Source organism: Melanerpes formicivorus, unplaced genomic scaffold, assembly GCF_026170545.1.
Source record: "Melanerpes formicivorus ecotype bairdi unplaced genomic scaffold, bMelFor1.0.p_v2 SCAF_16, whole genome shotgun sequence".
Lineage (NCBI taxonomy): Eukaryota > Metazoa > Chordata > Aves > Piciformes > Picidae > Melanerpes > Melanerpes formicivorus.
Window position 1 is genome coordinate 5,592,855 of NW_027142368.1, and position 144,179 is coordinate 5,737,033.

The 144,179-nt window shown below is 40.0% G+C and overlaps 1 protein-coding gene and 1 long non-coding RNA gene across 2 annotated transcripts; one reads left to right on the forward strand and one right to left on the reverse strand.

Moving 5' to 3' along the window:
- The first annotated feature begins 33,726 nt into the window (after positions 1-33,726).
- RCN1 (reticulocalbin 1) lies at positions 33,727-46,288 on the forward strand. Its single transcript, XM_068147860.1, has 6 exons — positions 33,727-33,980; positions 37,678-37,871; positions 39,401-39,579; positions 40,123-40,183; positions 43,040-43,239; positions 44,261-46,288. Exons 1-6 carry the CDS (start codon positions 33,763-33,765, stop codon positions 44,366-44,368), a joined length of 960 nt encoding a protein of 319 aa, XP_068003961.1. The 5' UTR covers positions 33,727-33,762; the 3' UTR covers positions 44,369-46,288.
- A 632-nt stretch (positions 46,289-46,920) lies between these two features.
- Positions 46,921-92,838, reverse strand: LOC137445823 (uncharacterized). Its single transcript, XR_010988495.1, has 4 exons — positions 92,644-92,838; positions 92,031-92,117; positions 50,391-50,528; positions 46,921-47,331 (listed from the first exon to the last, which is right to left on the reverse strand). It is a non-coding gene; the product is annotated as an uncharacterized lncRNA (long non-coding RNA).
- Between the last annotated feature and the right edge of the window lie 51,341 nt (positions 92,839-144,179).

Genomic DNA, 144,179 nt, shown 5'->3' on the forward strand with positions numbered 1-144,179 from the left:
TCTGCAATGAAATTAAAATTCCAGAATGCAGGACAGAGAGGCTGGAGGGAAAGGTGATGGCAGAAGGTGGAGGTTAATGCAGAAGCACTGCCTCAGCTTTCCACATACATTAGAAAGCACGTGAATAGGATGGCTAAGCTGGTAAATACTAATAAATCAATCTATTGCTATTTCTGCAGCTTTGCAAGATGTACATGTCCTGACACTCTTGTTTATGGATTAAATTGAGAATGTGAATTGATACAAAGTGAAATGTTTTATTTCTCTCAAGCTCCTTCTGTGCCTAGATGGACTGATGTTCACACTCCACTTTTTTCCCTTGGTTAACCAAAGAAATAAATTCTTGATTAGATCCACATTATTCATGTTTTGCAGAGAATTTTTGCCTACACATACAAGTCCTGCTGGGGCAAGCCAGCAGAGACCTATTGACTTAGTGTCGTAGCAAATTACATGGCCCTATAGTCAGATGAAATATTAACTCAAGGGACTGATATTTTCACTGGATCAAAGACCAGCTAATGAGAAACAGAATACTGGTTTTCAAAGAGGGTTTAAAAAGTTAGAACACAGATCACTTAATATACTGCAAAAGTTGCAGTAACTTCCTGACAGTTTGCTTGCCTACAAACCTCTTAGCCCTGATTTATTAATATTAGATACTGTGCCAAGTTCATGTCATAAAGGATAGATGCTGCATGCCCACGCTCTGCTTGGAACTGCATAAACATGATCATCAACTAAATTTGACATCATAATCAAAACAATGAAAATAACTTTAAAGTGGCAGGCAATACCTGAGAAACTGTATTAAACACCTCTGTCTACATTAAAGAAAAGAAAATTTGTCTCCACTAATGGAGGAAAGGACCTTTTTTTCCAAAGGAATTCAGGTGCTTACAGAAGCAGATGGGTGCACAGTGGGATTTTTAGAAGCTCTTAGATGGCAACTCCCACTGAAATCACTGTGTATTAGGCAGCTAGGTATTTCGGAAAATTCACATTACCTGCATCTTTAAGCACCTAAATACCTTTAAATATTTGGCCCAAAGACAGCTCACTGTAACGTCATAGGAAACAGAATAGTCCCTGCTCAAGGGAAAGTAGTTTATTGTATGGTCAATTAATTTGCAAGCAAGAGAAATCCATATAAGCAATTAGCAAGAGCTATAAGGCCAGAGCTCTTGAGCTATGACTTCTGAACAGTGGTTTGTAATTGAAAGAGATATGGTGCACAAATAAATCTTGGGCACTTTTTGCGAGATTACAACTGAGATGATACAGGTCATCTGGTCATCTACAACTGGAGCACATCCAGAATGCATGGCCTTAATCCCACCAAAGAGTGAAAGACAAATGTGGTGCCTCGGTGTTTGTGAAGGGAGTCAGGGGCTGGTAAGTGCAAGGGCTACAGGAGGGACACACACCCTGCAGAGAAGGCAGGCAAACGGACATAGGCATCATTTGTCTCTTTGGTTCAGGATAAAGGCATCAGCAATTACATTTTCTATCCAGAGGAAGCTCAGGAATTCCAAAGATGGACCTGTAAGGTTTATAGGGACATTTATGTCTGCCACTATGACAGGAAGAGAAGACTGCAGAAGGCACAGAGGTGAGACACTGCATCCAAACTGGCTCATTGCCATGTAGTTTTCTAATTACACTGGTGCAAGTTGAAGAGGTCCAAGAAAGCAAATCCCATACAAATCCTTTGACTTCTGCTGCAGCAGAGGGAGCCATGAAAAGGTTTTGTACTGCCTTGCACCCAGGCTTTGCCCCACTAGCTTGATGCTCAGGAAATCAAATAAGCTTCTTGGATTATCTTTTGCAGAGGAGGAAAATAACAGTTACATTTTTTGCACTGTGCCACCTTTTAGTGGCAGAAGAGGCTTTATCCTGCATCACCAGTCTATGTATCCCATCCAAGTTACTTCATTTAATGTGGAAACAAATAAGCAGTGATGGAACAGGACCCTTAAGTCACGCTCCTAGCATAATGCGTCCACAAGAATTTAACAAGTGGGATTTACTTAACTGGTCACTAAGTGTTAGCATTGCTTTAAAGACATATGGCTGAAAGTGTTTCTCTGGCCATAAAGAAACAGAACCAAGAGAGCAGAGAAAATGCCTGGCAAGCAAACTCTCCCTTTTGTGTAATAGCTCTCTACAGACTTGTAAGCCTAGAAAAAGCTTCATTAAAGTTAATGGACAAATATTCCAAGGAAAAAAAAAATTAAGCACTTAAGTGTTACTAGTTTTGGTCTGAGCATGCAAAATTTCTCTTCCTTGCTGGGCTCGCTCCAAGATAGCAATCTTCAGGCAGAATTACATAAATATTGACAGCTTTCAGGCTGGCTTTCTATCTCAGACCCGAGGAGTGACTGGCAGAGTTCACAGGCCAGGTTCACAAGCCTTGTAAGTGGGCACAGCTTCACTGAAGTCAGTGGGAGACCTGAACACATTACAGAAACCTTCCATAAATAGAACAGAGCTGAGTCCATTTGTACTAGAAATGACTGCAAATTACTGCCAACAACATCGCAGAGAACACTTTTCACCCTGTAGACTTCAGGCAAACAGGTCCTGAAGATACCACACAAAAATATCACCACCACTCCAAATTACTTCCTTAGCTACTGCCATGGCACCCTTTCCCTTAACATTTAAACCCTCTCATACACACCAGTTCCAACAGTGATTAGCTTTGCTATACCTCCAGTGTGATACCATGCTTACACTCTGAGGTGACTTGTGGACAGACTGTTTTGCAGTAGGTCTCTGCGAGTTGATGGGGAGACATAGCAAGGTACTGAGATACAAACAAACAAACAAAATCAACAAAACAAACAAAAAATCCCAATGAAAACTGAATATAATTCCTTATATGATGGACTTAACAGTCTTTACCTATAACAGACAGTTCACAGAAGAAATACCTTAAATATCTTTGTTGATTCACAGAACAGAAAGAAGTAAACTTAACCTGATGTATACTTCTAAAGCAAAATGTAAAAAGCTCAGTTAAGAAACTCAGAAGACCCATACATGTTGCCATTTTAGGTTTCAGATTATGTTTTAAATGGTTGGCCAACAGACCACGACCACCACCACCCCAACCCACACCCTAAGATGGGCAAAACTGTAGTCGTGGCAGGGACCCTGCACAAAGACCATATTCCAGTACCAAAAACCTGAGGTGAGACATAGCAAACACAAGCTGCAGTTCCCATTTGGGTGTTGAAAAGTGTAAAACCACTGTTTGAGATGTCCTGTTCTTGCCAGACATGAATGCTGCAATCAAAGATAAAGTATCCTGCTGTGAAGTCTGTAGTTCATACAGGGAGCAGAATGTAACAGAAACCACTTACACAACATGAGGCTCCTGACTGTCCTTGGTACAAGGTTGGCAGAGACCTTTTCTGGATGAACATTAATGGACTGTTCCTAAAAATTTGACATCCTACATCATCACAAGACAGTATGATATTGCCAACTGCTCTTTGTTCAAACTAATACAGTTAAAACAACAGAATGGATGGGGTTTGATGCATGAGTGTCCTGTTTGGGCAATTTTCAACAATATATCAGTAAAGTGCATTGTCTCGTGGCTTCTTTAATCAGAGTCAAGTGCACTAGAAGAAAAATCAGCAAAATACTCCAAAAAAGATGTCAAAAATCTTGAGGGAATTTAAGATGTCAGGCTACTCAGCAAAACCCACAGGCTTTTAGTACTGACTGTCAGCCTATAAGCACAGAACAAAAAATATAGGTCTGACAACCCTTCCGTAAGCCAGAAGACTGAACACTTAAGTAGCCACTAGAAAAACTGACAAGGCTGTCTTTGGCAGAAAGGAAAATATAGATAAATAGATAAATAAATAAATAAATAACCCCCCCTCTCATTTTCCCCATCAAAATTAAGGGGAAGAAATCCAACACTGAGCAAATTTAGCAATCCAGGTTTAGGTTTAGTATTAACAGTGCAGTACAGGGGACCTGATGTATGTGCCTTTGCATTTTGGTCCCCAGCACATGGTGAAGTTTCTGCACAGCTATTCTAATTTGCACTTGAAGACACACTGACCCCAACAGGGCTCAGATTGCTGCAGATATTTACATGTTTATGTCCTGACCAACCTCCTGAAGAGAGCTGAGTGAATACCTGCTCTTTAAAGCTGACCTTCATGTTTTAGGAATAATCTAACCACAATACATAATCTAATTTATGCAGACTCTTAACTTTTTACTTTACTTCGCTTCTTAACTTTTTACTTTCAAATAAAAAAAAAATAAAGCATTAACACTGACTTCCCTAATTTTTAACAAAATGTCAGTCTTCATGACTTTGCAGTATCTGAAGGGCCAGAAGGCTTTCAAGAACTCCCAACAGCTTTAAAAGATGGAGACAAATATGTATTAGCCCATGATACACACAGGGGAAGGTTATTAGCCAGTAACAGATTTCCTTCCACAATCCAGCTCACAGCTCTACTCCCTATGTGCAGTCATGGTTACTGCAACTTTCATGTTCATTATTCCTGCAGCTGTTGAACTGCATGTCTTCACCTGAGCAGGTGCCCTAGTTCACACCTTCCACTCCCCAAAAAGGTTATTCACTTGAAATGTTTCTCCAGTCAATAGTTGCCAGTCTTCTTTGGATCAGACACCATAAAACTACTTCTCTGGATTAATCTATCATCTGGAACTTTGTACCTGGATTAAGTACTCTTTGTGGCAGTGTCAGCTTTTCGTTCTGTTTGTACAGTACTTCCCATAAGGGCTTTCATGTGATAACTGAAATAGAGAATACACAATCTCTGCGTCATTAAAGAGAGTCACTGTCAAAAGGAGGAAATGAGTAACTACTAATACCCATCACATTAATCTGAGGATTATGCTTCCTCCGTGTGACCACAGAGATCCAATGGAATAATTAAAACTGATCAGTGTGATTGTTTCAACATTAGATGCAGAACTTAAAATCAGGAACTGAGAAGCTGCAAGGGTTAATTGAAAGCCAGTGTAAGTATCACTGTGCTTGCCTGTAGGTAAAGTGGTAAGACTGAAGGTAATACTGACTCACAGCATGGTAAAAGTGCTTTCCTCCAACATTTTCCAGCAGGCTTCTCTACAAAGATATCAGAACTAAAATGAATTTGGAAAAATGTTCTTCAGGAACTCCATAGCCATGAGAGGGGATTTTACCACTTTTTCTAAAGCATGCTAGTATAACTTGACAAATTTTTGTCACATTGATTCAAATTCACTTTTTCCCCTGAGAAGTATAAGAATTCATCAGCTTTCCCTGTCTGATTTCTGCTGTCAAACACATCAGAAAGCATGTACCTCTCCATAATTCAAATTCTTTCCTGCCCACCTTAATTGTATGTCTCTTTCCTAAATGTAACATAGTAAGAATGGGCTGTCTCAAAAGGAGATTCCTCTAGATGTCCTTATATGGCAGGGATGCATGATCACTGAAGGATAAGCCCTATGCATAATTCTTCTGTCATCAATTTATTTTACATCTCTGTGCTCCACGACAGCCATTTTGACTGTCTTGTCTACAGGGAATATTGCCGTGAACTTCCTTAGACTCTGCAAGGAATGGGAGGAAATTTGTACCTCCTAGTATAAGTAATTCCAGCTGTTTCAGAAGAAAGTAAAATGATAAATTCATGCTCCTCAGAAGCAGTAAAACAAATCCTGGTTTAGATAATTCCCCAAACACAGGAGAATAGCTTCACCTTGCTGCAGAAGCCAGTTAAGAGCTCACATATTTCCATTTACCTTTAACAACTTCCAGTCAGTCGATAAGCAGATTTGTTGATAACAAGAGGTTGGTGTGACAGACAGTAATTGCTAGAAAAGAGTAGGTGTTCATCTCTGTGCTTCAAGTTTCACAGAGCTCTAACAGACTGTAGATCCCAGAATTAGGATGCATTTGGCTTTTTGGTTATTCTGACTCTGTCCCCAGTGTTATGCAGAAGGCATTTCTGCCCTTCTGTAATTGTGCTACATCTTCAGGGATTAGAGTGCTGCATCTCCACCCTTTTAACTCCAAATGTCACATATCTTTAAAAATACTTAAAATTTGATCTGCTGTCCTTCGATGCAGCAGCTTTCTGAAACATCTTCACTGTGACATGAGGATTGTACACATCAGTAGAGGTAAGAAAAAGAAAAGAAGAAATTTATTTGCACCACCTGAGTACCATATAAACATTGGGGTGTTGGGGGAGAAGAATGAAAAGAGAAGGAGGACAAGACAGCTGTAATGAGGAAAGATGTTCTTACCTTAATACACTGGGGACTTCTGAAAAGAGTTCACAACTCAGTGGTGTGAAAATATGTCGAGGTTATTGAACCTAAGGCATGTCTCTGCTAACTATCTGTTGCTTACTCTGCTTGACCTTTAGAAGCCTGCTTACTGAGCCTCCTGGGGACTTGGTAAAGTGTACAAAATGTATCCTTTACACTAGTTGACCAATACTTTGGGCTAAATGCTCATTCTTACTGGCCCCCAAATAGCCATCCCATCCAAACACCCATCATCTCCAAACGTCATTGTAAACATCTGGATGCCTCAGAATACATTTATATACAGTTACAGTTTATATACAGATGTTTTTGTGTTCTCCCAACATTCCAGAGTATCTATAGAGGACATTTCTCTTCTTTTAAAGCTGGAAACTTCCTAAGACTTCTGATTGATATTTCCAGTCTTATAATTATTCAAACAATTTCTCATTCAGTTAAACCAGTACATCATTTAGAAATTTGATATTTGGTGCTGTATGTATTCCTTGATTCTCTCAGCAAATCCAAAGCTATAGCTCTATGGGGGAAAAACAACAACCCACAAAACAAACCAAAAAAACCCAACCCCAAACCACAAAATTCTGTCTCCCCAAAATCTGGATGAAATGGCATCAGTAGCTGTGCTTGAGAGACCTTATTCTTGACCTTCTTTTCCTTGCTGTGATTAGACAGATTCAACCTTGAAAGGATCCTGCCATTGCCTACTGCTGGCTGAAGCCCCTTCCTGTTAAAGTCAGGGAGAATCAGAATAAGGTTTGCAAAAACATGAGAATAAAAATAAAACAATCACCCAGCAAACAGAGTAAAAAGAAATTGTAAGCAAGTATTTGTATCAGTAAACTTGAAAAGCATCATCTGCTGTCTTCACTTAATGTCAATAGTTACTGATGTCCACTCTCATAAATATCATCTTGTAACTGGCTTTTCATCCCTTTCCATACATGACATCCCTCCCCCTCAACACACACTCTGTTGTGATATACAGGAAAATTGAGCTCAGTGAGTAAATTCCAGGCTGGTGCATTGGCAAATCTCAACAGATTTCCACATAGTGCTGGCAATTTACACTGATGGCTAATTTGACCCATTAAAGAAGTTATTCTGGTCAATGAATTAGTTTGTTTATGAGTAAAAGGAAGTAGTAACTGTAAACTAAAGTGCTATTTGAATATTCCTTATTTACAAACTCTGGTTCAGCAAGGCTCACACTGCAGTTGCATTTCATTAGAACTGATTCTGTGGTGCAACTTGAGCCTAGGTTATTTAATGAGTATCTAATTAAAATAACACTTTTTACTAATAAATGGTAATACTCTATGCTACCTCTGCTCTTCCAACTATTTCAGGGGAAAAAATAAGTCCATAAATATGCATACATCGTTCATATGCCTGAAGGCCAAGTGAATATACTTAGTGCTAGTTGAAATAAGACAGTTGAACGCTGCTGAAATCTTACTGAAGTAGCTAGCATAGCAAAAGGCCTGAGGAACAGAACACAATAAGCGTTCAGAAACATCTCACAATGTAATAATCAATGTGTAATATGAGCTAGGGGTTAGTTAAATAAAATGTGAAAGCTGTATTAATGAACCCTTTCGCTGTCCAACACAGCATTTCATTTTCTTTCATAGGCTGCATAATGCAGGGCCCGAGAATAAATTATAGATGAAACCCCCATCATATGTTTATAAATACACTAACATTAGCATTTTACTTCCTCATAAATCTGCACCAAACATTCAGGCACAAGATAGAAAGCCCTGTAAAACAATGATATATTCTCTGCTTGCAAGACTTGCCTAGTGGCCCATTCATTTCTACCGCTGTTCTTCAAACATTACTTTCTTCGCTCATGCCCCCTCATTTAAAATCCATTTTAATTTAAAGATGTTCGATGCAGTCCTAGTGGTACATTTACTCATCCTGGTTATACATCATGGAGCAGGGAAAAGAAAATTGTTTAATCTAGAGATACGGTTCACTGTGGTCACCACTGAACAGTGGAGTAATTACCAGATCAGCTCCGCTAAAAATGCACTCAGGGTGTTCTGTGACCTATCATCTTCTAATCTGCATAGTGAAGTATAGCTTCATAACTATAAATTGCTGACTTAATTAAAACCAGGACCTTTCTGTCATTTAATTACAGGGAGAAAGGTTATTGCTTAAATGCAATTTTCCAAATGTGATTTCTTAACAGTTATTAACTGCTTCACCATCATTTATTGTTTCAGATTTTTCAATTTGAAAATAGTCCCTGTGACAGAAGTAATGACTTCATGAAAAACTCAATCTAGATGGAGCTGAGCAGACCCATTTGTTTCTCGTAAGTGGAGCAGACAGAAAACTTGAAAATGTCACAGGAGGATCCTGTGATTGCTCCACTTTACAGGAGTAATTAAAAACCAAGAGGTTGCATTAAAGGTGAAGAGAGGAGCTTTATGAGAATTTCAAGGTTTCCCCCCCATTACCAAAATATTGTGCTTGCATTTTCAACTCTATTAGGAAAGGTATGGATTAATAATAATTGTTCATTTATCTGAGTCCAGTAAATGATACTAGTGCCAGCAGCCTAAGATAAGCCAGTTAGCTCTGCTGCTTTTCTATTGATCTTCTGAGCCACCTTAATTTGAAGCAAAACAAGTTCCATATGATTTTCCTCTGTACATATACCTTTTCACTTCCAAAAACTGTTTCCACACAACTAAAATTTGAACAAGGCCATGCTGTCTAAGACAGCCCTTCTCTTCCAAGAGTGAACTTGGTTCTGCAAAGCCACTTTTATACCAATCTGAGTTCAGCGAGAGAGTAATCAGCATCAAGGCCTCTTCTGCAGAGTACTGCATGAAATTCTGCTTGAAGGACAAAACTAACCATTATAACTCAGGGAAACAGCTAAAGCCTGAAAGACCTCTTGCAGGGCACTGCAAATCCAATGCAAGGCTTAAAAAAACCTTCCAAAACAAACCACCCCAAAACAAACATACCAAACCAAAACAAAAACCCAAACAAATCCCCCAAACCACATAAAAAGCCCAGATGGTTGCTGTTACCAAGACAACAATTTCTTACTTCAAATAAGAACACCTTTTAATCTGAATTTTCCTTGGATCCTATTTTGTGTAATGAATGGCCCTTCCAAAAGGAATGCATGACTGTTACATACAAGAGCTTTTGCAGATCAGGGAAGCTTCATTGTTCAAGAACAACCATAGAGAGATAAGAAGCTTTGTACCAGGTAGTCACATACTCCTTTTGCTCCTGTGGTGAGACTCCTACATTCACATAAAATTTTAGTGACATCACTGACAGGGGATTTAAGGTATTGGAATAGTAGTATCAGATATGGCAGCTAACACTAAAAATGCATTCATTTTTAACAGCTTTATGATCCCATAAGCATATCATAGTCTTCAACTCATTAACTTTCCACCTCCTCATTAGTGAGGGGGGAGATGCTTTCTCCAGGTCATTGGTGTGGAGCTGGAGGAGAGAGACCACATCACTATGGTCTGGGACCCAGGAACAGAGCTTTCCTTTCCTCAAAAAACAAGTAACAAGGATTAATTTTATGTCCACTTTTCTGAGGTATTCAGCTGTGTGTGAACTAAATGCATGAATCTTAATGGGAACTGCTACTTAGTAGTTAAATTCTGCAGAGCAGTTTGCTGCAGATACTCACCGTATGCTTGTTGCTGGCTGGATTGCATAAGCCATGTGGCAATGTTTCCTCTCCCTGCAGCAACACAGCTGAATATTGCCCATTCAGAATTTGCTTTCAATGTACTGTTAACCCTGCACTCAAAATATTTTCAAACCATGTGTCACCTCTTTTTCAAATTGAATTACTAAGTGGAATACAAGCTTTTAACTCTTTTTTGTTTAGTTTTTTTTCTGTCCCCCTTTCTGTTGTGAGATGAAATCACGTCTTTGGTTAGTCACCGAACATATGTGGTATTGGTTTTGTTCCCTGACTGGTAGACTTGCATAACTTAGCAATGGAATCAAAACTGTAAACAGACAACATATGTGCATGTACAATGTGTAGTTTGCTTTCAGCTAATGATCAAGCACTCTGGGTTACAGTTTGCCCTTGGCAAGTATCTGTATCAGCATAGCTTGAATCCTTACATGTTTACACTCACTGCTGGCAGGGGAGTGGCAGTGTGGCACAGGACATAGCATGAGAGAACATGAATTATCTATTTTAGGACTCTCTGGACAGGGTCTCTGCAAGACTAGAAACTACAGAGAAATAAAATGCAACAGAGATTAAGGGATGGGGGAGAGGGGACAGAAAAGGAAGGGCTTAGGAGAAAACAGGAAAGAAAAAATACAGCCACCAGAGACAGAGAATAGGAACAGTGGCATACAATTACACAGACGGATAACACATGCCCTGTAATGAAAATGCAGCAGCTCTGAGCAGAAAGCACCAGGCACAGACAGCAGACAAGGACCCAAAATCTGGACTACCCTGCCAGGTACCTTAGTGATATAAACTGAGGTTTTACCAGTTTATTTAGAAAATGGTGATGTTGCTGTGTTTGTGGAATTACATGGTAGGGCTAATAAATTACATGATTTTTGTGATCTTTTCACTACACAGAGGAAAGCCTCACTTCTCGCTGAGAGATCTACTAGACTGCAGAAGAAAATCTCTTAAAGAAAACAACACATCTTCCATCCCCACTAAAAACAGTTATAGAAATGGTGCTCTGGCAGACTGGGCACTACTCCAGTGCACCAGAGGAGTTTGGTAACAATTTCCTGGTCTTAGTTCTGCGCTAAAAACACTTCTGCTTCATCCCCCAAAGCCAATAGCTACTCTACAGATGGAGGAAGGAGGTCAGAGCCTGACACTGCAGACCTCCTGCTGGATGCATCCTGTGGCGGTTGCAAAAGAGCTCCCTCCTAGCACATCCATGCTTGGTGAGAGTTTTCATAAAGTCCTTTTATTTGTACAGGATTCCTAGAGAACAGACATTCTCTAGGAGCACCCAAAGTGCACTTGTAGAATACAATTATAGGTCTGTGCTGGGTTACACCCATCTCGGGGTGAGTTGGGGGGGTGGAGGGGTTGGGGAGAGGGTTGTGAGAGCCCTGCTTCCCCCAGGGGACAAATGAAACCTGATCCAGGTGGACTTGGTTTCTCCTTCCCAGGAGGAGGGATCCCCTGGGTGTAAGTTGGTCTGTTCCACTCCCCCTTCTTGTCCAGCAAGACTATAAAGAGGAGGGCATGATGGCCAACTCATTTTCCAAAAGCGAAGGACATTTCCTCCAGGCTGCTTTTTGACTGTTTGTGTCAGTAGAAAAAGAAAACAAAACAACACTTATGAATATTTCAGAGCAGAAGATATTCCTTAGTGCCTGTATTCCCTGTTTCATCTCAACAGAATAATGAGGTTATTCCTTCCCTTTTTTCCTACACCACCACTCCCCCCCATTCTGTCCTCTTTTTCCTTTATCAGGAAGAAGGAAGGGGGAGCAGAGAGGAATGATCAGTTTGCTACCATCTGAGCTCTTAAATTCCACTTAAGACTCAAACCACAACAAGGCATCTTTTGTTTTCAACTCTCCCCAAACATTTTATCTCTTAGCAGAGGACAGATCTCTTCCACAGAAGAATTTCCAGACTGTGATCATTATTATGAAGTAGAACTGAAATGAAAAAATAAGTAAACAATAAATTCCACTTGACATTTTTCATTTCCCCTTGCAGCTGCTGGGGCTCTAAAGGCAACAGGACCCCTACAGTGGTTCAGGAACTTAGGAAAGTGCATTGAAGACAGCAACAGTTACTTTACAATTACCTGAGGACTAAATTCAAGTGAAGCCACTAATGTCAAAGCTGTTTCTTCTTTAACACCTGAGAGATTCTCTGTAAAGCAGGAACTCTTTTAGTGAACACCAAAATAGTAATGGATTCCCACACATCAGTTAAATTCATCATTTAGCCTTGGCTATGTTTGGGATCAGTTATCTCTGAAGCAGACTTCTCATGCTCACCTATTCAGAAACAACAGTTCTATTTCACAGACAGAACTGACCTGATCGAGTGAAACACAACCAGCTTTTTCAGTGAGATCTGCCCAAGCATGTGCTTACAAATACCATCATGCAAAGCTGTCTTATGAGCCTTACATGATTCTCTATGAATCACAAAGCCACATACTCTGGGAGGAGCAACACATGGATTGCAAACCACGCCATTATAAAAGGATATAATGGCCACGCAGGTTAATAGCCTGAAAACACAGAATGAGCCTTTTTTGTAATTCCCTATAGTTTGCTCATTTGATTAATTGAGCCCATTCAATTTCCATTTAAGACTATTAAGAAGTCTGTAGCTCCAGCTATTTTTGTCTGTGAGACTCAGCTTGGAGATTTCAGAAGCTTAACATTCTAGCTGCATGTCACTGCCACCATTGTCTCTTGTCACAATTCTAATTCTATGTTCTGATAATAAAATTTCATTAGTGTCTGCACATCCTTTGCCTTACCTTTGAAGCACTGTCGTGTGCTGAAACGATTAGCAGTACTTTACGTCATATCACTTGACTGTTTGACAGCCATTGTGAGTGAGCTAAACGGGGAGAAATTAAAATTTCTGACAATTTCCATTACATCTAAATTGCTGAGAAATTAAGGGATATTTACTTCTACAAATATTAAAGGTTGTTTAAAATGTAAACTGACTTCATTTTATTAGTAGATTCCACAATATGCTAATTCAAAATGACTACATGGCCTTATGTGCATAAATTACCAACTCATTTTCCAAAAGCGAAGGACATTTCCTCCAGGCTGCTTTTTGACTGTTTGTGTCAGTAGAAAAAGAAAACAAAAACACTTATGAATATTTCAGAGCAGAAGATAGTCCTTGGTGCCTGTATTCCCTGTTTCATCTCAACAGAATAATGAGGTTATTCCTGTATGATATGATTTTTTAACAACTTGACAAAAAGCACGCCATGAATCGCTGAGTTTATCATTCGATGTTAATTTGTCTTGCAAGGGGTCTCTTCCCTGATCAGTGTCTTGGTCTTTGTTAATCCAGACAATTGCACCCTACGCTGCCATCCATACAATGACTGAGCTTCATTTTAAAACTAGTTTAGATTTTTCTATACCACTTTCTCCTATGCACTCTGCCCAAGAACCTCCCAACTTTGAGAGGTATATGCACAGGTATACAGGATGTAGCTTTCTTCTTTCCAAATTAACTGTCTGCCCTTCTCTTTGAACTCACCAGCCAGACTTCCATCTCACATGCTGTGACTTCAAGTCACAAAATTTTCATGTCTGATACCACAGTTTCTTCAAAACTAACCTCCAGATTCGCTTCTGTTCTTGCTTTCTTTCCAGATGGATGAACCTCCATTCCATCATTTATTAATTTAGTTGTTTTGTTTCTTTTAAATCTCAAATTCTTTCCATGACTTTTCTTAGTGCCTAATCAGAGCTTTCTTCACAAATTCTTTTTTAAAAGGGTTTCTGTGCAAGGCCTGAAGACAAACACTGCTCCTAAAAGTCCTAATGCTTTGCCTTATAGGTACCTCCTTTATAGACTTCATTGTAGACAGCATTCACATGATCATTCTAGGATGAAACCCTGAATGGCTGTTCATAGTGTGGAGGCATGTTGAATGCAGCTTATTCCATGAAGTCTGGCACCCATAAAATGGGTATAATAGTTACCTACCACATAGGATGTTGTAAGGCTTAATTTATTACTGCTGTAAAGCATTTTAGACCCTTAGAAGAAGGGTGTTACAAAAACATAAAGCACTATTGCCATAAAACATTTGTCTGGCTGAAAGCTCTCTTATAACACTGGTCTGCCTGAAAAACAAAGAGGGATGTAGGGAATCAGAGTGTCTTACCAGGCATTTTCCATTAAGTAAAAGAGTACTGCCTTAATTTATTTGATGTCAGCACACATGTTCTAAGACTCTTGGTGATGGAGAAGGAGGAAGAGCAGTGAGTATGTCTACTGCATAAAGCATATCTGAATAAAAGATTACTAGGACACGGAAAAGCATACAAGCTACTTCTTGTCAGCTAGCAACAAGAGAAACATATGCAAATGCAGGAACTTTTGAAACTTTAAGTCTTTCAGATTAAAGCAAATCATTATGAATAATACAAACTGTGTGAGAAACACCAAGTGAGGACGTGAAAAAGGAGAAAGATTGCGGTATTTTTGTTGACTGGTGTGCGAGCAAGCGCTCTGTTTTGTTGGGATTTTTGAGAAGCAAGTAGCACAGCAGTAAATGCAGCTAAGTTCAGGGACTGTCACCAAAGCTCACTGTGCTTGAAATTCTTTTTTTACATGCTTTGCTGAATCAGGACTCTAGCACATGAAATATACTTTGGTCTTGACAGTAGTTCAAGTCTTTTCCTTAAAGTCAAAGACCATTTGGGATTATTTTTTTTGCACTATCAAGCTCATGCACATTCTTTGTCAAAATAGATCTTTATAATAGGCTTATAATAAATAGTTCTTTTAACAGTTCATTTAGGATTCCAAAATGATGAAGTTTGCAAAAATGCAAAGAAAAATCACAGATTTTTTTTCAGCAAGCAAACTCTAACAACCCCTGAATTAATACTACAACTGGAAGAAAACTCAATCTATGTGACCTAAAGGGCTTAGGACAGCACACAGCAATATGCTAAAGACAGACTCATAACCACAAGCAACATTTAGGACTCAACTCACATATGAGTGGCACATTTCAAATGTTCTTCTACTCCTTAAAATAGATATGCACTTACCAGATGCTGAGAAATGGCCACTCCATAAATGGGTAAAGAAAGATTTCTTCTTGTTTATATTTGGTGTTCCCTTGCATTCTCTTGTCATGTCCAGCTTCTGTTCACATTCTACTGAGTCAAAAATAGAGCTAATCCATGAGAAATGTTGATGCATGATATTTTCGATCTGCCCAGAAGAAAACATAGCATGTGACAGCACGTATTTCTTAGAAGATTTTTATTGAATTTGCTAGAAATCCCCACATAGGTGCTTATATTTTGATTCCATTAATCAGAGGTTGTAAGTTTCAAAACAACCTTTAAGACTCAGGGCTGCCCTCCAGCAAAACAATGACCGCAATGTTCCTCCAGCAAATTGGAAAGATTCAGAGAAGTAGCTCAACTTTCAGGAATATACTTAGATCAATCTTCCAAACCTCTCCCAACAATATGAAAACAGAAAGAAAAAACTGTCAGGTGCATCTTTGGCAATGTCATGCAACATAAAAATCATGAGGCAGTTAACCGAAGTGATTGGAAGTCAAGAAGATAATCTAAATATATACAGCCACCCTGTGAAGTCTGTTACATTGCAGCTGGACTTCCAAAAAGTTTGTGAAGAAACCAGCTATAGCATCTACTATTAAGCAGCACAAAGTAAACCTCATTTTAAATTCAGATTAAATTGATGACTAGTATTTTATCCTAGAATACAACTATAGGGGGAAATCACAGCTTATGTGAATTCATCATGCAATGATCAACTTCACAACACCTTGTCTGTCCTCTCCCTCACTGGAAGTGTCCTCCCACTGCTGCATACATAAATGTATCCTGAGTCCATACCTTACCTTGCTTCACAGCAATTTGTATAAGCATACCTGGAGAAGGGGAAACCATCATGATCATGTCAACAGACACTGATCTTCAAGGGTACTTGACTGACTGACTGACACAGAGGATACTTGTTGCTAGTAAAACCATGGCTTGCTGTAGGTTGAACATGAGCTATGCTACCAGTGAACTGGCAGCACTATGGCTCCCAGGGTGGCAACTAGATTTATAATGTTGTGGTAACATTTTGCAAGTGTCTGCCCCAGGGATATCAGATCTTTGGTATCAGACTGTGCAAAGGTGGAGAATTCTACCTTCAGACCACAGTTTTTCCCCTTACAGAAAGTATTGTTAAGCAAAACAAGCCCACAACTTGGTCAGTGTGCTGCCTACACCTAAGCACCAGTTTTACAGTGTCACTTCTGCATTTGTTTCTTGTGCGCTAACGAAGGAGCCTAACAAACTTAACTATTCCACTCTAATTGACTTCAGCCTTGGAAATTTCAATCTTAAGAGAACAGTTTCACTGATTGGGTAGTGGCAAATGGAAGATTGTCACTTGTTTTTAAAGTGCTTGCTTTTTACAGTGAAGAGCATGAAGTGTACCAGCAATGTTAACCTTCCGGAAACACACAATATTTAAATTACATTGCTCAGAGCACAGTAATTGAGCCAAACAGACATAAGTTCATATCCAGTGAGCTTTCAACGTAGCAAATGCTGCCATCAATCCCTCTGAAATGCCCTAAGGATGGTTCCTATGCCCAGAATGTTGTGTATTTTTTTCCAACTCTAGCAGTAGATTTAGTAAATGAAAAACTTCCCCTTACAAATCTTACCTCAGCCATGTAATCTAGGGCTGTTCAGACTGTTGGCTAATTCAGATATTTTTAACATGCTTCACTAAAACCCTGAGTAAATAATAAAATACCTTTATATAATGTATTTACCTCTATATAATGTATACAGAGCCATCCTGAGGGAAAGGACTTAGGGATGCTGGTTGATGAGAAGTTCAGCATGAGCTAGCAATGTGCACTTGCAGCCCAGAAAACCAACCGTGTCTTGGGCTACATCAAAAGGAGCATGGCCAGCAGGTTGAGGGAGGTGTCTCTGCCCAGTGCAGCGAAGGTGGAGGATCTTCAAGGTCCTTTACAACTCCATGATTCTGATTTGCTCCACTTTTGAGTGAGTAGACTGGTAGGAGTTCATGCATAGCCATGATCATACATTTGTTAAACTGCCATGTTTATAAAGGGTCACCACATTATTAGAATAAACCTTTATTAGAATAAACCAAACCAGGTTGGAAGAGACCTTCAAGATCATCGTGTCCAACCCATCAACCAATCCAACCCACCCAAACAGCTAACCCATGGCACCAAGCACCCCATCAAGTCTCCTTCTGAACACCTTCAATGACGGCAACTCCGCCACCTCCCCGGGCAGCCCATTCCATAGCGCAAACACTCTTTCTGTATAGAACTTCTTCCTAACATCCAACCTGAACCTCCCCTGGTGCAGCCTGAGACTGTGTCCTCTTGTTCTGGTACTGGCTGCCTGGGAGAAGAGACCATCATCCGCCTGTCTACAACCTCCCTTCAGGTAGTTGCAGAGAGTGATAAGGTCACCCCTGAGCCTCCTCTTCTCCAGGCTGAGCAACCCCAGCTCCCTCAGCCTCTCCTCATAGGGCTGTGTTCCAAACCCCACACCAACTTTGTTGGTCTTCTCTGGACTCGTTCCAGCAAGTCAACATCCTTCCTAAACTGAGGGGCCCAGAACTGGACACAGTACTTGAGGTGTGGCCTAACCAGTGCAGTGTACAGGGGCAGAATGACCTCCCTGCTCCTGCTGGCCACACTGTTCCTGATGCAGGCCAGGATGCCATTGGCCCTCTTGACTGCCTGGGCACACTGCAGGCTCATGTTCAGCCTACCATCAACCAGGTTGATTACTTACAAGCATTTTAAGAGAAGATTAACTAGTCACTCCAGAGTTCCCTACTTGTTTATGATTTGTACTTAATAATAGAAGCAATGCTTTCCATAAAGACTATCATATGCTTCTTTCTTCAGAGTCTTTACTACATTATTTCTTGCAGTCTTGCAGTGAAATGAAATACATAGCTAACAAACCTATGAACCTATGGTGATAATTCAAAAGACATCAAGAAATGCAGTTCTCTTTCCTCTGTATATCATGCACTGACTTTCTGGAATCACTGCACTTTGTGGCAGTCATGAGATTTTAAGTTCTTGCAGGGTAAGTTCTCTATGGAGAACCTGCACGTGGTATATGAAACACTACTGTGCCTCCCTAATACTCAGAGCAAAATACATTCACCCCTTCTGAGAATATCAAGAAGTGCTGTGCCTTCCCTGCTGGGTTACACAGACACAAAGTAGATCAGGCAGAGACACAAGCAAACACATTTACCCGTCTAAGAAATCCAAACATCCTCTTAAAAATTAAGGTCTAAACAATCTTTTTGAGAGAAAGTGTACTATGCTAATGAATAAAATAAATATCAGTGTGATCTGGTAAGAACTGGTGGTTAAGCACTTTTTGTTCTATTGACTTTTAAAATCTTGCTTCATAATGAATCCAACTCCCAATATGCGGGAAAAGAGCAGACGCTCCACGTTACCTATTAGCTACCCTATCAGCCTATCAAAATGACAAACAAGCTTAATAACAGAATAATATAAATTTTATAGCGTCTGTAAAACACATGCTATGTCAACAACACAAAGGGGTTTACAGTGCCAGCTGAAGCCAGTATTCCTGGATTCTTTCAGAGTAGGTATCTTGGAAGAAGCTCTCAAATAATGACAGGACTTTAGTTCCACTCACTTCACTAACAAATTAAATGATATAAACTATCTTGAATCCCCATACTCTCCCAAAATAAATAACAACTACTTTTCACTCTACTTCTACCTGTACATATCATATCTTAAAAGCAGGGATAACAGCATGTACTCTCAATTTCACATTTCCAACATGCGAGTCTACAGAATCTTCATAAGCAAAGCATCTGGAATTTCATTAAAGCACCAGAATTTGCTGTTCTGAATCCCTCACTGTAAGATATCACACTGAAAGTTAGCAAACTCTTCTAAAATAAGAGAGTAGTTGGGGAGACAGTGATTATTTTAGCTGTAGGTTTGTTCTAGGGTAAGAAAAGCTGGTGGTCTAGATCCTGCTTCTGCAACAGCCACTTTATCTGAAACAGAGTGGTTATTGAAGAGGCACCAGCTGAAGTATCTTGCAGAATTTGTCTCTAAAAGAGACATGTATAAAGAAAGTCCTCAGACATAAAAATCTTTTCCTGCTCCAAAAGCATTCTAGTCTCTAATAAACTCTGCTCTGTAAACAAGCCTTACTCCTGATCGCTGTGTTCATCTCATACAAGCAGCAGTTCATTTTTTAAGAGCTCTCTTAATGTATTAAGACTCTATCCTTTTTACACCTGTTGTTTAAGAAAAGTCTCATATTTATTTTCCTTCTTTCACTAGGCAGACTTGTTTACAGTGTTCTTGTCTCTAAACAGAAAATATAAATATATAAAGTCACCCTCCTCAGACTAGAATAAATCCATCTCAGCAACCCTTATTGTATCTTTGCCTTTGTAACTTTTCATCATTCACAGAGAATTCTTGAAATAAAATGCTGGCACAAGCAAAAGATCAGGGTTATTATCACCAACCACACTGTGTAAATTTACTTAGTGCTTTACAAGCAGAGATAAGATGTACTTCCTGCCCCTAAGACCTTAGAATCAATGTAAGATATGATAAGTCATACAGACCGCAATGAATTGGGTGTAAAAGGGAGAATTCAGGGCTGTGAGAGGGCGATAAGTGCTGGGACAATCTGCAGTGACTGCTGGCACAGTCAGAGCGCCTGGAAGGACCCAGCCGCTTCCTCCCTGGCCAACAGCAGGTGGGGCTGCTGCAGTACCGGCGCTGCCAGGGCACGGCTGGCATCCCTACCAGGGCCCGCACAACTGGCAACCTCTGGCACGTCAGACTCACCTGCAGGAAACAAAATTCTGGATCTGAGAACCACAGCATAAACAGCCTGATTTTCAGATGACTTGTTTCATCCTTTGGTACACACGGCCTTAGCAAGATTTACCAAATCTCCAGAGTGTTTGTGTGTGACACAAACACAGATTCAGTAAGACACAGGCCATAGACTTGTCCCAGATCTGGATCAGACCTGTAGTGGCAAAGCTCCACTGGCTTATGATACAAAATCAGTCTACACCGTTTGAGGAGCACACCTGAATGACCCCTAAAAAACTTCAGTGCATCAGATTTAGAACATGTATTGCAGAACAAAACAAGCTATTTACAATACAAGGGTCAACCCCATTCCCATTACTCTAGTTAGCAGCACACAGAAATGATGTACAAAGGAGAATGGAAGAAAAAGTCCCGAGGACAAATGTTGTTAGCCAAATAACTGAGATTTTCAAGCCCAAAGGTCCAGTTCTGCTGGACTGAACAGGAAGCTGTGCCCTTTTCCAGGAGAAGGAATGAGCACAGAAAGGCAGTGTTTGATTTAGCATCCAAAAACCACCTACAAGTATGATAGATCCAAGTTCTAGACTCCGCCAAGCAGGCACAGTTCAGTGAGAAGTACTGGCTGCCACTGCAGAGCCCAAATGTTCAGTTCAGCTCTCTGGACCTTCATTAGCCTGACAGCTTACATAAGCCATGCCATAGGGTAAGACATGAGAGCCCCAGGGATCACCCTGTGGCAGGTAACATCCATAGCTCCTTGTTTAGGGTTTGAGGCCCAGTTTTCATGCTCTATTTGTACCACATCTGAAGCAGTGGTAGGTTGTTCTGCAACATGAAACAGTCTCTGCCAGCACTTTGCTTCATTCAGAATTAGGCATCATGGGAGGGTTTTAACAGTCTTGGTCATAATTTTTCTGTCATGGGCTCATACTTCCAGCACTACAGCAGAAGTCTCACTTTTTCCCCATACCTCCACTGACATGATATCTATAAAGTTGTTCTGCATAGGAGTCAGCCCTCTCTTTGTCTTGTTTTCTGTCTCTAGTCTTTTAGCATTGATTCCATACACGCTGAGGATGCATCTGGGTGTACATTTACACTCTTAATCCATAACACTGCCACTGTTTCCCATTAGCTAAACCAGCTGCATTCCATCCACAGCACCGTTAGTACTCAGGACAAGCTGCAAAAACCACCAAAAAAGCAGGATAAGCATTGTGGCAATTATTTAACTCAGTCTTTGCTAAGTGACAGATCACTCATCGTGAGCTATTTCAGGGTATCCCTGCAAGCAGCAGTCACTGCAGCATCAACATACTTTGAGATACCTAGGTAAGGTCTCTGGAGACATTATAACTTGGATGCCAGCCAGAGCTGCTGCATCCTCACTGCTACTATTACCTCAGCCAGTTAAATTAAGACAGGCCAACATACTACAATCACACCTTATTTTTGCCAGGTAGACCTAAAGAGATAAAGACAGACTCAAATAAAAAGAAAGTCCCCAGTGAGAGTGAAAGACAAATGCATAAAAGACAGCCCAAACTGTAATTCTTCTGGAGAACACAATAATTCTGCTCTTTGAAGAGCAGCACACAGAACCAAAAGATGCTAAAACCAAGCGTGGGGCTGGCCACATCTCAGACACTGCTGAGGTAGATAAAGCTGCTTCCTAACAAGTGCACAACACCTCTCAGGCCCAGGTTCCCTGCCAGCTAACTATGGCAGGACAGCAAGAGTGTGTAAGGAACAGTAAGAGGCCATGATAACAAATTAAGGACTCTTTTGGTCTTTTTTTAACTGTGTGATGCTATCTTTCTTCACCTTTCTGTCACCTGTATGATGTCCTTATGTGCTGGGCCATGCACAGGTCCCTGATAATTGCAATGCCTGACCTTGGAGACACAGCAGGTTTTACCACTCACACAGGAAGAAATTGCCAGATGGAAGCATGAGGAACAGACAAGGAAGGAACAAACAGTTGTAGTCACCTTCAGAGGAAACCAGAAGATAACACTGCTCTTTATCCAGCAATTTTTGCTTTCGCGATAGAAATGCCTGGCTAGAGGAGAGGCACTCTACAGGGAGAGGATGGTAAGTACTAGAGGCACAGCTTTTCATTTCCATACACATTGTTTTGGCCAGTCCTTACTCCAACAAATGATGTGTTTTCTCACCGACTTGTATTGCACTAGGGACTGCAAGGAGCCTTTGAAATCAGAAAGTCTGATTCTTCCCCAAAACCATTTTTATACCAGACCAAGTTCACTGTCTTCAGCAGGCTTAGTCCTGGTTTGCACTTTGCTTGAGAGCAGAATCAGACCCACAAATCTTATGAGATGCTGAATTCATGTCAATGTTTTTTTCAAGAAGCATCATTCCAAATAGACACCTATCCTTCACAGAAGAAGGGCACAGTCTTAGCTGTGGTAATTAACAGGCAGCACTACAACAAATGCCGTAAGTATTAGTAATATGAAATCTTTAGAGATTTTTTTTTGCATCTGCTTGTAGTACATTTGGGCTTTTTTTTCCCATGGAGGACAAAGCAGCAACAGTGTGTAAATTACTCTAATGTCAACTGCTAAAATGCAATAATGCACCACTGTAGAACATGCAGAGAAATGGCTGCTTTGCCATGCATTTTGTAACCTAACCATCTGAGTAAAGCTGAATAATCTGTTATGCAAGCTCAGAACAGCCCAGGAGCTCTTACATGTGGTGATTTGGAATTGGCAAATCATACTTCCCATGGAAAACAAAGACCAAATGGTACAGAGAAATTTCCTTACCCACATCAGATGAATGCCTGGAAAGAAGCCAAACTATACCACCTAGAACAAAGTCCCATGCTTACTCCTTGCAGCATTAAAGGCTTCAATATCCAAACAACAGAACTAGAGGCCCATTCTCCCCATTCAACTTCAATATTGTTCTCTCTAACTGTGTTGGACTGCAAGCAGTCTCATCCATGGACAAAATTACATAGTATTCCTGCCTCAGGACACTCCTAACTCTTGTTACTTTAATACAGAAATCCAAGAAGAGGCTTTTGAAACAGGAATTTCTTCCTTCTCCTCATATGTACTTTAAAGCAGCGGATAAAAATGTCAGTAGCCAAATCTGAACTCATGAGGAAATCTGGATTTGCAAATGCAACAGCTCTCCTGCTCCAGACACTTCATCCTGTTCTTGTAACTCTGTCCTCTGGAGTTGCCAGCACAGGGCAGATTGCTGCCACTTATCTGCTGGAGAAATCCCTGCTTGGAAGGGTGAGCTGTGGTTTGAAAATTGGCACAGCCAGCACCTGACATTTCCTTGCTGCGGTTGCCCTTACAGAGGAAAGTTGACTTTGGCTGGAGGACTGTGTGTTCTGGCTAACCCAGCTGGCAGACAAATCTCCAGGGACTCCTTGCAGTTCAAACCAGAGCAGCCTGGGGCTGCCCTCTTATATTCAGGAAAGCCTGGGGGCAGAGACACTGAGTCCAGTGCAGAGTCCAGCCTTCATTGCCCCCATAAAAGCCTGAGCCAGCTTACAGTGAGGTCGGTGCCAAGGCTCCTGTATGAAAGGGAACCCAGATTGTTCAGAACAATGTTTTCTGTGTCACTGCCAAACCCCACAGGATCTTGGGTCCAGTGTTAGTTATGCCGCTGGTGGCAGTACACATTTATGGGGTCTGTTTTTTGAGGCTTTGCCATTTACTGCTTTGTTCATTCAAGAAAGTCAAGTTGGCTTAGTCTTATTTTGTTAAAAGACCTAAATATGGACATAAAGAACTTGAGCATACATAAGCACAATGAATATGAGTCTCTCATTCATTCCTGCATAGTTCACAGTAAATTGCCAGCACAGCCCTTTCAGTTTACTAACATCTTCAGGCTTGGCCTCACAAAGCTTACATTCCCTACTCAGCAATTAAACCTCCTTCTAATACTTTTAAAACAGAGGAAAGGCCAAGACCCGTAGGGAAGATGCCAAATATTGAATGGTTGGTCCTGAAAGCAGATGAACTGCAACAGGCAGTAAGGCAAACACACCATGCCAAGAGTGGTGCTCTCAAGCAAAGAAAGTACAGTTTCTGTTCTGGCATCCACATAACCCAAACACACACACAATGCAGATCTCTGTAAGGCAACAGTAAGCATCCACTTGGAAAGGGTCTTTGCTACATGGAACTTAGGCTTTCTTGATGCTGTGGTTTTCTTATGCCTCCCTCACCCTTGTGATCATTTTGGAAAAAGAAATTTACTGGAGCCCAGCCTCCCATACTTACTGGACCCCAGAAAGCTGCAACAGCTAAAGGCTGGAATATACTGGGCAATATTTTGCTTTCTTTCTAACAAGGAAGGACTTTCATTTCCCTCAGAACCACAGTGAACACACATCAGGAAACAAGCATTTGCAAGGCTGAAGTCTCAGCATCGAGCATTATTTAAATTTGTAGGGCTATTTAATGTTTGCCACACACTTGATCCTAGCAGTGCAAGTGATTTTCTATCAGAGCATTTTTTTTTTCCACTTCAACAAGGAAAACTGCCCCTCCAAATATAACCACTGCTTGTTATTTTGAGGCAGTGAGGCAAAACATGCAGCACACAGACCACATTTGGCTTGCTTAGCAGATGTCTACAGATCACTTGATGTTAATTTCAACATAAAAGCTATTATATTTCTGGCCTTGCCCTATTAGTTGTTAAATAATTATTTATGCTTGGCAGATAAATTCTAGGAACCTTGAATAAAGCCCATCAGACCTACTAAACTAACCGCATTTGACACAACATTTTTCACTCATAGAAGACCCTAGATGTAGTGTTTGTTGCCTATATGATTCTGTTTCTCAAGCTAAAAGGTAATCCCATATTTATATTTAAACAAAGTGCATGTAATATATGTTCCAACATTACTTCACAGGCAGGGAATTAGCTTGACTGGTTCACTGACATTTACAGCTCCGTACCATAGCTACTTTCAGTCCATAACTCAGGTTATCTAAATAATCTCTTATTCACTTCACAATTTTGTCACTGATTATTATGCTTTTCCACAAATGTTTTGGTTTTGCCTATCCAGTTCACTATACTTGTGATCAGTTAGGAACTGGTGTGCTGCAGCCTCAATGGCTACAAACCAAACCACTAACTGGAAATGAAGACTTCTTTTAATTAGCATATTTAAGCAGCTACCCCTTCCTACAGGAGTGCTAGTTATACACACTCAAAACTGCAGTCCTTGTGTATTCTGGTTGAATGGTTTGTAAATTTCAAATGGCCAATCTACAAACAAAGCTCAGAAAAGGTATTGAGTGCAAGGCCCTGCATGAAGGTCTTTCAACCAAGAGTTTGGACACTCATGCATTGTTGTCTGAAGACATTTAGTTGATGTGTTGTCCTTTGTGAGCATATTTTAGTGTAATTACACTTTTGTATACTTAACAGATAAGTTAGAATTCAAAGATTTGGAAAAATATGGAATTTTAATGTCTCACTAAAACTTATTCAATTTCCGTATGTCTGATTAAAAGAGCACAGCTCCTCTATTATCACATAAATATGCTATGTCTGCACTTAAGATCATGTACAGTTTATGATTTGTTTATGTGATAAACAAAAACTAATGATCAAAAAAAGAGCAAAAGGAATTTGTATTGCTTACAGCACACTGCACTTCCTGCCCTAAAATCCACACACACAGTTTGCACTTTTGGCGATTAAACCAAATTCACTAAAGTTACTAAAACACTTTCAGCTGATTTCAGTGGACATTGGACAGACCCCTTTTGCAGGATATCAATCCCTCTATTTCAAGGTAGCTTCATTTCAGGAGGTAATTTTTCTAGATATATCTTGATAAAAACTGTCTAAGCTTAGAAGCAGTTTCCCCCTTTAATTTCCAAGCCAAACCTATTCTGCTTCTCCCAGGAAGCCAGACCGCCCAGTGAGGACCAAGGTTCATGTTTCTTTCCACTTACACCTGCAAGCCTCCAGCACCTCTGCAGCAGCTTGCTTCAGGACTGCAAGCTATGCTGTCAGGCTCCAGTATCTGGCCAAACAAAGACTTTAATCAAAGCAGGGAAACTACTGTCAGGTCTGAAAGGAGAGAGACAGGAGGAATCTGGAGGCAGCCACAGTAACACATCAGACAGCCACAGCTGCCAGTAATCATATCAGTGTTTTCAGAAATCTCTGAAGGACTAACAGAGGAATCCGTGGGTGTTTCAGAAAGCGAAATGTTAAGCAGGGCTTCTCGTGCCATTTCTCCCATGGCAGAAACAAAATGGTCAATCTTAACTGGAAGAATTAACATTTAATAATACCCTACAAACAAGCTAGGAAAGAAAGCTGAGTTCCCCCACTCTCCTGGATGCCTACATTCCAGGATCCTCTGCAGCTATGGCCTTGACGTATCTCTCAGCCTTGTGATAAGTCCTGTCTACGTTTGACTTTTGCACATAGAGGTTTTAACCCTGGGTTAAATATAATCAACGGATAAGAGCTGTGGATGTTGTTTCACTTCTGCACCCAGGAAGCAGAGGTTGTGGGCAAAAGCAGGGTTTATTGTAGGGTTGGTTTTACAATTATTATTAATGACAAGCCAATTTCTCTCTGGTGATGTCTGCTGGATGTGATAACGCAACATTTCCTTGAACATCATATCATAAACTAGCCAAGGTGAGCAACTGGTGAGGTGGAAAAAGTGAGAAGAGACAGTAAATAAAATCATGCACATCAAATATTATTTATTAAACACACATGATTTTTTGACATACAAATTTGATGTTATTATTTCTTTTGCTTTCTGATAAAATAAACAGTTAAGTCCAAACTGCACAGCTGGTTAATAGAGTAGTTTTTCACATGCTGGCAGCTTTCCTTGGTTTTGTTAGCTAGAAGTAAATAAAAATGTGGAGAGTACACAGCACAGGGAGGAAGGTAACAGAGCAGGAAACAAGAATCACTAACCAAACATTAACCTCACATATGACATTAACCTAGGCAAATCTTTCCTCACATACACCTTTTCCCATGTGTTGGAATGATGCTGCAGCAATGAGGGAAGCTTTGCAATGTTAACAGTTTCTGTGATGAGCTTTTAAGATCTTCAACTGAATGCCAGTGCTACGAGCTTCACTGACAACTGACATAACTCCTCAGGCATTCCTAGGTTACATGCAGCATTTTCCTTTTTAATCCATCTCATCTTTAATCCCACTCTATAAATAAAGATAATAAATCAAAACCATATGGACGTATGATTTAGCCACAAGACCACAAGGAAGCAAAAATAATATGCCAGTAACAATAGCCATTGACCTATGAACTTATGTTAGGCAGTGGTCAGTTCACTCCTGATGAAGACCTCTTAGCCATAAAAAGCAGAAGACTGGATAATTACAGTCAAGTATTTTGTCTTGCTGTGACATTGGTCAAAGAAACTGGCCTATAAACAGGGTTTCAGGAGGTCTAGCAGAGCTGTTACTATGAGTTTTTTATCAAAGAGAGTGTATATTTAACTTGCCAGGACCTCAGTTTGGCTACCCCTGTAATTCCAAGACATCTACTATTCCCTTGTATGTGATATGGAGTCTAAGGAGAGGCCATCCACAGACAATCACATTCTGACTATAAAAATGACAAGCAAATGTCCCCTATATGCAAAACAGGCAGACGGGCAAAAACTCCATCAGAGAGTTAGACTCCATAGTTTCTCTCAGATGATAAAAAGACTGACTTTACACATATTTTTTCTTTCTGGTGCAGTTTGTTTCTCTAAGGTAGGTTTCCTAGAAGATGTTTTTTAAAAAAACCCTCCAATGCAAATCAGGTAAATCTGTAGCTCCAAGCACTGTTGCAGGGTTTAACAACAAACTGGATTACCTAGACATGGATACCTCTCAAATTCCATTGCCATCAATAGCAATTCTTGGCAGGTTGGCACAGCTGAAAAGTGCTATCACTGCTACCATTGGCTAAAGTATCAAATTGCTAATTTACAGGGAAATTAGAGGGTAAAATATTAAACCTTACAATCTGGGCTTTGTAGGCAGGCCTGCAAGACTGGCAAACACCCTGTACAGATACCAGGGGATACAGATTGGCAGTATTTTAATCTCCAATTAATTAACACTCTCTGCATCTACTACCTCTAGCACAAATAAAGTTGCTCAGTGAGTTCAGCAACGTTGTTTCCACTCCCCACCATTGCTCTGTACAAGACAGACCATGCTTTTATGATTAAGACAATTCGTTGCTGGCCTAATGAATAGCTCAATTTGCTTTGGGAACATTTTCCTTACAGGCTGAGATCTGACTACATACATACCTTCGGCTGCCTCATTTAGTGGCCTGGGCAGCGTAGCCTTCAGTAATCAGTAACTTCAGAACCCATTGCAGGACTAACACCCACATTCCCACTATTTAACCACAAAGCAAAAAGATTTAGCAACAATTTCACTCTTCACCAGAAAAGCACAAGGTTTACTTAACCAATTTTCCCCCTCTCCTTTTCAAACCTTTAACAAAATGTTCTAGTTTCTGATCAGAGGCTTATTTTCATACCTACAGGGTTCTAAGGTCAGGCAACAACTAGCACTCAAAGATTTTTTTGTATGTTTCACTCGCTTGCAACTAAACAAGGGGTAACTGTTTCCAGCCTTCTCTCCACTGATCATCTCAGTAACAATGCACCGGCCCTGATAAGTATTCAGCTACAGCGTTATCTGCTTTGAAAAACAAAGCTGCTCTCCCACATCCTCTGTAAATGATTCGAGGAGGTTTACACCTCAATCCAAACATCTGTGGCTCCAATTCCACCCCTACATGCTCACACTAGGGGGGTTACAAATGCAAGAACTCGGGTTTAAGCGAAACATGGTCCTGCAGTGTATCCAAGTCTCTAGACTTTTATGCCCTATATACACTGTGGAATTTCCACCGTGCCTACAAAATTATTCATGACAGAAACATTGAAGGACCACTCTTCCCCTCCCTCTTTGTGAATACCAATGAGAAAAATAGCAAGAGGTTTTCTTTTCCTTCCTGATCATAGTGAGGAAAGGAAATTTAAAAACAGCACGTATGGGGGAGGGGAAGGGAGAGTTGCCGCAAAATGTTGAAGACCAGGGGTGTGAGTACATACTTGTATTAACATCTTCCATCCCTGGAGCTGCAGTAATTTGCATGACATTATCTACCTGGGATGTTGCTATGGTTATCACCATACATAAGTAATTACCAGGGCAAATTGCACATACACTGCACAGATTCATGCTGTCAGAAGCAAAGGATCTTTTTATACACTTGAAAATGTAAATGTTTGAAGAAACACTAATCACAAAGATTCCTGATAAGATAAAAACTTCAGGTCTGCTTCTGAGTGAGCTCCAATTGTTGTTACCAATGCTTATTGACACTGGTATCTTAAGGGCCAACTCAGATCGTGGCAAAGTGAGCCAGACACAGCGCAGTACCGTCTGCATCAGTAGAAACAGTAACTGGTAGCACTAACCAGAAACTAATCAGTACAAACAGCAGAAAAAATCCCTGCCTGAAGAGTTTACAGTGCAATTAGATGAGAAAAGTGCAGAGTGAAAAAAGTGGTATATCACACTGAGGAAACAAGATTGTCAGCCTCATGGTATTGGCATGATTGTTTTGGGTAAGTTATGCCAAGTTACTTCTGGCAAGTTAGGCACAAGCAGATAGAAAGAGAAGGAGGGGAGAGTGATACAGACTACACCCATGCAAAAACAACAACAACAAACCAATGCAATCAAGCAGCCCAGAACAGGGGCATGGTGTGATAAGCATCTAGTCAGGACAGGTCAAAACTAAGCCTAATCAAAATGATTCTACGAAAGCTTGCCCACTTCCTTTCTGCAATGTTTCTGCTGCTACTTGCAGGCTGGGATCTGATTGTGTTCTGATCTCTTCATTTTAGTTTCTAGTTTTCAACCCACCATACCACAGAAGCTGAGACAGAAGTTACAGTCCATCTACAATCACACACCCAGAATGAAGAGAGCAATTGACATGTAACAGGATTTGGCTGAAAGTACCAATACAAGGTATCTAATAGCAGATCATCCAAAACAAGTTAGACATATAAAGCTTATTCTGAGACACCGCTACAGTTACATTTCCAATAAAATACAGCAGAGCTATATACAAACAGCTTGAGCTGCAGTCTACTGCTGTCAATGGACATTTTCCAATAACTTTGAGGAAGGTGTTCTATGCCTTAAAGAAAAGACAAAGCTGCTGCTTTGACCTGAGTAAGGCATACTAGGCTAATTAGAATGCAAAGTAAAACTGAAATAGACAAAATAGGTTTCTATAATTTAATTTGAGGTGACACACTTTAGTTTCACACACGTTCAAAACTGTTCTATGTACAGAGGAATGCTATAATTTTGTATTCTGGATTTCCATAGTATAGTAGAATTAAGGAGGGAAACTGTAATACTTTCCAATTTTAGCTTCTCTGAAAAACAAATTCTTATGCTTAGTTAGAAACCATTTGCTTCTCGCAGACACTGATCTTCACATCCTAATAATATTAAGAGTTATCATCAAAGATTGCAATTCTCCCTGACTGAGCTGCAGAATGCATTTGTCTTCAGTGCTGAAATAGGCTCTTGTTTTAGATCTAGCCTTTCACAGTCCTTCCGGAGAAACCAGACAGTATGCCACACTGACACTGAGAATGAAGGTACTTCCCTACACTCACCACTAGTAAGTTAAGCTCACTTGTGTTTCAGCATCCAGCCCCAGAAAACCATCATTCCCTGATAACAAAGTGCCACCATGAGAGCCTGGACTGATGAGTTAAATCCACTACCTCATTCCTCCAGGTTGCCTCAGGGGACTATTAATCATAGCTACATGAGACTCTGAAATGTACTCAATTTGTTGATGAGAAAACCAGTGAGCGTATCAGTGCTTTACCTATTTACATAGGGATCTCTGTGCAAATGGAGCCAAGCTCCATGAGGTATTGCATGGGAGCAGGAAATAAACAAATGAATTCTGCAAAGGACAGAAGAGAAGCTTCAATATCAGTGTGTCTTTGCCTGATGATTAGGAATGCTGCACAGTCCGTAAAGATTTAGATGAAGCAGAAGATTTCAAGCAGTTTTGCAGGCTGAGTTTTTAACAGGGGATGCATTTGCACTCTAAGAATTCTTAAGGGATACATCAGTCATACATTCACCATATCTTTTCAAACCAAAGTAAGCCTCAGTCTTTAGGCCTGAATCTCAATGTAGTTGTAATATGGACTTCAATGTAAATAAGAGCACACAAAAAGGTGCTTACTCAGAAAACTACACTATGATACCATCAAGTATTCTGACTTGACACCATCAAGTATTTTAGCAGATGGGACTCACATGCATAGAAACTATATGCTCTGAGAAGAGTTTTTGCTTCTGAGAGCATCATGAAGATGGCTATTAGCCAGCAGGCATCAGGAAACACAACTTCACTTGGGGATCAGTTACCTGGCTGCTGGAAAGGCACAAATGAACAATGTCCAAAAACACTGACAAAAGATGTAAGAATACCCTCACTGGGATAAATGCAGACTAAAGACAAAGTAGGATACAAAACAAATCATCTCATGCTTTAAGCAGGTAACTGGACCTACACAATGACTGGCATATTGTAGCTCTAGGTATATTTCATACAAAATAGTTTGTTGACTGTAAATCTATCCATGAAAGGGAAAGTAAATATGTGAAGAGCAAAATGCAAGATGGAAAAAATGAGATAAATATTGTTAGATTCAGGGGAAAAATACTATAAACAGTAAGCAAAGCTCTTTGATTTGCTCTGTTTTCCAGCCCATAAAACCCTAATATCTGCCAGTGTTTCATTAAAAGCTTATAAACTACCCAGCATGCCTGCTGTTGCATAAATGTATTGCTAAAAAACATTGTCGATGTTGCAGACCTGGTATTTTGCAATATTTCAAAGAAACCTTATGGGTATAAACCTCAGACACATTACTGAAAGAAGTGTGGATTACAAAAATAGCACCTTAAAGTCTAAACCTAATTAATATTAATCATTCAGTAGCAGTAGGTTTCTCTCAGCAGAGGTGTTCATAGCAAGGCTACTAAAACATAAACCACCAACATTTTCAGTGAAAATTCTTTGGTATTTTAAGAAACAAGTGTTGTGGATAAAGGATTTAAGAGAAAACATCTGCCTTTTTTTGGTGAATTGAGTAAAAGGAGCAAAAGGTATGACTCTTCATAGGGAACTGACAGTTCACGGGTCAGCACTGGGACCAGTACAATTCAATAGCCTGGATGAGAGAAACAAGGGCACTATCAGCAAGTTTGCTGATGGCACCAAATTGGGAGGAGCGGCTGACACACCTGAAGGCTGTGACATGCAGCAAGACCCGGACAAGCTGGAGAGTTGGGTGGGGAGAAATTGAATGAAATACAACAAGGACAAGTGCAGAGTCTTGCAACTGGAAAGGAACAACTTCATAGACCAGTGTAGGTTGGAACTGACCTGCTGGAGAGCAGCATAAAGGAAAGGGACCTGACAGTCCTGGTGGACAATAGGGTGGCCATGAGCCAGCAATGTGCCCTTCTGGACAAAAGGCCAATGGTATCCTGGGGTGTATTGGAAGGGCTGTGATTAGTAGGTTGAGAGATTCTCCTCCTCATTTACTCTGCCCTAGTGAGGCCACTTCTAGAATATTGTGTCCAGTTCCAAGCTCCTCAGTTCAAGAACAGCCTCAGGGAAATGCTTGAAAGAATCCAGTGCAGAACCACAAAGGTGCTGAAAGGAGTGGAATATCTCCCTTATGAGGAAAGGCTAAGGGAGCTGGGGGGCTTTAGCCTGGAGAAAAGCAGACTGAGGGATGACCTCATTCATGTTTATAAAGATGTGAACGGTAACTGTCAGGAGGATGGAGCCGGGCTCTTCTCAGGGATGTCCAGCAATAGGACAAGGAGCAAAGGGTGCAAGCTGGAGCAGAGAAGGTTCCATGTGAACCTAAGAAATAACTTTTTCACTGTGAGGGTAACACAACACTGAAACTTCCCAGAAAGTTTGTGAAGTGTCCTTGTCTGGAAACACTCAAAACCAGCCTGGATGTGTTCCTGCATGACCTACTCTAGGTGATCCTGCTCTGGCAGGAGGGTTGGACTAGGTGATCTTTCGAGGTCCCTTCCCACCCCAACATTCTGGGATTCTGTGACTCTGCTATAAGTAATATCCTTCTTGGGAGTGCTGCAACCTATTTTTCTACTTATTTTTATTGGGAGGGTAACACTCAAGACAGAGTCACTTCTTTTTTTGTTTTACTTGTAGTCTTATTGCCACCTACCTTGAAAACAAAAAGAATCACTATTTCATACTTCCATCCTCTCCTAAAAAATTTAGGATGACAGCAGAAGCCATCAACCCGATAGCCTGAACGAACTACCCAGAGTGACAGAAAGAGCCGCTACTTTGTGCTGACGTGTTTTCCTAAGAGTGTAAGCGCAGAACGCCACGATGACAACCCAGAGGAAGAGGACCACTTTGATTTCCTCAACGGTTCGCCTTTGCAAACGCCTCGCACACCCGCGGCGGCGGCGGGCAGACCCCACCACGCTGCAGACGTGGCGCCGGGCCGGGCCGGGCCGCTCTCCCGGCGGCCGCTGCCCAATCGCGCCCACCCCCGTGACCGGCCAGGGGAGGAGCGGGGCGGGGCGGTGGCAGCGAGCGGGGCCGTGATCGGCCTCCGTCTGCACCGGGCAGGGTAGGAAGGGCAGTAAGCCGCTGGCGCGGCGGGACTCGCGGGGTGCGGGGCATGGGGGACAGCGGGGCGAGCTGGTGCCTGGCGCTGGCACTGCTGCTGCTGCCGGCTAGCCTGGGCAAGCCGACGGCGTGGCAGGAGCGGCCGCGGCCCGGCACCGCGCAGCACGAGGACCGGTCAGGCTTCCAGTACGACCACGAGGCCTTCCTGGGCAAGGAGGAGGCGCGGAGCTTCGACCAGCTCAGCCCGGAGGAGAGCCGGCAGCGGCTGGGGTAAGAGGCGCAGGCGAGGGCCTGCGGAAACGTGGCAGGGGGCGGGCGCAGCAAAGGCGGCCCGGCGGGGGGTGCGGCGTGGGGCCGCATGTGGTGTGTCCCAGGGGGTGGTGGGTGCTCGGCCGAAGTAGGGAGAGCGGCTGGAGGCCGCTGGACACTGCTTGCACCACTCCAGCTCCCCGGCCCCGAGGGGGAAGCTGGTCCCTGCTCATGTGGCAGTGCGCTGTAGCCGAGTCTAAGCAGCGCAGCCTCTGCGGTTAACACTTCGTGCACAAACCGATTTTGCAAACCAGCAATCAACAATTCACCACGTTTGCGTTTTTCTCTCCTGCCTTTTCTGGTTCTACAGCAGTAAGCCTCGTGGAGGGAGCTACTGTCTGTGGTGCTGTTGCCCAGTGTTGGACAGACCTCACACAATGCTGGAGAGCTTTGCTGCTACAGCTCCTTGCCTCTGGGTCACTTACCCGGACCAGATTAGTGTGAACCAAGTTTAAAGCCTTCCTTCTTCACAGCCCCATTTATACAGTGCCACCTCTCACACATGACTGTCTTTAAAGTGACAGATTTAATGAAAAGTTATTTTTAAATGCATTCTGGGAGAAAACAGGAATGTACACTCTGCTGCTCTAACCAAAGTGTATGCTGCTGTGTTTCTAAGTCATTTTACCATGCTTAGGAAGGGTGACAGCACATTGGTCATCTCATTGACTAATGCTTGAAGGGGAATTACAGGGCCAGACAGCAGTGATGCAAAGCTACCCTCACATTCTTCCAGCAAAGAGAAACGAACTAGCTAGTATGCGGAAAAAGCCTTGTATGCTCAACTACCTGCAGCCTCTGTGAAGGAGCAGCTGCACAGTATGGTCATGGTTTGACACGGCACATACCAGCCTATAATTGTATTGTGACCTGAGAGTGTGCCTGCCCTTAACATAGATTCTGCTTGAGAAGAATCACACATTGCCCACCCATGCACAGTACCACAACCCACCTGGGCCTTGGAGAAGCGTGACAATGCTGGTGCAGCATCCAAGAACTCTTATTAAGAGAATGGAAGATGGGCTAATGAGGAGGGCAGTGGGGCTACCATGCTCTGAACTTTCTGCTTGCCATTTGTAATGGGCCTGTCACTTTCAGAGAACATAAAAAACAATTACAGATCCTCAAAATGTATATGTTTCTGGGTTTTATGCAGGCCAAGACCAGAGTTTATCAACATATAGTTGTACTCACACCAGGTGCAGAGTGGAAGTGGTCTTCATGCAGTCACTTGGTAGCAGTTTCCTTGCCCCAGCTGTGTTTCATCACCAGAGGTCTTCACAGAGTGGCAGCTTAAATCTGTCTAGTAGCAGTCTGTACATACCTGTTGCTTGTGCCCTCTTGCTCCTTATTATAAGGTGGGAAACTAATACTGACTGCAATCCCACCCCAGTTAAAAGGAGAAAGTAAGCTTTCAGGTATTACACACTTGCACAAGTCAAGTCCTGCATATGAGCTGGCTTTTTTCTGTGTTAACCTGCTCCCTGGATTTTTTCTGTATTTGAGAATTAACTATTTAAAATAAAGGCACTAAGGCTTTTCAGACTGGTCAATGTACATGAGCTCTACTACAAAACTTAGAATTATCCTGAGCCATTTTACAGATATTATAACTCTGAAAAGTGGGGCCCACAGTCCCTATGATAGCTTCTTGCCCATACCTCCGGGAGCTTGTGGGCAAGACTATTTCTTTGTCCCCATCTGCAGCTGGGAAGCTGAATGAAATAGTGCACGTAGATGCAATGGACCTATAAGAAGAGATAAAGAGAAAGAGGCATGAAATGTTTTCTAGCAAATAGTCTTGACTTCCATGGTACTAAAAATGCCAAATTTTTGCTAGCATAATTATTTATTGTAACTAATACATTTAACAATAGAAAGAAATACCAGCTAAACCAATTAAATCAAGCTCATTGTAGGGCTAATTTATTGACAAATACAGTCCATCATGCAATGAAAGGCACCCTTGGCAGTCAATTCCTCATGGAATTTATACAATAGGGAAAAAGCTTTCCAGTCATTTTTTATGTTACTACTTCAGAAAGCGTATCCAGCATCTCCCTTTTCTCTCCCATAGCTCAGAAATAACATATTTATAAGTTCAGTTCAATACCATCAGACTCACACAAGATTGCTAGAAATTCAGCAGATGCTGTTACTTGACTCTGGTAGCCACTTTCATAACTAAGGCTTGGGGAAAACTTGCTTCACTAGTTGAGAAGTTCCAGTTGGTCAGAGCCAGTTTCTCTCTGGAGAATTAGGATGTTGAATTGGAGAGAGCTTTTCTGTGTATTCTTTGGCTGCCTGGTGGTTTAGGGAATTCACCTGTCGAATCTCAAATCAAGATTTAGACAAGATAACTCCATCTTTTACCCCTTGTTACAAGTGATGTATAACTAGTCTATAGGCAATGTGATTGAGCCCATGAGGACTAGCTGTTCAGATGATAGGGAGTTGGTCATTGAGGGGTCAAACTACAGTTTGCAGCTGTACCCCATGAGCAGTAGTAGTACAAGGGATAAAACTGCTGATGAGCCTAAACCCAATTTGGATACACAGAAGAGATTTGATGCTGGATGACCCAGTTCCAAGAGCAGGTTCCACAGTTTCCCACAGGCCAGTGCCTAGATTATAACAACACTATCACAGGTGTACCTACAAGTTGTGGAATTAAAGCTGCATTCTTACTTTAAAGAGAGGGTTTTACTATCTAGTCTACCGTTGTAGCTGGGACAGGAGACAGTTTTATAAGCTCAAACCCAAACTAGTAGCATTTAGCAATTGCAGGCATCCCTTGAGACGTTTATCACAGAGAACCTAAATAGTAGAGGAAAGCATGGCCTCCTTTTTAAAATACAAAGCAAAACAAAACCCAAACCAACATGCATAGTTTTTCAGGTCAGTTTTATCTGCAGCTATGTGCAGAACTTTTCAGTGGTGAAAGTTTCCCTAGGAGTACACCAGTACATTTCACTCCTGATTTCAACAGGACTTAAGGTTAGCAGCTTTACAGAGGACAGTGGCATATCCCAGCTGCCAGCAATGACTGGAGACCTGCTGCAGACTAGCTGTTGTGTTAGCAAGTAACAGGCATTCCTGGCAACACAAACAATACAGCTTTTTGTTGGGAAAGATAGAAGAAACAAAAACAAATGGAGAGACAGGAGTGTACATGTTCAGTATTACACAGTCACCTCACTCTGTCCTAATGTCAGTCTGATGGAGAGCCACCGAGAAACTGAAAGTGACCATGTATCCTAGAATCTTCCTCTGGTTGCCTCCAGCAAATTCCCATGCAGATTTTCTCTGAAGGTGAATTTAGGGTGTCCTTCACTTAACAAGTGTGGCCACTGCATCCAAAAGTGAAGAGGAGGTCCTGCTAAGTTAGTGGATACAACCTATGAAGTACAGATACTTTGTTCACTAATTTTGGTCATGTGAGTTCTGTTTCAGTTATTCAGAGCAATACTGGATAGTGAATAGAGACATATCCCTCAAAATAATCTGCAAAATGCCAGAAAGCCTTAGCCAGTAGGCTAGCTTTGTATATTCTGGGCACTCCATTTATGTGGAAAATCATGACCAGATAGAGATTACTAAAATTACATGCAGTTTGTTTCTCTGTCAGCTTTTAAGGATTGCTGGTCTCTTTTTACAGGAAGATTGTGGATAGAATAGATGACAACAAAGACGGCTATCTCACAACAGAGGAATTAAAAACCTGGATTAAACGGGTACAGAAGCGCTACATCTATGAAAATGTGGCTAAAGTTTGGAAAGACTATGATCTAAACAAGGACAATAAAATTGCCTGGGAAGAATACAAACAAGCCACATATGGTTATTATCTAGGTAAGGTAATACTTTCAGATCATATGCTTCAATCTTACTGAGATTATAAAGCATGATTTCATGCCTTGCAGTCAACAGGACTTTGGTGTCACATTTAGGACTCAGGGAAATCACATTAAATTTTATAGACGTGCAGAGGTCAAAAGCACTTCTTAGTTGCTTACTGCAGACTTTTCCCACGTGGGTCTCCAGCACACAGAAGGTTTTATAGAGGGATTATTAAATGTACTGACAAAGATGAATTCATGTCTTCTTCAGTTAGAAATATATTCTGTTTTAAACATTAAAAATGGTACTGTAATTTAAAATTGCATAAATAATGAGTATTTTGTTCAGTCTCTGAAAATCTTAAGAGTATAGGCTGAACTTAAGCTATCCCAGTTACTGATTAAAAGAAGGTCTTGCAGAATAACATTCTTCAGACTGGGATCAACTGCAAATGAAAGTCCTTAACAGCTCAGGCAAAAGAAACACATATTGAAAAATATACCTGCATCTTCCTCCCCCGATACATTCCCTTTGCTTCTCATAAGTTAATTAAGGAAAAAGGAGGTAAGAGATCACTTAAGCTAAAGGGCAATGCTGACAGAACAACAAATCAATATTAATTGACCATTTAAACTTACTGAAAATGAGAAGACAGTATCTACCTACCACAGAGGCAGTTTCTGGAGCAAGCTTCCAGTAGCAGTAATAATTTCAACTTCTACCTGAGACTAAAGTGGAGTTTACTACGTTTGCAGAAGGAAATACATGACACAGTCCCTGCAACAGAATCTCGGGGAGCCTTTTGTCTTTGCTCTTTGTAATCCCGCAGATTTAGTGAACATTGCGGTCTTGTGTTAATGTACACTTAAAATTCCCATCTGTGGTTCCTGGCCTTACCTTTTTCAGCAGTGTTTGTCTCCCAACATGTGAATTTCAAAATTGGTATGAGTATTTGTCATGTTCAAAGTCAGTTTAGTGATCCTATTTTAAAAATGAGATCAAATACCGTTTGATTCATGCCACTGAACACACTGAAAAATGTAATTGTTTTAATCTGAAAATAATTGTTAGGTTGCCTGAAACAGAGTAGTAGCAGTTAGATAATTTCAGTCAGCCTTCTATCTTCTGAAACCACTTTTGTTTTGCTTGCTTTTTGAAACTGAAGCTCTGTATGCTGATGCCTGAGAAGAATAAAACTTGTGTGAGTCAAATCTACTCCAAATGCTGCCTAAGCAATGGCTGTAAAATCAGATTAAAAGAACCCCAAACGACTCTGTGAAGGTTACAACACTGCAAAATCCCTCATCCTGGTTTACAACAGAAAGCTTAGTGAGATATTTAATAAATCACCTTGAAAAAATCATACAAAACACAACCTCTGAATTCAAAGCTTAACAGCAGAGAAATTCCATTTTAACACAGCTGCTGTCCTAGCAATAAGCCTTTCTATTTCTAGAGCCTAACAGCAAACTGGGATGCTTTATTGTGGTAATGTGTTTAAAGGGGAGCATGCTTCTGAGATTGCCTTGATTAACTTGCAGAAAATCCAGAAGAGTTCCAAGATGCAACTGATCAGCACAGTTTTAAGAAAATGCTGCCTAGGGATGAAAGACGATTCAAAACTGCAGATCTGGATGGAGATTTAGCTGCCACTCGTGAAGAATTCACTGCCTTCCTTCACCCAGAGGAGTTTGAGCATATGAAAAACATCGTTGTCTTAGTAAGCAGAGCAGAAGCAATGCCATTATTTTTACTTTTCTTTTTTTTTGATGAGCTTTGAAGTGCTTCTTTAGCCTTTCTGTGCAGAGTTTTGTAGAAAGAGACACACGTGTAATAGCCAATTGGGGAACAGAAGGGGATGCCTTTCTTGAAGTTCACATAATTTAGAGCTTTCAGTATAAGACAGACTTGTTAAATGCATTTATCTCCTAAATGGAATCAAGAAACAGGGTCATGGAGTTACATCAAAAAAAAGAAAGATGTGCTGACATGTGGCAGCAAAGTGTTTAATGCAAGCTTGTATCTGCTCAAACTTAAAACTTAAGCCTGATGTCGAGTTCATTTGTACATCATTTCATGTTCATTTTGCAACATGAAAGGGTATTTGTGTGTTATATAAACAACAATCACCCTGGAGTCAGTGAGAGCATGCTTGCCTGCATGCAAGGGGCAGGCCAAAGCCTCAAAATGTTAAGTGATCAAGAGATGAGTACCCAGAATGCTTAGTTCTCTCTCAACCTTTCAATGCAAAACTATTTTTCAGGAAACCTTAGAAGATATAGACAAAAATGAGGATGGTTTTGTGGATCAAGATGAGTACATTGGTAAGTGCTGGAATGTGTTTCTTACATAATCTCCAGTCCATTTGTCTATCTTCTCTCAAACTTGCAGCAAAATTTGACGCAAAGCTGACCACTTGTGTGCTGCAGTCCAACCATCCAACCCAGAAAGTTAAATTTCTTTTCACACACCAGCAAAAGCATCCTTACACTTTACATCATCAGATTCTCCTTTTACTCTCACATAATTTGGCTAAGAGGGTGGGTAATAACATTTTTCATGACAGGAATATCCTTAGTGTACGTCACCACATTAAGAGCTTTTTGAAGGTATTGTTAGAAATGCAAGAGGATCAGAAAGTGAATTAAGTCTCTTCCCCAGTTTGAGTGGTGGTTGACCACGTGAAATAGCTGGGAAGCACACACTGCAAAAAAGAAATTTCATGTTTTATCTAATGGTAATTTTCCTACTTTAAAAAACCCCATACTTCTCCGATGGTGATGCCATTATTTTTCTTCTAGGTACAGAAGATGCTGATTTCACACAGTCCATTTTCAGAAGTGAACTGTGCAAAAGCAGCACTAAGATTTAAGATTCCCAAGTGATGGGCATGAAAGTTAGCTGTGCTTTAATTCAGTGACAGAAAGAGAACAAAAATGGGAACCACAAACAGCAGATCAGTCACAGTTGATCTGCACAAGCTGTAGTCACACTAGGTAGTTGGCTGCTGTCTTGTACTTAGACCTATGAAAACAAAACAGAAGCAGGACAGGAGATCAGCAGTACATAATATGTTTTAGCCTTCAGAATCATGCTGGTATAAAAAGTTAACTTCTTCCACTGCACTCACTTTGATGGGTTTTAAATCAAAAAAGTAACACCAGAAAAGCATTAGTGCAAACTGAGATGAGTCTTTCTGTTTCTAGTGGTGCTATAAAGATCACTTCACATATAATAGGAACAATATACACACGTTAATTAATGGCAGGGAGGTTCTATTCCTTGTAAATTATATTTAGCCTCAGAATGTGAATGCTATTCATTTATGACTGAAATAACAGAGCAGCATAATTTCCACAGTAATTTCAGTTCATTCACTGACATTACCTACATATAATTATAAGGTAATTGTCAACATTTGTTACCATGTGAATGCTGGTTTTTTCTTGTCTTCTATAGATAGGAACATAGAATGTTCTAGTCACGATCACCCCACATTGGCAAGGATGATAAAAATCAAATTGATGGGACATGTCAGTTGCTTCAAATAAACAATATAATTTGCACTTTAAAAAATGGAAAAAAGAAAGTGAATGTGTTGTCTGAAGTTTTCTTCATCAGTTCAGGAAAACTATGCTTACAGTATTCCTACTTCCCCTTTCAGATGTAGTATTTTTTGGTTTTGATGAAGGTGGGTATAAAACACAACAACCACCACCAAAACCAAATCTCTTCTTTGGTAATTTATAAGGAACAACAAAAATAAATCAAAACATTTCAATCTCTGGGTTCAGGTATTTGATGGGGAAATCTGCTGAAGATTTCCTTCAAATAGAAAAATTTGTCCCTCATCCTCCATCATCCTGTTTTGTCTTCTACAAAATTTGGTTTAGATTTTACACAGGCAGCAAGGCAAAATATTCCTAGTTGTGTTAAGCAAAAAGAATTAAATTCTTACTGTGCACAAGCAGGTAACAGAGTGTTTCAAGGCCTCTGGACAGTTCTACCAGTAGAGAACTTCTGCCTAGTGTACATGCTCACACTGCAGGGTCAAGGGAAGTTATTCCTAGAATTCATACATCCTGTACATACTAGCCAGCCTGTGGCCCTGAGACCATCCATCTGGGGTGCACATTTCCTTAGAGCATCTTGAAAACCAAACTCAAAAGGCATAGAAGTAGTATCAGAAAGAAAGTCTTAATTAGAAATAGAAATTGGAAAGCCTAAGGAATAGACAGGCTTGATAAACAGGAAACAATTGATTTGCCATGGTACCCAGAAGAATAGTGGACATACTACTCGTCATTCAGAATGGTTATATGTCATTTGCTTTTAATAGTCACTGCTACTCTCCCAACTCTGTTTATACAGATAGCTGCTGCCACTGTGGTATCTTCTTAAACACAGGACAGGACTGATGCACAGAGCCACTCATGTATATGATCCTTCATCACAAATGATGCATCCTACATCATAAATGGTACTCAATCCCAAGGTACCAATCCATGACAAGTGCACTGCCTGTGGTTTCTCACACAGAATGCACCACTGATTCATGACTTCTCCAGATCTGTGCAATACCTTCTACTGGAGTATGCTGTGGCACTACATGGTTACAAAAAGGACTCATTTACCAAGATGAATTCCTCTTACACAGACCTTTCCAAAAGTAGGACAAAAGTGTTCAAGCTCTGTTTAGGGACTTCAAAAGTAGGACAAAAGAGTTTTGTTTTCCTAAATGTTCCCTGTACTTTTTTTTTCCATACCCATTCTCTGCTGGCTGGAGCCTGATCTTATCCACAAAGACATTTCACTGGCAGGAACAGGATAGGATTGCTGAGCTCCTTTCTTCCTCTGTAACTGAGCCTAGCACTAAAGCTAATGACTGCTATTTGTCTAAAGACTCTTACAAGATTTTCATTCTGAAATTCAGTGGGTGATGTCTTTCACCTCTCACGTTAGCCTGACAGAGGTAATGTAAGGATGGACAGCATCACCAGCAGTGAAGAAACAGGCCTGAGAGAAGCAGCACACAGCTATTAACAGCCCACACTTCATTTTCTAGACAAAGAAACACTGTGAAAAGTTTAGTCTTCCTCCGATGGATAGTCTGTCTTAAGTTTGTGCATAATTTGCAAATTAAATATGACTCCAGTGAGACTTTTTTTTTTCCTCTCCAGCTGATATGTTTGCAAATGAAGAGGGTGGACCAGAGCCTGACTGGGTGATCACAGAGCGTGAGCAGTTTTCAGATTTCCGTGATCTCAACAAGGATGGAAAGATGGACAAAGAGGAAATTCAGCACTGGATTCTCCCACAAGACTATGATCATGCACTAGCTGAAGCCAGGCACTTAGTCTATGAATCTGATGTAGACAAGGTACTTAGTGCTTCTTAAGAAATTTATATAAGGTGTTGTGGTTTTTCTTAATGATATCAGCTTGCAAGAATTTATTCATTATGATTTTTCTTATTAGTACACTTCAAATGGAGTTCTGCAGACTAGAATTGCTAATGCATTAATGTATCAATGTTAGTTTCAGTTGGTAGGGTTACAATCAAAGTAAATGTAGTAAAAACAGTTTATCAGCTCTAGAATTCCCCTTGGCTTTCATTAGGTTAGGTAAGAGATTATTTATCACCATGGCTTTTGTATGCTAATTAAACTGCTAGAGAAAAATAAAAGATAAATTGCATAGAGGCTAGTCAAACCCTGCCCACACACACATTTCTGTAGATTCATAGAATAGTTTAGGTTGGAAGGGACCTTAAAGATCATGAAGTTTCAAACCCCCTGCCATGGGCAGGGACATCTTCCACTAAACCAGGTCACTCAAGGCCTCATCCAGCCTGACTTTGAATACCTCCAGGGAGGGGGCATCAGATACACTTCTTTGACTGAAAGACTGGCTCAGTACATCCAGTTCATCTAACCTGGGAGATGAATGGTTCAGTAGATCCCAGATGGTGATCTTCAGAATTGTAATGTGATTGAAGCTGGAACCTGAAAAGCCAGAACAATTTGCATAGACAGCTTGTAAATTGCTAATATAAGAACCATCTTCAACAAAGTACACCAGAGGATTTTCTATTTTGTTGCCAAGAAGGACAAACCAAACCACAGAGCAAAACTGCTTTCCAGAGAACCCAGACCCTGTTTGGCAGTAAATTAATTACAAAGAACTTTCAATTAGCAGTTTGACCTAGATGAAGCCAGTGGGAATTCCAGCTTCCACTGGGGTCCAAATTTCACTCTCCATGACAGCTACAATGATCCCTGAACCCACAGTCTGCTGCTTCAAAGAACTGTTTCCCAGGGCTCTTGTAAGTCAGTTCTGGTGTGTCTTTTACTTAACTTTTAAAATGTTCTTACTGGTTTTTTTGTATTTTCCTCTCACCAGGATCAAAAACTAACAAAAGAGGAGGTTCTGGACAACTGGAATATGTTCGTTGGAAGTCAAGCTACTAATTATGGGGAGGACCTCACAAGAAACCATGATGAACTATGATATAGTACAGCAGCCACTATGCCACAGACCTTTTCTCTGCTTTATCGAAATCACCATGTCCACCCTCTCTTTTTGGAGAAAGTGGGCAAGGGACATACTCACAAATGACTGACTTGTATTAATATATTTTTAATATACCAGTTTATTACCTCAGAAACCACATAGAGATAGGTTTTTACTCTTTACACATAGCTAAGTACACTATCTTAACTACTACAGTTTTATTTTGGGAAAAGTAAAAACTTTTTTTAATAGGTTAGAGCCTGACCTGACAAAGGCACTTCTGAAAACAGGGATCTATAATAGTGAAATATTTTCCTTGAATACCCACTTTTACCATAGTACAATGCAGCTAGGATTAAAAAGAAACCTAATATTTAAAACAGACTAAGTTATTTAGTCATCTTTTTTAACAGAAATAACAATTTAGAGTTACACTTTGACTCTTCTTCCAGAGGAAAGGTTTGACATAAGATCCACAGACTTTTCCTCCACACTATTTTTCTCTTCTGGTATGGGCCAGAGGTGCTGCAGAAGGTAACCAGCAACCCTCTGGGTCACGGCTTTCCAATTGCAACATCCACAGCTGCCCCTTCTCTCTAAACCCCCATCCCAGTGCAGAGACAGCACGCGAGGCCCAGCACCCTGTGCCGGCATTCCTCAGCGAGGATTGTAGAGTTCATAGTGACAGCTGCTCCTCCTGACAACAGAATAACGTACGATTGTTTGTGGGCTGTTGGTTATGCTCTTTCCTGGGAGGAATTATGCCACATGGAGCATAATTTGTCTCACGCTTTTCGCACTTTACCCAAGCCATCGTCTTGTTCACACAGTGTGAATGGCAGCAGTTCTGTGATGGAGAAAGAATGAGACATATCAACCCTCTGGGCCTTCTGTCTTCTCTGCCACATTATAGGACAGATTTATGTGGCTAAAGCTCTGGTTTTGTATGTATATACGTATAACTGTGTTACTGAAGCAACTATGAAGGTGGCTTTCCTTCCAAAGAAAGGGGTAAGCTTTCCACACAGGTGCTTTCTTTTTTACAGTATAATGTGAGCTATTGCTTGTATATTTTCATATACCAAACTTAGGTAAGTTTGGTTCTTTTTAAATGTACTGGTTTTAAAATAAGCACAACAAAACCAATACTTCATTTTGATACTATGAAGGTGCAATAACACTAACACAGGTTAGCATAAAGAGATGGTGTTTGAACATATGAACCAAGCCTTTAAAGCCAGTAGTTCTCAAAGCACAGGGTCAGTGGCAGCTCCTGCAGCACTGGATGGTCATCTACAAACTGTCTGGACTTATGGTATCAACTGTTTCTCTTCACCTCATTAAAAACAACAACAACAACAAAGCAATAAGCTAGAAATAAGCCCAATATACATAGCTGCTGTCACTAGAATTTGTTTTGAACACCAACGCTTGGAAATCAGAGCTCCACAGCAGGGTTGGTTCAGTTCCTCGAAGGTTTGGTGTATAGCATCACACACTGGTGATCACATAACCATTGAGAGAGGAAGCTTTGAGACTCAGATTGTGATAGACTTCAGAAAATAAACAAATTGGTGAAAAACGTGGAACAATGCAAAACTGACCTCCATGAAGAGTGTAATTTTTATAAGGGCAATAAGAACTGTGGTGAAATCTTTTAACATCTTTCAATTGAAGATAATTAAATCTAGATACCAGTGTCTGGCAGAGATTACATATTCTTGCTAGCACAATTATTAAGCATTTTGGTGTGCACTTAGGACATTGCCAACAATGTCTCTGAAAAGTCCCTACCTCTAATATGCAGTAGGACAAATGTCATAAGACATCAGTGAACTGTTTCTGCTTTTCCAGTACTCTCAAGTTAAATGCCTAAATGCAGTGTTATCTGAGAAGCAATAAAATTGTATCTTGGCACATGTGAAAGAGTATCTGTTTTGTTTGTGACCTTGATTTGGAGAGGTTTATTGCTTTCTGTGACCTTAACAATCTTGAGAACTTTTTTTTAGTAGTCCTTTCATACTCAAATTTAACATTTTAATGTTTTAATAATAGAATTGCAGTACTCTCTCTACACTCAGTGCTGTTTAAGGAGACAATGCCTTGAAAGATGGGGAAAATAAAGCTTGTTCCCTGCAAGTGAACGTGCAGCTCGGACTGGATACTAAGCCAAGGATTTGCACTGAAGCCCAAGGGAAGGTTGTTTGCTAACTCTTGTTGAAATTCAGTGGGAGCTGGGTGCTGAGACTAAACATTGTTGCCTTCAGCTAAATATGACACTTCCAAATCCACTGCATGCAGACTGTCCCAACAAAAACCAGTATCCAAGCTTTGGCAAGCAATCACATTTTCTTCCATGTTACTCAGTGAGTTTGGGGTAGAATTAGCATTGCATAGGAGATAAATCGTATTCTTGTGTTATTAATGACAAAGCCAATTAAAGTCGATTGAACGCAGTTTTAATTTGAAAAGAGCAATTTTAAGGCAATAAGAGACATGCAAAACAGTGCTGGGTGCAATAATGCACACTAAACACAAGCTAACTCCCCTTTACATATTCTACTCCTAATACACACGCATATAAAAGTGGGTTTATTTAAATTAGTCCATCCTTCTGGTGGTCTTTCAATGATGTAATGTTCTGGTCAGCACAGCTGGTGAGTTGTGTGCTGAGTCCTTGTGATTGTATCTTTTTAGCTCTGTTGTTGCAATCAACGTCCTTCCCAAGGATGGATTGCACGTAGGTTCTTGTGATTCTCACAGCTGTCTCTTGTGTTCACATCTTCTGTAACAATCTCTCTTCCTTTCTCATCCTTGAACAACTTACTGTTTCATAATTGGACATGGCACTTGGTCATTGGACATGGCACTTGGTGCCATGGTCTAGTCATGGGGTCTGTGTTGATAGGTTGGACTCGATGATCCTCAAGGTCCTTTCCAACCTAAGTGATGCTGTGATACTGTGATAATATTTCAACTGTTAGCTGTTAGTTCCTAACATTTCACTAGGGCCTTTGTATACTTCTATTAAAACAAATCAAATTAATAAACAACAGGTTATAATAAAACCTAAAATCTTCCTCTATATTAACGCAAATCAAATAAATTATAAACAATTGATTATAACAAAGTCTAGAAAGAATCTTACTCTAGTTACAAAAGTCAGTTCCCAGTATCTGATCCCTTGCTTCACCATTCATGCTCTTGCTTTAGCTTTAATCAAAATCACCTAACTGACATGAACTATCATTCCATTCATCACACTTGGGTTTGTTCTCGATTCCTATTACTGCTTGGAACATATTGGGCATTTTTCAGTGTAAAACTATACTTACATAAGTAAGAATGCTGAAATCAGAGCAGCTGCTCATGGAAACAGGAATGGGAAACTCAGACCCAAAGTATTTTACAGTAAAATCTCTTTACCTTTTTTTTTGTTCGGTTGGTTTTTTAGAAGTAGTGCTCAGGTAGACTATATCCATCCAGCTATGAAAAAGGCAGACATGCTACATAGAATTGGGTTTAAAATAATCAAATTATTTATCAATAAGGAGCAATGGGGTCATATAAAGGTTGGGAGCTGTTTTTATAGAGCAGAATATATAAATCTGTTGTAGAGAACGCAAGTATCGTGCATGTTACTTCACTCTAAAGGCTGCCCTCTTCTTTCTGCAGCACTTCATGGTGTTGCCCATGTTCAGTAATGCACAGTACATTTCATGCACTAAATTTTCCTTTCAAGCTCAATGCACTGAGGAAGAGTAGCTCCAAAAGAGACTAGAGCTTCTGGGTTTAAATTTAACACTATTTAAGGAACGCAAACCTTTGCTAGGGGACATAACTGTTAACATTGTGATTTTTCAAGCCTAAGGTTTCTAATGGAGTTTGACTGTTCCAGAGATAGCATTTTTTTTTCCTAGGTAACATATTTCAAGTCGCATTATGAGCAAATGTTACAAAATTTTAGTGTAATGTGAAATACTGTAATGTCAGATAGCATTATTTATCTGCTTAATATGACTAAAACCATTAATTGCTGGGAGCCATACTTCATCCCAGCAACATGAAAATCCATTTTGTGCCTATCTTGTCAGTTATTGCCGATTTTCTTAATGAATTGTGACGCAGTGAAATTCTGCTGGGGAACATGTTTATATATTTCCAACTGCAGGTTCTGTGTGGCAACTTTTTATTACATAGATCCTCCATTAACCCAATGTTTTCATTATGCCTGTGCCACAACATATCAAAGGTGCATTTTTCTTTCTTAGATATCTGGACTAGCCATTACTATTGCACATGCAGTTTTAATTATTAGAATTTCTGAAATGAACTAAGTGGCTAATGTTCATTGTCTTATATTTCCATTTAATGGTTCAATCAGGTTAAATCTGTCTCCTATTCCAATCAAGGTACTGTGCATAACTCCCTGAGGAAGGGAGAATGCAGCCCATCCTGGTCTAATTACACAAGTATCTTACAACAGGTGCATAATGCTTTACTACTTGCAGAAGTTGATCTTAATCCCAGTGAAGCTAATGGCAAAGCTCCTAGTCCTTATATTGAGGCACTAAGGCCTTGGCCACCCAAAGGGAAGCAGAACAGCAGAATGGAGGGACTGGAGGTTAGAAATAACTTCATGAACATCAGATCCTGGTGGTCTTATTACTACTATTACTGAACATTAACTTTTAGGAATTGAGACCAACTGATGTTCTTGTCAGATAGGGCATAAGTCTAGTTCATAGATTACAGTATCTAATGTTTTACTAGGTAAACTTAGATATTTTCTTGAGTGATGGCAGTGCCACTCCTAGACAGCAAGTTACCATTAGCAGATGGAACTATTTTTACTGGATGACAGAAGCAGACAGAGAAAACATTTCAAGGACAAAAATTTTGTGGTTGAACACTTGGAAACATCCTTCAATAATAAGCCATGCCCTTCTCTTTTCATCGCTTCACTTTAATATGCTCCTTGCTGGACAGATTAAGTGGAATGTAGCACATGCTAATCATACTCACTAATTACAAAGGAAGAATTTAGGATTTTTTTTTTCCCACTGAAGTTTCAGGTACTAGTAAGAGTGATGTCCCTCAAGATCATGTGCTGTATAGATTATTCCAAACATGCTGAATTTCAAAGCAACCTCCCATAGTGTGAAATAGTGTACAAGGGACGTACATGTGTCTGTGACACAACAGGCAGTTTCACACCTGCATTCTGTCTCTCCACAGGATAAGGCAAAATACCTTCAACAGATGGGAGCATCTCTTCACTATGCCAGTGACAAGAATACAATTATTGTGTATACACAGTACTCTTATTGATAACTAAGGGATATCCATCTTCAGAGGAAGTGTTGGCTCTGGTGAGGGCAGCAGAGTTCTGGAGCTCAGTTTCATATACTGCATCCTCATCATTTTCCTTGTGGAAGGATTTCTTTAATAATCATAAAGTGTTCAAATAAGATCTGGTTAGCTAGTATTTGAAGTTTTAGTATTTGCTTAAGTGTTTTGTAGTTGGCCTCACATTTGTGAGGTTGGCCACATTTGTGGTCTAAAACCACCACATACCTGAAATTCCAGGACAGCTCTAGAGAACAAGTCATGGCATGATGTTGAATCTGAAGAGTAATTAAGGGTGACACATACATTGGAAATGACAACGTTTCATCATATCAACAAGCATTTAGACACGCATCAAAACCCTTTCACAGTTAAGTGGGAAGTATTTATATGGGAACAGCCTGACAACCTCTAAAATGAAAGTCTATTGGACCAATGGGGTTGCAAAAACTCAATGAGAAATTAGCATTGCTTTTGAAGACATACTTGGAAATCCTTAGCAAGGCTCCTTGGTGCTTTTGGGTGTCATAGAAATATGACTTGATGATCCCATAGCACATGCCCATTATGAAACAGTTGTAGTACAGCAAGAAACAGCCACCACTGAAGGTGTTGCATTTATACCAAACAGATTGCTGAGGTTTAGGCAAATAGAAAGTTAGTTACTTACTAGGCTGTTCCAAGCATGCTGTTTCTTCTCCCACCTAAGGCTGCTCTGGAATTTTGCAGGACAACAAAGGCTGTTTTGGTCACCAGGAATCCCACAACTATGATTCAAGTTAACAAGCTGGTAGCAAGGCCACAGTAGCTAGGAAGGAGAAAAAAAATCATCATTCTAATTGTCAGTTACTGAATTCCCAAGAGCATGATGTTCTCAGTACTTCTCAGGACTTATCTTCTCTTTGGATAAAAGCCAGTGAATTTAGTGTTTCAGGAAGACAAGACCCAAACAAAAAACCAAAAACACCCAAACAAATACCACCATTCCCCAAATAACCCAACAAAACAAACAAAACCCAAAAAAACCACAAAAACAACAAAACAAAACACCAGGAGAAGAGTGTTTGGCATTCCCAGGCAATCCCAGGCAATCCCAGGCACAAATACAGGCTGGGCAGTGACTGGCTGGAGGGTAGCCCTGAGGAGAGAGACTTGGGGGTGCTGGTGGACAAAAAGCTCAGCATGAGCTCTCAATGTGCACTTGCAGCCCGCAAAGCCAATCAGATCCTGGGCTGCATCAAGAGAAGTGTGGCTAGCAGGTCGAGGGAGGTGATCCTCCCCCTCTACTCAGCCCTGGTGAGACCCCACCTGGAGTACTGTGTCCAGTTCTGGAGCCCCTATTACAAGAGGGATGTGGAGGTGCTGGAACGTGTCCAGAGAAGGGCCACGAGGATGATCAGAGGGCTGGAGCACCTCTCCTATGAGGACAGACTGAAGGAGTTGGGGCTGTTCAGTCTGCAGAAGAGAAGGCTCCGAGGAGACCTAATTGTCGCCTTCCAGTATCTGAAGGGGGCCTACAGGAAGGCTGGGGAAGGACTTCTCAGGATCTCAGGTAGTGATAGGACTAGGGGGAATGGAATGAAGCTGGAGGTGGGGAGATTCAGGCTGGATGTGAGGAGGAGGTTCTTCACCATGAGAGTGGTGAAACCCTGGAATGGGTTGTCCAGGGAGGTGGTCGAGGCCCCGTCCCTGGGGGTGTTTAAGAGCAGGCTGGATGAGGCTCTGTCCAGCCTGATCTAGTGTGGGGTGTCCCTGCCCATGGCAGGGGGGTTGGAACTAGATGATCCTTGTGGTCCCTTCCAACCCTGAATGAAACTATGAAACTATTAGATCAACTGTAAGAACATGGACATTCCAAAAATAGTATTGACTATGTTGACAGGTTAGATGCATCCCCTCCAAATTGCTCCCAGTGCCCCCTGTTGCCAGCTTTAAACTCAGCTACTCTGAAATTTTGCTGACATAGCTCTCATTGCATCTCACAGGGGTTTGGTTGCTGGGACACAGAACAGAAAGGAATGCTAGTTGAGAATACATCAGATAGAGAAGTGCAAAAGAGCTCAGATAGCTAAAACTTCCTGAAACATTTAGTTGGCAAAATGTGGATGAAAGATTTTTAAATCACAGGGAAGAAAAATTTTTAGAAGGTGAATTCACAAGTGAACTCCACAGGCAGCAGAAACAAAGGGGAAAGTGTGTTTTAAGAGGCATCCTAGAAGCTAACAAACCCAAAAGTTCTTTTCTCCTTTCCTGCTCTTCATTCAGAGTATTTTGCATTATTTCCTTTGCCTGACTCTCCCTTTTCTTTGTCCTCCAAATATAAACTCAGATAACAATATAGATATTTCTGGGAACACCCAAACCTCCCCAAGTCACTAATAACTTTGAAATGCCTTACCCCAAAGGAAATTTTCACAGCTATTATATCAGCTCTAAACTGGATACAGCAAAATACAGTTAACCAATTAAACCAAACGCAAGAGACTAAAAGGACTAGTGTCCTATTGTTCCCATCTATATTCATAAACAAAATTGTGTGTAAGATGAAACAGATCATTTTAGGGTTATACTAAGATGGAACATTTAATTTACATACTTCTTGTAGGCTAGAGTACTGCTTTCCTAGAGAACAAACACAGTAAATCATATTTGAGTTTAGACAAACTAGCCAATGCTTCCTCCATGGGTCATTCTTCAGTGTAGTTGCATGACTATTAAATTTCTAGGACACTTACTTGAGTTTAACAAGCAAATCCCAGGACTTTATTGCAAGGCTGCCCACTCAGTTTCTTAATAATAATGCAATAAATAAATAAACAAATCTCTGTTCTAGTCAGGTCTGCAATTGCTGCCTGCGCTGGCTGCAAAGTTTGAAAACTTTCAATCATCACAAAAAGGTTATGAAATTATTTCAGTATAAAATAGGCCCTTCAAAAGTCTTCCTATCGACTAGCATTAGGTTTACAGCATGGTTTTGCAGACATCTGAACAGATACAACAATTTATTGTCTCTCTTTTTGCAAGGAAATCACTTCTCATATTTGCCTACCCCAAAGCTTGTAAAGAGCCAGTGCGCATACAAGACATTAAAATGGGTCCTCTGGCATAAGGAACTTGGGGGTAAGGTTGGTTTTCCCTCAGACTATCTATGATGCAGCTTTACAGTGCATTCAGAGAATTCTCTAGGCATGCAGCTGTGATGTAAATAAACATTAGCTTAATCGTGGGAACCGAGGTCCAAAATGCAGTCAAATAGAGAAGTTGCAGCTTCAGAAGGTATAATTATGGGTACATAAAGCAGACAGTGCAAATATCCTCCCTTTATGTTTCTGCATCCCTTCATAACATACACAAACACAGCTGAACTAAAACAGGCAAGATGAAGAGCAATGAGAAACGACATGATGAAATGCCGCCTTGAAAGTCTACTTTATTCAACTGGAAACAAAACATGTTAAAAGGTGATAATGCTCTAAAAGCTATTTAACTCACCAGCCAAATCAAACTGACCAAAATCTAATTTATTCCTTGTCTTGTTTAGCAGATGCTTAAAAGATCAATATAGTTGTCTCTGTAGATCGGCATGAAATATTAACCAGTCTGAGTGTTCTGAAGCTTTTTACAACATATTCAGCCTCATTAAACATTAAGAAGCCTTGCAATATAAATATAAAATAACTATCAGCTTCCAACCCTTCAGACACAGAAGAAAGGTAGTTCAAATGTGGGAAGCAGGAGGAAAAAATATTAAATGAACTGGGAATTCACAGAGAAGTAAACTTGGGAAAGCTGTCAGTATAAATTGACTCAATCAGATACACTTTACCATAAGGAATGAGACTATTACAACGTCAGAAGAATATCTTCTGAGGAACAAAACAATAGTGTGATATTTATACCATGAGAAAGCTGTAAAAAATTATGCCTCTGACCACAAATACGCTCATCTTGGGCCCAATCCTCAGTTATACTTAAGCTCGCTCCACATACTTGCTGTAAGACCCTCCCACAGGTTCAGTGAGAACGAAGCCCTCTTTCTCTGCTTTTTGTTACTGTCTGGTATGTTAAAAATATCTGGGCAATACAGAAGGAAAAAAAAAAAGAGTTTCAGGTTCACCAAAGGGAAATGTCAACTTTGCAATTCACTGAGAGTAACCGGACATAAACTGTCAAAATAAGTCAGTGAAACAGTGTGGTTATTGTCAGTACCTACCTCGTGTCTGCAATCCGAGATGGGGCTAGAGGTTGTAGACAATGTAGCAAGATGGTTCTACCCTGATGTACAGATCAGCTGAGCTACAAATTTTAATATATGCAGCACATTTACTACCTCTTTCTCCCATTTCTCTGCTTGCCTTATTATTACTGGATACTGATAGCAAAGAATAAAATTCAGCCTCACATATTATTGCCTTTACACTATAGAGTCTGTTAGGGGGGTTTGACATAGTTTTCTTATTGTTGCTTCTACTAGTATTGTTACCAGACCAGATGTACCACTGTAGAATTTATTACAGCTGCCTTCTCTCAGTTTGGTGAGATGGCAACAGCAAGAAGTGAAACTATGTAGGATTCATTCCCCAGCAGAGATTTTGTAAATAGTATACTACGCTATTATGCTAGAACTATCAAATTCTGTTATACAACATGATGGTAGGAATGTCATTAATCAGTCATTGCAAAAGATCCATAGGGAGGGAAGGGAGGGAAGGGAGGGAAGGGAGGGAAGGGAGGGAAGGGAGGGAAGGGAGGGAAGGGAGGGAAGGGAGGGAAGGGAGGGAAGGGAGGGAAGGGAATTTTAAATTTATTGTGGCATAAGGAAGATATCAGTGGGCTCACATGAAAAATAAGTGTATCAGACATATTAAGAAATGATATTCAAATCACATTTGACATTAGGCTATTTTTACTTCATTCTCAGAGTAGAACTGGAAAGAGACTTTTGCTTTCCTCAGCATTACACCATATTTTTATATTTTCTCTACCTGTATGCTACACTGTTTATAAACATTGATTAGCATCAAATCAAATGTTTTATACTTACTTGCATGACAGATTTTCAGATGTGCTTTGTGGACAGGTTTGCAGCATCTCCAAAGACAAATTCTTAAATCAAACTAAAAGATATACATTTAATGGGAGAATATTATACATGCTGTGAGCATATCCTGGCACCTTGAAGTTTAGTCAAAGGGGCAAATTATAGCCTAACCACAACACAGGCTCAAGGAGGGAAAGTAAAGCCTGCAGGTTGTTTGTGAAGAAAGGTAATTTGACAGTAGTGTAAAGCATCTTTTTGATACCATGGTACATCACAGAGGAATTGAAAAACACTATTTTCTTGTTGAGATTGCCATAGGTCTTTCATCCAAAAATCCTCTTCTCTCAAGGTTATGCTCATTCATGTGTCATCCTTGCATCTCACTGAGCTTCTGGCATATAGGAAACAAGCCAAACACCACAGTTAGAAGGTCACCTAAGTGCTATGAAATTGGCATTGAAGCTTAGGGTAGAAGAAGCAGGCACAAAGATGGGGATATACAGGCAGTAATTGTATCACAAACGGATAGGAATTTTACCTGTCCAAATGCTCTCCTCCAATCAGTCTTGGAAAACTAGCTTATACACAGATGAAATCCATTTCACTTTTTGTGCTCTACCCCCCCTTGATAACTTGAGAGAGATGAAAAACACTAGTGCCAAATGTACTGTAAATATCTACTCACTCAAGAAGTAACAGTTTGCTTTGATCAAGTTGCACTTAGACTTTTCTTGGACATCCATCCAAAACCAGTTTCAGGAATGCAGTCTTTGAAGTCTTGCAGATTCTTTTTATAGAAGATTTCTCCTGTCCATCCACACAGCCAAACCTTTTAACTGGGCAGTTCCTCATGACTTAAAACTTTATTAGTTCAATATCTTTTTTCCGACAACAGACTTGTTCCTGCACATGGTCAGCCCAAAGCACTATACAAAGCAGAGCAAATACTCCACTCCCTCCACTCCACCAAACTCCATCTTCACTTTCAAAGTTCTTCACAGCTTGCAGTTCCCAATATCCCTGCTCACTCATCCACTGCTGGAAGTTTTCCCCATATCACTAACCCACACCACTAACAGTTAATTTTTCAAAGGCAAATAGAAGCCAAAACCTGTGTGTAATCTCCCATGCTGTTCCTCATATTTAAGAGGGTTTTTCAATGTGTTAGCTCACAATGATCTCCCAAAGCTCTCCTCAGCCACATCTTCTGAGAAGATGACTGCCAACCACCATATTATTACATTTTCTCAGTCAGCAAGACAGAAATGGAGATGAAGAAAAGAAGCTTTCTAATAAAGCAGTTGACATTTCAGAGGGCGAGAAGAGGAAGAAACTTCTTAGGACTTCCACCAGTCCCATGCTGGATGTCAGTGCAGACTGTGTGTACTTCTGCTTTTCTTCCACCCATGTGCTTTCCCTTTTCCTGTGCTGTAAATTCTTCAATGGTGTCTTTTGGTTCAGTGCTGGTACAGTGTTTAGGACAGTAAAATTGTGCCTCATGGCATGGATTCCTAAGAGTTACAGTTACACAAGTAATAAAGCAACCACACTTTTAACTTCATTTGACTAAAATTCCTGCCTCAAGGTGACCAAACCACGAATAAGTAGCACACAAACACACAGAGATCAGAATGGAACACTACAAATGCATCAAGCCTCAGCAAATATTAATTTGTATGACTCCAAAAAATGTATTTTATCTCTCTTTCAACATACCTCTGCTCATTTGCATTTTAAACAGGCACTGTTTAAATAAATTCGGCTATGAACTATCCTCCTAGATAAAAAGGAGTATTGAGATAAGCATCCCTGGATTTTTTTTTGCTGCTGTAGAAGATGGGTAATGGATGTGCAGTAGCACATGAAAGACAGAGGATGAAAATTATTCAGCTATTTGGATTAAAATAATATGAAGTGTTAAACATACATGCAAATTTATTTCATTGTGGTCTATAAAGATATCCTGGTACTGCTGCAGCTTTCCATTGCTTCTAGAAAGGTTGAAAACCTATTTAAGATCAAGACAAGGACAGGTACACACATATGATAAAGCAGTGAGAACATTAAAATGTGTCAACAGGGATTTGTGCTGGGATAGAGTTAATTTTTCCATAGTAGCTTGTATAAAACCATGTTTGGGATTTGTGCTGAAAACAGTGTTGATAATTCAGGGATGTTTTGGTCATGGCTGAGCAGCATTTACACAGAGCCAAGTCCTTTTATGCTCCTCACACTGCCCCACCAGTGAGGAGGCTGGGGATGCACAAGAAGTTGGGTGGGAACAGAGCTGGGACAGCTGACCCAACTGACCAAAGGGATATTCCGTACCATAAGACATCATGCTAAGCAATAAACACTGGAAGAAGAAAGTGGGACAGAGTGATGGCATTTGTCTTTCCAAGTCTTTCCTGGAGATGGCTGAACACCTGCCTGCTGATGGGAAGTGGTGAATTAATTCTTTGCTTTGCTTTGTGTGCACAGGTTTTGCTTTACCTATTAAACTGTTTTTGTCTCAACCCACAAGTTTACTCACTTATTCTTCCAATTCTCTCCTTGGTCCCACCAGAGCAGAATGAGCAAGCAGCTCATAAACCGCAACAGAATACGTGAGATCTTTTGGAACATCCTAACAGGAATCTGTGACCTGCTCAAAAACCTTTGAAACTTATTTAAAAAAAAAATAAAATAATAGTTTCTGGAGAAGATCTTCTAATAGGAGTAACTTTTTTTCTTCACGAGTTAAATGATGATTTGATGTACAAGCTCACACAGAACATAGATGAACTACTATCAGTAAAGTCACGCGATCATTTATTATCTTAAAACGTCTGATGTTCTTCAGTAAGTTTATTTTCAGAAGACATTGTGCTAGATTTGCAAACAGTCTGGAAAAAACTAATTAGAACTAACTATTGTTGGGAAATGTTAATGTGGAATGGAAGGCCTTTAAAGAACGGTAACAGAGTTTAAAATACAAGTTCGTTCCAGTAAATCAGTGTCAAAATGACAAGAGAAGCCAGCATGGTTCAAGACAGATATGGAATAATATGTAAGATAAACAAACAACAACAACAACAAAAGCTTTTTGAACCCATCCATAGAATATGAGAAGTGAAAGATTTGATCAAGTATTAAGAGAAAAAGGGTGAACCAAATGAAACAAAAGAAAAAGTGAACCATACAGCTCAAAATGTCTTGGTATGAGGTTTGGTTGCTTTTTGTTGTTTGGGCTTTTTTTTTCCCTTTCTTTCTTTCTGTTTTGAGTTTTTAAACTTTTGTTTGTTTAAAATCAGAACAAAACCAAAAAGAATTGATAATTTCCTTTGCAGAATGCAAGTTTAAAAGATTGAACTAAAGCACAATGACTACATGGAATATTTAAAGAATTGATTTGCAACTATTCTAAGATACAAGTGTATCTGGTGCAGCATACATGAATATTCCTATAAGGGTTTTCAGGCTTTTCCCAACCTTTACTGCTTTCTTGTGCCCATGCAAATTATGCATTGACAGCACTTAGCACTGACAGCATAAGGGCAAGCACTCTGATACACATTCAGGCAAACTTCATGAACAGCGATCACTGTGTGAAGTACCACCAGGGCTTGACAAGACTTACCTCTGCAGCAGCAGACATTTGAGAGAATTCCTTCTCTTGGTTTTTGCAGTTATTGCAGGCACCTTCATTCAGGATGAGTGATGGTCACAGGCCTCCTCATAGGCTGTAATTATTGGGGTGTGATGACTGGTAACTGTAAGCATTTCCTGATCAAGGGCCTTCAGATGCTTTAGTGGAACATGGGGCTGTAACTCATTGCACACATTGCCCTTCCCCATCTCAGCCTCAGAGCATTCCCAGCATGATACCTCTCTGGCTGACATGATGGTAGATGGCACAGGTGACACAAATCATACCAACCCTTTGCAAGGACTGATTTGCAACAGGTTACTGGGGCAAAGTGGCTTTAGCAGACCTATCGGGCTCCTTATCCTGTAATAATGATAAAAAGTGGAAAGGTGAAGTTTCTGACAGTAACTGAGCTCTACTGAATTGAAAGAAGTATGATAGCACCATTTTTAAACATGATTCATCGAAATCAAATTAAACTTTTGAGAGAAACAAGTTAAAATTACCAGTATACTAGGGCTTCTACAGCTCTTCCTTAATCTTTTCTGAAAGGTTTGCTGTAACTTTGACTCTACATGTGAACCAGAGCTATATCCTAAAGGACTTCACTGCTATTTTAGTCCAAGCTTTCTAACTGTGATTGGTCAACCAAACTAAGGGTGAAAGCACTTTATTGGCATGTCCTGTTATAACCAGTCACAATCATTTACTGTTTGATCCACTGGTAATGTGAATTATACCAAGTTTTGCCTGGTGTAACTTATTTTTCTCTATCAGCTCGGCAGCAGTAGCAACTACTCCTTTGCATTGTGCAAGGAGATAAGGGAGTAACTTGTGTCCCTTTCTTCTCTTGCAAAATGATGTACAGCAACTTATAACAGAGCCCTAAAGAAGCCCACGTACTAGCCATCAGATATCCAAAAGAGCAAAACAAGTGGAACACAAATTGAGAGAAGTCTTCACTGACAGTTTGTGTAGCTCAAGAGAGATCCCTGAAGACAAGCAAGAGACCACCATAATGCCATTAGTTAAGGGAAAGCCTAGGGAAACTGAAAACATATGTAGGGAAAACTTAAAAACCATTTTAGAAAACCATGTGAGGGAAACACTTTAAACAAACACACCAGTGGTTCAATTAAGGGTTTCAGAGATGCCTGCAGGAGAAAATCTCCAGGGATATTACTACTAGGATAGCCAAAGGGAGGCAATGGGAATCTGATGTGAAGATGTACAGAATGATTTCCCCAAGTTTCATATTGGAAGCTAAATGCATTAAAAAATTTAGAACAGCAAACGTATTCCAGAGACATGTACAAAGTGCATTTGATAAGCTGTTTAATCATATATTGGCACAAACAGTGGGTTAGGCTAGTAATTTTGCAAACAGAAACAGCAGTGAAATGTAAAGAAAAGGAAGCCTTGATTAATAAGGTGGGCAGAGAGGACAGAAGAGATAATTTACTTTTCAATAAAATGATTTGGACATTTGTTAAAAGAGAAAAGTCCATCAGCTTGGCTTGTGTTCACAGAGGCAGGAAGGATGAAGAGGAGAGGGTGGTGCTAGCTGGGCTGGTTATCCGGCACTCAGTCTTTGGCAGGGACAACAGCCTGCAAAATAATGGCCTCAACAGCTTCTGAGGCCACTTGCTGTTATAATCTGTGTAATAAGTATTAGTTTAGGTTTTCTTATGGAAAGTTAATCCCCTAATAATATTTCAAATTACTGAATAGCCTTTGGGGGAAAAAAAAACCTTAATAAAATCACAGCTACCATTCAGAAACCTGTGCTGCAATCATCTACCACAAGATAAACGGCATTCTGTAATTAGCACACACCTTTCAGACTTGCCTAATTATCTCTTATGAATTATTCCCCCCACCACTAGCCACTATACTTCAGAGGAGGAAAAAAAAGAAAGAAAAAAAAAAAAAAGAAGCAAAAAGAAGAAGAGATAAGCTCTATGCTTCTAAGGCATCTGAAAATTCAGTAAGATAATGTCATTGATCTGGTTATTTCCAGGTGAACATCAGGTTATTCAACCTAAGTGAATTTAATGATTCTGGACAGGTTGTGCAATGAATTTTACTATAAATCACTTCTAATTGCAAACATAAAAATTAAAAATCAGTCTGAAGAGGGAGATAGCACAGTATTAATGATGGAAAGCAGTAATCTACAGATAGCGGTGCTGCCATTTTAATTGAGACTGTTCTGATTAAATGCTTCTGAACCTCATGGGGAGAGGACTAGGATGAAGATGATTGGGTATCTAATCTGCAAGAGGTTTCAAATAACTACACGTGTTTGCCAAACATGTTTCAAATATACTGACACAAAAACTTCAGCTTTCCATCTCTAGTACAATGTTCTTTCGCATTTATCCAAACGACCAAGCTCAGCTTGGCCTCCCGTACACCTTCCCCAGTACCCATTACCGGCTGGCTATTACCTCTGTGTTGAGCCACTGATTAGGTGATTTGCTTGCATGTGTATCCCACATCATCATTTTTAGCTTCTCTGCTCATGGCAGAGGGATTGGAACTAGATGATTTTTGATGTCCCTCCTAACCCAAAGCATACTATGATTCTGTGAATGATGCAGAGAGTTTCTGGTGGCAAATTTCCTGAGAAGAGTCCCTCTCTTATGTGTCTGAGTGCTGATCAGCTCACCATCACAACCCTACTTGCATAAAAGCGGTTGGGACAACCTGGATTGGGGAAGACTTGTGCCCAGCTTGATGGCAGTACAGAATCCTCTAGTTCAGTTGATGGAGTGTCCTGTCCCGTGAGACAGACTGACAGCCCACCGTGTCTGCCTGCCCTTCTTATTCTTTCAAGCACCAGGTCTATCTCATTTGTAGGTGTTAAAACACAAGAGCTGGCACAACACCTCTGGCCCTGCCCTGCAGCTCCACAGTCCTTCTGGAAATTGTCACTGTACAACCCAAGCATGGAGAGTATGATGAGTAGCAGAAGAACAGCTGACTCCAGACCAGTCACAAGGCCACTACTATTACTTAGAATGGCAACTGCAAAACATAGCTTTTGGTCTTCACACACAAAAAAAAGAGGGAATAGTCTGGCTGTGTTCTCCTCTCCTTAGCTGCCAAGAGCATGCAGCAAAGGGCTACACATGCAGCAAGAAGAGAGCATGTCCTGTGACCTATTTCATCACCTTTCAGCAGAAAACTCAGGTCTTAATCATGGATCTCATCTAATGAAGAAATCATGCACTTTTGAAAGTAAGTGTATATTAATTTATCAGCTTTTCTGAGTTTTATTTTAGGCCAAAACTCTTAGGAATACTAGCTGTGTCAAAAGGGGGGAAAAAAAAAATACTGGAAGCCACAGTAGAGACTTTCAGAATTAGAAACTACTTAGATTTAAATATAGGAGCCAAATTCATCTACTTTGTCCTGTATGAAGTTTGGAGCCAAGATTAAAACTAGGCTTTTTCTGGCCATAATTCGGATAAGATTGAACTTTTCTGACATTAACCATTTTTATCGGATTTTGGCTCCAGATGAAAGAAACCTTGCAGGTACAATCATACAGCCAAATGACTAACTGCCACCCTTTGTGACTGTTAATTATTTCTGGCCAAGGCATTCTGTGCATAATGGAGCATGGACAGCTTTTTTTTCCTCTCCCCCTTCTTAAACAAAATAATAAATAAAAATTAGCTTCTAGGTCAACATTTTGAGAAGTCCACACTTGCTTTGCTGAGAGTCAAGGGATATGCAGCCTGGAACACTTTGGCTTGTTTTGTGTAGGTGCTCAGTCTTTGCAGCTCCCAATGGCTTTTAGCTACAAATGTGAGAGCAGCCATAATTATAAAAATCAGGCCCAAACCTCTTCAAGATTAATCACTTCAAAAACCCAGGAACTATTAAACAAATGTGGACATGATGTTGAGGGAAGGAGGAAGAAGCTTCATCCCTGGAAAAATCATGAACTCCTTGTCCAAAGCCATTGTATTTTATTTTTAACTTTCTGATACTTGTCATGGGACAGAGATATTGAAATCTTTCTATGGTATCACATTAATACAGAATCATTCTTTTTTTCTTGTGTGATAGTGAAGTGTAGTCACGTTAGCACATTTCATTGTAAGTTAGTAAAAATGAACATTAATATGACCTGATACTAATCCACCATGACAGAAAATTCCTAATACGATAAAACTTTCATATCATATTAGCAGAAAAAAGTCAGTTCCTGCCTGTTCCAGGTCACTTTCAATGCTGCCTTTGAGCATAAAGTCATGGCAAGCATTTGTCTGTCTGCAAAAAGGGTTCCTAGCACTGTTCAATCATAAAATAAAAATTATATTTAAACACTCCCCCTTATGTGTGACAGAAAATTGCAGGACAGCCCTCAATAAATCTTCTCAATTTGTCTTCATTTCTAAGCTTTAACTCTCAGGTACTCAGAGTGCCTCTTGTAATGAAGATCAATCTCTTTTTAAATGGTTGTTTCCTCATACTAGAAATACAACAGCTGCAGAAACAAACATTCAGTCCACCATGACTCCTGTCTTCATTTTCAGGATCAGTCTTCAAAAAGGAAACAGCCAACCAAGAACAACAGCAGTCCTAAGAGTTGCAAATACTGAGCCTCCTCATGCAGGTTGCAATATTCACAAGTTAAAGTTAGCATTACAGAGAATTCAGATTTTCAGTGCAAAGATTTAGTTTTATTGATAGAAACATATCCAAAGAACTAAAAAAGCATCAACTTGATTTACTTCTTTTCACCAGAAAATGAGAGGAACAAAGGGTTCAGTTTAAACTGCTGCAGAACAGCACTCAAGATAAATCATGCAATGGAGCAGCCTAGTCTAGAGAACACCCCACAAGTCAACCAGTGCCATACATACTTCAGTTTGTTATTTAACTCCAGTTATGGGTTACATTTCTGTGTTGAAGATGCTAAAACAGCCCCAAAACATTTAAGTAACTTCACTGCTGCACCTTAAGGGGAAAAGGAAAGTGGTTCTGGTGAGGAAAGGCCAGGTTACTACAAACAAAAAAAGGAGTAATTTGCAGTTATACTATTGCCTGTGAAACACGACAAGTGCAAAATGTAATTGCCTTAATGCTATTTTTGATATCATATCAGTAAATTACACTGAGTTCCTACTGTGACACTTATATCAGGGTAAGAATTATCCTGTTGTGAGTGTCGATCCCAGGGGAAAATGAGGCAGCATAAATGGCTGTGATTCTGGAGCAATTAGCTGCTCCAAGGCTGCAGATATTCTTATTTAAAAGATACTTATGGAATGTTTAACCTGTAAACATCTTGAACATTTACCTCCTATTTGTTTTTTCAGTAATTAAGCCTCCAGGGGATCATCCTATGTAACAAGCATTTCTTCCTTATTTTGCCACCCATTTTCCTTTTTAATGATGAGAAAATCCCTTTCTGCTATTAAGATACACACCGTGAAGTTTGGAATTGTTTGTAATAACTATGTCGCTCCATTAGTACTAATACCCTAATGCCACAGGAAAGCCATGTAGTGTGCTGAAGGATTAGATAACCTCACGTTGAGCAAGAAGAAATTACAAGTTCCAATCACCTTTGGGAGTTCTTCAGTTTTCAAAGTTCTTTAACAGTTACTGTGGGAAGAGAGAAACATTGATCTAATCTAAAATCCCAGGCATTTACTCCAGAGTCAGAGGTGCCAGTATGAAAGAGGTAAAAGTGCAAACAACTAGATAAGTCAAAGGCTACAATAACACGTGATGATAAAAGCACAGGATACAGAACAGTTCTGCCGTAGGGTATCAAAGGTATACACAGCTCTTCAAGGAAATTTTATGCACCAGCAAGAGGAAAGGAATGTTATATTAATGCAACAGTACTATTTCATCATCAAATTATTCAATAACATCTATAACCCTACTTCACATTTTGAAGTTTGGAAACTTGTATACCGCAATCAAAATTCTGGACAAATGCAGACCTTCTATTTTTGCATGAATCTGTACAAGTAAAAGGCAGCCAGAGTTACCACTGAAGTAAAAGCACATATGAAAAGGCACCTCAAAATTTAAACAGTGTGCACCCTGAAGACCATTTTCAACTCTGAGCACAAATGGAAGACATTCTGGAAAAGAATCCAGACATCCTGATGTGCTTATTGCATAAGCAATAACTTCTTGTAACATTGATTTCTAGACAAAATATAACTGCATGAAAACATCAGCGTATAATTATGCACTTTAAAACTAAATCAACAAAGCAAACAAACATAAACTCCTCACAAAACGCTAAATGAGGTCAGTCTTCATGTAACAAGAATCAGTGACATAGAGAACATTGGTTCTACATCTCCAAATTTCTGATATTCTATAACTCTGCTGGAAGTCATTCTTTTAAACTAAACTAAATTACAACTATTACCACATTTCCATCATTTTAATGCACCACTGAAGCAAACTGAAAGTATATGCTTTGGTAAACATGGAAATTATTGATTTGTTAAATCTTTTATATGACACATACAAGACAGAAAAAGAAAAAAACTGTAGAATAATTTGGCATCTATATGGATAATTCTATTTCCTTCTTTGACTTACAGCACCAAACTTTTTCTCCTCTCTAATAACTACCAATTTTCCTCATATAATTACCTCTTTAGCAGATGTTACATTCTGTTTGAAAACAGCAACGAAAGAGTTTTCTTTACAGTAGTTTAAGGGCCTTGAAATGCACTGGCAAATGCAATAAACTCTGCTCCAGCTGTTGGGAATTTTAAATCCAGACATTGTGATCTTGTTATTGGCTGCATGTGTCTCACTACAGCTGCTACAGAGCTCTGTGCTGCTCATGTGAAGAAAGACCATGGACAAAGGATAAAGCTGCCTTGCACCATGGTAAACACAAGACTTATTTTTCTCCTGGCTGGACAAAGGTGCTGTTAAAAGCACAAAACATTTGAAAACAGCAACAGCAGCAAAGTCTGCTGAAACATTTCTGCATTCATCCTTACTCTTGCCAACTGCATCAAATTCTCCTGGGTCCCATTTAATACAATAGCAAGTTATGAAGCATAACAGATTTTTCTCAATACCAAGACGACCATGAAAACAAGTAGCTTTGCCTACACTATACTTTGCCACTAAGTATCTGAATAAAAGCATTCATATTAATCCCTTCATATGAATTCTGACATCTCTGGCAATAGAATACAGGTTCAAAATCTCATTTAGTGATCACTGGAGTTAGCTTAGCCTACGCTGGCAGAGGAAAAAGGTTGATTAAGTGAAAAATGACTCATTATAATGCAATGCTTTGAAATAGTGCATGCCTACAAATATCAATAATACTGCCAATTACCTTTAACACACCAAGAGCTGTGCATGGCCATATTTAAAATCCACTTGAGAAAAACAGATAACAACAAATACTTGAGAACTATCCAAATATCACCAGTATATTAATACCAAAACCCATGGGAAACTATCAGAAATGTCCATAAACTATGTGCAGTTTAAATTGCCTGAAAATATCTCTGATGAAAACACATATCACACATTTCTTCAAAAGAAAACAGATCTATTCTACATGCATTTTCCATACCTCCCAGATCACTGATGGTGCCTTCCTCACCTGCAACAATGGACAAATATGAAATGCATACCAGTGTGCCCTTCCTGGTAACTAAAACAATGTTCCTCACACTGAATCTGCATTAATAAGACCTATACCAGGCAGAATCACAACTCTGACAATAAATTCTCTGAATAGCCATTAATTTAAAACACTATCATTGCAGAAACCTATAAAGCAAAAAGGACTAGGAAGCAGCAACAAACAGCTGGATTTGAACTGTCAAGATATTAGAGGGCAGTATCTTTATTTCCTCATAATTAGTGTTAAGTGATATGTAGAGAAAAAAATGGACAGAATAGGGCTGGTCTTTCTTTTGCTGCTTGATATTTCCTTTCTGTGTTATCATACTGTTATGTTTCATTATGCTCTTCTGCCACAGAAGATCAAACTGAAATTAAAAGAAGGAGAGTGCACTTCATGTGAACAGTCTGTCTAGCAATCACCAGTATAAATCTAACAACAGCAGTAGAAGCAAACAATACCTGCACCAGGAAAACTGGTCCCATCTTTAAAATCTGTTGCAAAACAGAACAAACAGGAGAGGCCCCCACATACCATTTAAGGGATTCGACATTTGAGGCACTCAGATCTTTCATTCTCATTTTCTTTGCCCAGAAAAAGACACAAGCACTATTACTTACACAAAATACTTTGAGGCAGTTACTCTCCCAGACCAGCTAAACTTACTGCCTCAGAATTTCTCTTTGCGGAAAGCACTATAATCAAGGAGAGATTGGTGGGTGGGTTTTGTTTGCTTGCTTGTTTGCTTTTTCCTTTTTGGGAGGTACATCATAAATCCAAGTGTAAATATGATAAAGATTGTCTGTAGTTACTAACAATGAACCTTGTAGGCTAGGAGGAATTCAAATTAAAAAGGGACAAATCTTGTCAGAAGCAGAATACTTTTAAATCTCCCATGACACTTATTTTTATGAGAAAGTCTACTTGAAAACAAGATCATTAAGTAGTTTCTCTAGCAGTACCATAATTTTAGTAGTAACAAAGGTATATGTATTACAAGAAAACAAAATACTTCATAGCGATCTGTAATAGATCTAAAGTAAAACTTCAAATTACCTTAACTAAATAATGCTCCCTTTGTCCATACCACACATTCCTAATAAATATATAGAGGAAAAAAAATGTTTGTACAAAATACTGACATGACCTTAAGAATAGCTTTGTAATGGGTAAAAAGAGGGGGGGGGAGAAAGAAAATAGGAAAAAAAATACCAAACAGAAAAAAGGTCATATAAAGCAAAGGTAATTTAGAACAAAAAATAAGAGAATATATTTCTATACAAGGGTAAGTATAAATATTTATCAGATGCATAGACAGTCTAAAGATATTAAGAAAAATAGTGAAAAATTACTCTTTCATTGTCATATGCCTCTTGCAAATACATGCTGGGCTAACGCTTCAGCTATAATAGAACTGTTCATTATCTGGAGCTGCAGTAACAGGAGAAAAAACATCATTTATATTGCCGAGAACAATTCTGTGGAGGCAGCAAAAGACTACAGAAACAGAGATTCCTTTTAAATGTTTGACGTTTATGTAGGTTGATTGAAACGGAATTATTACAATCATTTAATTAGAAACGGGACAAGGGAATTCTTTGCAACAGAACAACACATGTATTTGTTCACACTCACAACATCCAGATTGGTAGTATTACAAAAATCATTTTGAGGGCAGAGGGGAAAGAAACTGGCAAACACTCTTTGTGTTGCTCTACAGCTGACCAGAATGTATTCGATTCAGTGTTTGCCATATGGGCACAGTATTGGATGTACAATTCAGGATGTACAGTTCTCCAGATCTCACTGTTTATCTGGCGACCCTAGCAGGATTGCTCTGCCTCCACTACTCTGTACATACACACTGTGTGCAATAGCTCTTCCCTATAAGCCACATTCTGAGTTATTAATGGCGGTCTAATGCTAAAATAGTATCAGTCTAATTCCTGTAAAGAAATTACCTGGAGTGTAATTTCTCACATAATGTGGATTTTATTTTATTTTTTGTCTTTCTACTTAGAAAGTAGATGTGCACAATAGTAAAAAAACCAACCCTATTTAATAACAGTACTACTTTCGTCCATTTAAAGGCTTAGAGAGGTTCTCTATTATCTATTGTCATCCCACACTATACTGAGGAAGTATTATTTTCTCTAAGTAATGAGGATGAGAGCAGCAAGATGTGAAGCAATTTACTTGTGGAGAGCTGTTAGCTGGTCTGAGCTGAAAGCTCAGGAATTCCTGGATGTTATTACTGCACTTCTCTCCATAATCTGGTGCTGCCTTTGCTGTAATAATCTCCCAGCAGCATTTGTATTAATCATTTGCACTGCAATAGCATCCAAAGGGCCCAGTCTGGCCTGTTACAGCAGTTCATTTACATACATAGAAAGAAACAGAGCATCGACACTGAGAATAAAGCACCTTAATTTTTAATTAAAACAAACCAAAATAACCAACAAAGGCAGAGAAAGAGCAAGAATCTAAACTGCAAAATGGACAGCACATGACAAGCATGTCTATTGCATCCACCTTGTGACACAACAAACAGTGCAATAAAAGCTTTTTTTACCACACTACTAACCTAAACATTAGGAATCTTTGCTAATTTAAACTTCCTTCCTCCATTGTTTTGGTTTTGGGTTTTGTTGGGGTTTTTTGGGGTGTGTGCAATGCAATGTAACTAACTTTCTTATGTGACAAGGATTAGAACGAGTTGTGTCTTCTTCTCTGTATCAAATAATATCTTTCTGGTTTCCTATCAGTGCTATTCTTTTTGTTTTGTTCTCAGAAAAAAATTAACTTTAGAAGAATTTAATTTTTATGATAGATTATTTTAAACAACATTGATATGAGATTGTGACACAGTGTTCATAAAGCATTCCATGTATTATTATTTTTTTCCAGCTATATCAGCATTATTTATCAGTCAGGACCACTAAAATGTTTTGCTTTCAGACTCCCATATGCTCACTCTGAAAATTAACAACAGATCTAGACTATGCAAGACAGGTAAGTACCATGATTTTTTTTTGTGTATTTGCAAAATAACATTATCTGCCAGCTGTGGATCTGCTGACAGCATCTGTCAGTGTTCATGTTATGGGAGCATGGAGGTCCTCCATGACAGCACCATGCAAAGGGATATGTGCATGGGATACATGGTGTCAGCACTCACACCTGTCCTCCTGGCTATGCAGCCCTAGGGCAGAGCACCTCCAAGTCACTCCCTGATTATTAGAACGTCAAATAGCAACAAGAAATGGTGGCCTGCCCAAAAATAAAGTTCAGACATTCTGGGGCTTTGTAGTTTTTCATCTGCAACATACCCAAGATTGTGAGTCAGAAGGAAAATGCTTCATTGAAAAGGTTTTGCTGTCATTTTTGGCATGGATCTGGAAGGATTCACACAGTATCACACACAGTATCACACAGTATCGCTTAGGTTGGAAAGGACCTCGAGGATCATCGAGTCCAACCTATCAACACAGACCCCATGACTAGACCATGGCACCAAGTGCCACGTCCAATCTCCCCTTAAACGCCTCCAGGGTCGATGACTCAACCACCTCCCTGGGCAGCCCTTTCCAATGACGAATGACTCGCTCAGTGAAGAACTTCCTCCTCACCTCGAGTCTAAACCTCCCCTGGCACAGCTTGAGACTGTGTCCCCTTGTTCTGGTGCTGCTTGCCTGGCAGAAGAGACCAACCCCTTCCCAGCCACAACCACCCCTCAGGTAGTTGTAGAGGGCAATAAGGTCACCCCTGAGCCTCCTCTTCTCCAGGCTAAACAATCCCAGCTCCCTCAGCCTCTCCTCATAGGGCTTGTGTTCAAGGCCTCTCACCAGCCTTGTTGCCCTTCTCTGGACACGTTCAAGTGTTTCGATGTCTTTCTTAAACTGAGGGGCCCAGAACTGGACACAGTACTCAAGGTGTGGCCTAACCAAAGCAGAGTACAGGGGCACTATGACCTCCCTGCTCCTGCTGGCCACACTATTCCTAATGCAGGCCAGGATGCCATTGGCCCTCCTGGCCACCTGGGCACACTGTTAGATCCAGGCATTCAAATCTAACCTGAGATTTGGTTTCTGGTTTCTCCATACTGCACACCTTGCTCTACCAGAACTGAGGAAGAGAAGGACTACACACAGAGCTCCAAGTCTGCCTCTCACACACATTCAGGACCAACTTCAGCCATGTAGCTGAGCCCAGAACTGACAGATATTCTGACCTGAACTAGACAGAGTTCACTGAGCACGATTCTGCCTGGCAATGTCCATAGTCAGGCTTCATTCTGCTTTCACCTCTTTCTGGGACATTTAAGAGTTGCAGGGAATTCCCCTTGGCAACAGCTGGGGAGAAGCTCTTCTTCCCAACACCCTGAGGAACAGGGGCCAAATTGGCTGCATTTCATAGCTGAAAAAAGAAACAGCCCTTAGAGCAGATGGCAGGCAGCAAAGAGTGGTGTTGGAAACAACCTTTCAAAGCAATTCAATCCAAAAATCACAATTCCACACAGATCCCAAGTGATACCCCAGATACCTGAAAAATCCTTAGCATCCTAGCAAAGATATTTCTCATTGTTAAAAAACCACAAAGGCAAAAATATGACATCTATGATTATTAAAAACAAAGGCACATCAATACAGATTAGTGTCTGGACACCACTACCAGGGATGCAATAGAAAAAGACAACCACAACACCACCACATTCTCTGCCTCTATATAGATATCAAAAGTAGCAGCCAGCCTGATCGTCAGCAACAATATGAAACTCACAGCAAAAAAAGTGTTCATTGAGATCACTCTGAGGGAACATATTTTGCCACAGGACTGGAAGTGTCACGTCCTCCTTGCTGTCCAGAACTCGCTCGAGACTACAACATTTTTGTGTCAAACAGTATATACAGTAATATAACTATAATAATAGATACTGAACTGATTAGTTTCACGCCATGCTAAATTGGCTTACTCTGAGATTTAAATTTAGAGTGCTAATGGTATTCAAAGAATTTATTGCCCAATTTTACTCAACACAGCTCACGCTGCTGTTATCTGCTAAATATCAACATCATTAATGTGCCCCCTTGCCTGTTCTGCCAATTACAATCACCCCAAAAGTACAACATCAAAAAGATTATGTTTTCTTTAAGATGACCTTTAAAACTGAAGTTTACAATGCCCTGGTAAGAACTTAACATCTTCATTTACATAATTTTCTTCTAAATTACAAGTCATGTTTTATCAGAACGGAGTAAGCCAGAGGACATGAGGAAGCTATGAGCCAGCAGCAAAACATTCAAACCCCAGTGGGCTAAAAAGTTCTTACAGACAGGTTATACAATGCAAGAAAAACAACTAACACAAACAAAACCCCCCATCTGCTATTGAATTACATCCCCCTCTTGCCAATATTTTGTTCATTCTCAGTATTTTAAATGAATATCCAAATAGGATGGAAATAAAAGTTAACAAGTGTTGGATTGCTAGGATTGTTCATATCCATCTGGAATGACATGGCAGCACAACTTCCTGAAATAAGAAAGGTTGTTTCCTTCACTTACTGCATGGAACAACATAAGAAATGAAAATTGTTAAGACCAGTTCTGCAGCCCCATCAGCATCACAGAAAATTAACATCAATTCAGAAGCAACAGAATGATGACCATTGGATTCAGTGTTCTGGCTAGAGGAAAGGTTCCCTTAGCACACGTTAACACCCAGCATTCATCAAATATATTACTGTTCCTTGACAAATGTATGAAAATACAGAGTGGGGCCCAAGAATAGTCAAAATCTGGAAAGTATTTCCTGCATTGAAGCAAATTTGCAGACATTTCCTGGGTGAAATTGTATTAAAGACCTGTATTCAAGCATCATGACACATTTCAAGGCCACATGCTAGATTTCCAGTAATTTAAAAGTACAGCTCTGATGGGAAGCTCTTTTAAAATTCTTAAGAGGAAACTACGGAGCTACTTTTGTGTTTTCTTTAGTGTGATTACTCTTGTTTAGAACACCTAATAGGATGGAAAGGAGAACATGCTTGGCATCTCTCCCAAAATACATTACATGATGTGCTAGGAAATATTTGTTTTTCTCCATATTAACTAACCCATGATTAAAAGAATAGACACATATATTGCAATGTTTACATGTTTGGTTTCCTCTAGTGTATCACACATTTAATAAAACATACACACATGTCTTCTTAGCAAGGACTTAGACTAGAAAGAGGCAGGTTTGCTGAGCAAAACCAAGTAAGCTACTCTAGAGCAATTTCTACAGATCAGGTCTCTGCATCATACCATGGATAAGTCTGCATGCCAACTTCAACCCCAAACTCCAGCTCTTTGTTGGACTGCCCTTCTGTCAAATTAAACACAAATACTCAAGGAAGAAATATATATATATATATTTAATACTTAATTTGCTTTTAAATACCATGATTCAATATTCATTTGTTCTCTGATTCCCAGTGGAGAGAGTGCTCATTATTATTAAATCAATTGTTCCTCTCTAATAACTTCTTCAGTGTTAGCTTCTTGCACCTTGACTAACTGCAGGCAGGAAATAACATGCAGAGCCATGTTGACTTTTGCCAGCCAAAAGCACCCGTGCGGCCACTCATCTCTCTGTACACAGACAGCTAGCTTACCAAAAGCTGTCTTTCAGCATAGGAAAAATGGAGAAGGCAGAGTTTTGCAATCAGTGAGCCTTCCAAGTCTTTTTTAGGCGCCATCTCCGAAATCCTCAAGCTCTTCTAGCAAACTATCAGTGGCAATCAAATTCATTTACATTACAAAGCTGCTCTCAAGAGATTACCCAAATCCCCCTGATTTCACTTATTTAATTTGATAAGCAGATTGTGTTGCTGCAAAGTAGATTTCCTATCTGGGTGAACCCTTAGTGTATGCAAAACACAATGCTGAATGCAGGCTCACAGAAGAAGTTTATTTTTGTTATGGGGCTGGTGCTGTCAAAGAGATGCACAAAGGGAAGAGGAAAAAAAATAAGAAGAAAAGGAAAAAACCTGCAAATTTTTGGCCTCATGACTATGTTATGGTGGATAGAACTGCAGAACGCTAACTCCTTGAGCATGCAAGTGAAGCATCTGCATACTCTCATCTATGCTAGTGCTGTAGTCCCGATTTCAAGCAGCACTATAATAAGGGGAAAACCAAAAATAAATCGTATTTTGCATTAATATTTACCCTTACTTATTGCATCATTTGCACAGCTACCTGGCTGGATAAAATCCCCACTGCAAATACAATCACATCTGAAGATATTTAAGAAATAAAACCACTTCATTGGTCCACTGCTTTAGAGCTTTCCTGCACAGTGACTCTAATCTCATCCAGAATTGTAAAGCACGTTTATCAGCCCTCTGAGCACTACTGTGAAAGCTTGCCATGTAAAAGTGTCATCTGCCTTTTGTGGTGACAGCTATAAATGTGAGCTACGAGTTTCAACAGGAAGTAGCATTTCACAGGACGGCTAGACCTCCTCCTCTCCTGCTACGAGCCAACATAAATGTTAGCTGCGTTTACTGGAGAGGACTGCTCTGTAAAAGGGTACAGAAGGCAAGAAGCCACCTCTCAGCTTTCACTGTGGAGGCTGCAATTGAAATAGCCCTGCCTCTGGCTCAGCTGCCCAGCAGTAGATTCAACAGACCTGGCTTGCACAGATGGGGAAATGTGAAATATGTTTAAAAAACTCTAGGAAACAGTTTACTGCAGAGACAGTACTTGTCAGTGTGGCCTCACAAAGCCAGACTTTGATATTCTCTCAAACAAAATGCTCTCTTCCACAGTTCTGCACAGGATAAGAGATGAATAGGGAAGATCTGGAGATCAGACAAAAGTAACTTGCTCTGCTCATCTTATAAAATTCTATACATGCAATCTATCCAAGACTGGGCAATTTCACTCACACCCACATGCTTTTGAAAGGTAAGCAGAAGAATAAGAGGCTCAAATAGACTGATAAATTAGTCTGAATTATTACAAAGGTGTATGATAGGATTTCATGCCCATTTTTAACATTTATATAGTGTTGATATACACAGATTTTTATACAGACAAGATGTATTTTGAAAGCAAGTATTACACTTGACCCGCACAAGGAATAAGGCTTTCCTCCTTCAGGGTAATCTACTTCTTTTATGATGTCATGTTGTTTTGGGAATTACATTTTCTAGCCTCCTTTCATCACTCCTCTACCTTCATAACAGCATTTCTAGTTTTTGAAGAATGCAGAAATGTTTTCTAGGTAAGGCAGCCCAGTACGAAGACAATTTCCACCCCTTAATGCTTGCAAGGAGCATCTGACAAATGGAGTGGCTTTTAACCAGTCTCCCTGTAAAAAATGACAGAGTAGTTTGGGCAATGCATAATTATCTGTTTAAACACAAAGCACTAACAGCTGAAGCAGGTTTGCAGTCTGAGCTTGAGACCTCACCAGTGCCAAATTCATGAGGAATGTGGTGGCCTCAGCACACACCCACGTGAAAGGGGGCTACAGGACCTCTCACTGCACAGGAACGGTGTCACTCAAATTGCCTGTGCTGACCTGCCATGTACACAGCCTATTGACAGAGCTGCCCAGGACTTAATTCACAACAGGCACAACCAATTGAAGTCTTCCTAAGTTTCAATAATTTCCTTCTCCCACATCAGAAGGGCAGAATATTCATTAAAAGTGTACTATAAAACACAACTTTTTCCAACTATGTTAAGTATCTGCAACAGTAACTTCAAGTTATAATCCTCATACTGCCCTCAAAACAATTAAATACAAGTGCCTGTTATTGTACTTGAGGTATGGGTTTTGTTTGTTGGGGGTTTTATGGGTTTGAGTTTGTTTGTCATTGTATTGCATTTTTCTAAGGAGGAAGAATAGCTCCATTCAGCTGCAAGCACCTAACTACTAATTAAACCTGTAAAAGACACTCTGGAGTTTTGTTTCTATCATTTTCTGAGTAAACAGGGAATCCATGTGCACTGTACTGGCCTTGCCAGGGCTCTGCATAGCCTTTGCTTTCAAGGGTGAAGTAAACAGCTTAAGAAGAGAGAGCTTTGAGGATTGTGTCATACAAGCATTAGTATAATGCTCACATCAGCAGCACAGTGGCTTTTTAATTTAAAGCATGTATTCCTTAGAGAATCAGCATTATCTCATTTTTTTTTGCACTCTACCAATTGTACAATTCTTTTCGTAGATCTTAACGAGACTGCCATGGCTTCTGAAAAGCAGCAATCGCTACCCCCAGCCACCACCAGCCCTTTAAAAGGGCCCAGAGGGGGAAACCCGGCACATCAATTGTTACAGCTTTCAATGTGTCTTTTGAAAAGGAAGAGTTAAGTGTTATTTTATATATTTTTCATGCATAATTTCAGTTATTTCGCAGTAAACATATATCCCAGGGCTCTGGAATTTCATCACAGGAGTTTAATTGAGAAAGGGGGTCGAATGCAAAAGCAGGGGGGCGTGGGAAGGTGGGGGGCTGCTCAGCCTTGGGAGGGAGTGGTGCAGAGGGCCAGCCCCGCGGTGAGGGGAGGCGGTCGCCCTCGACTCCCCTCTACAACCGCCGCCGCCCGGGCCCGTCCCGCGGGGCCGTGGCGAGCGCGGCGTTATGGCGCCCCCTGGCGTCACAGGGCGTGGAGGGGCCTGATGCGGTATTGCCACCACCAGCCAGGCTGGCGGCCCAGGGAAGGGACAGGAAGGGGGGCGGGGGGGGCGCCAGCCTCGCTTGATGACTACACGATGAGGAGTGATATATTTTAATTTAAACACCATAAACCTATTGAGTGCTTAATTAACTTTAACCGTCTTTAGGGGAATGAAGCCAATTTGAGGGGGTCAAAAGGAGTTGTTTCAATATCAAACAGTTTTACATAGTCAATCCATTCATTCGTCCTACAGCTACTGATTAACACACAAAATTAACATGTTAGTAAAAATTCATATTCAGGTCTCTGGGGAAATTAAGATGCACATGCACAGAGCATGATTAGCACAACTATTGTTTTCTCGCAACAATATAATTTAATGGGTTTTCAGAATTACAGAAAGAGAGACTCGGTGCTGGTTTGAATTGATTATTTACCACAAAGCTTTGAAATATAGAGAAGATGGAAAACATCCCTAGCCAAGAGGCCAGCAAAAGAGGAAAACGTGAGCAGAGCAGGTTCCCACTGCAGAAGGGTATGGCTGGAGCAAGAGAGCAGGCAAGGACCAGACCCTCAGGTGTCTCACCATGCAGCCTCCCCTGAAGCCTGATCTGCCTCTCCAAGAGTATTCCCTTTGCCCTTGCCCACTGACATCTTCCTCTCCTCGCCTCCTTCCCTTTCATGTCTCAAAGTTATTTTTCCATTGTGTCATTTGTTTTAGTAAGAGAACAAACAGTTCAACGCTTCTTCCTATGACTCAAAACATTGCACATGCCAATTACTTTTCAGAAATAAGAGGATTAGGATGGGCGCCAAAGAGACAAAGCAAAGGTGAATAAAAGGGGTGATATTTTCAAAATACACAACTGGCAAGCCCAGAGAACCTGGCTTAAGCAGCACTGAAATACAATGAGAAATCTTCAGCAAACTCAGTAGGTTTTGGACTTGGCTCTCACTCACGGGCATTTCCCCCACCATGATGTCCCACCCATCCTGTAGAGCAAACTGTCACTTCCAGTGTAGAGAGGCACCAGGAAAGTTACCAGCTACACAAGATGGGGCATAAGAGGCCACCAAGGCCTGAAAGTCAACAGCAGATCAGGAAAGCAGAAAGTAGCTGATGTCTGATTTCTTGCATCACTAAGCTATCTGTAGGCTTCTCATGTTCAGGAGGTAAAAAACAAAACAAAACAAAACACAACACTGAACTGGGGTTCAGTTTAACCATTTGGGGTGAAAAAAAAAAAATCCCTTCTTCCTCTTATCTGAATAACATTTAGAGAAAGATAAACTGTCAAACTAATAAAGGACTTACGACTGGCAAATGGGTTTCCAGGTTTCATGTATTGTTTTGCAACAGTGAAATCAGAGACAGGCTATTCTCTCATCATGAATGCAGATGAGCTTGCATGCAGCTGGTTAGAACATCCATCTACTACTCTTGAGCTACCAGACCTCAGATTCCACATTGCCCAACCTGCAGTGCAAAAGAAGCTCATAGCTACAGTGCCTATGGTTACCAACAATATCCACTCATCCACATTCACTGGGGAGACTCTGGAGCAGAAACTGGTGATCTTTCACCAGATATTTAGGATGAAACAGGTGTTCAGAAACACTGCAGTCTCCATCCATGCCATTTTTTTCAAAACCCAATTGCACTTAAACCCCCATGCAACCTGATGCAACCCTTGGATTAGCTCAGCCTACAGCTAAAGATTGGACTAGATGACTTCCACAGATCCCTTCCCACTGACATTGTTCTATGATTTAAATCAAACATTCCAGCAGAGCGCATCCTGATGTCTAGAAGTCAGGAGCCATATCTCACACAGCACCAGGATGTTGTGGAAAAACAGCACCTAACCATGCCACAGAGAGCAGTGCTTGGACTCCACCTTATGATGAGCCTCAAGTTCAGGAAAAGCCAAGAGCACCATTCTCTAGAAACTGGGAACACACCCATGAACATAATAAAATGCTTCCCTCCTCCATAATCCACAAAGAATACTTAAATTCAGGTTTATGATGACCCAGGAATCTCAAAATCTTCATAAAAGTATGTTAGAATTAGAATCCCAAGTGCCAGAACACGAATATAGTTATCTACTTACTTGCCATTGCAGAAGCATTTGGCAAAGGGAAGCAAAACAAAGTCTAATGGAGACATCAACATGCACTTAGTTGGGTAAAATTATTCCATTTACTGAACAACATGTACAGTTCTGCTTCCACAGTTTGTCATAGGGGCACACAATTCCAAGTGAACAAGTGCCTTTGTACACATCTACTTTAAATACTTAACAATGAAATCATTAGGGTAACTACAACAGTCATGAGTCTATATCTGAATGAACACTTTTTGGAACAAAGACGAATGAGAACAATAGCATAATCCCATTCATACTTTTATGTGATTTCCATCAGAGTAGTTTTATGTATAGAAAATTGTAAAGACCCAAGAATTTGAAAGACATCTGGAGTCTCTAGATCAGAAAACTGCATTAAGCATAATACTGGGGGTAGTGGAGCAGAATGAGATGGGGGGAAACTGGCGAATGTCTTATGAGAGCACAGAATAACAAATTAATGTTTGGTTTAGCATCAGCTGATTTTCACAAAAACTATGATGAAGGCAGAAGAACATCTCTCATGAGAAAAGGCTGAGGGTACTGGGGCTCTTTAGCTTGGAGAAAAGCAGACTGAGGGGTAACCTCATTCATGTTTTAAAAAGATGTGAAGGGTAAGTGTTAGGAAGATGGAGCCTGGCTCTTCTCAGGGATGTCCAGAAATAGAGCAAGGGATAACAGGTGCAAGCTGGAGCACAGGAGATTGCATGGGAATGCAGGGAAAAACATTCACTGTAAGGGTGACAGAACACTGGGACAGGCTGCCCGGAAACATTGTGGAGTCTCCTTTGGAGGCATTCAAAACCGACCTGGTTGCATTCCTATGTGATCTGCTCCAAGTGATCCTGCTCTGGCAGGGGGGTTTGGACTAGATGATTTTTTGGTGGTCCCTTCCAACCCCTAACATTCTGTGTAATTCTGTGAACTGCGTGCGCTTTCCACCGAAACTTCACAGGCTGGTGCTATATGACAGGACATACACATACATACTTTCAGAGGTTCAGAGTGGTATGTTCCAGAAGGCTATGTGGCTTTGGAGTTGTAAAATAGGGCTCTTTATTCTGTGGATGTGACTGAAAATAGTACTTGGTTCAATGACGTTTTTCTGTGAACTTCTTGTATAACACAAGTGATAGTCTGAACTCCATTTAAAAACAGAGGAGCAAAAGCTTCTCCTATTATGATCTTTTCAAGCAGAATAAGTGAAGAGTTATGGCAAGTTCATACCACTTCTAAGATGTTTAACACAAGTATCGTAATTGTCACTTAATGGGTCAGGAAACAAAGACAGACTTGTCTCAGTGGTGTTGTCTGTTCTCTATAGATCACACTTATTTTCCTTTCATATTTAGGAAATGTAATTATGTCTAATTCAAATTACAAGAGAGAATAATTACACAAAGCCATTTTTTCTTTACAGTTAATCCTCTGAATATTTTATTTGCCAAGGCATACAATTTTCCAAAAGGAAAACATTAACTTATGTGGCCTGCATGGAATTTATTTAATTATATGATATTCCAATAAGATTCCCTGCAATTTATTATGTTAATTGGTTAGATTATGTGTGAAACATTTTATAATGAGCTCATTCCTTTACTTCATATGTATTCTTTTAAAGCCATCTAATTAACCATTTCCCTGCGGTTTAAGAGATAGCTGGGCTTTGCAGTTTGAACAAGACTTGTTATAATTTATATCAGTGTTGACTTACTGAAGATTTTGAGAACCTCACCCAGGTGTTTTGCGAGACTGCAGTCTCCTTACTGTAATGGAACACAGCTGGATAGCATTGTGCATTTGGCATCATAACTGAATTCTACACTACTTTGAGAGCAAATGCCTTGTTCCTCATTGCAACTGGCAGAGGGAAAAAAAAAAAAACTAAAAAAGGAAAAGACCTCCAGCTAGAAGGGAAGAGGATTTAAAAGAAGCCTCTAACAATCAGCATGCACAAATCTTTCGGAAATGGGTCAACGAGCTAGCCCAATGTGGTTTTTTACAAGGAAGCAAGTTTTGTTTCCTACAGGTTACTGCTACCATGTGATCAGAGAAAGATTATTGACTGTAAAAATCCCTTCCACAATGTCTGCTATGCAATGTGTTATAAAGCAGTCCTGGGGCACTGTCTCACTCAAAATTTCATTTTACACAAGCAATTTTCCTATAACAAAACATGAGCACCTTTAGGTAGGTACAGACTTTCTGTGCCAACATCAGCCTTATGAATCAGGACTGGAAAAAGATTTACAGGACCAAACTGGGATGCCTAGTATGTTCTGTATTTAGCTGGGAATTCATATCTGGATATTTAATTCCCCAAAACACCCTTTCAATCCAAATCATCCTGTGATTCAGAAAATTATAGAATTTAGAGAATCATAGAATCAATAAGGGTGGAAAAGACCTCAAAGATCATCAAGTCCAACCTGTCACCCAGCACCTCATGACTGCTAAACCATGGCTTCAAGTGTCACGTCCAATCCCTTTTTTTGAACACCTCCAGGGATGGTGACTCCACCACCTCCCTGGGCATCGCATTCCAATGGCAAACAACTCTTTCTGTGAAGAACCTTCTCCTAACCTCAAGCCTAAACTTCCCCTGGCACGGTTTGAAACTATGTCCTCTTGTTCTGGTGCTGGTTGCCTGGGAGAAGAAACCAACCCCCACCTGGCTACAAACCTCCCTTCAGGTAGTTGTAGACAGCAATAAGATCTTCCCTGAGCCTCTTCTTCTCCAGGCTAAACAATTCCAGCTCCCTCAGCCTCTCCTCACATGGCGTGTGCTCAAGGCCTCTCTCCAGCCTTGTTGCCCTTCTCTGGACACATTCAAGAGTCTCAATGTCCTTCTTAAATTGAGGGTCCCAGAACTGGACACAGTACTCATTCTGTAAACAGAACAAAATCTCACTTCTCTCACCACTGTCCTCATCCCAATGCTGCGCCCCATACCACAGAGCAACACTCTACCCAAAGACACACAGGTTCATAGAAAAAAGTAGAGGTGAACTGGGATGACAGCACAAGTATTAAATAGCATTTATCCATCACAAACTCACTTTAACAAGAACTTGGTAATATAAACAGTCTCTCAGATAGTAAAAAGATGAATCCAGGCCTAGAGATCATAATAGGATGTATCTTTTGCAGATAGTATGGATGTCATTCGTTTGCAGGTGGTAGAGGACAAAAATAAGGTTGCAAAAAGCCTTGCTACTGAATGGTGAGCACAATGGATGCTTAACACCAAGAAAAAAAATCCACAAAGAAATTCAAGATGAATCAGCCTCTCTCCCTAGATCCTGATAGGTTTTGCCTCTATGTCATCTGAAAATAGATTAACACTACAGAATCACTAATGTTGGCCCAAATGTCACATTTAAGTCAGTTTCCAATTATTATCTTACCCATTTATATTCATTTTCCCTTAATGGGAGCACTGTTAGAACACTATAAAAAAAAAAAAATTCTGCTGTGGTCACACACATTTCAAAGACTTGACAGGCCAGACAGCTGCAGAAGCCCTATAAATATTTCAGATGACCTAAATTTTTTTGACCAACAGATACTGTTGTAATCATAAAAATAATAGATGGAGGCAGAGAAGAAGGGATCAGGGTATATTCCAACCAAACTAAGCTTGTGTTGATCTCCTCCAACTGTTATATTCAAGTCACATTTCCTCCCATGCACAGTCCATATCCTTAAAGTGTTTCAATACTTTCTGTTTGGGTTTTTGTTTGGCTTTATTGTTAACAACCCAAGAAAGTTCAGGACAACGCTACTGCTTATCTCTGGAATTAAAATGGAAGTATTGCTACGTGTCAAAATGGATGCAGCACACCTGATAACAGACACTGCATCTCATGAATACATCATGAATTTTGGCTGCACTGGAGATTTTGCCAGCATTAGGTCCACCAAACCTGACCCAAATCATTAAAAATTGCACACAAAAATAATCTGTGATTAATTTCTGTTGTATTTCATAAGGTATGACCCAAATCCAAACATAGTTCCTACGTTAGCAAGTAACTGATTCCTATATTGTATTTTGTATGTCTCAATACTAAGCTAGTATTGAGAACCAAAAAGACAATCTTACCAAAACCGGTTATTTAAATACATTCCTGTGCTACTATACACAGGAAATATGAACTATAAAATAACCAACACAGATAAAGTAAAATATTTACATTCTTTCATTTTAATAGAAAACTCACTTGCTCCTGAAAGACTGCTCAGTGAAGGAGCTCTCCAGTGTATTTTCCTTTAGCAGGCATCCTTGAATTAAAACGCCATGATAAGTTTGCTAGGCTAAGAATGCATCCACTACTCTTTGTAAAACTGCAAATTTTTCCAGATTAAATGTCTTAAATGGTGCTGGACAAGAAGTCCTATGAACAAGAAGCAGCTTTTGTCTTGTATCTCACTGTCTCTTGGATCACACTGAGGCCCTAACCAGCAAGATGAAGGAAAACTATCTAAATGGCCACCACCACTTCCTCAGCTATCTCCCACAATGATTGCTTGCAGGTCACAGCTGAGGGCACATCATGGACTAATAATTTACTTCACAGTGCAAGTTCTTAGGATATCATTAAAGGCATACCTAACAGTGAGCCTTTAAAGTGCCTTGTCTTGCTTTAATGCCCTTTAGAAAATAATTTAATAGGACTAATACACTCACAATGAAGTTTGCATAAATAGCTCAAGAATTCCTGCACTATGCTCCTTTTTTTTTCCCCTTTTTCAGAAAGTACTGACCAGATACAAAACAGATTCTGCCCCCACTACTAAATATCTCTGTGTATCACAACTTGTCTCATCACTTCCTTATGACCTAGCCACCAACAAGTGTCTTTGGCCTATGTCCTCTTTCCCCATCAACACAGCAGGCACTGTCAGAGCAGGGGTTACCAGTCCATGTTGTGCTTTGACTGGCAGCAGTTGGCACACTGAAGATCAGTTCTTGACTCTTTTTGTGATAGTTGCTGGATGCAACTCCACCAGCCACATGGTGTTAAGTTGCAGGACTGACAAGTCTTTCCTATTAAAAAACAGAACAAAACAAAACAAAAAAAAGCCATGGACTTTCTCAGTTCTTCACTCCAAGCCTTTCAATAATGCAACAGCTCTAAATTAAGTAATGGTGAGGAACAAATATTCTTTCCTCATGTATTGTACTCTTCAACATGCCACTGACAGTTTTAAAAACTCATGCATTAAAATCATTGTCTAGCTACATATATTTAAAACAGTTAAGTCATCATTAATTCTGTAAATGCCATAATAGGCTTTTAGAAATTACAGAAGAATTCTTGTCCACGACATACATTGATATGATATTTGTCTAACCAGGTGATCTGCTTATTATGCACTAATGTAATGCTTTCTTAAAATGTGTAGCAACAAAATGCACAAGGGAGCAAACTTACCCTCTGTAATTAGTTTGGCAACCTAAGTTTTGAAATTCTGATGTGCCAAGCTGACTAAAAACACGAGTGCCACCACACAATCTCCCGATTCACTTTCTACCAAAGAGTTAATCTTGCACACTCTATACTCTACCTCAAACAAGAATAATTGTAGCAAGAAGTGAGCTCTTACGGTAGCCTTAGTTAGACCATGCTACTTCTTCAGAACAGTAAAAAAGCCATGCAAATGGAGATGAATGGAGCACAAGCCACCGAGGTAATTAAAAATGTATTTTCCATCTCCTAGTAATTGAATTGTGTACAAGCTGCAAGTTAATGAGGTCATCTACACTCGAGCACTGACAGGAAAGCAGGAATAATTATCTTTCAATTTTTTCTTATGTAGCAATTAATTTTAACCATTCGCCTACAGTCCACTCCCACTTCCCTCATTCCAGTCAGTCAAAGTCATGGCTAAGCCGAATTGACAAGCAATTGATATGGTAGCGGCACGGAGCCGCCGAGGCGGGCAAGGTAATCAAGGGGCTGCAGCTGTTGAGGGCTAAGCGCTTCCAGGTGAATGTCACCTGAGATTTTGCATTCTGCCACTCGGAGGACTTGGGACACACAGTAGCGCCTGACAGCACATCTGGTGCCAGGTGGGCAGGGAGGGGACCTTGCCGATTCGGGAAGGGAACAGAAGGATGGACAAGGATTGATGAATGGACAAAGCTTGAAACAAACATGTATTTTCTTTTTTTTTTTTAAATTTCTTTAGGGCTCATCTACTATCATTGATTATTGCATACACCATTTGGGAGCTGTAAGAAAAAAGTGTTATGGCTTGGCTTTTAATTCAAAACCACAAAGATTGATTAGATTCAAACCCTTACGATGTGTCCTGTAACAAGCTGACAAGGACGTACAGCAACCATACACTTAAAAGGAACTAAACATATGCCAAATCAAATCTGTGATAGTAGGACACAAAGAGCAGTTTGGCACTTTGACCTTTGGACCGAGGCCTTGCAAGCTCTGTGCAGATGCCCACAGAGCATGTAATTGGGCTGGCAATCTCTGTGGTTCTCCCTTTGACCTGCATCATCCTTCAACAGCTAAAATGAGCAGCTTTGCTCATGAAAAAAGGAGGCAGCTAGGAGTCCTTCAACAATGACAATGCCACCAGTGTAACAAATGTACTCAAACATTTCACTAAAGAGGTTAAGATCAAAAGTGAGGAGGCCTAAGTATTTGGTTATTAATATGACTCCTACATCTCCTCCCTCAGTTAAGAGTACGAATATTATCGGCACATTGAATACTAGATGTAGCACACAGAGATGGCCATAGGAACCAGTACCATAATGACAGCTTGTCCCTGTGTGTCAGTGTATGTCAACTTGTCCCAGTTGCCCTCAAGCTAAATTTCTTCTACTTTCTTTTTTTGGCTAGTATTTTTAGGAGGAAACCCTTTCCCAACATCTCTTACCTTGATCAATTATGGCAATGATTGTGTCTTACCTGGCAGAGCAGAGTAGCAAGCCTGCCTGCCAGGTAAAAGTCCTTCACAATTGCAAGATGTATTGAAAGAAAAGGGGAAAAAAAAACAACACACCAAACAAACCCCAAACCCACACAACAAACAAAACAAATCTTTGATATGCACTACTATTATTGGAGAGAAATAGTTGTGAAGATGGTAGAAATTATTCTGTATGAGCGGTGGTATAAACAGAGAAGAAATCTCAGACTGTTTCCTTAGACTCCCAAGTTCACACTCCAGATGCCTCCTCCTTTTACTATTCAAGGGAGGATTATTTTTTCAAGTAGATTCTATGAATTTCAAAAGTTTCCAACAAATATAATTCCTTTTAGATGGACACAATTTTCAAAGCAGAACTCTGAAGAAAATGTAGCCCTGGTGCCTTACTTCATTAGAAATGCAAATAATGATTAGTGTGTAGGTGATAGTTAGCAGGCAACACCTGGGAAAATGGTACATATAAAGGTCACCTCAGCTTCACCGTAAAATCAGCATCAGGGACAAAATCAAATGCCAACATGTGGAGGCTGGAGGGAAAAGGACTCATCACTTTCTTTTCAGCACATAAAGAAAATAACAACACATGACAGTGCAGTAATACGATAATAGTTGCAATATCTATACATTTATTTTATCACCTAATGTTCTTTGTATTTTGCAACGGAGTCTTCTACTTTTTCTCCCATTGAGTCTAGAAACTAGTCTCAAAGAAAACAGAAATTAAATCAAGGACACTGACTCCCATTTAGCCAACCAGAAATTAATATTATTGGGTAGCCACAGAATAAAAACCAAAACTTTGGCTCAGGATTGGAACAACAACAAAAACCCACAAGAAAACTGAACAAAAACTCATCTTCCTCCACAAGGCCCAGTAGCTTAACTAACTGCAGCTAAGTGCAAACCTGAGACAGTTGTGAACACTTGTGACAAGTCCAGATGTGAAGTAATCAGTTACAGTATTACAGAGAAAAGCACATCCATAAAGCTAGTATTCATCACTCATAATTAAATTCATCTGAAAACACTACACACATGGACATGATGGAAAGACATGAATTGTACTACAAAGACAAAATCATTCTCAGTGGTTAGTTAAATGTTGTCAGTCAATCCTAACCATTTCACAGCCAGCTTTCTCTCTGTAATAGCAGATTAAACTTGGCAGACTTGATGGGGCGTAATAAACTTCGTGTAGCTACCACTCCTCCTCTTTTTTGCAAAGCTGGGACATGTTCATCCCTTTAGGTTTACTCCAGAAAGCCCAGATAAAACAAGAATATCAGTTTCCATGTTCTCTGGAGGTTCTCCTGCTCTCATTAGATGAGAAAGTTCACATATAAGCATAAACTGAGGAAGCTGCTTCATCCTCTCTCCTGCCTCTGAGGTGCAAAAGAGCACAGAAATGAAGTGCATACTCAAACAGTGCCAGTGATCAAAGAGAAGGCTTAAATAAAAGGTTAACATTGTACAAGCTTCTTCTCTTCCGAGTACATGCAATGTTCTACTGCATCAGACATGTGGGCAATGCTGTGGGGGGGAAGAGATGGTATTTGGTAAGAGCAACCTTGATCATTTTTTCTGTGGTTTGTTTTCCTTGCATCTCCCAGCATCCAAAATTGTTATTGCAGCATATTTCTAGGGCACTTCCCTACCTAATCCTTAATCTGTAGTCCATCAATTTGTCTACTCTCTTTGAATATGAAGATACTGTGTCACTGCAATTTTGGGAGGAAACTGATATTAGAGTTTTAGTATCCACTGTATTAATACTTTCTGTGCTTGCCTGCCTTCTGATTTTTTTAAAGTTCTCATATTATGACAACAAAATGTCCTTTAACCTGATCTCCTTCTGTCACAAACTGATCCCAACAGTAGGAACAGTAGGTGGTTAGTCCTGAAGCTCATTGTAAATCACAGGAAGGGAGGAGGAGAAAAAATAAAATAAAACCCCTTGAAATCAGAAGTAAAAATTTTGCCATAATTGGAAAATTTGGTTTCCCAGAAATCCATGACACTGCATCCTTACTTTCAAATACTTTACCTTAAATATCCCAAATTTAGTACAGACTGTCCAGGTAATGGCAAGCCAATTTGAATCATTTGACATGGAAATGACAGGCCAAATTAAAATAAAATCTAAGTGTTTAGAATAGCCTCCAATGAACAGCAGGTAAATTGTGATAACAGAATAAAATTGGCAGGTTGTTGGGGTTTTTTTTTTTGGCACTCACAAATTTTGCTCCACAGATTAATATCAGACATATTTACATCTTTTCACATTAAAATGTTTTGGGGATGTTAGCATACCTAAACTGGGCCAATCTGCAAAAGACCATGGTCCCACCCTAGAGGCATGTCCAACACAATTTCAAGTTCAACTCTGAGTTTTCCATTTACAGTATTTAATTCCTGATATAATCAATGCTAAGGTAAATTCCTGCCCAAATATATATATATTTTTTTTAAGTCTCAGAGACATCAACATAATTAATTACCTGACTATCCCAGGCACAAATACAGGCTTGGCAGTAACTGGCTGGAAAGCAGCCATGAGGAGAGAGACTTGGGGGTGCTGGTGGACAAAAAGCTCAACATGAGCTCTCAGTGTGCACTTGCAGCCCGCAAAGCCAATCAGATCCTGGGCTGCATCAGAAGTGTGGCCAGCAGGTTGAGGGAGGTGATCCTCCCCCTCTACTCAGTCTTGGTGAGACCCCACCTGGAGTACTGCATCCAGTTCTGGAGCCCCTATTACAAGAGGGATGTGGACGTGCTGGAGCGTGTCCAGAGAAGGGCCACAAGGATGATCAGAGGGCTGGAGCACCTCTCCTGTGAGGACAGACTGAAGGAGTTGGGGCTGTTCAGTCTGCAGAAGAGAAGGCTCCAAGGTGACCTAATTGTGGCCTTCCAGTATCTGAAGGGGGCCTACAGGAAGGCTGGGGAAGGACTTCTCAGGATCTCAGGTAGTGATAGAACTAGGGGGAATGGAATGAAGCTGGAGGTGGGGAGATTCAGGCTAGATGTGAGGAGGAGGTTCTTCACCATGAGAGTGGTGAAACCCTGGAATGGGTTGTCCAGGGAGGTGGTCGAGGCCCCATCCCTGGAGGTGTTTAAGCCCAGGCTGGATGAGGCTCTGGCTAGCCTGATCTAGTGTGGGGTGTCCCTGCCCATGGCAGGGGGGTTGGAACTAGATGATCCTTGTGGTCTCTTCCAACCCTGAATGATACTATGATAGTATGACTAATACATCTCCTGTAAGTACTTACAGATGATAACTTTTTCCAATGCTAGAATAACTTATTACATAAACATGCACTCATGAAAGATTTTAGGCTCTAACATTAAATACTTGTGAGAGAGCAAACCAGCAGACACAAGCAGCTGGTTTGCTCTCTCTGCACATTCTCATCTCTCCATAGAGATTTCTAGATCTGCCAGGATCTTGCAACACCTGTTAAAGTAGAGTTGGGTTTGTTTGGTTTTTTTTAGTCCTGGACTAAATAAAAATCAAAGATACAGTGTATTCAGCTCATCCTTAATCATCTCCAGCCACTGACAGATTCTACATTTTAAAGTCTAAGATCTAAAGTCTAAGTTTTAATGTCTACACTCTTACTTTCTTCCAGTAGTGGTGGCTGCCCATGACTGAAGGCATATCTAGAGAACAACCTAGTGATAGTGTGCTAGCTGTGGTGCTGGAGCATTCTACCTGCATTACTGAAGCTCTCCTCCTGCTCTCTGTAGCCACAAAAATCACTATGCCTTCAGAAAGATCCTGATCACCTCTTCATAGTTCATGAAGCCCACTCTATGCCTACTCTGACAGTCAATCTTACGCCTTTTTCACCTAGAAGACATACACTATGAATTAAAATGTTTTGTGGTGTGATTTGGTTTTTTTTCCTTCCAGTAAGATAGAAAAAAATCAAAACTAATCTTCCCTTAGGTCCTTCCCTTCCCCCCAGTTTATGTGGCACAGACCAGCTCACAATAATCAAACCAGAGCCATTTAGTGTATAGTCTAGTCTTGCTGTGACTAATAAGATGATTGGTTGTATAGTTCCTTTATGGTTGTTCATTATATCACCCTTACATAAAGTAATTTAATTTCAGTGGGATAATTAGGGTATTTCTAATCTAACTGATAGTCTGAATGAAATGAGATTCTCAGAGGGAGATTTGTGTACCAGGAGATTGGTGACCTTCGACCCCAATTTTCACACAATGTATTAAGCTGACAGCCTTACTTCCAAGCCCGGCTGCATTGGCTCTTCACCACTTGTGCACATCTATGTGCTACAGAGAGCAACACTGGGTGAGATTTTCCTACCCCAAATCCCATTGTTAAAGGAAACTGTAATATCTTATTTGAATTTCACAAAAAATAATCCAGGCCACCACTCACTAGTCGGAAAAGCAGCACTATAATTAATCTGCCATGGGAAGCATGTAACTACATTCTTGATTTTAGGCTGTATCTTACAAGGCAACATCAAGCATATACAACATTCACTTCATCAACACCTACACTTTTATAAGTATTGAAAAGAAAAACTTCCCCCTCCCAACTCCAGTTTTCTGGAAACATAAGCAAAGTTGAAAGCAGCAGCGTCTGTATCACTGACAAACTGTATCAATGCTACATTGTATTTATGAAGCAAACCAGTAAGTTTCTCTGCCTTTAGCTGTAACTTGTTGCTGTCAAGACCACATTGCCTGGCTGGTTAACAGAAAAGGCCCTCCATTTCTTCACTGACACACACCAGCACATTTCTTTGTCTCTTTCTGTTCTCTGAAAATTGACATAGTCCTTTCTCACTTCCACTGACAGGGCTCAGACCAGTCCAGCCCTCTGAAAGTAACAAGAGCCTTTTTCCTTCGGGTAAGTGTGGATTGAATCTGGCTTCGGTAACCTAAGCCATCATCACACTTGCCGTATCGTCCCTGCGGTTGCACATTCCTCTGTTGATCCTTGTCTTTACAAAGGATGATACCCTTAAGTACCCTTAAATACCTGAAGCCTTCATCCACACACCTTTGAAATTATTTCAGTGTGGTTAGTGAACATCTTCAACCTCAACAGCTTAGCCTTTAATCCTAAGAGCTAACAGGAGTAAAAAAGGCCTAATGAACTAAGGAAAACACTTTGCTCTGTCCTATAATTTATTTGTCATGTTCCTGTATTTGATTAGATTGCAAATCATTAATATGAGCTTTCAGGCTTCTTTGTCCCAGACTAGCATAAAGAGCCCAAGTGAGGGACTGAAGACATTGTTCACTGTTTTTCTTTTCCAGACTCAGTGAAATCCTGTATACAGTGAAGTCAGAGTTCCCACTAACTTCAAAAACATTACAATTTCACCTAGAGCTCTCCAGTTGCACACAAATAATCAATATATTGGTAATTCAATCTTCATTTCACTCAGTCTCTCACCTTATTATTCAGTAATGGTCACTTTGTGGGGTTTTGTTTGTTTGTTTTCTTCCATCAGCCTTTGCACTTGCAGCTATGTCAGGCCACTTCCCTGGGAGTTTGCCATTAGCAAGTCACTAACCTGAAATATGGCAAGGGCCCATTTACAGAAGCAACAGTCTTGTCAGGACCTGTTTAGGAGGCTCTGGAGTTCATAGCTCACTGACCAGATAAAACAAAGAGGCAATTCAAGTTAAATCCCCTACAAGAAGTAAAGGATTTATACTAAAGATGACAAAGGGCCATTTTCTACTTTTTGTCTATCATAAAGTTAATTTAAAAACCATTTTCAGAAATAAAATAATCTCAATCAAACTTGTTTAAACATAATACGTGTTTTATAGTGCCTTCATTGGATGGCTATACCAACATATTCCTCTTGGTCAAAGGAAAGACAAAACTCGTTCCTTGGGATGCTTATAGATAATTTTGCCTTAAGTGATTCCCCAAAAAACATCTTTATGATTAAGAATATTTCCTACAATGAATCTACTATACATTAAATCATGAAAGCTCAGAAGGGCAAATCAAAAACAAAGCTTCCTTATTATATCAGTGCATTTAACAGAACTGACAATGGATAGTAGAGGCTTCTGCTCTATTTCTGCATCTTCCAGCAAGTCAACACAACTCAACAGATACTTAATTTGAGCATTTAATGCTAAAATACACAACATGGAAATTGTATCCACAGTCAGATGCAGATCTGCTGATTAGCATGGCCTCATTATTTTGCATGCATATGGAAACAACTGGCCTAAAGTCACTGTATCACCAAGGTTGGAAAAGACCTCAAAGATCATCAAGTCCAACCTGTCACCACAGACCTCATGACTAGACCATGGCACCAAGTGCCACATCCAATCCCCTCTTGAACACCTCCAGGGATGGGGACTCCACAGCCTCCCTGGGCAGTCATAGCAGTAGGTTTGTCTCTTGCCAGCCAAGACAGCCTTTCAGCACAACTATGCTGCCTTGGTCTGCTTCTGTTCTGGATCCTTTCAACCCCGCAAGCACTTAATTTCTTACACTTTTAAGGTAAATTAAAAGATTGTGCAACTCTATGGTGACCTGAAGATCAGTTATCTTCCCAGGAAGTTAGGAGGTAAGTAGGAGACCCCCATGCCACAGTCTACTTCTAATCAATTAGAAAGACCAGCCTCCTACTCAACTGAACCTTGTTTTATGTACAAGCCAGGCTGGAGCTATAGGAACAAACCAAGGTGGAAAAGGGGAAAAAAAATCATCTGGCCAATCAAGCACATGTTGAAAACTGGCTACTCTGCAGGCCCTGTATACAAGTTCAAAAAAAACTTCCTTTTGCTGAGCCTCTATAAAAGCTGAAGGTACTCAACAGCTCCCAAATGATGGTTCATTGCCCCATTGGAGCTTGTCCTTTACCTCTGAAGAGGGGCACAAGGTATTTTAAATAAATAGCAGAAAATTATCTTTTCTGTATAGCTAGTAAGCTATGTGCTGATATCAAACTGAGCAAAAGCACACAAAAAACATCCCCCTCTACTCTTAAAAAAAAAAAAAATCATCTTTATTCTTACTACAGTTAAGAGAGTGACAAATTGCTACAGTATAGAGGATGTCAGGAAAAGAGAAGACATCTACTTTCATACATTTCAGCAACATTCAAACCATGCCAGCATTAACAATGATATACTTCAATCACAAGAAGTCTTACTAAAGCTCCATTTTAAAAAGCCACAACTGCTATGAAGACATGATTATAAAATTGCTTTATTTCTTACCCATTATATTACTGCCACCAAATAAAATACTTCAATTAAAACAATCCAGACTGTTCCAGGAGGAGTCAAGTAGCATCGCTGTCAGCACTGCTTGGAGGTGGGAGACAGACAAACAGGAAGAAAAAAAAAGAAAATATATATCAGAATTTAAAGCCAAAATAACCATTTATTAAATTTTATTAAGCAATTATTCTACTATAATTATTACTTTCATATTCTACCTGCTTTTTTTTTTATTCAGATGCAGAGTTAGTGCTGTCCTTAAAAGCCACACAACATTAAAGTGCTCTGTAAAATGACTGCAATTGTTAGGTCTCCAAAGAAAATTACAAATCATACAATTGGTGGTGTAATTTGTTCAGTGCTTAAAACCCTCAACACTCTCCAAGAAGAGGTTACCTATACAGATGTGTTATATAAAAATCATTAACCACATAAACTTTGCATCACGTCTCAGCACAAGCCATGTAACTAAATAAGGAGTAATTCTCCAGCACTGCAATGAGGAAAACAATTTAAAAAGACAAATCTACATTCCATTACAAAATTTGTACATTCTTCAGGCTATGTGCTAGAGTTTGGGTTTTTTTTCCTGGGCACAGTAATTGCTTACCTTGTTTCATCCATTTCTATTGTCTCCATTGATTACTGGAATCACATTTCTAGGGTAAACAAGGTGAAAAAAAACCTTCTTTCCCACTATCCCACTTTGTCAGGAAGGTTTGAAAGCAAAGTAGGCCTCCCAATAAGTTTCCTAATCCAGATAAGCAGGGCTAAGATATCTGACAGCTGTTTCACGCTCTTCATCATCATCTGAAACAATCAGTACGCATTAGAGAGTACTTTTCCCTTTACAAAGGTGATAATTAGATAACAAGCTGAGATTAAAGTAATTACAGTTAGACAGCTGGCAAGGCAGCACAGTCATGTTGAAATATTGTTGATACTTCAGCATCTGGTTCTAATAACAGCACAGGCTAAAAGATTTTACATTAATTACAGCACATAATTTAATATAAACATATTTAATTACAATTGATGAGCGATAAACTGTTCAAGAATGACTTAACCCCTTACACATGTCAAAATGATTGGAACTTCATATATATTTTTTCACTTTAGGAGCAAGCCACAGTTGGTATGAAAGGTTAGGAATCTCCATTTTTAAGAAAAGGCTGTAACTGGAAAGGTGAATTATTGATATGCTATTCAAATCTACATCAAAACCACATTAAAACTGACAGCATACCTGCAGAATTCAGGACCAACTCCAGTAAGGTATTTCGTCAGAGTTGCAGCTAAGCCCAAAATTGCTTTCTCATAAATTCCATTGCAATTGCCACCCAACCCTGAAGCATCTACAGCTGCCTGGTGCCTGTGTAATTTTCCCAAAGGTACTCCCAGTTCCTCTGATCTTATCAAAGCTAGGCAACACAAACCCTCTGCTCCTTCCTAAACCACCTTGAATTGAGATACAAGGGCCTGCTCCATGAGCACAAGGGATGTAAGAGATCTCCAGTGTATATGAAACAGTCACAGACTATGATGCCAAACAGTCTTAGGAGAGTATTTGGCAAGTCCTCAAAGTTACTGGTCCAAATCATTAGCTTTCTGCACCACACTCACTTTTGTACTCCTCTCTGATTCTGTCAACATTTGAATTTCTTGTATGTAGCCAATAAAAACTATTTGGGATAGGGAAGGTCCCAACAAGATTACTACAGCTTAATAAAATTACAGCAGTGTCAAGGAAGGGTAGAAATGAAGCAAGATAAATCATCTGACAAAAATGCAGAAAATGAAGCCTGATTTCCTGGGAACACATTTCGCTCACCAATTGCAAGAGGAGTCCAGTACTTGCTTCCTTCACCTATGTTCTTCTATTGCAATTTGTCTGTGAGAAGGAACACTCCTTTCTCCTCTTCTTACCAGACCCCCCAGAACAGAAACATGGCTCTATCTTACTCTGTTACTCTCAGTCTCTTGTCATGTGAATTTCTATGAAGTGTTAAATCCGGAAGGTTAAAACCACTCAGTTATCTTTTTGGAGTTACAGCCTCTCCAGTCCTTTTTGCTCAGACTCTTCTTTCCTGTCCTTTCAACTCTTCTGAACTACAAACTAAACTCAGATTTTCTGTTGACCTCAGAAAATTATGTAATCTCGCTGTTCTCCATAGTGTTCTCTGTAGCAAGGAGAAACTTGCTACAGTTTCTCCTGTAAGAAAGGGTCTCAGGATAGACACATTATTCCATTTCAGCATTTCCTCTCATTACATAGAACCATTGTGACCTCACAACAGTCAAAGATGCTGAAATACCAAGCTAAGTTAATACAAACTTCAGCTTGAGAAGGGAGATAGACATTAACCAGTGAAGGAGGAGGAAGGAGAGATAGTGGTGAGGGAAGAGAAAAAGACAGCTTCATCTCTTTCATCCCTAGCCATTATTCTCTTATGCAACAAGCCACAGGTTGTGTTTTCAGAAGAGCTTCAGGTCAAGAGAACCTCATTTCCACTCCATATTTTAAGGCTTAGAATTCACTGACTCAAAAGAAGTAGTTGAAAGCCTATTAGCAGTTCAAGAACACTCATATTGCCTCATCTTAGACAACACAGCAGTTTCAGGGCAGAGGAGCCTCTGTGGAGACAAGTATCTATATATTTTTAATTGTTCTGTCCAGAGTCACTGAGGTGCACTTGACTTTCTAAACACAAAAATATACAAGGATATCAGGTGTGCCCTGGTGTTTTGTGGTAGATTATCATATTTTAGTAAAGGATGATGCATGAAAGGAGGAAAAAAGTGCTTACATTGCATCCAATGCAGAAATCCTAATGGGGACATCACACCTTCAGAATTCATTTCATGATGCACTGGCATGGGAGCAGAGCAAGATGAAAACTTTATCTACATGCTTGTTCCCACGTGTGCAGAGCTGTCATTCCTTAAGGTGCTGTTAATACAGCTGTCTGTGGGATCCAATATAAGTCCACCAATAAAAAAATTCAGATGTGGGGGGGAAGAATAAAAATTAAAAAAGAGAGAGATTTGGATTTGAGATTGCTCTGGCTTATTGGTGATCATGGTATTCTTTGCCACACAACTGCTAGTCAAGAGCAATAGAGCAAGAGCAAAGAGTGAACCTCCTCTGCCAAAGCAGGACTTCATGGATAGACCACTTCAGTTTGCCTGCAAATTCAATGGCCTGCTTCAGCATCCTTCAAACCCTGTCAGTGAAGTGTTACCTAACACAGAAGTGCATTTTGAAATCACTGATGTAAATACATATACTAATCCCCACGGAGACCCACATGTATCTGATCAGGTAATGATTGGTTATAGTGTCAAAGTAACCAGGTGTCAAAGCTACCAAGAACGTTCACAGTCACATAGTTTTAGGGTCATGGCTCTAATACTAGCTGGCATGCAAAAGGTTTGTACTCTTCTCTTCTCACTTCTGCATACACATATCACCTTCACTCTAGCACCATTCATCCCTGCTCTCATTCTGGTTGAGGAGAGACTATGTTTATCTTGCCACCCATTAATTCTCACAGATCGTGCTTAACTTTTTTTATATAGTCATATTTTTGGCATTGTATACTCAGAAGAAAGAAGCCCAAGGATCCAAATATTCAACCACATTTCTCTTCCATATTCAGCTTTTTTGCTTCCCCAGTCTACTCATGCCTTTATAGTTTTGGTTTGGGCTCTTCACATACTGCTATATACGATTCAACCTCCTGATTACAGACAGTATAGGCATGTAGGGCAAACCAGTGTCCCAATTTCTTTTTCCTCCTCCTCTATTCAAAACAGAAAACCTCAACCAAACAAAGAAAGAAAAAAGAAACCTGAAAACCACATCTGCTCAACAAAGCACTCCAGATGCAGTGCCTACTGGCCATGCTGCAATTGTTCTGTGCGACTGCTCATGCCTCTTTAGAGCTGACATGCTTCAGGGCAGAAATTCCTTTGTTTGGCACATCCACCTTTTGTGTATCACAGTGTACAGTTGGAGATGAACACAGGGCACGCAGTTTGATGCAGGTTCAAAAAAAAGTACTCCTACAAATCAGGTCATCAATATAGATAAAAATTAAAGTCCAGGCTTTAAAAGCTTCTTCATCTGCACTGGAGAGATTTCAGAGAGGCATTAACTGTATCTATTCACTAAATCTAACACAAAGGAGAGGTTATTGATAAAATTTGAAGGGAGAAGAGATGATATAAAAGTCCAGATACAAATGCTCCTAAGTTTTGGAGACATTCAATTCTAACTCACTCCAGGTACCTTGCATTCCATGATAACTCCACTGCACATCATTTCCTCACTGGGAGTTGTTTCTCTTTTATATAGAATACACAAATAATCAACTCCATCTACAAGGACAGAACCTTCATTTCATTCTTAACCACTTAGAATAGATTAAGACTCCAGGTGGGATTTTAAAAGAGGCAATATTTAAAAATTAGCATATTTACTATAACCATTTTGAATCCATTTGCATCCAGCAATTTGCATCCATCAATTCTTCTTGCAGGTTACATATATGTTAATGTCCACCCATGTGGACACATCACTGTACTGAAGAAAGAAAAGCTGTAAGTGTCTGAAGAGTAGTAGGTGCTTTTGATAGACATGTGCTGCAAGGGCAACAGGGCTACTTAATAGAAAGCAGCTAAAAAGAGTTGAGCTGGAAGAAGCTGTTGGACTGCAGCGCTGCATGCTAGCACAGTTTGATCTTTTTCATTCCATTAGAGGGGAAAAAAAAAAAGGAAAGAAACAAACAACTTGCTATGCAGCCCTCAAGAACCTAGAAATGGAAGCTGGGGAGGGGGAAAAAAAAAAAAAATCCCTTGCTTTGCTTTTTATTCTCCTGAGAGAATTATGTTTGACTTCCCAAACCAGAAATTCATCAAGAAAACAAGTTTCAAGTTCCAAATACACATTTGTTTTGATAAAACTATTCACAAGATGAAAAAGTACATTTTTAATCTTATTTTTTTTTTAATTTAATGAAAAAGTACTCATCTTTTTGATAGGTGATAATTAACCATTATTCTGTCATAAACAGAAAAGAAAGATGTACCTATGCATTTAACTGAGCATTGTGCTAATCATACAGCAGTGACTCAAAAGAGTGAAGATTCTTATATGAAGTGTTCCTTTTGCCAAGCTAAATACAGCCTTAATATCCCTGAAAGGTAATTCATGATCACAGAAATGAACCTTTAATTCAGTTGTGCCCAATCTATTTTGGTTAAATTTCGAAGACATAGCATCTGATCAGCTGTCATGATATTTAAATCATTTAGTTATGCTGAATATTAAGGATTAGAAATTTCTCAGCATGCATAGTTGTAGGAGCTTGGGAGTAACACCCCAAATATCCCATGCTTTAAGTTATATAAAAATATATATTGTTAAATATTTATCTTGGCAACTGATAGCAGCACAGACCTTGAGCCTTACTGAGCTGATACATTAGAATCATGAGAAACAGCAAAGAGGAGAAGGCTTTCTCCAAAGCACTCAAGATGGTGCCAGAGTGAGGAGTAGCCAAGACAATTACAGCTCCTCCCAGTAGGAAAATTATTCAGGTCACCTTTTCAAAAAAGCAATAACCACACACATTCACCATGATATACACTGCCTTCTTCAAAGTGACAGCCAATATTCCCCACAAACCAGCTAAGTCCAAAGGTAAGATCACCAACCACAATGGTTTGGGTCAGAAGAGACCTCCAATGGTCATCTAGATCAACTGCTCTGCAGTCAGCAGGGACATCCTCCACTAGATCAGGTTGCTCAGAGCCTTGTTAAGCCTGACCTCGAGTATCTCCAGGTATGGAGTTTCAACTATCTCCCTGGGCATCCTGTTGCAGTGTCCCAGAACTCTCATGGTAAAGAACTTGCTCCTAACATTCAGTCTAAATCTCCTATTTTCTCCTTTCAAACCTTTGCCCCTCAAAAAACCACTACAGGCCTGTGTAAACAGTCCCTCTCCAACCTATGAGGAGAGACTGAGGGAGCTGGGGCTGCTTAGCCTGGAGAGGAGGAGACTCAGGGGTGACCTTATTGCTCTCTACAACTACCTGAAGGGGGGTTGTAAACAGGCAGAGGTTGGTCTCTTCTCCCAGGCAGCCAGCACCAGAACAAGAGGACACAGTCTCAGGCTGCACCAGGGGAAGTTCAGGCTGGAGGTCAGGAGGAAGTTTTACACGGAGAGAGTGATTGCCCATTGGAATGGGCTGCCTGGGGAGGTGGTGGAGTCGCTGTCACTGGAGGTGTTCAGGAGGAGACTTGACAGGGTGCTTGGTTACATGGGTTAGTTGATTAGGTGGTGTTGGGCGGTAGGTTGGACGCGATGATCTTGAAGGTCTCTTCCAACCTGGTCTGGTCTGGTCTATTCTGTTCTACTAGAAGGCCACTATTAGGTCTTCCAAAAGCCTTCTCTTCTCCAGGCTGAACAATCCCATCTCCCTCAGCCTGTCCTTGGAGGAGAGCTATTCCAGACCCTTGATTACTTTTGTGTCCCCGTTCTGGACACACTCCATCAGGTCCACATCCTTCCTGTGCTGAGGGCTCCAGAGCTGGATGCAGTACAGTAAGGTCTTACCAGAGCACAAAACATCAGCTAGAACCTTTTACATGGAATTTTATTATTTTTTTTTTTAATTTAAATGTAGGAAAACCAAAAAATGTATGGGTTAAAATATACTATTTTCAGCAGTGTGAAGAACAATAAAATTAGACATAAAGACATCAAATGTTCTCAGTTGCCTACTTTTGCAATTTGGGGATTTATTTTTTTAATGGATTTTCCTTCTTTTCTCCAAACATATGAATATGAATATACATCCTTCTCCTAATGGAAGAACAGTTTTGAAGGATTTAAATACTGTACATAAATGTCTCTGAGTGGATGCACTGGCATGGCTGATCCTACAGAAATCTATAAATTATTTGACAGGCCTCTAAGAGTCCAATAATGGCTCCAGTTCAGCAGTTATATGATTAATATCACCAATACACTACTGGATTTCACTTCCATCCTATTTAGAGAAAATATACAAGCCAATATGACCCAGTTCAGTCTTGCTTGAAACCTCCAGAGAATTATGCATATATCTATGACATGAGAAAACTCATTTAAGAACAGATTAACATGCAAATCTGGTTTGAATTATTCACTTTACAGCATTTATATTTCTCCAAAAAAAAGTTGGGCAAGACAGATTGTGCTTTCAGAAAAGTTCTTGCATACATGAACTGCTACCAGCTACTGTAACATTTCCTCTTTTCTTAAGCCAAACAATATATGCAAGCCAGACAAAAATTGTGGCAGATGGATTTTCCCCTGAAGATAATGCCTCATTAAATAAAGGAAACGGGGGGAAAAGGGGGGGAATTTGTACTAATGATCTCATTCTAAAAGTAGGACAGTGTTAGCTTGGCCTATCTAGACACAGCTGTAATGACCTCAGCATCCTCAATATGTACATTGCCATCCAGTCAGCTGAAGGCAGTAGGGGAGCCCTGCACTAGGTAAGAAATATTCATTTAGTCCATATGTGCAAAACAAATTAATTCAAAGCCCTAAAAACAAAGTAAAAAAGGTGATTTCCAAGGAACTCAAATACACACTCTCTATCAGTCTGCATAAGATTCTGTCTTTCTAAGACAATCTCCTCAGTTTGTATGAGACCCTGAAGAAGTTACAATAAAAGTAAGGACTTGGGGATAAAAGTTTACAGAACCAATAAAACTATAATCAACTGCAACAGTATGAACATTCTTTCAAAAGTAATTTTCCCCTCCAATATCTAATTGCAAAATATCTCACTTAAAAAAGTAAAGTCAATTTAAGGGGGGGACACTGTTCTTCCCCAATCTGTTGCTTACCACCACCATTTCCACATCTTCAGTCCTGAAGCTGGTTTGGGACTCCTAGACATCCAAATCTGAGCTCTGCTTTAATCCAAAGCACACAGAAAAATCAGGTCTCTAAGTGTGCGTACCTATTTTTTTATGTACATATGTAGACACCCACCCCCAGCCCCCCCAAGTATCTATATGCACATACATAAATGGCATAGACACATAAATAAGTGGCATATATACCTATGTCTATATGCTCATATGCACACAAAAACGTGTGTGAGACTGTAGAGCAAATAAAATTACCTCCCAGGCCAAGGATGACAATGATGCATAAATTCTATATATTCAATATATATTCAAATACTAGAAATCAAAAAGGAGCTCACTGATATACTGTCTGCTGGAATATTTCATTGCAGTTGGAATTATCATAGCAGAGAACAGTTGCCATTACCACCAGCGACAGTCCAGTTCCTGTTTTTCCAACCTCTTTGCTTCCCGGCCACGCAAGATAGTAATGGCTTCACAGTTACTGTTTGGAACAGAACCAAACACTGAGAAGAGAACCAGACTTCCTCTGTTGAGATGGCTTCACCAATTTGTACAAACACCACATGAGTGCTGCTTCTGACCTTTTCACTCTCTACCCCCAAAACTGACAGCACACGCACATCCTGAAAACACAATACCTATTTGATTACTGAAGGTGCAGAGACTGACAAGATCCCACAACTTCAGAATGGTAAATCTGACAGCCTAATCACAGAACTGATGCCTGTCCCAAGCCTTTTTCAGGACAGGAGGCCTCTTTTGCACCTTCAAGGACACAATTAATGAAAAGATCCTACGTTATCTGAAATGTAACCAAATACTGCTCCCCCAAGTCATGAAAATATGGTAACAACCAAGTTCTCACTAAAAGTAATAAACTGGACTCCACGTGATCAAGCACTAGGGAAATAGAGATGGCACACAGCTCTAGAAAAACTTTGCCACATAGAAAACTGTTACTAGCACACCTTAGTGCTTGCATGAGTATCTCCAGACAACCAGGTAAAGCTGAATCAAAAGAAGTCTAAGGCAAATGTGCTGAACAGTTTGGAGCTACTACAGTTTTCTTGACTGCTGGTGCATACACACAGCTGATTAATCCAGAGGACCAGCCTTGCATGTTTCTGCAAAACCAGAGGGTTCAAAATCAGAAGCTGAGCCTTCAAGAAGGAACAATCACACACACAAAAAAAGTTAGAGTTCTGATAAATGCCACTGCAGATATGCAAATACACATACACATTAATTATTTATTTGGTTGGGTTTAAGTGTGTTTATTGGAAATACAGTGCTGTGAAATTAAGAACAGTTAAAAGCACAGGTGATTTCCAAAGATATGCCTGTCTATGGTCAAAATATGTTCTTTTCATAAGTCCTTGTCTGTCTGATTGGCTGTATGTGTTCACAGAATGATAATACCTACACTAAAATACAAATTACCTGAAGAAACTTAAACCACAAACTCAACTTACCTGCGAGAAAAATTTAACTGGTACCTACATTAATCTAGTGAAATGAGTTCCAAGTTAAAGACTGATACTCTCTATCATTTTTTAAATATATAAAGCCAAAATGGAATGCCCAATAAATATGAAAGGACAGCTACTAGTAAGAGTCAGATAGTTCACAGTTAAATAGAATAATCTGTTGTCCCTTAGCGCTGACACACATATTCCCAGTAACATCGAAGAACCTATCTGTTCTAACCTCCACTGAGCAGTATTGTTGCTAATTGAACATGGAGAATGGGTTTGCTCCATCAGACATGTTCATTTCTTCTAAGAACACCCTATGGAATATCAAATGTACTAAATATAGCTGTCAACATTAAAAGCATGCAACGTGAAAGTGCTATTAAAGAGCTAAGTGTACTTCACTTGGCATTATAAAGCCAAAGCCCTCTTTAAACATACATCATGTTATTAGAGACTATTCACATTAATGCAAAAATCATCATTCTTAATATATTTTACAAGACATGTCTAGGCTACTTCCAGGCTCAAGAGTTCCTCAATTTCTCCTGCATTTACTGATAATTACATAAATGAATCACTCCATTTCAAGTAGGACAAAGAGAGATGGTTAACGGTAGCAAATCGATACATTAGCTTTCCATTGCAAACTGTGTCCAGGTAAAGCCTCAAAATAAGAAATGGTACAACATCTACAAATGTTCATCACCATTTTATGCTGCTGTGTTTTCTATTGAAGTACCCAGGTGCTATAAATTTTCAGATATGACCCTGTTTAATTATTACAAGTTTATAGTAAGAAGCATCAGGAGACTCTTAGGGAAACCTCTGCTCAGTGATTCACAGAGGTGATTTGCCTTCTCTAACACAAATACACTTGAGATTCATGAGGGGGCAGGGAACAATGCAACAAATGAAAGCACAAGGGAACCTCGAAGTAACTAAGCCTGAGGAATAGGTCACTAAAATCACAAGTGTTGTTCCTGTGTCATAAGCAGAATTACAGTACATATGCTTACTTACAGTGGCCTCTTGCTTCTACCTCCATCCAAATAAACAGCACCACACTGATAGTGTTTTAAAGCTAAACCTAACATTTGTAGCTGGTATTTGATCTCTGTCAGAAAGGTCTCAAACACAAATGGAAGCTCATTTAAGCACCACCAGTAAAAGTAATAACATAGAAGACTTCAGGAAAAATATATTCCTTCAACATGACCCTTACTACATACCCCCCTGCTCATCTACTTGTTCACAAAACATGCAAAATTCCTTTCAGGGATGTATGATTTTAAGCAACATGTTGTTAAGTTCAGCAAGCAATTTGTACATCTCTCAACTTCCTCCTGTTTCTAGTTTGTGGGAATTTATATAATTTTAACGGTTTTATTTCTCCTCTAAAGAATGCACTGAGATCACCAACTTATTCTAAAAGTAACTTGAGTTAAGCAGAAGCTGTGCTTACAGAAAGTTAAAACACACCCAGCAATACTTTCAGAAGCAGCATGCAGCCTTCTCTGCAGTAACTGGATACTGACTTAAATTAGAGAGTAAAATCAGCCCACTTACAAAACAGCTTGTGGTAAATAGTCTAGAAATTCAAATATAGGCTGCATAACCCTCAGATGTCTCAATTCCAGCAAGCCAGATAGATAAGTAAAGGACTAGATCACCTACTGCACTTCGGTAAACAAGAAATTCTCTGCAAGAAATAGTCTCTGCTGTAAATTTGGTAAGTTTGAAATACTAACAGAACTGTGGTCCAGTAATGTCTCTTCTAGAATTCAGAATGCTGCTTGGCAGAGCACTACCAACAAAACCCAACTAATTCTGGCTTTTGCCAGAGTGACTGAAACATTCATGTTATTAATACCAGCATGGTCTAGAATTGAAAACATACCATAGTCAAACATGGTACTCATGGATGAAAAACTGTTGTTTTGGTTTGGGTTCCACCCCACCCCTATAAAACCCACTTAATATTAATGTCTGGAGTTAAACACTGATCTTGTTCTTCCAACCGGGGGGGTGGGGGGGTGTGGTGAAATCAGAGGAAGGAAAAAGAGCTACCAAAACATAAACTATCATCCAGAAAAGACTTCTCCCTTGTTTATTCTGTAAACCACACATTATTAGAGCCAAATCACATAGGCCTTGTTTAGGTCAGAATTCCCACCAACTTCAGAAGCCATTTTACCCATTTTTCCCCTCATCCAGGAAAGAAAATGTGATCTTTTTGTGACACAACAGAACCCTCTTATATTGCTCATCGTCTCTTTATTATTGCTTGCTGTCATAGGGTAGTGACTTCTGTATGGTTCTGATTTTCCCATTGCAAACACTCCATGAGGAATAGTCAAACTCTGATTAGATATTACAAACCTTCTCTGAAGGCTTTCTGAACCACAGCCAGTGGGATTCCCTGCAGCATTAAGGGCCAGTCTTGCTCCCACTACAGTCCATGGGAATTTTGCCAAGGATATAAGTGGCGTTATGACTGGTCTCCAGCAGCAGATATTACCCATCACACTCAACCTTTGATTAAAGACCTACCCACCTGCAAATATATAATAAAGGGCTTAATTGCATAATCCATTATAAGGACTTTTAATCCACAATAGACAACACCATAGGTTTTAGCTAGCCCACACACAAAAAAACAATTCATTAGATGAGTATTTGCTTGACATGAGTTTGCAGGAAGATTGCAGGGGGATTCAAAAGTTACATATTTTCAAGAACCAGAGAACACAAGAAGCAGCAATAAAATAAAACTAAAATCAAAAGAATACCACCACAGGCTAGACCTACAGGCAGGAATAATTTCATACTGTGTCCACAAGCTTCTGAGAAAGGATTTCTTAACAATATATGCATGGCGGGCAGTGATTTTGAATGGTAAGCACAGTGCTGATACTAGACTTTTCCTTTTCCAAGACACCAGGCAAAGATGTAGCAGTGTGCACAAGTGGGGTGTAAAGTCAATGGGATTACATTTTCCTAATTATTTTCTGCTTGAGGTTTACATCACATACACGAAATGAGATCAGCCGGGACTTGCCTCTCTAACAAATCACTCAGACTTAAACATTGCTCAGATAAACAAAAGGGGGGGCAAGGCTGAGAAAAGGGAGAGAAGTGCTTCTTCAATCACAGTTGCAAGGAACAAAAACCTGGAGGGGGAAAAAAGCTGTTGAACCGCCACCAAATCTCCCCCCACTAGAGACAAGAGCCCATCTGCTGAGCTCTGCAACTTAGCTTTAACTACCATTCAACTCGCGTCTCTGCAGAGATCAATCTACAGAGCTGGCAGATGGACCCCTGCTTCCCTGAGTCGCTGTGTTATTTGTTTAATAAATTTAATTAATATCCATACTGCATTGGATTGCTCCCAGAAAGGGGGCTGCAGCTCTCCCTTTCTCCAATAGCAACATGATGAGTGATTTCCCAGAAAAGACCAGATAACAGTACCCCCAGGCCACTGAAAAATTAAAAGTGCCATGTGCTTACATTACTTCGCATGTATTAATTTTTGCAGTGCGCTAATTTGTTCTTGAAGCCTATTTTAACTTGGTGAAAAGGCTGGGGTTTTGAAAAAGTCATCATTAATTGTGGTTTATATCAGTTGCAAAATTAGTTGGAAAGGAATTTTTTTTTTTTTTTAAAAAAAAAAAAAAAGGGCATCAAATTTAATTGGAGTTCCAAAAAATTTTATCTACTTGCAAGAAAGAAACAAATTGTTAATGAGGGTGTCTCCTCAGGCAATATATATTGTCACGGTTTCTGCCAACAAGTTACAGGCATTCAGGGTCATGTTGGACATATTTTAACCAATAAAGCAAAGCAAGTATGTTTTTAAGCATTAAAGACAGATTCAGCTCACAAAGAACATTTTTTTTTTGATCTTGAAGGATGAAAGAACACACAAACACTAGCAAATTTTTACAGTGGAAAGCATAGTGAAACACCATGTGCCAAGATGTTCCAGTAGCGAGAGAAAGCACAAAATATGCTCCAGTGTTGAGGACAAAAACGTTATTCGTCTTTAATATTAGCATTTCATCTTTGCTCCATTTAAAGTGTTTCATTTTTCATCCTAAAATATTAAATTGAGACATAAGTAAGAGAATTATTTCAGTCAAGCCTATTTAACTCCTAGAGTCAGGTTAAATGGATATGCTTCTCTTTGGGCCCCACTTCATTACTAGCTCACCTTATGGCTGGAATATTTCACCCTCATGCTTATTACTTCAGGTCCAGCAGCAGGTGTCCTATGGGGCAGTACAGGCTTGCCAATGTACTTGCTTCGGCATCTAACCTTACCCAACACCTTTTTCCAGAAGTAACTGTGGCAGAAAGATTAAGCATACTTAAATACTTACCTCTGCTTCTGTCAGGGGAAGGTGAGAGCTAAACCTGATCCTGACACCAACTCTCTAGTCCACTTCACTTGAAGTCAGCATTATTTATTCAAATAATGAGATTAAGCATGAGACAGTTACTATCTTAGGTGACTCTGAGTGAAGCAGCTTAAGGAACACACAATCTTGCACACAAATACAATAAGGCATTTAACTGCTTTCAGTTAACTACTACTGCCTCTCCTCTTGCTGGTAGTCTTTCCCTACACATTGACCTTTTCTACCACTGGTGCCATTTTCATAGTGAATGCCTAACCTTACCTTCAGAAAGCAAAATAGTAGGAATACCAGTGACCACAGGCAATCTATCACCATCAAAGACAGCAGTGATGAAAGTCAGGAAATAAGGGCCAGTACACATCAGTCGTGTCCAAAAGGCAATTATCTTCCAGTTCCAGAATTAAGTTCATCTGAGAGGGGATCCAGGAAAGTAATCCTGCATGGAAGGGGGAAACAAATGAGAAGACCTACTCAAAACAGCAAGACTGATCTGCGTACTCTGGCCACAAGCTTTGCAGTGGCAGCTCCTGGAGAAGTGAAGGCAAGGACAGCTACAGGACACAGAGCCTGGCAACATCCCCAAAAGCAGGAGCCACAGCAAAACAAGAGGTGCCAGAGAATTAGAGTTGTTCTGTGGATAACTTGTGGGACACTTTTCCTCCCAGATCTCAAATATTGCTACACAGACATCACAGAAAGAATGTTTCAAGGATGTGTTTATTACAAAAAGTACTTGTGCAGTTCAAAAAAGGTTGGTACATTCATTGACAAATTATTTTGCCTGTATGGGACATTTGACTGTGTTCTCAAACAGATTAAGATTCCACTTCCCCTCCTCCCCCCCCAATGTTGAAACACTCTTTTCTCTTATACCTCTAACTTTCTGAAGTATTTATGAAGCCAAATGATAAGGAAATAATGACTGGCTGCCAAATATGTATGTTACAGTTTTCATTCATTAAAAGTATTGGGATTTTCAAACAAAGTATTATTTATTACTCCTGTCCTGTAAGCAGAGAAGCTGAGACAAAAACAGACAGCAGCTTGCCACAATCACCCAACCAAGATCAGCTCTGCAGTCCCTTATTCACTCGCTCATGTCCTGAAACTCCTCCTTGGCCAGTGTCTAGAAAAATCATAGTAAAAAGCTGGAGCCCCAAACAGAGTGAATATTTAAAATTAGACCTTTTTTTTAAACAGGATTTACATTTCAGAAAGGAGGAAGTACCACAGAACAAGCCATGAATATAGCATATTCTACTAGTTTCAAGGGCTTTAAAATCAGATACTTTCATACACAGCATTACATCACCCAGAATAACTCCGCCACACTTGCACAGGGCAGGTTTGATACTCTAAGAAATAAAAGTCCTCCCTGCAGTGACAAAACAGCCATTGCACAGTGTTAGTCAAAATTTCATGCACCTCAACCATGACTAGTGAAATCCTATGGGGCAAGGGCACAGTTCATCCTTTGTACAGAAGACATCACTGGCTTCTCTGCCAGGAAATGATGGGAGGCTGCAGACCCTCTCTATTAAGAGAAACATGCAATGGACTCACCATTTCCCATAGGCTATGAATGCCTCACAACTTGTGACTTGACTTAGAAGAGAAGTTTGTAGCTCTGTTTTTCACTGCCTTGGCAACCTCATTTCCTTACTATGATTCAGTTTTGTTTGCCAAAAGGAGGCTGGTCATTCATTGCCTCATCATACTGAGCTGCCTCGATATGATTAACTTCTTTTTTTTAAGCCTCATTTCTCCCTCCATAACAGTTTTGTAAACTGTTATTTATCATCCTCTAAACCTGAAATGAAAAATGTCTTGAACTACTTCTATGCTTTAATGTTATTTTGGGAAATGAAATAAGTTTTTTAACACTGCAAGGAAAAGGGGAAGAAGAGTAGGACTGAAGGGAGAGGAGAGAGGTGTTATATTATTTTGGTTTGTGAACTTCTCCCTGAAATCTGTCAGCAAAATCATCATGAAAGATTGACTCTTTTAAAAAAGTCAGAAGTTTCAGACATCAAGTTCATACTTAGATGCTTGAAAAGGAAATCAATTTGAATGCAACATAAATATCAATATCTTTTAAATGAGAATCATGCAGTTACATTCAGAACAAGCAGATTTCTTGAATCAAAACCTGTCTACTTTCACAGCAGTTCTGATTTTCACAGACTAAGACATACTCTTAACGGTACAGGAGTTAATCAGACTTCATCTGCCTAAATTTATTTTCTTGTTCTCAATGATATCTTACTAATTAGAAGACTAATTCACCTGACAGCCATTAAATATGCACAATAACATTATTCATATTCCTCTGTGAAGTTATATGCTTGTAAAATATCAAAAGCAGCACAGAAAAGCAGCCACTTATATAACATATGCTGTAAACACCACATAAGCTGTTTATAGGGCATTAAAACCTAACTTCTCTAACAGATTTATATCTGACCTTGTTCCCTGTTAAAAAAAATAGTAAAAAATTCAGTTGGTGTGGTGGGTTGAAAATTCCACCCCCCAACATTAAATTTGCCAGACCAGCTCAGCTGGAAGCAAATGAAAGTTGTATTTACAAGGAAAACTACAATCTACAATGGAATACAATAAATATTGACAAAATATAAAGTGTTTACAATATTTACAGGTATTTACAATTAATAAACAGCCCAAGAACCCCCCCTGGCCAAGAACCAGTGGAAGCTACTAGCTTCTCTCTCCCTGCCTCCCCCTTACTCCGCCTGTACAAAAGGGACAAGAAACAGAAGCAGAGAAGTTAATACCAGTCACAACAAAAGCAGCGCAGCCAAGGTCAAGCAGAAGCAAGTTAGTATCTCCCAGCCCAAGGAAAGAAGAAGAGAGATTGTTTCGGTACAACCAGTTTAAGTTCCTTATTCTCTTCCAATGGGATTGTTTAGAACTATCTTTATTTTCCTTTTTACACCCAATAGCAGTTTGCTTACATTTTACTACTTTCTGTTCAAGATCTATGAAAAAAAACAACTTAAATGCATAGCCTAAAACTACTAATATGGGCTTTTACATTCAGGAGTACATAGTGCTTTCCAAGTTATTTTCCTCTATTGAAAAAAAATTATCTCAAAACACTGCAATGACAAAAATAAAGAGGTATGGTTACAGCCCAAATGCTGAAAAGACCCAAAAGGCAGATCAAATGCTGACAAATTAAAGGAAATGTAGCTGAAGTGACTCTACCATATAAAGCAGGCACACAGGTCTTAGGTCTGCTTTATCACTTATGTCAACATGCTCTGCATTATTCTTGCAAGCACAAAACTTTTGCTCAACAGGAGCTGTGCAGACTAACAAGGACCTGAAGAAATTCTCCAGATATTATCCTCTTCAATTGCAATGCAGAGGGGAGAAGTTATTTGTGAAAGTAAATGAATATAACACTCTTAACCTTCGTTTTGTCTTTTCCAAATCAGTCAGGACACAAGACACAGTCCACAGGAATTAATTCCACAGGAATTAGGACACAGTCTCAAGCTGCACCAGGAGAAGTTTAGACTCGAGGTGAGGAGAAAGTTCTTCACTGAGAGAGTCATTCATCATTGGAATGGGCTGCCCAGGGAGGTGGTGGAGTCACCATCCCTGGAGGTGTTCAAGAGGGGACTGGATGTGGCACTTGGTGCCATGGTCTAGTCATGGGGTCTGTGGTGACAGGTTGGACTCGATCTTTGAGGTCTCTTCCAACCTTGGTGATACTGTGATACTGTCACAAGCTGAACTGCTGAGGCAGCTTCCAGAGCAATGAGAAAAGTCCTGGTCCTTCAATATGCTCACAAGTTTAACAATTGGTCGGTTAGTTGGGAGGGTGGTTTTTTGACTCTTTGATTTTTTTTTTCTTTACTTTTACAAATTCCAAGTAAAAAAAAAAAAAAGAGGATTTCAAGTTAATAGTAGTGAAATTCATCTGCTTCTAAAGCCATGCCTGAGTTTAATGATAAATTTCAATCAAGTAGTTAAACACTACCACGGCTTGTCAGTTTAGTACATTACTGTATGTACCAAAAAACCAACAAAACCAAAATCGCAGCCCAACATAATCTTCCCCCATGTCTGATTCCCTGGACATAATCAATAAGAAAGATCATAAGAGGAGCAATTAGAAAGCCTTCAGATCATTATGCACTTAAAGGCAGGCAGAAATCTGTGGGTTGGATCAGAGAGACAATGTAGCACTTCACAACATAAACCAGCATGCTTTTATTTTCCTTTCATCTCATTTTGAGCAGATGACCTGGGAAGTATGTTAGAACTTCCTCACCTCAAACAATTGATGCTCCCAATTGCTACAGGAAGATGGGATCTTATCATTAACATCTCCATGTATATCTTTTCTTTGGTTATTATTTTGGACAACATTGTTAAGCCAGGGAGCATTTTCTACAGGCTCACATAGCACTGCTAATCTAAGGTCAAAGCAGCTAATGGAAGAATTTGCCATGAAAAGGGAGAGCTGTCTGTCCTTAGGGCAGGGAGGTATCACCAACATGAAAGATTAGTAAAACATGAGTTCAAGGGAGCAACTAGAGCTTCAAGTTCATCTCTCATCACATTATCAGGGACAGAGAATTAACTTCTTTACATAAAATAAAATGCTAAGAAAGACATTCCAATACCCAGACACTACAATTACAATATAACTGACAAACACAATGGTATGCTTTGACAACATGACAAATATATATTGACTGTTATTTAAAGTATCAGCTAGAAATTCTTCAGGATTATCTTTAGATATCAAATGGACTTTTTGGAGAGCAGAAATACAGTAAAATGGACAAAATTCCTTTGTGCTGAGTTCCAGAGTCCACATGTGTAATTATTCCATAGCCAGGTGAAAACTAGGAAAAACTTAAAAGCCTAAGAGGCTGCAGAAAGTCCTTTGAGGACATGTTGCAGCATCTAAGGCTGGCTTGCCACTTGCTCACTTGGGCAATTGCTAAGTAGCAGTGGACACTTAATTACATATTCAGAAGGGAACATAATGTTTCCTTAACTGTTTTAGCCATGTGAGTGTGAGGAAAGAAGCCAACAAGAGCAACACTACTTTTCACAGATGTTGTTGACCCCGGTTATTGTTGAAATCTGGGACTCACTTCAAGTAAGAGTTAGTAACAGAGGGAGAAAAGGTGGGAGAAGAAAAATCAATCCCATGTTCCAAAAGCTCCACACAGAGGCTGTAACTAGAAGTGGATTACTTGGAGTTTCTGCAGTAGCTGTTGGCAGTTAATTTGTAGAATAAATAACAAGGAAAACTCTTACTGAGGTCTAGTGAGTGGGCATTATCCACCTGGAAGATGAATCATCATTTACAGAATTCAAGTGCACTTAATGATGACAAACTCATTCTAATAATGCAATCTGACAGGCTGACATTCCCTATTACTGACTTCTGAGGTCACTCAGTGACTTTTTGCATAACCAGATATTTTCCTCCGTAGTCCACTAATATATAGAGTGCTAAACCCCTGTCACAATCTGATGTCTTCTACTAAGGTACCTGAATCATACCAAAAGTGCTAAGTCACACCTGAATCATACCAAAAGTGCTAAGTCACTAAAAAAAAGTAGAGGAGACTTTAGAAAACAGATGCTCTGAGAAACATCTTTTTGGGAAGAAAGCATCCTAGCATCCTTGTGAAGACATGGTAGCATCATAAAGAGCTACTGCACAATTAGAAGGTAAGATTTCCAGGTTGTGTTGTCTCACACAACCAGAAACAAACATATAACCTTAATGTAAATATGATTGTTTAGAGCTTTTTTCCATTAATCCATCTGTCTGCATATTATTTGAGAAGTTTGACTCCCAGAATGCCTTAAAATTAAACACACAAACTAGGAAAAAAAGGTGATGATGGCAAACAAAATGCAACTGCACTACAACTGAGACTAAATTTTATTGAAGAATGTAAACAATTTGAGGTGTAGCTAGCTGCAGCTGCCTGTAGTAGGCCAGGGATCATGAAAGGAAAAAAAAGGTAAACATATATAAATTCCAGAGAGTCAAAAATGCAAAAGAATGGAGGAATGATCCTTTATACATGTGTAAGAGAGATGTATTATGTATATGAGAGAGAATAAAGAGAATGTCTAAAATGCCAGGAGAGCAAAAATTGTTTTGGAAGCTTTGCTGAGTAATGTCCCTACAACATATGGTATGACTTAGCACTACTCAGAAAATCGACAGCTAATATACAAGAATTTCAGCCTCTTGATAATCTTGCATAACTCGAAGTCAGTGGCAAGTCAGGATATTCTACATGTGCTGAAGAGCTAAAGGAGGAACATCACAAACCTACTGACACATACACTGTTAAATATCTTTAAAAATAGTAATATTGTGTAAATAAAAAGCCTGAATATGTTATAAAGGAGGAAGATCCACTACCAGGCTCTTCAGCAAATCCCTGCCTTTCTGACCCGAGTTCCCTTTCTTTGGGACAACGTCGTTTTATGATGTTGTGAGGGCTGGAGGCTAGACAGAGTCTACAGCTTTCCTGTGGGGTTTTTGGCCAAACAGCTACCTGAAACTCAGTCTGGCAACATTAATGTTGTCATTTCAAAACCAAAACAAGGGGGGGGTGGGGAGGTGGGTGAGGAGGTGGGGGAGTCAAAACCTGTAAAAGACAGAATAAACCTTTCTGCAACAAAACAAATAACATCAGCCTTCTATTATTTATAAGTGACACAGCATCAAGTAAACTGTTTCACACTGCTCAAAATTAATTTCACGCTGAATAACCTGACTAAATGTTTCATGTCAAAAACTAATCTTCACAAAAGACACTGTCTGATCTACATCACTTTATTCAAACTTGCAATGAAAAAAAAAAAAAATCATTCCTTGAAACATTTTTTTTCCATTTAAAATACTTGTGTGTCATTAGTGGATGACCATTAAATACCTTAATTGATGAGAACAAAGTAGTTCGATATCTTCGAATATTGGATGACAGCTAAGCAGTGGATTCCACTCATCTGAGCAGAGTACATTGCTCTGTTTGGCACCTCACACCATCATCCCCTATATACCACCATCCCAGCTCCAGCCCTAAACACTTTTCTTCCAGAGGAACAACCCACAGTTTTATGCAAGAAAGCTAAGCAGACTTTGTGTATGTTTAATCACATACCAGTATCATCTCCCTAAATCTGGGCTACAGCAAACCACCTGTTTTTGAAAAGCCAATACATGAACCTTTATAAATTCAGCCTGGTTTATTCCAATCTCATATTTCATAGAAGCATAGAATCAATAAGTTTGGAAAAGATCTCAAAGATCATCAAGTCCAACCTGTCACCCAACACCTCATGACTACTAAACCATGGCATCAAGTGCCACGTCCAATCCCCTCTTAAACACCTCCATATTTTCCAAAGACTAAGCTTTCTTATATTTGTGAAAATGCCACAATGGAGTGCATTTAGTCTCTTGAGAAGCTTCTACCTTTCCTTTAAACTAGAGCAGTTTACTGATTTTACTTGGTGGATTTCTCCACTCCTTCCTCAAAGTCCCATCTTCTTGACCACACTGGGATACTGAACACGCTATCCTATGTCCTGCTGTGCTGTATGACTCAACCATCTCCAACAGTCAAGGAAATCCTGATGGCCCTGAAGAAAGCTAGGTAGGCACAGGCTAGTATTTCTCCTTCACAGACCTGGCCATTCTTAACATTACCTCTGCTTGAAAAGACTTGCAATGTTTTTCCTCTCTAGAACTATTTCTGTTGAATTTGGGACAGATGAATTTAGAAGTAACTTAAAAGTATTCTAAAGTCAAGCAGCAGATCATGCAGCCTTTGAGTCATTCTTAGGTCCTTGAGAAGGAAAAAAAAAAGGAAGAAGAAAAAAAAAAGGAAGAAGAAAAAAATTAAATACCAAAGTTTTCCTCAACTTTCTTAGAAAACAGTTTCAGTAAATCAAAGCTTTTCTGACACTCATATCAGCTTGTTTCCAAGCACAGGATTGGATTTCCACTTAGGGCTCCCCGGATGACCCTCACTTTAATGAGGCTCTTGCACACTATAAACATTGAACGCATGACAAATGCTCTAGAATCTGCACAAGCCACTTACTAGTAGAACTTAAGATATTCATTGTAAGTATCAATTAAGTCAAGTGAAGGAAAGCTTTTCTTTTTATTATCTGCTACCACTTCTGCACTTACTAGAGTGCATTTAAGATAGTCATCCTTAAGAACTTGGGATCCCAAATACGCCCTTGGTCTAAAACTATCAAAGAAGTAGAAACCCTTTGAACACTGTAAAAGTCACTCAGTTTGCGAGGTTTCATGTACAACTTGAGACCAAATTATCTTCTGCAGACTGCTGATAAATTGCCACCTCTCTGAATAGCAAAGACTGCTGGCTTGTGAAGTTTATTTTTAACTGATAGTTAACTTTAACTTACAGTTATATTGTAATTTATAGTTATTTAAAATTTAATTACAGTCATGTCACTCAAAGCTTTGTACAGGCTTTCTCTTTTAATGGTAGACATAAATCTGGAAAATAAATTAAGTGCCACTGACTGCTACATAGTTACACATCAAATTAATGAAATCACTCAGGAATACACAGGTAATATAGGCATAAACAATATTATATCCAACAAGTGGGGGCAAACGCACAGGCAAACCTGTCATGCAGCCATGAGAGAAGCTGGGGGTACGCAATGAGAGGCAGCTAACTACACGTTTTAAGTAGCAGCATACACACAAACTTCAGTTATTCACCCACATCTTAGCCAATCTGCAGCACTTGCTGGGGCAGTTTCCTCCTAGTTTTTCAGGAAGTTCTATTGGCAGCTTACCAGGCTTGTGCTGTGTTGTCACTTCTTATGGCCTATTTTATAAATGACAAATCATGTACCTATTGGACATCTGCTGCTCATGTGCACATACTTCAAGGCTGAGTGTTGGGAACAGTGTGTTACTGTTTAAAAGCTTCTGAAGGGCTTTCACTATGTTTGCTTCCCCTTTGTGGCTGCCATTCACAGCCCAAGTTTGGACATTCATCTAACTCCACAACCCCACTGACAGGCTAAGATTGCCAAACTATGTCTTAACTGAGAAGTCTTGAAGTAATCCCAAAACCTGCAGTATACACAGATTGTGATTCTGTAAGAAAAAATACGTATTTTCTTCATGTCTCCACTGATCCAATTCACAAGTTATGAGAAAAAAAAAATACTGAATTTCAGGAGTAATGCATTTGTGGAGATGCTGGTTTCTGAATAAAATGTAATGCAGCCACTGTGTCCTCTTCTTATGATGAAAGGTCTCTTTTCTGAAGACCAGGAATATTAACCCCAGTGCCCTAACCCAATCCTGAAACAGATATTGCAGCTCATTTCTGACTGTAAATAGCCTATCCATTTTCAGTTTGATGGGCTATTTTTTTCCCCTCCTAAAAATCTTCTGTAGTCCTACTGCTCACTGTTAGACAGCTTCTGAGTTTCACTGCCGAGGTGCTACATGTCAGGGGTGGATGAAGTGATCCTTTTATATCAATTAGCAATTACTGTAAAGTGCTTTGGGGTGAAATGCCACAAAGGATTAGAACTTCAAGGGAAGAATAAGCAGCAGGAGCACATGAACTCATAAATGGCATAGATCCTATTTTATGTAAATTGCCCTGGTAATAAAGAATGAGCAAAAGGTCAGATAAATACAGAAAATGACATATAAGCAGAGGAGTCTCTAAATAGAATATTTTTTCCCCCTAGTTTTCTCAGGCACTAGTGTGTCTCCAGGCCAATAGCTCCCTCATCTGAGCATCTGTAATATTCAGTAATACAACATTCTTCACTTTTACCACCCTGTGAGTTAATTTCATTCCAGGTTAACATAGTTTGGAGCTCCTAGAGAAACAAAATTTTCCTTAAATTTGTTAATGAAACAAAAAACCCAAATAAACCTCTTTTCCCAAGAGATGCACACCTACTCTTCAGACGTATCTAATTCCAGAAAGATCACTATTCCTGGAGCAATTTCATACATGATTAATGAATATAGGCAGTATAAAGACAAAATCTAAAGTACACATAAAGGCTGGAACACATCAATACATGTATGAGCAGCCTTGAAATTTGGGATGATACAGTTCCATTCAAAAGAAAACTCTTTTCCCTTCTATGCTTTTTCAGACTATAATAACCAATCCTGCATTAGCTTTAAAAAAGGCTGTATTACAGTGCTTTCCCCCAAACATGTGAAAGGACAACAAGAAAATTATTAATCCCTGATAAAAGTAATATCTTTGTTTTATTGCCAATACATCAAATTTACTTTTCATTAAATAGCAGCCAAAAGCTGAAGTGAAAAAAACATGCTGTTCACATTGGGTGTTTAAAGGCCATGGCAAGAAATGAAGGATCATGTACCCAAAACTCAGCTAGGGGAAGAAGAAACAAAATATAACCCACAAGACACAGCAAGTTGTGTTTGATTCTGAATTCTTCTCTTAGTAATGCAGTCACCATTCTAAATAAAAGCAACATATCCTACATAATTAGCAATAAGGCTTTTTACAGCCCCAACAGTTCATGTGCTAACCCTTTTAGTTTATCTTTACCTCTACACAACTCCTCATTTAACATTGAGATATTACATGTGAACAGAACAAATCATACACAGTATGTAGTGGCACATTTAGAAGTATTCCCCCAAGCATGCAACCAAAAGCTTCATCAATAACATTTTCAAATACTTCTATTATATTTAATTCTTTACTAATACTTTCTGAGCAGTAAATAAAATATCTTAAAAATACACCAAACTCTGTAAAACAAACTCATTTTCTTTCTATTTCAATGTAAAAAAAAAAAAGGCCAAATGCCTCATGTCCTGCTTGGCATGCTTTTCAGATGGTGCACATATACGATTTCTACCTCATTAACTCATCTTCCTATGTTTCCAAATGTCTTGCAGTTCTGCTGGGTAAGCATTAGTTCCTTCGTGGTGTTAAAAATGCTACCTTTTATACACTGGATATTTCACTTGTTCAGTTACTTAATGCACAGCTACCGTGGCTGAAAGAATAAACAGCAACCTAGCAGATGGAAAAGGATCTCAAAACTCTCTCTCCTGTGAATTCAGATTTACTCTTTTTTAGATTGGTAGGTTAAAATTTTACCTAAAAAACCCACAATCATCTACCTTTTATATACATGGTTTGTGGTATTTAATTCAGTACAATTATGCAATTGCAATACGGCCTTGCAATGCTCTGTATACACATGAAACAGGCATGAACGAAAAGGCAGAGGGTAAAAGAGAGGTCACAAATGAGAAAGAGCAATCTCTTGCTGAAGGAGCGAGCTGAGAGTCAGAAGGAAGATTTTCCAGTTCTGTCACAGACTGACTTTATCACCAGTCTGTTTGGAACTAGTCTCTCTCTGCCTTTTCTTACTCACCAAGCAAGTAAGCCTTCTCTCTGACCTCACAGAGACGTTATGATGCTTCATGTGTTAATACTTACAAAGCATTCCTGTCTGCACACATGGGACCATCATTGCCTCTGATAAAACACTACACCACTATTTCTCATTTTGAAAAGACAAACAAACAAACTAGAGACTAGATACTTCAGACTGCTAGCCAGTGGTTAACATTGCCTTGAAATGAAACTTGTTGAATGCCAAAGAAATGTTACAGAAAACGTTACCACTACACTGGGTACTGAAAAACATTTATGGTAAAGCACCTATCAAAATTGGCAGTTAGGCATGAAACAACCATTCCCAGTCACTGACGTTGCTGCCCAGCTCTGCCCTCTGTACCATCACTCAGCTTCTCTCTTCTACACATCTACTCAGAAGGCAATATACTTTCCTAGAAAAGAAGCCCAGGGAGGGGGGGGAGGGGTGAATAATGAAAAAAAATCTTTCAGTTTGTTCTTATCTAGCTCCCACAGCTCACTTTAGCAATGATATTTTAGTTCAACATCTTAAAATTATTTACATATATCCTAAATAGATATAGAAATACATAACACTGAATAAATGCATACACTGAAGAGTGTAAATGTATGTTTTATAAACAGAAGTTTGGCCTCAAAAGCTATTTATTCCTCTAGATACTTTCCCTCAGGATCCCTGTCGTCAGCTATTCCACTTAGGCTTTTTTCTTCTCCTGTTTTCTAGGCTGGTGAAGTTGGAAGGCATGGTAACAGTAAAAACATTAAAGATTCATTAGGAATATTTTACACATTTTTAAAGTCCATCCTTATTAAAAAATAATAATAATAAATCAGTTTAAGGCAATCTAGTTGATCCAGGGGGGAGGCAGTGAAGGAGTTTACACTGCTTTGCCAACATGGACACCTAAAGACACAGAAAGGTATAGGCAGCGCTGTGCAGAGACATGGTTCTCAAGAGGGCTAATCAGCATGGTGAGACTGGCATTCTGATATGACTGCTCTGCCCAAGGGATCCAAACTGATTTCTTTTCTAGACAGTCAAACTACATCTGTGTGTAGCCCAAATCAAGATGACCTGGTTCACTTTCTTTTGGTTTGCTCAATCACTATGTGACATTCAGGTATCTGTCAGGCAGACATCCAGGTTTTCTCTCCAACTGCCAAGACATTTTTCTATTCACTCAATTTGGGGGAGGTCCACTGCCTGCTGTATAGAACTCTTGCGTTTGCAGTAGATATTTTGTATCTCATATTTGAAAACTACTGAAGTAGGAATCCATTCTTTATTATATTTATCCCCCTTCCCTTCTTCCCAGTATGTTACTTCAGGTTCTAAAGTCAAGAACACTCCACAATGGGAATTTTCAGGGTTTACAGCTCAAAACAATAACTCAGACTAGCTTGTTGTCTGTTGGGGGTTTTGGTTGTGTTGTTGAGGGGTTTGGTTGGTGTTTTTATGGGGATGGGGTGATCATCCCAAAAGAATTTGCATGGTACAGTCCTCTGTTCAAAAGTGGCGCTAATTTTGAGGTTACTAATGGCCTGGTCCCGTCCAGTTCTGAGTCTAAGGACAGAAATCTCACACATTGTCTCTCAGTGAAAACTTCCATTTGCCAGGCATTCTATTCTAAGAAATTAATTTCTAAAAGTCTTTAGGATCCCTCAGAATCTACTAAAACTCTATGCAGTAGGAATAAAATAGTATTTTACACTATTATTACTATTATGTTTTTACACTACTATTACGTTTTAAACTTATTTATAACTAAACACATATTCACAGAGTACCAATATTAAAGTTGTAAATAGACTATACATATCAGAACCTATGAATATAGATCTCAGAACCTATTATAGCTAGCATGCCCCCTTGCTTTCAAAAGATTAATTTTAGTCACAGCAAGGAATTTCCAAGTAATAGAATAGAACCTTTTGGGTTGGAAGATACCTTAAAGAGCATCTAGTTTCAACACTCCTGCCATAGCTGTATCTTGTAGACACCATGGAATGGGTTGTCCAGGGGGGTGGTCGAGGCCCCGTCCCTGGGGGTGTTTAAGAGCAGGCTGGATGAGGCTCTGTCCAGCCTGATCTAGTGTGGGGTGTCCCTGCCCATGGCAGGGGGGTTGGAACTAGATGATCCTTGTGGTCCCTTCCAACCCTGAATGAAACTATGAAACTATGAAACCATTGATCCAAGAATCAAGTGAAAGGGAACACTAAATACCTGAAACTTACTCTTCCTTTAATTGTCTCAAATTTAGTCCTTTTTTTATTTTTTTGGGGGGGTCACAGTGGAGAAGTTCCTGAATAGGAGTCCAAAATATCTACAATTTTCTATATTAAAAATTCAATCATAAAGCTCCACCAAGTGGAAATCCTTAAAACTACACTGAGCCAATGCATGAACAAAATTTCCTGTCAATAATTATAACCAACACTCAAAATGCTAATTACATGGAATGAATAACAAACCTGGCTGCCCATACCTATAACCCATTGCTTTTACTAGTGTACACTGATCACATTTTTGACTGGGGAGGAAGGGAAGAATAATTTTTTTCATAATTTACATTTTCCCTCTTTTTAGATGTGCAGTTTTTGCTAGCTCAGAGCGTTTTCAGTGTGGACTAAAATGATCTCTAGACACTGATTTACTACTTCAAAAAAAAGTCATCCTCTGACTTGCTGAAATTCCTATGGGCAACATTAAGTTCCCTTTCTTAATATGCAGTTTTAGTTATTTACACAAATTAACAGGCATTGCTGTTTTAGGTAGCAGAAGACTCTTGAGCAAATGTAGTTTGTTAAATGGTTTGCTCTCACTGTTGAAATATTCATCACCTGTGTAATTTTAACAACCTGATAAGAACTGTTAAAAGCATAGCTGTGCTGCCCAGCAGGTAGTGCCATTTTTAATGAAACCATAACTCCCATAAATAAATAATCAGCTCATGAAGTATTCATAAGGTACCTCAACTTCCAGAAGAGAATTTATTTTGGTATGGGACTGCAAAATATGCCACAACTATTCTCATCCAGTAAAAGAATTTACAGAGAGATGCTCTGAGCCAAGATTTTGGGTTGTTCTTTTTTCCCCTCTCAAGCTGTTAAAAAAATTTTTGTTCTGCAGAGAATAAGTAATTTTTATGTACAGAGTTCAGAGAGGTCTGAACTCACTAGGTGCTTTTGATAACACAATGCCTCTCACACAGTCTAGCAGAAGCAGGAACATGTACTTCCCTTTTGAAGTGACTCATTTTCTTCTGCATGAATGTATCGTCCCAACTTCCACGTGAGGACTTTTGATATGTGCCAGATAACATACTTCAAATACAACGCGGGTCGCTACCTGCATTCAGAGAACACTACAGAAAGGTATCAGCATAGACACTTGATCCTATTTTATACAGTAGAGAATGCAAGGCAGGCTTGTAAAGCCCAAAGCCATCAACTTGGAATGAGTCTATAACAGCATTTAGTTCAGATCACATGTGAGCTTTTGAAGTGCATTTCAGCCACCGCTCTCAAGTACTGCACTTGTAGTTGCAACAGGGAGATGAAACAAAACCAGAAGACACCTTACAAATACTAACAGACATCTAGTCTGCAGTAGAGGACAGAGCTGGCTCAAAATACCCAAACTCTTATAGTGCAGAGACACCAGGTCCTCAGCACCAATTGCAAGAGGCAGAATGAAATACAGCTCTTACAGAGAGAAGGAAATGCTTTCTATACTATCACTCACTAGACAACATGTGAAACACTAACTAGCAGGAAAAGTGTTTAAACCTCCAGGATCAGACAAGCAGGTCTTCAAAAGATTTAGGTTTGTTTTCCAGAATGGAGTGTTTCTTCTTAGAAGGAATTCTAGAGCTGGAAAAGTTCTGATGCTTCATCATTATTTTAAAAGGTTAGTAGTAGATGGCCCAATTAATTGCAGGCTAGTCAGATTAACATCAATACAAAGCTAAATCATGACAAGGTAGTGTATGCAAACAGGACTGAAGGGCAGCAAGATAATTAACAATAACCAGCACAGTTATGTGGAAAGTAGAGCTTGACAAACCTTTTAAAATATATTACAAAACCAACTGGTAGGTGAATGGGTTGACACTAAGCATGGCTTGTAACAGATGTGACTGCATAACATCTTCTTTGAAGCACAGCATTTCTATAGTGGTATTTGCCACTCCACAAAAATTAATGAGGTTCACCACAAAGACTGAAAAGCAGTGAAGAGCTATCACAAAAGCTATATAACATGGAATCATTTAGGAGAGATGTTTACAAGAGTTTCAGAGAGTTTGAGCCAGTGGTGGTACTTTTATCAGTTACTGGAAGAAAACGGATAAATGGGGGGGCAGGGGGAAATATCACTGGTACTAAACACTGTATAGCAGAAGTCAGTGAATTGGATCACATCAGTTACACAGATGAGCTAAGCTCAACTGAATTCCAACATAATCACAAGTAACTTAATGCTTAAGAACAAAAAAAAAACCCCACAGATCACTTTCAAGATGGCAACCTCACCCACAGCCTAAAAAAGCAGAAATAAATTTATTTGGAAGTAATGATTACTAAAAAGTAGAAAATAAGTTCCCAGAGCAAAATGTTGGTTTATCTCAACAGCAAGAATCCTGAGGAGATGCAGTGATGAGGCTGAGCCAATGTAAAGCACTAAAACTGCACCCTGGACAGTGCTGCCCTAAAAGCCATTTTTAAATTTCAAGAAGTCTAGAAGCAGCTCAGGAGGAGTTTGCTGCTACAGGAGAGATGACTTCTGCCCATAATCTTGAGAAAGCTCTAATCAATGTGCTTTTTCAACAGGCAGTAAGGAAGATAATTCATCAGAGATCAGGTGATACTTGCATAGAGAAGATGCTTGTAATCAGCAATGGATCTTTAACTCAGAAAGAAAAGATCTTATCAGGTGCAGTCACTGAAAGTCGAAGCTAAAACAACTCAGAGTGAAAAAAGAAGAAGAATTTAACCACAGCAGTAGTTAATTACTGGAGCAATGCACCCAGGATTCTCCATCACTGGAAATATTTCTTTCAGAATCAGACTTATTATTCAAAAAATAGTTTCTATAGCTCAGGAAGGAATTAAAAGCTTCATGATGATTTATTAACCAAAAATGCCTGGTCCAAGTGGCACAGGTCAAGCCATTTGATGAGAAGGGTCCCACTGGTATTTAAAACTCCAAGCATCTGTGACAGGCACCCTAGTCAAGAACTGAATCTCTCACTATTTAAACATAACTTTGTGCTGTAAGCCTTAGCAATATGGTACCTCTGATACATTTCACTGGGCTGATAATTGAAATTCCAGTAAAAATATGGTTTATTTATGCTCATTGATGCACTCAAAATAATTTGCAAACAGCAAAAGCATCAGGCTGAGTGATCAGAATAATGGCTGTGCTTCTGTAGAGTACATACAGGTCTCTATTATTTTTTTTCCACTCATTTAAATCAATATGAATAATTTCTGCCTACCTGCAAGGAATATTTCTACAAGCATTATACCCTGCTCTTTGGGAACATCCTCTCTTTATTTTGTTTCACAGAAATGGTGTGTTATGATCAGAAATTAGCACTACAATCAAACGATAGCCTTCAAAGAAACTGCAGTGTTACACTCAAAAATTCTTTTTGGAAGGCTAGGTGTTAAAAAAAAGCTTTTGTGACTGCTCTGGTATTTGGTTGCAGCCTTATAAAAGTAACTTCTGACCATTAACAGTTCATGCAGTTGGCTTATGTCAGTAAATGAAAACCAACTACTACAGGGAGCCTTACTAGTCAGCTGCATTTCACCGATACTTAGTTTCATAGTTTCATTCAGGGTTGGAAGGGACCACAAGGATCATCTAGGTCCAACCGCCCTGCCATGGGCAGGGACACCCTACACTAGATCAGGCTGGCCAGAGCCTCATCCAGCCTGCTCTTAAACACCTGAGATGCCATCAACTGCACCAAAGTGAAACATCAGTGAAGGCCAAGCTGTTGTCACAAAAATCTACCTCTGCTCAGATTAATGGCTGTTTGGAAGGTAGTACCACTTCTGTGGAATTCCAGAGGTGCATTAATGTGCATAATCTTTCTGTAGTAACTAAATTACTGTTCTTTCCAGCACTTTAAACATCTAACTGTAGAATTCCCAATTTATCTATTCCTCAGCTGTGCTTTTGTTCTGAATTGCTTGTCCTAGCAGCCTGTCAAGGTGACCTGTAGTTGCTGGTAACAAAAATTTATTCAATTGTGTCATTATATGCCCCATATCCTCCTCTTTTTTTTGTGGCACTCTCAAACTGTCACCTGCACTGTGTTTATCCAGCTGTTTCAGGAACATCAGAAGCATTTCAGGTAAGCAAGGTTGTGGTTTAGTCTCCCATTCCAGAGCAGCTGGTTAGCTGCTTCATGTAAATTCACAGGTGATTTTTCAGACAGAATGAAGGGTAAAGCCCAGCTTATTATTACCGTGCTGAAACACTGCAAAAGGCGTTGTCAATAAGCTTTGCCAACCCCCTGTTGTTTTTCCATTGGCAGCGTTTGCAATTGGCTAAGTATGACCAAACCGTGAGCACTGAGACATGCTAAGCACTTAGCAGACATTTTGAAATTACAGTAATATAGGTGTGTTTGTGGGGGGATACTAAACATTCTAACGTTGTGAAAATGTTACACAATGGAAGACTTGGGGGTGGGTCATAAATTAAAATCACTTTATAGCAAGAAAGGCAGCACCTCACAAACAACTCACCTTGTAGCAGTCAGTTCCCTTTCTGCAGAACTCAACCAGAAAACCTGATTTTAAATGTATTTTTTCCCCTACCCTGGATAATGTTTGAGTGTTCTAAAACAAAACTCCTTAGAAATAAGAAATGTAGAGCATCTAAAAACCATGCTTAAAATCCAAACCAAGTTTCCTAAAAAGGCCTTTTCTGCAGATCCATTGTAAACAGAGCCACTGAATCTATGAAAGAGGAATGACTTCAAGTGTGCTTCAGTTGTACCTACTGAACTGTGTTTAAACTTACCAGTTGACTGAAGGGCTCCTCGTTCTGTGCTGCCCTCTTCCCAGACAGTTAATCCTGTCTCCTCTGACCTGTCTCCCTGCCCCATTATTTGGTGGTGTCTGTTCAGAACACATCCACTACCCCCCACGCCCCGCCGCCTGGCAATCGCCTCTTAGTGTTTACAAGAGGGCAAACTCCCTTCAATTCTCTTCCATGGGCCTTGCAGACAGGGGTAGGCAATAGTTTCTTAATGTATTTCATTACATTCTTCATTAGACAAGGAAGTAATTCCACGGTTTTAAAATCAAATAATGTATTTCTATATATCTTTCACTTCCTCTCCCACTATCTCCCATATAGTCTCTCTCCTTAACAGTAAATCTGTCACTAAACAAAAAACATAGAACATGAAAGAGAGGTTCTTGAACTCACCCCACACAATAAAGGCAAATATCTCAAAAAGAAATATAAAATGAACAGAAGTTTGCTTTTGTTAGTTTCATGCAACACGGTAAAGACATTTTTTTATGCCAGCTACCAGCAAAGGTTGTGATTTTAGCTTATGGACACAGATCACAGAAGACTAAAGCAAGAAACAACAGCAAATTGAGATATTCTTCAGAAGAATAACCTAGTGGGTAACTCTAAGTGTGAAACTGTCCCCTTAAGCCTAAATTTCTCAAAGTTTGTTTATTCCACTTCGGGTGTTATATCTTACCCAAATTATTCCTGATTTAATGATGAAAGTGTAAAGTAAGCCCAGGAAATGAAACAGGAAAGCAATTCTCTCAGGATTCCATTGTGTGAATTTTATACTTGTTGCAGTACAAAAACTTCTAAGAAAAAAAAAAAGAAGAAAGAAAAACAAAAACCAAAATACACCAAACAAAAAACACCCCACCAATAAAAACCACAAACAACAGCCAAGCAAAAAAAAAACCAAGCCTAAAACCAATCAAAACAAACAATCCTTGCTGTTTCTACATGCACCAAAGTAGTTAAGGAGCTATGTACTCTGTACATGAGGTGTGAATGTCACATTGCACACAGCTATTCAGCATGCCAGCAGTCTACAACTAATGCTACAGATGTCCAGCTACATGTGAAACCGTTTTTTCTGATCTTTCTTTATCTGTAAAGTCAAAGCCAGTTCATACAACACAGATTTTCTCCAGCAGAAAAAGCTGCATCATTGGAGCACTCTTGATACAGCTGGGACAAGGGTAATGTGATGTATACTTCAGGAGTAATCTTCACTTGGAACACAATGAACCTGCTGTCCTTGCAGACAAGCCTCAATACAACCTTGCATGCATTGCACAGGCATGTTTAAGTTCAGCACAAAGTTAAAAGCATTTGTTTTCCCACCAGCTTCCTGAGGCATATTATCTGAAGAAAGTGGTTCACCTGACTTTTCAGACTTATCAAAGTGTGGGGTTTTAGCCAACAGGAACTTATGCACACTACATACAGAAACACACAGCACACACAGCAGGTTATGGAATTAATTATTGGGGCAAAGAATTCCAGTCACAAATACACTTGGGTTTGTGTTGTTTTTTAAAGCAGAATATCTTCTATTTCACATTCAAAAGCTATTCAAAGTTATTAAAAACAAACCAAAGAAATGCCACAAAACAACCATCCAACAAATAATGTTGGTCAGTCTCTCTCTGAAGAAACAGAAGCAGTATAAACACAATAAAGCAATGAATCTTCAGCAAGTAGATCTTCAGTAAGATCTACTTTCATCTGTGTGCATATACTATATTTAGGGATGACTTTCCAGACCCAGGCCAAGCTCTCAAAAACCTGACTTTTTGTTATTTAAATGTAAACTGGATCAGGCTCTTGGCCATTTCTTTCTCAATGCTAGTATGACCAAAATGGTTAGCTGGAACAGCAAGCTAAAGTTTCACTTACCTCTGTAGACTTGTACCAATTTACACCAGTACACAATTTTATTTCACTTTGCATTTCTTTCTTTCAATGCCACTCAAGAGCATTCAGATTCCAAGCTGACCTTTATCTTTACGCTAATAGCTGTTCTTATCAGCAACAAAATCGCTACATCTTCCACACAGCTGACCTGTCACTGTGTTTGGAATAATCTTTTACCCTAACATTTGGTGCTGACTATTAATAAATTAAGAACTAACAGCAAAATAATTACCCTTTCACCTAGGAAAACACTGGTGGCCGCCACAGAATGCTCCCTGGGTGACACGGTGTTTTGCCCTGTGTAATTGATGCAAATGTGTAACAGGATCCTGTTCTGTTCTCTGCACTAGCTGTCACTTTCACACACATACTATTTGTCTCCATATTAGGGCAGATGCAATGGTCTACTGCAAGGGGCTTTTGTTTGTTTATTAGAAACAACTATTTTTTAATGTCAAACTATTCCTTTACTATGACAAGAAAGATAAACCCCTTCCCTACCCCACCCCAAAAAAAGAAGGCTACAGATAAGTGGTGGTGTGTGACACTATCTTACATTTCACTTCCAGATAAATTTGAACCTTCCAACAAAAGCCAAAAGTATTTATTTCCAGCTTGTATATATAATGAGCATGACTGAAAACTGGCAAAACTTTCTTATCTGCTAGCAGCAAATGCATCATAAATTACGCTGCATAGAAAAATTCAGCATTTCACCTTGCGTAAGCATATAATTCATAGAATAGTGCAGATGAAGGAGCAGAGATCTCTCTTCTCCACTACCAATAAATTAACGTCGGACTTTGTTTTATACATCTGCCAGCACAGTGGTGAACTGAGGTGTTGCAGGCGCCATTGTGATGGACTAAGGAAATGCTAAGGTCTGTTGCTTTACCTCATCAATCTGGAACCCGAATGGAGCTTTCCCTGAAGGTTGCCTCCAAACGCATTCCTGAGGAGCACTGACTGGTGACCAGAGCCGCTGGCTGGAAAAAAACAAGTTGTGCAGCATAGGAACAGTGTTAACAGCTCTTCACCAAGACATGCTACCTATTTAAGGAGCTTTTTCCACCAGAACCGAGTAAGAGGCTGACCTGTCCTTGCAGCAGATAAAACCCTGAAAGTGAGGCTTGGGGTTGTTTGGGTTTGTTGTTTTGGTTTGGTTGGTTGGTTGTTTTTCTAATTGGTGGTGGTGGTGTTCGGGTGTTTGTGAGTTCTTGGTGGTGGTAGGGTTTGGGTTGTTTTGTTTTTAATTAACTCTGTAGTATTTTCACATGGTATTTTTTTTTCCTCTCCACACCGTTCACATACTCATTAAAGTTAAGCAGCAGACTATACACAGGGCAATGCAACCATCAAAGCTGTTTGTTTACTTTCTTAACATTTGCAACAGAAAGGAAAGTGCCATGAAAGCATATTCCTTCTACAGCACTTAAGGCACCCTGCGGAGCTAATTAGCAGATAGGGACTTTATTCTCAGCGCAGGGAGTACCTTCCTGCTTCACTTTCTCCTTCCACAGCCTAGAAATAACCACACTCGCCCCTCTTTTTTTCCCCCTTCTTTTTTTTCGGTAGAAGTGGTAAAATTTCTAGTAAGAAAAGAAAGACATTAAAGGATAAATGTCACCACAAGGAAGTTTTTTTACTGACAAGAAGATTTAGCTATCTACAACAGAGGCTAATAACAACAAACATTATTTACAAAGGATAAATTAAACTATATAAACTGTCACTGAATTATCTAATTGGCATTTTCTCTTTCCCAAATGCACTCCAGATTAAGTATGTATTCACAAAGGCTCCTAAGTCTTCAAACTATTTATAACTCTGCTAAACATTGAAATAATGTATTTACATCAGGATTAATCATCACTATAATTTAATTAGCGTTTGACAAGAATTGATTTGGCAGAACTTTTTCCCTTAATAATAGGAAATGGCCATAAACCAGGGGAATGGCCATAAACTAAATACACTGCTTTTTCTCTCCATCTGCTTCTGGTAAGATACATTCTTCAGCCGCTAATTCAGTCAAGATCTCAGCTTCATTTATCCAGTTAATTAGAGTCAGATGCTGACAACATCAAGATTATAAATCAAATCCGAGTATGCAGGCAAAAAGGAAGCTGCTGCTAACACCAGTGTACATGTTTTGATTTCTTACAGACCTACATATGAAAGAAGAGGATAAACTAGTAGCACATTGGAAGCAGAATTACAATTCAATTCCAGAAAAGGTGAGCCTAGAAGCTACAAACTAAAGCAGTAACCTTGTAAACACAGGGACTCAAAAGCCAGGGCTAGAACCACACACCATGGCCAAGCTGCAGAGGAAACTGAAGTTGGGTGTCCTACTTTTAGGGCACTGGCTCCAGCTGGGAGGATTAATGCAAGAAGTTCTTTTCCACCTCCTTCAGTTATGTTTCAAAGAGTGCTACTGACCTCCATACATCGTCAGAGAGCCTGATAACCCAACCACTCACCAGGAGCTTGCAGAGCAAGCCTGTTAAATCCTTCTCCACCCCCTAAATGCCCCAGCTTAGTGAAGAGGAACCTGTTTGGGGCATGCAGAAATATGTAATTTTATTATCTCCAGAACTTAAAAATCAAAAGGGATATTTAGTCTAGATATAACTGGAATAAAGTTGTACATGTCCTGGGGCTTTCAAGATCACACTTTTGTTCTTGAGAACCTATGCACTTGCACATTTTTAGAAGGTAATAAGCCTCAAAACTAAAAGGGGAAAAAAACAAACAAACAAAAAAAAAAGTGGTAGTAAATTATTTTTTCCCAGGAAAACAAAACAGAAAGAAAGCTGCCCTTCATTCTAAAGCATAGAACAAGTTATTTCAGAGTGTAAAGCTTAACAGAACCCTTGGGTTTTCTGCTGAGTACACACAACAATGTGGAATCAGAACAACAGTTCTACAATGATCTACACACACAAAGCATACATGTTGTTTCAGGATATATAGACTCCTGACTCGCTTAGTCCAGTCTCAAGCCACCAAAATGTTTTCCTGTATCTTTGATAATATTCCACAACTAAGATTGGGGTACATCTGACTGTTTCTAGGGTGAAAAGAATTAACTGCGGTCCATAGGAAATCAAAAATGATTTTTCAAACTCTTTTCTCCAAGTATCACAGGGCTCATTACAATCCTTCCTAAACTTGACCAAAATCTCCTCTGTCCGTGAAAAACTGCACTACACAATGGCATTCCTCAGCTGACATTCTCAGTGTATCCTTTCTCAAGGTCTCACAAGTTTGCCACATTTCAAGTCACGCAGCACGGCCTCAATGGCATTCACTTACCATAGTGTGAGTCATTTTCCTTTTACAGGCTAACAGCCCTTTATGGGATGTAGAAGAGCTGAACACCAGTTCTGGGACTCACTGTCATTATTTTGGACTTCCAAACGTCAAACCCAAAAGTTTCAGAGACTCACCCAGCTACAGAGCACTTCCAAATGCTATTACTTAGAGGATCAGAAAGATCACAGCTAAAGGTTATACCTTTGGGGTTTAACTGTTTGGTTTTAACTGTGTGAGAGTAGCTCTAAGAAATTATGCTGGACACCCAGAAAGCAGTAGTAAGCTTATCCAAAGCTGACATGCCTTGAAACTGCCAAAGAAGTAAAATGCAGATTTATACAGGAAATTACATTTTCTTTCTAAGTGCCCCAATTCCATACTGATACCATGTGGCACTCCTGTCCTGTCTTTCTCTAGATTCCTGTTGACAGCAATTCACTGCCTTTACTTAGGGCAACTTTAACAATCTCAGACAGAAACATCTTGGCAGTAAAGATGAAAAACTCTCAATTCATTCTGGCAGGTACCACAGGCATCAGTTGTTCAGGTACAGGACTTGAACAGCTCAAGCAAGAGAATGAAAACAGCAGCCAAGGTGAGGAGCACAGTCAAGAGCAGGCATAATTGCTCTGCAAGGTGGCCACGCTGAATTCAGCACAGTAAGACAACCAAAGACCAGTCTGCCCAAAGGGAAACAATTACAGTCAACGACAAATGTTGCCTTATCAGTAAGCCTATGCCTCCACAGGAAATATTAAGCTTTGGCCAAAGTGGACACAAATGTACAGATTTATGTGAACCACTCTTCCTCTCCTGGAAAAGTCCATGCCAATTGTAGAAGGTGAGTGTCCTCCCTCACAGTGAGCTTGTGGGATTGTCCTGAACTCATGGATGAAATACAGCTTATGGACGGGACACAATCACAATTCCAAACTGAGACCTGTCATCACCTCAGTCTTCAAGGCAGTATTCACAAAGCATTAGTATAAACAGATAGCCCAAATCAGTCCTTAGTACATTGGTTCATTTGACTCCACTGGTTATACCCAGAGCTGAAACACATAAATCGTGCTGCCAAAGATCTTATTTTTTCCAAACTGTGGTAGTAAACAAATGCTTTCAGTTACAAAAGCAAAGAACACAAATTATTTATCCTCAGCATATCCTTAGCATTAAGCCACAGTGGATGTTTCCACCAATGACCTCAAGTTATTTGGGGGTTTTCAGTAGACTACCTGTTCCACCAGCCAAGATGAAAGAACAGGGCTAACCTTACTAAAAACTCTTATCTTCTTACTGCAGCTATTTAGTTTGTCTCAGGTACTGGCCCTCCAGAAAGCTGGGGAGGGACCTTCTAGGATGTTGGGTAGTGATAGGACTAGGGGGAGTGGAGCAAAACTAGAAATGAGTAGATTCAGATTGGATGTTAGGAAGAAGTTCTTCACCATGAGGGTGGTGAGACAGCGGAACAGGTTGCCCAGGGAGGTGGTGGAAGCCTCACCCCTGGAGGTTTTTGAGGCCAGGCTGAATGTGGCTATGGGAAATCTGATCTAGTGTGAGGTGTCCCTGCCCATGGCAGAGGGGTAGGAACTAGATGATCCTTGAGGTCCCTTCCAACCCTAACAATTCTATGATTCCTAGTCAAGTGAATTATGAGATTTATGGAATCTGAGTTTATACTCATCAAATAAGGATTTTTGTACACTGAACCATCAGCTACACTTCAAATGGGGAAGTGTCTCCACAAAAATACTGCTCAAATATACAAATTCTCAATCTGGACATGATTTTTTAACTTCTCAGGTATATACAAACTTTACTTTTTATGAAAGCATTTGAAAGTTCTACATGTTTACTTCAAATGCCTTACTCTTCCTTAAACTATAATTTTTATCCTCCATAGTATTTGAAAGTTCACTTAGACTTCAAGGCTTTTCTGTCCTTTATATAACCTGCATCTCAGTTTTTACCAGAGTACCAACCTAAGCTATGAAACAATATTCATTCCGAGCCAACAAGTGATCTCATTTTGTACGCACATTCTCTGTCTGGGTCCAAGTCCCTACAAGGCCAGTACACAATGAGATTTCCTGCAAAAGAAAACCTCTCAAATTAGTCAGGCTGACAAGAAACTCAGATTAGACTTGGCAAAAAGGTTCACAAAGACACAGTCAAATTGGTTGTTTCTGATTTCTAGTGACACCTGAAATCATGTTTGAGCCACTCCACTTTCTACATATCGTGATCCCAGCGTAGCAAACTCCTGTTTCTTTTCCAGACCAATTCCCTCCCACAGCACCACAAATCAGCAAGGCAACAACTGATCTGTAATAAACAAGTCCTTACCGAGATATTTTAAGTATTACATGTAGAATGAGACTGTTACACACTCAGCAGCATCACAAGATCCACACACTGAAAAAAGACCACTGAAACCAGAATCCTCCCAAAAACTGCAAGCGAAAAACTTCACGCTTGCAAAACAGAGCAATGCTGTTTCAAAAATTAAGAGACCTCATGCAAACCAATATACATCCTCTGTGAGAAAGCAGAAGCCAGCCTCAGACATTAGTTTAGATACATAGCAGTTCTCTATAGGAAATAAACCTAAACACCACAGAAGGAAGTGTGCAGCAGACATATCGACGTGAAGTTAGTATTCAAAAATGCATGGGAAATATTCAGATACAAATATATTCCACTGCAACTAAAACAGAGTTTTGACAAAAATGAAACCAATCAAGTTACAGCTACATTGTGGATTTTAGCCTAACAAAGACAAGTTAGAAATACCTGCAGGCCAGCTGAAAATAAGGTGGACTTATAACTCACTGCATTTCACTTTTATATCCATATTTCTTATCTTTCAGTATAAGCAGGCTTTAATGAACGGAATGCTTTCACGTCATCAAATCATTTCACCAGCCAAGCATGAAGCACACCAAATCACCTTCTAAAAGACGGACAGACCATAATTAGAAAGGTTTAGTTTGCAAAACTCCTATCACTGCATGCTACTTTTTGGGGGATGAGAAATTGACCCAGTTATGAATTTGCAGATATTTACTTCTTTTGCTTATTAGCATATTCTTCGGTGCTCTTACACTTCAACTTCTTTTCATTTAAAACTAAAGTGATCTAACTTGCATGGCCCAGGACAGGAAAGAAGGTAAGTCATCAGAGCCTAGAATCCTCTCATGTGGTGTTTCCATAGTTTGAGACTTTCACAGGAAACTGAGGCAGAAGATGCATATTGACAGCTACCAACTTATTTGGAGTAGTTCACTTTATTTTCCCATGCCTTGGTTGCTTTTCCAAGTGAACACAAGAGGGCACAGCTCTTGTGCAATCTCAGACAATATTTGTATTCAGCACATACCAAAACAAAATCACTCCTTCCTACATGCAAATCATCCTGCTGTGGAAACCTCACATGCCAAAATGAGGCAAGATGACAAACCAAACATTTTCGTTACAAATCATTTCAGCTGCTATATGAAAGCTGAAATGCCGTAAGTGAAATAACATAAGATAGCCATGTAGTAAATCAGGACTTCAAAAAGCAATGTGTAGAATGCACAAGTTAAAAATACCCATTTCAGGAAATCTAACACTGATTTAACTAACATCTGAAGAGCCTGAATATAAAACACCCTGGAAAAGGAAATACAGACTGACTCAGGAAAAAGGTCAGCCTGATAACAGGGGGGAAACTGAGAATATAGGATTCCTCCCTGCATGAATCCTTTGAGGCCAAGCTTATCAGTCTATTTTTAACACAATTATTGAAACACCCAACAAAAACATCTCCCTAGTTTCTGTACTCTACAATAGCATATCAACTATTCCACTTAAAGTTTTGCCTTCCAAGATAATCCAAAGCAATTTTTCAAATGTTAGTTGTAAAATCAGGTAACGGTCAGTAACTTAGCCTTTGCTAAGTTAAAAACCCAACAATGAGCTGTGCAGTAGGGGTAAGCAATATGCATATTCAGAAGCTACCTGCAATCAAAACAAAAGTCAGGAGCTGATAAGAAATCCCTTCAGAGCTGACAGCATTAATACTGCACCTTCAAGTCACAACTCACACACTTTATACCAGATTTTTCTTCCAGTGCAGAGTCAGACAGGTAAAAGACATTAGATATTTGGCCATCTCCTCACTCCCTTCCTAGACCTTGGACTGATGAAAAATCCCTGCCTTCATCTGTGCAGCACCACATCACATGAGGCACAAAATTTTTCATTCAGGCATCTCCAGTCACAGCCAAACCCCACCACAGTGTGATACCACCACACACTATTTCTGTAAGTGAGCAAAACCCCTGGCTCCTAACAGCAGAGCAGGAGGACTCTCAACAGGTAGGCTGTGGCACTTGACTGTGTTGCCAGCACAGCACTCGCTGTGTCAGTTGCATTATTTACAGCATATCCTGCCTTCAGAGGAACCAAGCCTGTGAATTCACCTGACCAAAGAACGGAGCACATGTAGTCATTACCAGTAACTGCAAGCAGCTTTTGCTTTTTGCACATATTGACAATTCACATAAGCAGCAAACTGCTCTGTCTTCTTGGTTTAAAAGCACCTGTCTTTGTGGAGAAGGTAAAGCCTGAGGAAATCTGCTGTGAGATCAAAATGAGAAAGATGCAGTCTGAAAAGCAGCTCACAAGAAACATGCAAATGAAAACAGGAGTTGACATCAACTCTACAGTGGAAATCTGCTCTTAAAGACTGTATTATACAGCACAGATTCAGTCACAACAACCCCATGCAGCACTACAGGCTGGGGTCAGAGGGGCTGGAGAGCAGCCAGGCAGAAAGGAACCTGGGGGTACTGGTTGACAGTAGGCTGAACATGAGCCAGCAGTGTGCCCAGACAGCCAAGAAGGCCAGTGGCATCCTGGCCTGTATTAGGAACAGTGTGGCCAGCAGGAGCCCGGAGGTCATTCCCTCCCTGTACACCACACTGGTTACACCACACTTTGAGTACTGTGTCCAGTTATGGGACCTTCAGTTTAGGAAAGATACTGAGTCACTGGAGCATGTCCAGAGAAGGGCAACAAAGCTGGGGAGGGGTTTGGAGCACAAGCCCTATGAAGAGAGGCAGAGGGAGCTGGGGTTGCTTAGCCTGGAGAAGAGGAGGCTCAGGGGAGACCTTATTGCTCTCTACAACTATCTGAAGGGAAGTTGTAGACAGGTGGGGGCTGGTCTTTTCTCACAGGCAACCAGCACCAGAGCAAGAGGACACAGTCTCAAGCTGTGCCAGGGGAGGTTTAGAATGAATGTTAGGAAGAAATTCTTCATAGAGAGAGTGATTGCCCATTGGAATGGGCTGTCCAGGGAGGTGTTAGAATGCCCATCACTGGAGGTGTTTAGGAGGAGATTTGATGGGGTGCTTGGTGCTGTGGTTTAGTTGATTAGATGGTGTTGGATGATGGGCTGGACATGATGGTCTCAAAGGTCTCTTCCAACCTGGTTTATTCTGTTCTGTTCCATTCTATTCTGTATTAGCCCTCCTGTGGCACCTGCCAGAATCTTTACATCCAACAGGCAAGTTCTGGTGAAGAATCTTATGGCTTGTCTGCATTACTGTGGTGGCTAACCCCAAGCAGAATTGAGATTTTAAATACAAGGTTTTTTTGCCCTATCCCTACCTGACCGGGGGGCCACGAGGCCCCCCGGCCTTTGTTGTCACCACCACCATCACCCAGTGCGCACCATGGGCACTCACCAGTGATGAGAGGAGGCTCCTCAGCCCAGATGGGCTCAGTTTAGAGCTTCTGCCTTTCCTGGGGGGGATTAAATAGGGGAATGGGTGGGGAGGACTAAGTGGCCACACCTGGGGTGGGAGGAGACTCCAACAGACCCCAGGTGTTCTGAGTTTGAGGGGAAAAAGGGGGGAAATGGGGCAGGTGAGGGAGGGACTTTTAGGGTGTATGGGAGTGGTAGGACTAAGGGGAAAAGGGAAAAAAAATAGAAATGGGTAGATTCAGATTGGATGTTAGGAAGAAGCTTTTTGCCATGAGGGTGGTGAGACACTAGAATGGTTTGCCCCGGGGAGGTGGTGGAAGCCTCACCCCTGGAGGTTTTTAAGGCTAGGCTGGATGTAGCTGTGAGCAATCTCATTTAATGTGAGGGGGGGGTTGGCAGGGGGGTTGGAACTAGATGATCCTTGAGGTTCCCTGCAACACCAACAATTCCATGATTCTAAAACAATATTTGCAGTTTAGGCTGGACGTTAGGAAGAAATTCTTCACAGAGAGAGAGAGATTGGTCCTTGGAATGAGCTGCCCAGGGAGGCAGTGGAGTCACTATCACTGTTTAAAATAAGACTGGATGAAGCATTTAGTGCCATGGTTTAGTTGATTAAATGGTGTTGGGTGATAGTTTGGACTTGGTGATCTTGAAGGTCTTTTCCAACCTGGCTAGTTCTGTGATTCTGTAGTTTCTAGGGTGCATCACAAATATGCAAACATCTTTGGCTCCAAGATTTAAAGACCTTTTTTCTACGTTGTTGGTCTTGACACAGTGGTTTTTTTCCAAATAAAATACATTGTGTTTACCACCAAAATCTTACAAAACAGGAACCGGACTGTGTTGTAAAGGAGAGACACAAAACGTGCAGCTAACAGCCACTGATTTATTGCAATTAAATCTGCTGTCCTTCCGGCACAATAGAGTTACAGGTTCAGATGTCAGGTGGGAAAATACTGATGCACAACTAGCTAAACTGTTTGGAGACAGGAAACAGAAAGCATAAACAACTCAGAAAAAGGAAAATCTCCCACAAATAGCCAGGATGTATATACATATACCCTTACCAAGGGTGGGGTAAGGTTCCTTATGTTCTGTTCTAAAAGGGAGAAGTTCCGAGCGGCTAGGCTGCTTTAGTGGAGCGAGAGCAAGAGCTCCTCTCTATGGCAGAACTCTGTTTATACCCCCGTCGGTTTGACTATGGTTAATTGCTCAATTAGCTCGAGGGCCGGTTCTTCCAAGCACACAAAAGAACCTTGGGCCGAGGGGCACCAGAGACAAAGAGAAACTGATCTTTATCAGCTTCTAGCAAGCTTCGAAATCCCTGCTGGCAGGGTCACTTGGGGGCGGGGGAGCGTTCTGTATCTGCCACGGACTGGAAGGACGCTCCTGTCGTGGCATTGCTGCAAATGAGACATCAGACAGGATTTAAATATGGCAAATCTTAGCATCGAGTTGATTGGTTCTAAGTGCTCAGACGTGTCTGAAACTCCACCTTCCTCTTAGGTGAGATTCTTCCTCACATCCCAACCGCCCATCTTGCCCTTCAGATGCCTATGTCATCTTGTATACAGGTGATCAGCTCCCTTTCCTTTGAAATAACCCCAGCAAAAACAACAATTTTTATCTAACAGTAATTAGGCTCTCAGTGTGCACTTGCAGCCCGCAAAGCCAACCAGATCCTGGGCTGCATCAGGAGAAGTGTGGCCAGCAGGTTGAGGGAGGTGATCCTCCCCCTCTACTCAGCCCTGGTGAGACCCCACCTGGAGTACTGCATCCAGTTCTGGAGCTCCTATTACAAGAGGGATGTGAACGTGCTGGAAGGTGTCCAGAGAAGGGCCACAAGGATGATCAGAGGGCTGGAGCACCTCTCCTATGAGGACAGACTGAAGGAGTTGGGGCTGTTCAGTCTGCAGAAGAGAAGGCTCCGAGGTGACCTAATTGTGGCCTTCCAGTATCTGAAGGGGACCTACAGGAGGGCTGGGGAGGGACTGCTCAGGATCTCAGGTAGTGATAGGACTAGGGGGAATGGAATGAAGCTGGAGGTGGGGAGAGTCAGGCTGGATGTGAGGAGGAGGTTCTTCACCATGAGAGTGGTGAAACCCTGGAATGGGTTGTCCAGGGAGGTGGTTGAGGCCCTGTCCCTGGAGGTGTTTAAGCCCAGGCTGGACAAGGCTCTGGCCAGCCTGACCTAGTGTGGGGTGTCCCTGCCCATGGCAGGGGGGTTGGAACTAGATGATCCTTGTGGTCCCTTCCAACCCTGAATGATACTATGATACTAGGGTGTCCAACAAGCAAGAAACCTGAAAGCACATCCTTGGAGGAAAAAAAAAAAAAGGTCAAAACACTTCCTCCACACAACTGCCTTGACTGCTAGGCAGCAGCACCCCAAAGGCATCTGCCGTCTCCCCTACAATGGCACATGGCTAAACACACACAAGGTCTGGTCACCAGAAGGAAAAAAATGACACTTCCCCCCACCATTTAGTGTTATTTATAATTGCAAGAACACTCTCTGTTTGCTCTCAGTATATAAGATAGAACTAAAAGGTAAAGATGTCAAAAGGCAGCTCTAGTATGTCCAGAGCTGAGTGCCAAAAGACACCAAGTTCAGGAGAAAGAAAGCAGAATAGAAAGAGGAAGGAATAAGCCCCTCACCACAACAAAAGAGCAGATGCTTCTTCCAATTAACTTATCAGGCACAGTATGTAATTTTAAGCAAAATTATTTTCAAGATCAAAACTAATTCCCAAAAATTACAGCCCAATGAAATGAGGCAAATCTAACCATTTCCCTTCGTCTCCTTCAGTAGTACTGATGTAAATTTGTCCTAGAAGCAGAACTAATTTTTTATTCTTTTCAGAAGCAACCATCCCAAAAGTAGTAACAGGCTTTAAAAGAAAGCAAAGATCACATCAGGCTGCATTAGTTCCTGGCTCCGTTCTCTGAAATGCTATATGTTATTGTGCACGTGTTTGTTTTTATCTGTCAGTGTGGTTTATTGTTGGGGAAGTGTAGTATCAGCTGTCTTTTCCCTGCCATCAAAGCTACTTTGTTAAAGTTAATAGTGTTTGACTTCTAGAGGAGCTTTTACCCAGGTAACACAAAAACTTTCTGCTCTTCATTATTTTTTATTGCATCCACCAAGTGGATGCAACATCCCCTTTACCTTTTCTTTTAAAAACAAGTAAATAAATAAATAATTAGAACAATCCATTGCATGAATCCATTGAAAGTGCTGAAGAATACTATTTGTCATTTACTAAATTACCTTAGCTGTGGGCAATCAAAATGTTAACCACACCCCATATGATGGCACACCACACTATTAATCATAGTATCATAGTATCATTCAGGGTTGGAAGGGACCACAAGGATCATCTAGTTCCAACCCCCCTGCCATGGGCAGGGACACCCCACACTAGATCAGACTGGCCAGAGCCTCATCCAGCCTGGGCTTAAACACCTCCAGGGACGGGGCCTCGACCACCTCCCTGGACAACCCATTCCAGGGTCTCACCACTCTCATGGTGAAGAACCTCCTCCTCATATCTAGCCTGAGTCTCCTCACCTCCAGCTTCATTCCATTCCCCCTAGTCCTATCACTGCCTGAGATCCTGAGAAGTCCTTTCCCAGCCTTCCTGTAGGCCCCCTTCAGATACTGGAAGGCCACAATTAGGTCACCTCGGAGCCTTCTCTTCTGCAGACTGAATAGCCCCAACTCCAACTCCTTCAGTCTGCTGTGGTTTGTGGACAACTACTGTACAAAAATTCCTCTGCACCTGCATTAACCTGCACTGCCTTCTCTGTGACCTCACCCCTTGATGGCTGCAACTGCTTCTGTGTACCCACCTAAAACATTTACAATGCCCAGCCCCCAGCCCAAATGTACATGCTCAGTCACAAATGAAGAAGGTTTAGAGAATTTAACATTTATTTCATTAATCATTTGTGCATGGTTTTAATTTAGCTAACTATAAATGAAAAAGTGTTTGATAAGCTGTCTAACTTTAAAAGATTTTTCTACCCTTCTAAAAACAATATTCCTGATACTGTCCTTGGTTTTTAGTCTCTTTACATCCCTTCTCATCTCTATTTTCTGCAAGATGCTATAGTTACATCTGATCTAAAGAATAAGAGTCTTTCCAAGTAACTGTCATTATTGGAGGAAGGAGAACTGGCAATACATTTTATTACTTTTAATCAGAAATTACCAATTCTGAGAATATGTTTTCTATTAATAAATATATTAAATTTTATAAGTGCAGGAACATAATCAAACACCATCAAATTTTGCACTGAAAAGTATTTGTGCACCTGGACTCCACCCTGGTGAGGCCACAGCTCAAGTACTGTTTCCAATTCTGGGCACCACAGTATAGGAAAGACATTGAGCGTGGAGCATTTCCAGAGAAGAGCAACAAGGATGGTGAGAGGTTTGGAGGGCATGGGATACAAGAAGCAGCTGAAAGAGCTGGAGTTTTTTATTCTGGAGAAGAGAAGGCTAAGGGGAGATCCTATTGCTCTCTACAACAACCTGAAAGGAGTTTGGAGTGAGGCAGGTGTTGGTCTCTTCTTGCAAGTAACTAGCAATAGGATGAGAGGAAATGCGTTTAAGTTGTGCCAGGGGAGGTTTAGATTGGACATTAGGAAAAACTTCTCTACTGAGAGAGTGGTGAGGCATTGGAACAGGCTGCCCAGGAAGGTGGTGGAGTTACCAACCCTGGAGTGTGTAGATGTGGACTTTCAGGATATGGTTTAGTGGTCATAGTTATCAGGTTACAGTTAGAGTCAATCACCTTAAAGGCCATATCCAGTATGAATGATTCTATGATTCTAACTGGCATTGCCGAGGATGAGACACTAAGGCATCTCCACAGCATTTTACTCTGTTTTGAAAAACAGTACCTTATTCAATATGCTCTTCATCTTCCTAAGTATGTACATATGTGTGTGTACAGAACTATTTTGTCTGTCAGAAAATCACGCCAGTTGAAGGGCTCAAAGTCCAGCAAACAATGTTTCGTTGCACAGAATCTGAGGTATAGTTATTCCATGTAAAGTCGCTGAAGGCAATAAAACTGACTGTGTATTGCATGACTCTTAGCAATAAGATTTCCAAAACAAGTACAAAAGAATGTACCCCCAGACTGTGCCTAGGAACAGGGCTGTGTGCGAACAAAGCCCTCGGTCGCCAGCACAAGAGGGAGCAGTTGGGTAACATTAACATGGTTTGTGACCCTACTTGAAGAGGTTCAAGATGCAGATTTACAGAACCTGCTCGCAGGCTACCTCAGCCTACTGCAGGGACAGCCGCTGTTCAGAAACTCCCTGACATGCCCTCAAAAAAGCATCTACAAACGAACAAAAGCTGTCTTGGTCAAAACCACCCTCTCCACACACATAATCCAAACCACAGCTTTGTCAGTTTCACCACGCTGCTTGATGCAATGATTGCAGCTGTTTCTCAAAAAGCAAAAAGAGTAATTACAGCTGCAGTCTGGTTGCAGTTTTTCCCTCAGCTGCAATATCCAAGTGTTTCTGTGGAGGAGAGAACATCTATACAATTACTTCATTTTGCTAATACAGCAACACTGCACATCAAATGAATTACAAGGCATGAGAGAGTATCAAGTCTCTATGTTCTCCTGCATTTCAACTCATTTCAAATATTATAAGAAAATTCTAAATGTCAGCTTTTCCTCTATCCTAAGGGAACAGGAAAGTTGCAGTGCATGTTGAAATACACTGAAAGGAATTTGTAAGTCCTTGGCCCTTATGAAATTTTTTGGTGTACTGACAAAAGTGATCCTTCTACAGAAATCTGGAAGAAGATCCTCAACCCAAGTTCGTTGTCACAGTTCACTGTGATGTTCTTCCAGAATAATACAGCTGTAGCACTTCCTGTGTTTGCTGTCTGGAAACCACCTTCTCTGATACCCAGGACTGTACATTCTTGAAGGACTCAGAATCCTTTCAATTTCAGATTCTCAAAACACAAAGTTAAACACAACCACTTTCTGTCTGTAACTAGAAATCTTTACTACTACAACAAAACGCTGTTAAAAAAAATCCTTAAAATATAATTATCATGATAAAAAAGTAACTTTTCACACTGAGATGCCAAAGGAAAACTGACTAAAAGTAAAAATCTCCAAGTAACTAGAATACAAGCAGTGAAATAAGCAAATTCACTTCTAATGCAGGGCTTCAATCAATAACTGCTTCCTATGTGACAGATACATTTCATATGTGAATTTATACTCCTATTTATTTAAATCTTCATAACAACTCCAAGAAGACTAAAATAACAAACAGAAAAAGCCTCCATCTAGCAGCTAATCACACTGGTACTTATTCCACTTTCCAGATAACTTTGTAAAACAAGTTCATATGTCCAAAGCCCCACCCAAATTCCACAGAAGACAGTGTGATTCCTTCCACAGAAGCCTGTGAGAGCTTCACTGACTTCATACTGTTCATTGCACCACAGACCACAAACCATCCATTAATATTTCAAAAGCCTCTAAAATGCTAACTCTTCATACTCAAGTTAGACACAATAAGTATTTAAATCTAAAAACCCAAGCAACACAAACCCTTTAAATTCTTGCAGGTACAGTTTTATATAAGCTTTCCAGAAGTTAGAAGGATCATTGCCTCAGTCAAGCTTTAAAACTGTTACTCTGCAACACCTGCAAGCAACTGTTATTTCCACAGAATTGCTGAAGTTAAGTTTCACCAGCTGAGGAGACTATGATCATCATTAAAAGAAATGCAACAAAATCCCTTCAGCACAGCAGAATCTGAACCATAGGCCAAATAAATCAGCCAGTTAGTTTAATTATAAAGAGTGTATTTATAGTGGAACCACTCCAAAAACATCACAGAGAGGCCAATTAATTACAGTCTTCTCTCAGAGCAAAGTGAACGTAAGCTGTATTCCTACTTCTGTAGGTTACATGAAGATTTTCATCTGGAAGGAAAACTTTCCCCATTTCAATCCACATTGTTCTTTGTTTTTAACTTACTGCTCAGTGTTGCTAACTGAAGGAAAGATTTAAGGGTTTTTAACTAAAGTATCTGTTGGAAGTTCCAAGTAAAGCCTTGACAGGGCCCAGCTTGCCAAGAATTGAGCTTTCTACCAGTAAGCAAGGAAATCTATCCAGACTTATTTTTTTTAAAGAGAAAAAAAAAATGAAAGAAAGAAAAAAAAGACATTTCCTTTGGAATTTCTCTTCTAACAATTATGGGGGCTCACTGCCTGACACAAACACATACCTTTCCTTAAGGACAGGGAAATCTCCAAGCACCCAGGGAGGCTGGAGCAGTGAGGCTACCCTGTCTGAGCACTGCTGCTAGAGAAGGCTGAGAAATGACTGGGGGTAGAGAAAAGGTCTTAACCTTTGAGTGTGTGTTTTAAGGAAAGAGGCAGTCTTTTTGGCCCTTGCATTTCACACAGACACCCACAGAATCACACAGAATGGTAGGGGTTGGAAAGGACCTCTGAAGATCACCTAGTCCAATCCACCTGCTGGAGTAGGATCACTTAGAGTCAATCACACAGCAACACACCCAAGTGGGTTTTGAATCCTCCAGAGATGGACACACCACAACCTCTCTAGGCAGCCTCTTTCAATGTTCTTCCACCCTCAAAGTGAAGTTTTTCCTTATGTTTCTGTGGAACTGCCTGTGTTTATGTCCATTGCCCCTTTCCTGTCACTGGACACCACCATTCTCCTGGCACTCACCCTTTGGATATTTATAAACATCAAGAAGATCCCTTCTCAGTCTGCTCTTCCCCAATCTAAACATCCCCAGCTTCCTCAGCCTTCCCTCATAAGGTAGATGTTCCAGACCCCTAACCATCTTAGTGGCTGTCCTCTAGACTCTCTCCTCCTTGCACGAGGAAAATGCTATAATCTGAAGGACTGCTCTCTTATTTTTAAGGATAATTTTTCTAAATACATGCTTCATCAGTATGATAGACTGATAGATAAATAAAATGAGTATGTTCCAAACTGTTCGTTACACAGTACCTCATACATTAGACTGCAACACTGACCACTTGATGAATCCGGTTGATAAAACGGTGCTGACATCCCTGATGTGCCGCTGAAGAAAAAAGACACTTGTTTTATTTGTTCTAGATGGTCAGAAGGTAGACAGACTTCATGCTGTCACCTGATCCAAGACTAGTTTAGCTGACAGCACAAAGCAGATCTGTAGTACACAGTTATCTGAGGTTTTCTTCTCTAAAGACTATGTTATATCACAGTGAAGGATACGTACAATCTAATGAGGAAGCAGTGAGAGTATCAGAGCAAGCCTGGCTTTCATGGAAGTATTATCCCTGGGCAGGTTATTAAAAGAGCCTCTGGAGTGTAGTCATAAAAAGAGGGATGAATTTCAAAGGTAACTCAGCACAACAAATAGCTGAGCAGGAAGAACTTCATGTAACTGCCAAGTAGAATATGGCTGACGCTCAAAAATTCAAAAAGAGCAGAAACATGATAAGAATAGAAAGGATGTTCATTTTCAAGCAGAAGATAAGATGTGGATTAAAGTTCATTCTCAGAATAGTGCAGAGAAGGATTTTATGGCTACACTAGCCCCAAACCAGAAGATTATTTAAGTAAAAGGGTAAAGTGAACCATAGTGCTTGAGGTACACAATGTGTGCTGCTGTGGGATGTAAATCCTGACACACTTACATTACTGGGGATTCTGGCAGCCTCTATCCTGGAGCTGTGGTAGAATTCAATCTTTATTTTCTTTACATGTTCCTCTCTGATTTTATCTACATGGAAGTTAACGT

Bases quoted from the DNA above. Each gene is read 5' to 3' on its own strand.
- RCN1 (XM_068147860.1), top strand. From the start codon at position 33,763: ATGGGGGACAGCGGGGCGAGCTGGTGCCTGGCGCTGGCACTGCTGCTG. The intron at 33,981-37,677 runs GTAAGAGGCGCA...CTCTTTTTACAG, and splicing joins GAGAGCCGGCAGCGGCTGGG to GAAGATTGTGGATAGAATAG. The intron at 40,184-43,039 runs GTAAGTGCTGGA...TTTCCTCTCCAG, and splicing joins GGATCAAGATGAGTACATTG to CTGATATGTTTGCAAATGAA.